At 35.5% G+C, this 105,102-nt stretch overlaps 1 protein-coding gene across 5 annotated transcripts; it reads right to left on the bottom strand.

Annotated features, from left to right (window-relative positions):
- Positions 1–16,091: 16,091 nt before the first annotated feature.
- LOC149800097 (uncharacterized) lies at positions 16,092–104,790 on the bottom strand. Of its 5 annotated transcripts, none has more exons than XM_089959665.1 (6): positions 104,223–104,790; positions 48,801–48,977; positions 32,165–32,523; positions 23,428–23,546; positions 21,672–21,779; positions 16,092–17,846 (listed from the first exon to the last, which is right to left on the bottom strand). In XM_089959665.1, exons 2-6 carry the CDS (start codon positions 48,966–48,968, stop codon positions 16,486–16,488), a joined length of 2,115 nt encoding a protein of 704 aa, XP_089815791.1. In that variant the 5' UTR covers positions 48,969–48,977; positions 104,223–104,790; the 3' UTR covers positions 16,092–16,485. The 5 variants fall into 5 exon arrangements, with proteins under 5 accessions (XP_089815791.1, XP_089815794.1, XP_089815792.1 ...); XM_089959668.1 differs by having other exon boundaries at positions 21,672–21,758; positions 104,223–104,787; XM_089959666.1 differs by lacking the exon at positions 104,223–104,790 and adding an exon at positions 69,856–70,134.
- Between the last annotated feature and the right edge of the window lie 312 nt (positions 104,791–105,102).

The raw sequence follows: 105,102 nt of genomic DNA, 5'->3' as shown, positions 1-105,102 counted from the left end.
AATTGAATTTGTCATAAAAAATAAATTGTTTTTTTAAAATCTAAATAATATTCACCCATACGATATTTCATGATTTGCATTATTTAAAACACATGATAATAAAAGACTTTCATAAAAACACGCATCCGAATTAGACGTACATTTACAGTGTGAATTATGCGATAAAAGTTACTTCGCAAGTATTGAAAGATAGGACGGGTAGTGTGTGTGTGTGTGTGTGTGTGTGTGTGTGTGTGTTTCTTTACGTATTTTCAATTACCATCATTATTATCACTTTCATCGTCAGCGCCTAATGCACTAAGTAAAATCAAAAAGTTAAATGTTGCAAGCTAGAATAAATCGATTTTGTCAGCTTTCTGTAAAGCATTTGCATTCGAGTATTTTTCGTTTTGGAGGCCAGTGTTTACCCTTTATTTTAGTGAGTGGAATACGTGGAGTAAAGAAGCCCATAGTTGTTAATTATTTATTTTCTTTTCCATGACCTCAACTCCAAGGGCATCTCTAGGGAATGTTTGCAGATTTATGGATAATAACATATCATATTCACTCTTAAAGACGAATTTTGAAATTCTTTGATAGATACATAAATATTATTATCCATCCATCCATTCTTATATGTGTTCTGTGGTCCAAACTCGGTATAATCCCAATATAATGCTTATATTTTTCCAGGTAAATTTAGATTCCTAACAACGATTCAAGAAATATAAAACTTTTCGGTGCAAGAATCGACTTGAGGTTTCTTTGCTTATTCGGAAATACATTGACTAATCATACCCGAGTAACTTTTTAATATTGATGACCTTATATTTCTACGTTTGGATTTTTTGCACTATGAACGTGATTGAATGCATTCATTTGTAAGAAGAAAAATCTAACTTTATTTGCGATTTAGTGCTTTCATTATGACTACTGTTGAAAATAGAAAACCATCCAATGTATTATAGTCCAAATTGTAAATTGAAGTGGTATTAAGCATCCAATTAGCTTTGGTACAAGTTTCAACATATTGATTTGGCAATTACTGTAAGCTCTCAGACGTTGATTATATTTTCAACACACTTGTTCGCGTTCGCTAAGATGAGCTCACTTCAAGTGCATTTAGTGCAAGAAGAGTTCCTTCTTGGGATAATCAAATTTCAAACAATCTAATATTAAACTGCACGTTTGGCACACTTCTGTCTTCTCAGTGCATTAATGTTTCATTCGCTATTGGCTGTAACTACAACCTGTGTGAATCATAGATTTATCACAAAAAGGCCATCAATGGACTCCTAATTTATCGCGTCTTTTTTTTACAATTGTGATTAGTGAAGGTTGTTTTATTAGTCTTTTATGAATCAGATTTTGTAGTGGTTTCATTTATAGTCAAACGATTATAATACACTAACATCTTCTATATATTGCAACTGACCTGGGATAGACGATTTCTAAATTTTAATCTATGACATATCAATCAATTTGGGGAGGGGGAGTTGAATCACATCGGTAAATTAGGTATAAAGTAACATTAAAAACACAGAATATTGTACAGCGTGCGTTTAAAATTATAACATATTTTTCTTGGTTAGTGGAAAATGGTTCCCATAATTTCCAAACCAACATTAAAGTTTCTTTCTTATCCGATTATAGTTGACTTCAAGAAAATGTGTCCTTTTACTGTAGATTAATTCAGGCTGATTTTCGGACACAATGGAGCGCCCATTATGGTTAACTGTGGGCTTAGATCAAGTACAGTCTCTACAAGTACAATTTCAAAAGACATATTCGCCACAGTACATGAAAGTAACATAGAGGTATACCAACATTCTGTCTATTGTGCATGTTGGACAATTCTAACAACTTCACCTTACACCCGTCATTCTCTCCGACGTTTACAATATCTGTAAAGCGCTCTTCCCCTCCATGTAATACATTTTACAGAAAATGACGAGAGAAAAAAGATAATTATGTACTTATACATGATTTCAAACTAAATTTATTTGAGTTTCAGTATATCACTGATGTCTCACTTTCTCAACAGACGACATTTACCACCAAAGCCCATGTTAATGAAACATTTCAAGTTAGACAGTTACATTATTTAAAACCATCGCCTTTTGCAGTACATCCGGGTTCCCAAATCACTGAAGTCTTCTAGATCATATACAGGTGCAATATAATAATATGGGATTATTTGTATTCCAAAACTTGAATGCACCTCATGACTGGTAGGTTATTCCAATAGCAATAGTTAAAAACCTGTGAAAACAGCTCTGAGCAAGGAAGTGATCATATAGCCAAGCAGACAGGAAGTACAATAAAAATGCGCAAGAACAAAATAAAGTAGAAAACAAAGGTGAATTCATTCTAGAGACAAGACATTACTTACTCAGACCAAGTCACATTGACTATACAATTAAGCTAGGGACCGAAATAAAACCACGAACAAATACCCAAGCAGAAGACACACCAGCACGAGAGGAGGGAAAACAAAAGTAAGAAACGCTCATAAACTTCTGGCAATTAATGGCACAAATGACAAAAACTCGATTGCCATATGTAATTAGCTTCAAGAATTCAACAGCAAAGTTTAGTTTACACGATGCCATAAAGTCCAAAGCCTAATATTACACCAAGACACAGTAACCACAGAAAAGATGGTTTGCGCCACAGACATTCTCAAAGCATTTCCGGAAGTATTATGGTAGTATGCTACTTTGAGAACCAAGCATTAACAGTTACATTTAGCATACGATATTATATAAGCTTAATCAGTAGTGACCACATGTTCACATTAACATGTAAAACGTTTAATGTTGGTATAATTTAGATTGACCAGACAATCAAAACGGAGTTCTAAGGCACTTACTGAGGAACTATTTTGACGAATCGAATCGACGAAATATGAATGAACATGGCTGTACATGAAAGTAGTAAAACTATCTCCTTTCCGACTACTAACCTTGTGATCTACTTCCTTTCTCATTCTCAACCAAGGCAACAAACTTCCTTTCAGTACCAAAAACAACGGATAGCAACTAAACTTATCTTTCTAATTTGTATTGTTTAAATACTTAGCCAACATGCAAATTGTTCGAGCTAAATATCTTTAGGAATAAACGCTTTAGGATAAACGCGCAAAATTAAAATGAAAATATAAGTTATCCCTTCCAATTTTCAAAATTTCAATAAAGAGGTACATATAAGTATATCGCTTGATTTGCAAAATTGACACTTACACTTTGTACTGAATATAAAAATGAATTATAGACTTGACCTTTAATTTCATGGACAATTTAAATTTAAACTTACATCTCTCTCTCTCTCTCTCTTACACACACACACACATACATACATACATACATATGTATATATATATATATATATATATATATATATATATATATATATATATATATATATATATATATACCCATTTTATCATCCAATGCTTTATAAATGGTGCTGTCTTCCAATTATCAACTAAATACTCGTTCTAATAAAACAAATGTCATCTGAATTTCCGTCTGCATTCCATAAAAATTATTATCGAATTCTTCTAAATTGATACAAATCTTCAGAGTTTATAAATGGTCAGTGGAAATGCTGTCAATATTGACTACACGTATAAACTGATAACAACTTTGGAGAAAACAAAATCTCAAGCAGGCTTCAGATCAGCAATAAGAAGATTAGCAAACTTCTCCATCGAGACTAATTAAAGAACCTTCAAAAGATCCGATTTTGAATTTAAGTTATAAAACCGACTTAAAATGTCTGGGGGTTCCTTTCAAAATCAGGAAACGATGGTAAACCCCTTTGTAAGATTTACATTGGAAAACATTTCTGTCGGATGAATAATTACGGTCTATCACAGTGTATAAAGATATTGCAACGTGTAAAGTACAATAGCTGCACGGACTGATCGCCTATCACATGGCTAAATTCCAGTATGTATTACTCCCTCGAACGTCCCTTTTTACCGTTCAGAAAGGTCATAAAGCTGACAATTGTGCAAATGAACACAAGAAAAAACTTTACCTAAACCACGGTTTGCAATGAGTGTGTGAAGACCAGAAACAATACCACTTGTACTGGAAAATCCACGAACTTAAAAAAAATAAACACTGCAAAGGGTATAGCTAATATGATAACTGCTAGTAGACAGTATAAGAAAATTCTTTCAAATCATTCATGTGGCTTTAAAAATCATTGCAAAGGAAAATAAGCACTTTACAATCAAAAGATCGAAACAGAAAGCGGAATATGGTACCTAATGTCAGCAAGACTAGACCGGTTCAAAGTATTGCAATGTATTCGATATCTCTTCTTTAAGTGACCCATATACTACTGAAAAAATATATTAAAAGTCGTTAACAATCTAAACATTAACAAAGCATGTTCAATCGATAATATAGTCAATGAATAAATGAAAAGCTGCCTTGCTGAGATTTTAATGGTTAGTTGGACGTAAACGTAAATAATTAATTTTCGGGGGAAGTTTCGATTTTTTTTCTCATGTCAGAAAAGGTGTACGACAAAGGGATAATGTATCTATATTATTACTTATGTATTGTGCTCCACAGGAATGGAAAGTTCTCCAATAGCCTGAATCAACAAGTATCTACAGCTAATATAGGGATATGTTTACTTAGGAAACACACAATTTAGATTTGACTATTGACTGTCAGCAGAAACTGTTCGATCCAAATAATTTACCGATTTAACAAATGCTAGTGAAATCTGGGAATTTGGGACACTTGATATAGTTGAAATAACTCATCATCTTTCTTTCCTCAGAGGTATTTTGAATGTCAAAAAGTGTACACCTCCTCCCCCCCCCCCATATGGTATGGCGAAATTGGTCGTTTCTCCTTAATTATAAATATTAAAAGTCGCATGATAAACTGTTGGGCTAGACTGGTTAGTGGTCATGATGAAAAATATCTTATCTCTTATACAATTTTGTGACAATTCCTATCACATAAAATGGTTGCTTAACATACAATTTATATTAGATGATGTTGAGTTCAGCTATACATGGGTAAATCAATTTTTGTCAGTTAAATGGTTAACAAAATCTGTAGATCAATACTCACATGCCTTGGCAGCTAATATCAAAACGTTATATGAAGGTCTTCGTTACAGGTTATTTCAACCTTGTCTGGATTTTGAAGAAAAAAATATGTTTCTCATTATCAGAAGATATATCTATCAACTTTGTTAAGTAAAGAACTACAAATCATAGGTTTCCCGTTGAAATTGGTAGGTGGGTTAATGTTTCCTATAACGAAAGGTATTGCACACTGTCAGTTTTACAACAATAAAAACACGGAATGAATGTCACTATCTTTTCATGTTATTTTTTTATGATGAAAGATAAATATTTATATCTCAATTTTAGACATACAGGATAAAAGCTTATAAATAAAATCAATTAAGTAATAAAGGTAGTGTACGATTCTTGAAAATTATTTGCAGGTTTTTAAATTTTCTTTCCGAAATTTGTAATCCCTGCATTATGTAATCTTGTCTTGTCTTGTCTTGTCTTGTCTTGTCTTGCCTTGCCTTGCCTTGCCTTGCCTTGCCTTGCCTTGGCTTGGCTTGGCTTGACTTTAGGGATCGCATCTATTATTAACAATTTCTTAACAAAAATGGACTTCATCCATTCCATCGGATCTGTCTGACCTATTTAGGAAAGCATGACAAGAAGCATTTATGCGAATTATATTTTCTGAATTTTTCAGAATTTAAAAACATTAAATTCATTATAGTATAAAGCTTTCAAATGTTCTCTAACGATGTATCACATGAATATAAAGACTATTTATATCACGTGAAAACTAATTTAACAGAAATAGTTGGTGGATTCGTAGACAAAGTCGTAATTATTCGAGAGAACTATTCCTGTCATTTTGAAATTTCTTCCACTTGGAAGATATAATTTCCCTTCTGCATACAACTTACCTATACCCTATGCCCTTTTAGAAATATATTTTCGTATTAGTACGCTTATTGTTTACAAGAGTGTTTGGAACATGTAAAAACCTAATCACTGTATTCGATGCTCTGCGCTCAAACCTCGAATTATGCCGTTAACTTGTCGTCAAATCCAATTTATTCAAGAATGGCATCTATTTCTGCACAATAAGTATACAAATTTAGGATCGTCGTTCCTTAATGAGATTCACATTATAATCACGATTCTAGCAGTTTCGTTAAGGTGGTCACGTGTACCCATTTTATTTCTCATCATAGCATTTACTGAGGCCTTTATTTCAACGAAACTCTGAAATATCTCTTCACGCCCTCTGCATTTTGCATACGACCATTGACTGCACAGTTGCAAACCCAGTCAAATATCAAATCATATCAATCTGGTGAGCTGATCTGTCAAATATCAAATCATATCAATCTGGTGAGCTGATCTGTCAAATATCAAATCATATCAATCTGGTGAGCTGATCTGTCAAATACCAAATCATATCAATCTGGTGAGCTGATCTGTCAAATACCAAATCATATCAATCTGGTGAGCTGATCTGTCAAATATCAAATCATATCAATCTGGTGAGCTGATCTGTCAAATACCAAATCATATCAATCTGGTGAGCTGATCTGTCAAATACCAAATCATATCAATCTGGTGAGCTGATCTGTCAAATACCAAATCATATCAATCTGGTGAGCTGATCTGTCAAATACCAAATCATATCAATCTGGTGAGCTGATCTGTCAAATATCAAATCATATCAATCTGGTGAGCTGATCTGTCCGACAGTAGAATCCTGATCAATGCTCAACTCTTGTGTCTGGACGTCGAAAACAGTCCTGAAACGGTATTCCTGAAAACAGACGTTTGGATTTGTGTCATAAATATCCGTTATCTCAACGTTGTATAAAATGGTTTGCACGAAAAGAGAGGATCACTAGTACATCGATTGTAATCTATCTATCTATCTATCTATCTATCTATCTATCTATCTATCTATCTATCTGATATTACCACACAAGCCCTAAACCTTTTCAACCCAATTTGCATCATTGAATCTCTTCGCATACTGATCATACTGAACATTATAATTCTACATACCTACTTTTCGAAATAAGAAGTTAGAAACAATTTTGAGCTGAATACAGTTAATAGTTTGTGCGTAATTCTAGCACAATTTTTTAAAAATATCTTTTATACTATATCGTTTCATTCGTTATTGGCCACAGAGTGTTACTTATTTATGTTACATAACTCCGTGCATCATTCGTGCCAGACAATAGATGATGGTCATGTTACAGTTAAATAAAGATGGAGGTGCTATTTAAGGTTAATTTGCATATTGAAAATCAGCTATTAAAACTAGCTCCATCCAAAAGATTTGAGGTGATTCGTTTATGTGCAGACGTCATCGTGAAAAATACACGAATGTCAACCATGATATATTGCCTATCGACCGAAACGCTTAAGCTTATTGTAGCTCTCAGTTCATTAGCTCTCCTCTTTGCTTCGATAATGAAGATGACATGAGTAACGACAACACATGGCACTATTAAGCAAAAACGACGATGAGATATTGAAGTAACATTCTACCTACAATATCGTAATAATATCAAACATAATCTAATAAGTATTTATAGTAGAAACATAGTACTGCAAATAAAGACAATATATGAAAATGCTAGTACAGGTCAAAGACAATAAACATCAATTCACGTTATATAACAGCTTTAACAAACCGTAAAGGCTATTCGACAGCTCAGGTAATTTTTGCAATTTATAAATTTTATTGCTTGAACTTTTCTTTTTTAACGTACACAGTTTCCAGTTTAAGGCTAACAAGATCCATTGAATTCATTTCATATCAGTTTTATCTCTTACAATTTGACATCTGAATCGTAAACTTTATCCTTCAGTCACTCAAACGGCAACCAGATGCACAAATTATTTGCTTACTGTATGTAAACAGCTCTTAAGAAATTTATAGTTCTAAGTACATTTGATCGACTTACTTGTACATGAGAACGTTTCGTTAAATTGATGAGGACTATTGATGTAATCACTTGAATAAAATTTAAATTAGCTGGATATTAGAATGTTCCATGATCAATACAATGTTTAAAGTACGTACCTTTCTAACTACTTTAATTTATTATAGCCGAAACGAATAATTGAAGATTCGAATGAAAATCTTTCTATCGAATATTCGACTATTAAAGCTGTATTCGAATATTTTGTTTGTTACGACATCTGAGACCTGGATCATCAGTCATCTGTGCTGACCGTGGATCCTCGCAGCGCTATTTGATAGAATTTAGCAAATTGAACAACATAGTTCATAAGATAATGACTTCAAATTTGTTAAAACACCTCAATTTTGACACCGACGCACAATGCAATCAATCAAGATGCCAACATCAGAGGTAGTCACATGATTCACAACGTCGATTTTACTGCTCACTACGAGCGCATGAGCAGCTGGATTCTGTTAGTGTCTGGAATACATTTTTATTTTAAATTTTGTGTTTAACCAGTAACTATTGATCTTATTGAAAAATGATAAAAGTTTTATTGAATAATTTTATAAACTAAATGCATTACTGTCTGATTTTAAAATTCGCATGGTGTGAACAATCGAATCAATATTGAGACAAGTTGCGTGATTGCTCGATATTGATATTCGGAATTGTTGCAAGCTCTCAGACGTTGATTCTGTTCTCGACATCATTTTTCACTTTCACTGATATGAGACAAGTTCAGGTCTATTGGTGCACCCTTTTCGATCCTTCTTGCGTGAATCCAGGTACAAACACTATAATTTTAATATTACACGTTTGGCGAAGTTCTTTTTCAGTGCATCAGTGTTTCATCCATTACTCTATATAATTACTACATGTGCGTATTCAAGTCTGTCACGGACCCCCCCCCCCCCCCCCGCCTAATCTACTGCATCTTATTCTAATCACTTATAATTCATGAACCATATATATATATATATATATATATATATATATATATATATATATATATATATATATATATATATATATATATATATATACATACATACATACATACATACATACATAGGTAATTACATCCTACTCCTATGCAGATTTTCTGGGAGATATTTTGAAATTTAGAATGTACCCCATGACCGATATTGCATTCTAATAATAACAACAAACAAATTCTGGAAGAAAGCAATGGAGCGAGCAAGAAATATAATAAATATATACAACAAAAATATAGAAATAGAAAACAGACTAAAATTCATTCAAGGGACAAAACATATCTGAAAACAAATATGTGGTGTGAATGCAAACTCGTGAGTGCAAGGCCATTTTTCAGTACACAATAGGCTATACATGGCGGTCAGTATAACCGATGGAGGAAGAACCCGGGATAAAACCGGTAAGAACCACCGACCCAAGGAAGCAAACGCAAGCTTTCTCACATAACCACATTGGCCGAACCCAAGACAGAGGTGAGATGGAAATGATCGGTAAAGGCGAGTGCTTTAGACAAGTGGCCATCAGGGCCCATTTAAGATAAAATCATAAACACTAGAAATAAAAGCATAAATGACAAATACTTGATTACCGTTTTAATTACCTTTATTGACTCCTCGTTTACATTATAAAGACTTATAATACAACGTAATATGACTAAACATAATATAACCTCAAGAAAAGTAAAGCTCCAGTAGACAAGTTTAACTCTCCATTAACATTGAACTTTATAATGATTAATGACCATATCATTAATTATCATTAATTATCATTAATTATCATTAATTAAATACAAACATTTTACGATACACACGGTAAGACATAAGCTAAATCAGAAGAGATAAACTAGTTCACATTAATACAGTATAATTCTAATGTAACTTAATGTAAATTGTACAGGCATTCGAGGTAAAGTGTTCTTCTTTAAATACAGAGTTGAACTGAATCGCTAATTTTTTTAACATATCTCGTACGGTGGCTGAAAGCGTATATTTCTAATTTTATTCAGCTCATAATTCACGTGTAAAATAATCTCACCCTTGTCTTGAAGAACAAGTTCAAAGTTCATTACAATGTGTTTCACATATATGTAATGTTTAAAAAGTATTTTCTGGCTAAAAAATACGTGTGCTGTTGAATCACTGGAGAAAATCAGTCTCTTTTTTAGATGATGCAAATCCTATGACTTGTGTTTAAAGGATATGTTTGTGTTTCTTAACGGTTTTAATCGGTTTAATCATTTTAACACAATTTCGCGGGTTTTAGCTGCATGCACGTCAGTCTGGAGTCCCATGACAACAGACACAAATACCTTTTAGACTCGTTCCCATGTTACTTGTATAATGCAAATATAAGGTTTCATTTTAGGATACATGTGGCTGAGGTAAGCTTCATGTTGAAGGAACATAATCATATGCAAAAGAAATATAAGTTCTCTCTAGAGATAAAACAAAAAAATCATAAGAATTGAAAACAGTTTGTTCTAGACTTTCTGCAGCTAGAGTTTGCACCACGTTATGCAATACAATTGCAATACCGTATTATGAAGCAGCCGATAACGTTACAACAAGACGGAACATGTCATATTTTGCAACTTATAGTGACATACAGTAGATAAGCAAAACAAAAGAATACAAGTGTTTTGTTATAGAAAAAATTGGATAGTTTAGCATGTATCTATCTGAAGTAATAATGTGACATGGAATGGATGAAAGGAACATGACTAAAGAGTTCTTTAGCAATTTTTGCACCTTCAGTAACTCAGTTAATGGTGGAGATGTAATCCCTCACGAAAAGGTGCATGAAATAAGATGGGTATCACCGGATCTAAAGACAGAAAGTAAAATTCACCAAATTTGAAATAGGGAGAAATTTAGAAGATTCTTACTTTACGTCAGGGTGAAAAAAAGGTTTTAATGCTGCTTCACTCTGTGATCTACAGGTAAGTTATGACAAAATTCAAGAAGTTTCCCAAGGACCAGAGGCACATTCGACTCGTCCCGACCACATACTTGCCGATAATTCTCTCCGATAGATACTAGACACTAGTCAATCTTTAGGATATTAAAGAATTAAAGACATAATTCATATAGCAGTACCTTAAAAAATGTTTGAAAAACAAAACTTATAAGGAAACAATCGTAAAAAGAAACGACACAAAGAATGGATCATTAAAATGCCCCTAAAGCAAAAAGACAAGAAAGTTCTTCTAATAAACAACCGTGCACGACATGCAAAAGCAGACGCACAAAAGGGACGTCTGATTCACACAGATAAATGAAAAGAATCATCCCGCGGGGAAAAAGGATGTGCATTGAAAGTCTATCAAAAGAGATGGAAGAGGATGCGGGACACAGTAACATGAAAGATCTGAATAACATCACAGGGGAACTTTCAGGAGGCCGAAAGCTGTAGAAACTCTAATCAAGGATAAAATGGGAAAATGAACATAAAATAGAAGGATGAGTGGTGTGTAAGAGACACATAAATAGGAATAATGATGACATAGTAGTGTTCGACCGTTGGCACTTTAAGATATTAACTAATTTACCAACCTTGGAAGTCAAGGTGATGAAGGAAGCAAAGGAAGAATGTACAAGCTAGAATAGGTAAAGCAAGAACAGCATCATTAGCACTGAACAAGTATCAAACACAAGTAAAATTTCTGAAAGGCAAAATTTGCAACTTTCAACACTAATGTGAAATCTTATGAAGCGGCAACATGGAGAGCAACAATGACAATACACGAGAAAATCCAAGATTTTGACAACAAGTGTTTAAGAACAATACTTAAAAATCATTATATATATATATATATATATATATATATATATATATATATATATATATATATATATATATATATATATATATATAGAGAGAGAGAGAGAGAGAGAGAGAGAGAGAGAGTTTAAGTCAAATAAATCAAGCATCTAGGATCCATGGGTAATTTCAGAGTCATTTATACATGAAAATTGGGCGGGTTGGAAAGTTGGAAACGGTGAAATGTGCTATATTAACGGAAAAATTTAACGTTTCATGTTCTTTTAATTACAGACTTGAAGAAATATGAGGTCAATGTGAAAGTTGATTTTCTGGCCAGGGACCAGCGTACAGTACAATGGCGTTCTGGCAAGGGACCAGCGTACAGTACAATGGCTTTCTGGCAAGGGACCAGCGTACAGTACAATGATTTCGTGGCAAGGGACCAGCGTACAGTACAATGGTTTTCTGGCAAGGGACCAGCGTACAGTACAGTGATTTTCTGGCAAGGGACCAGCGTACAGTACAATGGCGTTCTTCTTTAGTTTCTACCTCGTTGCCCAATTTTTCACGAGTTGCGTTACCCTGTTACTTATGACTTACGTCATGACTGGAACGGGTGATTTGAAGTGCTTGTTTAACTTGTTGGTCAATTGTTTCGTAAGCTATGCCTAGCACCTAGGCCACTTAGAGTCAAAAGTGTAGAAACAAAAATCGACGTAGCACAAATCAACGGTATCGACATATCTTTTTGAAACAAACATACAAGTCCTTGCAAAAAGAGTATGTCCCGTCTATTACAATTAAAGACAGCATATTGATTGGGTCAGTTTTCTTTTAAATTACAAATAAGGATAACATGCAGTAATTGACAAAAACTCCTTTTTGTATACGCACAAATCATGATTTAATGAATAAGCTACTATTTGGACACAAAGTGGGACCATCTTAAAACGAATTTGGATAAAGTGTATTTTCTGCTTGTAAAACATTATTAATTTTAAGTCTGAAAGATGACGTAACCAATATGACTTTTCTTTTTAAAAAAATGTAAGTGTTATGTTTTTATAACATAGCCATTGACTTGTATCAATGATTTAGTTAGAAATATATATTCTTCTCTATATAGTTATGGTACTGAAACTCATCAACATCTTGATCAGAAATGGTTGTTCGTTTGTCTTTAGTTAGTTCAGTTTGCTCTATGAAAGCAAATATTTCGTGTGTGGAGTGCAGCTTTAGTGTATGTATAACTGAAAACGCTGAAAGTGACATGGTTCAGTTTTATAATTGGATTCATACTACATAGATACATATAATTTATTTAATCCTCTTTACCTTGAGGTTAAATGTGAATAATCATGTTTATATAGATCATTCATGTTAAATTCTTCATTACAAGTGTCCCAATTGTAGCACTTCTAACCTGTATCTTGACAAAACACGACTAAAGGTGGCACTTCTGATTTGTATCTGACTAAAAACGATAAAAGGTAGGTGGCATTTCAGACCTGAGTCTGGACGAAACACGATAAAAAGTGGCACTTCAGACCGGTGTCTGGACGAAACACGATAAAAAGTGACACTTCAGACCGGTGTCTGGACAAAACGCGATAAAAAGTGACACTTCAGACCAGTGTCTAGACAAAACACGATAAAAAGTGACACTTCAGACCGGTGTCTGGACAAAACACGATAAAAAGTGACACTTCAGACCGGTGTCTAGACATAAAGGATTCTTACGATTAACAATGCTTTGGATGTTTAGAGTCTTACACATTAAATTCTGAACATGTTTCTCGACTCATCGATTCCGATGTCCTGATTCGTGCATACAATTACCCTTCCCATCTCCTCTATGTTTGCTTAGTATTGAAAATACGTGTTGACGAAAGCAGAGAAATTATAAATCACTGGACAGAATTAAAGTCACTGCAGCAACAGTCAGTGAATATGAAACATTAGACAACAATTTCTAATGATAGCCAACAAGGGCCATGTCAGCTATGCTGGCTAGGGATAAATTATTTAACTGACTAGATCGAAATTCTGAATTTTAGTAAATCGTGTGAATCTTTACCTATGAATAAATGATAATACAAGTGAAGAATATATTCCTATATTAGATGGTTCTTGTTTGTAGCCTTGTTACTTTATAGTATTTATCCACTGAGTTACCAAACTTCGGCAATGCAGCAGACAAATAATTGTGTAGAAGTAGCAGAAGACATCGTAGGTTCAAATCATGAAGAAAAAAAACAACTTATAAAGAGCTTTTATGGCACCTACGTGAAGACGCATTGAGCAGGTTGGTATACAACGTTCTCCACAAATATCACATAATATTTTCTTTTCCACTGTGTATCAGTTTCCCAAAAAATGTCATTCGGCCATGCAAAACACATATGTATATTGGGAGTTGGGTTACATTATTTTTATTTGCCTAACTACTACAAGCCTGTTAGGTCACATGGACCATACTCTAGTGTTTTCTTGCCTCAGAACTGCGTAACATACTGCCATTTTGAACCCAAACGAGGTGATTATCATTATTCTTTTATACTGGGCAGGAGGCCATAGATACATTTGCGCTAATGAAAATTGTACTCTTAAAGCTATAGTGACAAAATAGTTAATGCCTGTGTCTTAATGAGTCAACAAGTATTTACTATATTCATCTGCATTGGATGTAGGTAACTACTTGTCCCAACTGTTTACTCACTTTTCAAGTTAAAATGCCTCAGCCTTTTCCTCTGCCTGGTAACGTGAATTTTTCTTTAGTAAATATCTGGTGGCGCGAATGTTACTTTATTGTCGCAATTTTACTACAAAGAAACACCTGGTAGCGTGAATTTTTCTTTATTATCACACTTTTAAAACAGAGAAGTACCTGGTAAAGTCATGGGGTTGTGGGCATTAGTATTATGCTTTTAACTGCAGTACCTGATAATGTGATTTTTTTGTTGCATTATTAACATGCCTTAAAACATATGAGAGGTACCTATTCAGGTTATTATTTATTTATTATCACACTTTTAACAAAAATAAGTACCTGGTAACGTGATTGATTTTTCTTTATTATCACACCTTTTAATAAAGATGAGAAATACGAGATTTTTTCTCCATTAGATTCATGTCTTTATAACAGAAGTACCTGGTAACGTGATTTTTTTCTTTCTTTATTAGCACACTTTTAACACAGAGGACAGGAACATGGCGACTTGGTTTTTTCATTATTATCATGCCTTTAACAGACCAGAAACATACTACTTACAATAATTATCCCATATTAAATATACAACCACCAGTATTATGTATTACGTTGAGAAATTAGGATTCTCGTAATTAATTCTATACTTTATCCATCATTGTCAACTTAATTAAAACCATTGAACCCAAGTTAGGCGCAATATTAGTTTTCTTGTTATTCTAAGAGTGTTCGGCTACAGGGGAAAGAACGCAATGAGAGAAAACAAACAGTATATTGACTTAGATTTTGATAACTAACTTTTTAAAGCACTTGAAAGAGTTTACTATAATGTAGTCGTACTTTTTTATAACACGTCTTTCCGTTAAATTAGCACTGGACTATTTTCAAGAATACGTTTTAATGTCTTATTGGTAAGACTAGCAGACCGGCTAGTCTATTTTCTTTCCAGTTAGATGGAAGGCTCGGTAGGTTAGATCTCTTTAATCACAACACTTCACAAATTTATACTGCACGGGTAGTAAAACAATCTTCAATACATACTATGAAAATTCTGACGTACTTTCATTATCATCCAACGAAAACTACTTTACGTTCAGAAACACACATAATGCAGAACACCGAAACTTATCTCATTAACTGACCACGTTTAAGTATTTAGACAACATGCAAAATGTTCAGATTCAAGGATCCTTTGAAAGGAAAGCTTTAGGAAAAACAATCCCGGAATAAAATGAGAATACAGCTATTTTCGTTTCTACATTACATCTCTATATCCACTTTTAAGTAACGAGGTTAACGCAGCAATATTGCTGGATTTACACCATGAACAGCTACATCCTTTAGAGAATTTATATCTTCTCTATGTGTGTGTGTGTGTGTGTGTGTGTGTGTTACCAGCCATTTACAGCTTACTACATGAAATGTCCTCCAACTAGTCATAGCCGCCAACAACTAAATCCATGCTGGTCACAATATCCCGCAATAAAAGACCCTATTTTCATATATTTCCCGGTCTTCGTCAGCAATATTTCATAAGTGTATTTATGTAATAACAGTAATGTAATGTCAATTAGTTACAACGTAAGAATATCATTATGTTACTTGTATTGGTGGTAACAGGAGGTATAAGTGGTTATAAAAACAGTTTACGTTTAATGTCAAAGTAAAGTTACATACAAATATACACATCTCTCTGACACGTTTACTCAAGTCTTCACACATCATGGTGTCCCGTCAATTATAAAGTACATTTTTGTATTCATGAGAGATGCTCTCAGTTAGAATTCTTGATTGCAGGTTCCATACTGATGCAATATTAAACCTACTAGGATACGCAATAAATGCTGAATGATGAATATAGGCATAAACTAATAATAATCCAAAATTAATATACAAGGTAAGATTTAGACCTGCAACAAGCAGACCTTTAGTCTTCTTCATTGAGTCTAATCAAAGTACCATGCCAAGACCCACTTTTGGATGTAAGGTATAGCACAACTTTAAAACGTCTGAGGCTCTTCTCAAAATCAGAAAACGATGACAAGTTCCTTTGTGAGATTTACATTGGTCAACGTGTCTGTTACACGAATAGTGACTCGGTCAATCACAGCGTTTGATGCTCCTGCTGCGTGTAACGTACAGCAGCTGCACGGATTAATCCCAAAACATGTGGCTGAGTTCCAGTATTTATCACTTCCAGTAACGTCCATTTTCACAGCTGTGAAATTCGTGGCACAGATATAATCAACGCGTACTTGGTAAACGTCTAGAGGAGCCGGATCTTTGGGGTTCACTGATACTGATGTAATTTTGAACAATGGCTTATTGTCCTCTATTAATAATGGACTTACTTCCATTCCATCTGATCTTTTTAGAAAAACGTGCCTAGGAACACCTCTCAAAATTCTATTTTCTGTCAATTTTGCAACTGGAATAACATTAAATTCATGATAATCAAAAATATTCACAATGTTTTTAAACGAATCCTCACATGACCCTAGTGAATCTTTTTCTATCATACGGAAAATATTTTCACAAAAGTTGTTGACGGATTCATACAAAATGTTACAAGTTCTTCTAAATGTTTCAATGGGAGAACTAATTATGTCATTTGAAATCTCCTCCACCTGGATATTTGAACAGAGCGCTCTGCTGGGCATATCTCTTGCCTTTCTGCATAATCCTTTCGCATGCCTTAGCACACTTTTACAAAGTTTTTGGGTGTTGATATATTCTTGGTGTAAAAGAGTATTCGGAACCTGTATAAAGACCTCATCACTATATTCATATCTCTGCGCTCTGATCTCAAACTGCGCCGTTATATTGCCCTCAAATCCTACTGGTTCAAAAATTGCAGACACTTCTGCATCTTTGTGAGATTGCCCACACTGCCGCACAATGATTGGTATATACACCACTCTAGGATCGTCATTTTTCACAGGAATTCGCATTCTGTTTACGCTTCTCGTCGGTCGGCTGAAGTAATCATGTGTACCCATTCTATTTCTCTTGATAACATTCCTTGTGATCTTTATGCCATCCAAACTCGTCCTCATTGACTGGCATAGTGAGATGCGTCTGAGATTTTTCTTCAGGCCGTCTGCTGTCCAGATATGACCATCGAGTGTGCAGTTGGACACCCATTCAAATATCATCTCGTAGCCATTCGGAGAGCTTATTTTTCGGATATTAGAATCCTGATCAAGGTCCAGCTCCAGTGGCCGGAAATCAGGAACAGTCCTTAGACGGTAACTCTGGAAGCGGACGTTAGAGGAATCCGCTCTCTTTGTGCCATAAATATCCACAATATCACCGTTTGGAAGAACCGATTGCATGAGACGAGGATCGCTAGTACTCACAAATAAAGTTGATATAGGCTTCTTGGTATCTGAAAATAAAGAAAAGAATTTGTTATAATTTATAAAATAAGTCGACATTCGTATTTGATTTAAAGAAAACATTACTCTGTACTGAAAACACACATTGCATTCACAGTTTTAATACTTCCACTATTTTTTTCTATTCCCTAACAGACTCATTTTCGTCAGTAAATATTTTCCAAGATTTAATATTAAAAAAAGAAACCGTACAATTTTGCAAACTTACCTTTTGGAATAAAAAGCTAGCTAGAAATTTAAACACATCATTATTTGAGCACAAAGTAACTATATATCTTCCACACTGTCAGACTTGACCTAATATTTTGCTCCCACAAATTAACTCGTGTTACATAACGCTGAGTAACCAGACGCACTAGGCAACTAGCTGCTGTCCATCCTATTGGTCATAATTAATTAGCTTGGAGGTGGTAAGTAAGGTTAATTTGCATACTGAAAATACTTATTAAAACATGCTTTATTCAAAGATTTCGTTCGGTTTACTGGATGTACTGATGATGATTTAAAGTAACAGTGATGCAGATGTAAAAGAGGAACGAGAACGCTTTTTACAGTGTCCCGCACATTAACGTGTAATCATATAATATATGCACACATAAATAGAAAGACGAGATTAAAATAAGTAAAAGATATATGTATGAGTTTGGTGATGTAAAATTAGTGTTGGCATCCGAGTTAGGTATCTCGATTTTGTGTTATGGCATAATCAGAAAGACGAAATTTGATTCGATTGTGATACTTTGTGGTAGTTTTTGAAACGACCAAAACCGGGTAGAATTCGAGTTTATTTAACATTTATGAGCTCGTTTTAAAAATGGTTCGAATATAATCAGTGAAATATACCCTAAAGAAACAAATAAAGGTTCCATATTTGTTCTCAGTAAGACATTTTGACATAGGGATATATAGGTTGGGAAGTAACTTAGTCAAATCATAAGTAAAATTGTTTTATTTTTGCTTGTCTCGGTACAGGTAGGTTTATCACTGCGAAAACTCTAAACAGTGGTCGCTGCCAGTGACTTGATTTGGGAAAAATATTCAGTGTTAAGTCAGGCTGATTTGTTAAGGCTTTTGTCGCAAACAAATATTTTTTGATTTTTTTGGAATTTTTTTACGGAAATAGATAAGGACGGATACGTTAATTATGTTTATCAACCTACGTGTTGATGTTGTTGTTGTATGTTTTAACGCCATTTTTCAGCACAAGATAGGCTATACATGGCGGCCAATATTAATGCCTACGTGTTGAAATGTAACTAAATAAAAAAACTGTTAATTAGTCATCGTGTTTTGTTTATTTGGTTTTGTGTTTTTTATTTGTTGGGGTGGGTGGGGTGGGGAGTGGTAGCATCAGCGTACGATTGTGAAAAGTATTTCAATAAGAATAGTTCTTGTATAGGAGAAGGTATCCTACGATCGCTTGGTCTACATTTATTCCCCCAAAAAATCTAATAGTATAAACATAAATATTCAAAACGAACGAAAAAAGGGTACAGACATATTTACATAAACTGTACAATGAGCACCTTCGTGTATTGAATTTGTAACATATGCATACATATTGATTAATTTCAGAGAGAATGTTTATGTATCAATATTTCCAGAAAAATTCTGATTGAATATACATGGAAAGTTTTCTTATTTGTCTGTCGTCTTTAGCTAATAGCCATGTTTCAATCAACATTTTCATGAATGCTTTCTCTGAAACCTGGCATTTCTTTAGAAATCAGGAAAGATGAAAGGCGATATCTTTTCCAAAAAATGTTAGACAAGGTTGGTAATACATATGGGTCCATATTTGTTTTTGCTGATGATCTATTACGTGTTTTAAAATGACAACACTCTGGTTAACATCAGATAAGTTGCAATGGTTCCCGTAGCAATGATTGTGTTTATTAAGCAAGCGGTTGATAGTCTGCTTGATTTTGGTAGGATTTCATCACGTATTTTTGCTTCGAGTGAAACTGAGTGAAATTAGATAGTTGTACAGTATCAATTCATTTACTTTGATGGTCATTTAACAAATCAACGCTGAGATCATCGAATAACAAATGTAATGAGATAGAGTTAAAAGCAGACAGATAATTCGTTTTCAAATCTCTTTCGAGCCAAGCCGATATAAAATTTGAGGACACGAGAGAGAGAGAGAGAGAGAGAGAGAGAGAGAGAGAGAGTCTGTTTAGACAAATATTGTATCCGTTCAGTCACAATATATTCCAAATCAGATGACATTTTTCCTTTATATTTAATATATGTGTACATATATAGAAGTAGACCGATTTTATTCGTTTTCTCGTTCAAATGGAAAGCGTCCATGATGGCTGATTAGTATTATCATTGAGAAATATTTCGCAGAATCACACAATCTAAATCTGAACGTTACTCAATAAACTATGCTGGAGTTCTGAGTTTGGAATTCCAAGCTGATTCTTGAGATTTCTGTATATAAATCTGTTTTCCTTGAAAATAATTTGAAAATAATTTTAGAACCAAAATCAAACAGGGCTATCCTGATCACGACTGACTTGGGATGGACGGTTCCATCAACATGTTCAGTATTGCAAGCATTCGGGATTTTATAGTGAAATATGCCTGTACATGTCGTTCAGGCGCTTATCCAAGGCAGCGATGAATTGAAGCTTACCATTTTTTATGTCAGGGAGCTGCGCAACTTCTTCTTTCATTGATTCTATATAGGACGGTAAATTTCTACAGTCAAAGCACCCAGTCTGTCCATTTGTCCAGTTTTATCCTAATCTATCTCATCTTTGCTAGCCAAGGATCATCGATCCACTTCATTCTTCATCGACCTTTGGCATGTTGTGTAAACAGTATACACTGCTCCGCTATCGGAATGGTTTTACTGCACGTAACCGAGTCAATCTATTTGTTTTGTTTCTTTATGGGTTTAATTTGGTTGGGTTTCTGTTGGGGTTTTTTTTGGGGGGGGGGGGTTGATTTTTGGATTTATTCCATTTTTTAATGCTTTTTTGGTTGTTGTTTGTTTTGTTTTGTTTTGTTCTGGGGTTTTGGAGGCTGGTTTGACCTAGGGAGACATCTGGAAACAAATACAGTGGTCTTTCTAGACAAAGACAAACTTTATGTCAATTTGTCTCAGTCAAATCATTCACACACAGCATATCCTCTGAATTAAGACGGACATCATGAAAATCGTCATATTAAAAACTAACATGTGCAACGATCTCTCTCGTTGCAAAAAATGATTTGAGCTTGCTATCACAAGAACAGCTGTATCATGCTCGAATCACAGTTCTTGCTAGCCACATAGGACAGCGATCGACGTGGAACGAAGTGGATCATCGACGACCAGTAAAAAAATGGAGATGAATGTACCACTGATGAGACTTTGTCCGTTTCAAATCTTTTTGATAGTTTATATGTAATGTTGAAACTTGTTTTCATAATTTTTATAAAACGAAAAAATGTGGTCTTCCTCTGTTTAAATTTGCTTACTGAGAGCAAAATCGTGAAAAATTTACCGAAAAAGTAACCTTTCGAATTACCTTATTTTGCTGTTGATAAATATTATCACGAATTAATAGTCAAAAAGTTCAAAATATTTTTAATGTTTAGAAGACTTTATGATCGTCGAAGATTGAAATAAAACATCACATTATTCATCTGGAAGGCATCTGGAACAGTTCCTTTATAAACTTTCGTGGCTTCCGATTATCTCTCTCGGTCTAATGCGAAACTTAAATAATAGACTTTCTATTAGAAACTTGTTTAGGATCACAAATAAAACTGTTTTTTTTTATATAAAAAAAAATCAAATTAAATATTGAATTACATACCGCAATATGTCTTGTCGTCAAAGTTACCGCTACAGTGGCAAGTGTTATCTCGACACACACCGTTTCCATGACAACAAAAAGGGCATCCTGTGAGGTACATATGAATATCTGAATGTAATAAACATTATATATATATATATATATATATATATATATATATATATATATATATATATATATATATATATATATTCAAATCTGCTTCCTACTATATCTCTATATATATGGTCGACATACAGGCGATTCATTCTTACGATCTATATTATGTGTAACGCATACAAAAATACAAAAATGCGAAAAACGTAAACCATTCTGCCTTTGTGTAATGCGCCCAAAGAATAAGAAGGATTAAGGCTGCAGACTTGAAATCTCACAAACAAGCAATACCGAAGACCTTGCTCTACCAGCGATTCATGCTATGGCAGAGATCGGATTATGCTCTAGAAAACTCTACACATAAGCATTATAAGATAAATATTCTAAATTATATTGCATGGACGTGTTCAAATATGTGAAAATGACTGTCTCTAGTTCACAACCGTGTTATAAATTTCAAGCCTTCCCTACCACTTTTTCAAATCGGTCTACTGGTCTTCATAGAAGTTGCTGATCTCGTTTAAACGGTCACCAAGACATGATTGTTGAAGTATGTGCCGCACAGTACCGGATTAAGCTAATGCAAGGCCTGCAGCATATGTTATAAAGGGGCCCTAAATTTAAATAAAAAAACTTCAATATTAAAACACATACATTTTTAACTTGAATAGTAAAGTAATTGTATTTTTTCATTTGATATACAGCCAGATAATACGAATAATATATCTGACATTTCAGTAATAGTTTTATTTACTTACATGTAAGTAACTGATAGCTTGAAAGTATTTAGTGTGGGGCCCTTGAAAGTGCTGGTCCCGTAGCATATGCTACTTTTGCCACTAGGATAATCCGGCATTGGTGCGCACAAGTATCATTAGCAAATGGTAGATGCAACTCCAGCTACAATAGCATAACTCTGCATGGCAATTCTGTGCATTATTCATGAAAATAATGATATAAAATTAAATTCTGTGAATAGACATACAAGAGTACCATACATCAGTCAATCTGTTGTTATAACACCGCAGTCAGGTTTCCCAAATCAGTTGTTTCTTTCCGACAGAACATTATATAATAAAAGGACATTCTAATTGCAATTTCATTGGTAGTAATTGACATCATGAACAATACGAAAGAAGTCTCTTCATTACATAGAAAAAGAAGAAAACCATACTTCCAGAACACTGCATAACTGTATACTTCGCAAATGGAATGTAATTTTGGCTATAATAATAATAATAATAATATTAATATTAATATTAATGCTTAGTCTGGTTTATAATTATGGTATAGAAACATGTATAGAATATTCCCTAAACGCATCTTAATTTTTGTGTGGCAGATATATTATTTTAAAACTAAAATGCTGACAATACTCTTCAACCTCATCCCATTTATCCTAATCATGTTGCGTAGAATGCAGTTGTTTATACCGTTTATGCGCGGACTGATCTGGGTCCCTAAGGATTGGGAGAGATAAACAGTAGAACAAACGACACAGACCCTGATCTTCCGGCGTATTATGGTAGATGAAGGTCTATGTTGGTTGCAGTTAGACTCCTCAAATAAGTGGGTACAAAAGACGGTCTATTCATTTAACGTTTTAAAGCCCGCAGCTGTGGACATGCTACCCATGCCCACGCTGTATCACGTGTCTAACCTCGATCCGGGTGCTCACTGGTGGAGCAAGTGATGGACTCATAAGTCTCCCTAAGAATATTCCGTACGTCTATTTGCCCACCATTGGTTTGCAAGTTGATGTTGGAGAAATTCATATGTCTGCAACAGTGAAAACAAAGTGAAAAGTACTTCTCTTTAGCTCAAAGAACAAGACGAATGGCTGAATGTAAAAGAAATAATTTACTACAAGTGGATACAATTAACTTTTTCTAAATAGTCACATTCAACCGTATATGCAACAAAAAAATTGCAAAAGGAACTCGTGAATTTTTTTAACTGTTTGTCTTTAGATAAGTTAAATTTAGTATTTATATTTTGGTGGAACGGACACAGTTCACAAGTAGAAAAATGTATTGTTCCATTGTATGTTTACTTTGGATTCAACTTTATGTCCAAATTCGCCAAGTTTGATCATTGTGGAAGTTATTCTAAATCCTCAAATTTAATTAGTTGTTGATGCACAGATAGTTGTAGTTTTCCAATTTGATAATTTACCATAAATTAATCTAGGCATTGATCATTCCAAAGCGAAAAAGGTGGACTCATTCCAATTGTTGTTTTTTTTTTAAATATCTTTTTTCTCAAATGTAATTAACCTTAGGTAATGGCGGCGTAATATAATGTAATAATTAACCGTGTATCCATTAAAGTCTGGCGTCTATTAACTGCATAATTATATGTTTCATAAGATCACAGACTCAATCGCTTGCTTTTCGCAATATCATACAAAGTACATTTTAAAGTTGCTTATTTACGTCAGCTTTTTACATGACTTTATTTGATGTGTTGGTAAAACAAACATTAGCATTAAAATATGAAAACAAGTTGAATAGGTCATTAATTTGCATGCTTAGAAACGTACAATGTTTACCTTTGCTTTTTTCCTTTTAGTTTTTGTTTGGTTTGCTTTATTTTCGTTGTTTTTTGTTGTTGTTGCTGCTTTTGTGTTTGTTTCTTTTAAACTAAAATTCCATTAAAGTTTATTGTAACGGATATAGGTATATTCCTTGCGTCAGTTTCTTTACAGGTATAAAACACAAAACCAAACTATTAAAACTCAAATAGAAAATTTAGGATGCAATACTTAGAATCAGTTAATACGCTAAAAAATATTTATAAGGCAGATATGGGAAAAGGAGAAAAATAATTTTCTTCTGCGCCACACTTTTAGCTGCGCAGCTGGCTGAAAACAGAAAGATCGCTTGACAGCAGATTGTATTCTGAGACAAAGTATAAAATGGTGACTTAAGTAAATTGTACGGGTGCTTTCCTTCAGGGGATATATAAATGAAACAAAATATAAATGCTAGTATACTTCACAGAAATAGAGTAAGAGAGTCACGAAAAGCTTGTATGTTATGTTCACACCACTGTCATATTCACGTAGAGGTATTTCCGTCTGCGTACATCGTGTTGTTTTAGGTATTGACGCTACATTTCTGGTTTCCATCGGAAATTATTTCAAAGGCAGGAATCGCAACTAAGTAATTGTCCGTTGAAGTAATCAGGGTTCGTGAAATATGCTACTGCTGTCAATCAAACTTGTAATTCCAGAAACTAACGGTCATACATTTCCTTGTAACTCCGTTCGTATCCAATCCTACAGATTGTACTGACATCACGTTTGCTCGGATTATTCAAATACGAAATAAAATGTTGGCACAGAACATGAATAAGGTGATACTTAAAGTACTTTAATATGTATTAAAATTATTTAACAACATTAAACGGACAGACGGCGCATATTAGGCTACGCTTTCGATAACAGGCATAATGGTGTTCTGAACAATGACACCCAACACTGGAAACTGATGTGGGTCATCCCAATCAAATACATAAGTTATTCATTTAAAAAAACGTATACAAATAACACTGAATCGTTTATACACTCAATTCGGTTTAATGATGCTTAAACTTTCCCAATTTAGTTTTAAAAAAACGCAGTCTAAAAAAGACGGGATTACTTTCATGTGAAGAATTGTGGCATTCGTTAATTTCGTTTCCTACACATATATCACTGGTTATAAATATTAAGAATTTAACATATGAAATTCAAACCTAACAAGCTTACAGACTGCATTGTTTTTTAATACTTCTCCGCAGTCTATCCAGACTTCTGGTTTTATTATTTTATTGTATTTCTTTATTGTTGTAACAAACAGTGTCGGATTCTAAATAGAAAAAAAAATGCATTCCGAAAATGCTAGGAACATTTGTATTTGTTAAGCACTCGAAATACTGCATAGTGTCTTTAATTTTATTTTACAATCATCAAGATTACACATTCTCTGAGTGTTCCATTCGATGATCGATTCACTCAGAGTGAACTTTCAATTGTCACTTAACATATCAAATAGATATCCAACGTTGAATATTATTGAAGGTTCGTGTATAACCTACTCCATTATTATATCTGAAATTCGTTTAAAGCTACTTGAAGATTTTGAGATTTGTATTGCTTATCCGAGTTCATGCCTTCTGTACCATCGATATTACTGGGTGTCTTGTTCACGCGAGTGCATTTCTGGGAGCTACTTGTCACCTCCATGAGCGTCCCCGAGACTGCCCTGCAAAACCTCAGCAGCAAGCAGTATTGATAAGCTGTGGAATACCCACAACAGCATCTCTAGCCTGACACATATTGTGGCGGAGGCAAAATTCAGCTTATAACTGTCAAAGAAGGACAGAAATCTTGCAAAAGTAAGGCTCTCAACAGTTAAATGAATATTACCAATTTGAAAACGTCACAAATTATTGTTGGTGGACGTGATAATTTGATAATTTGAGACATCGAAATTGCCACACCAGATGAGAGCTAAGATAATGATCGACAAAGTATGTGCATAAATGTATGCGATATTAACAATGATAAAGGAGACATCTACACGATAATCGTCACCACGCAATTTGATTGGCCACGGCTGTTAAGTTCATGCTTAACTTCACTCCATGAAAATGTTAGTGTATTACACTGTTCATTGAAATATTCCAGGACCGAATCACGCTCACGGAAATTGTATTTTTCTTTACCAATCGAGAAAACAGTCGAGCTTTGCTTGAGTTGCAAATGAAATATAAAAGTCAAATCTGACGATGTAGTATTAGTATTCATTAGTTGATGATACATGCAAATTGCAAGAGACTTAGTTTGGTTTGAAACAACCGATGAGCTGTCTAGGTGGTCGTCGAAAGTGGAGGAGCTTATTTGGGGTTGCTGATTCAAATCGCCGTAGTCAACACTAATTAATAACACGTCGTTTGATTGTAAAAAATATACGAAACAGCTTAAGATAGCGAATCGAATATACATTTCAAAGAAATGCTTTCGATAAGTACAATCCAAACATATATTGTTCCCTTTTGTGTGCGAATATTACATTAATAACTTCAGCAAGTATTATATAACGACGCCGAAACTACCACCATATAACGCGTGCAGTTTCGTGCTAGATTCATGAGTGGAGCTGATGCAGAAAATGCATTACCCAAGCAGTGTTGCATCTATAACGTCACAGAAAATGTCTTGCTATTTAATTTAAATGCATCATCTCGGTTTCTTACAGAGGTCCAGAATATGCTGTATGATTATTTCAAATTATCGGAACACACTGAAACAAAGAGGTCGCGTTACAGTCGGCACGACGGAATCTCGGCGATGAAAACAACAAGAAGCGTGCAAAGTCAATGTATGATATTCTGAAAAAAAAGACATCAAGTCGTTGACGTTGACCGAGTCACCAAACCTAGCCATTGAAGACACTGACGGCAGCGAAAATAGCAAACACAGCGAAGACAGCGAGAACAGTGAAGATTACCAAGGGGAAATCAATTAGATAAATGCCTTGGTAATATAATACATTCATGGCATTTACACTCACCAACCGTCAGAGCTAATACGATTTGATAAACAACGCAACAGAAGCGGATCAGAGCAGACAAGAAGCCAAATTTCCCTAAGCAATTTCCAAGTCAAATGAATCAAAATCCATAACATAACTCCGCCCACATCAATTTGAAATTAGTCTCGCGTTACGCGTAACTTTTCGAAAGTTTTGGTCTTGAAAATTGAAATTTGGAATCGTATTGTGAATGAATGCGCATTGCAACAACTTTTCCATTTGATCTAGAATGAATAGATTTTGGCATTTTTGTCGTTTCTAAGAAATTTCATGAATATGGACTGGATTTTTGTGCCAATTTTACACAAAGTACATCGGATTTCAGCGGTGACTGAGCAGCGTGTTGACATCTGCAAGTGTTTTTCTGTTCTGTCATTGAATGTTTGAAATCATAATGTGGGACAAATATGAAGACTTTCAATTGCAATTATCAAAAAGACGCTATGGAATATAATGTTTATTTCATTTGGAGTGCAGTAAAAAGGATGTAAATGCACCTGGAATATAGTCGAAATTACAGTACAATTTAGAAATGTATAATTAATCTTGAGAACCCATGGCATGGCTCATGTAGTTCGGAATTGCAGAACTAAGAAAGTACATTTTGAGGAAATTCAGGATGTAAAACGGTAAGTATATTTTTGCCATTCTTATTGCCAGCGAAAGAAGACAGTTTATACCTTGTCACTTGCATGTTATTCGTAAGGATCCTGTCTGGTGTCTATAGCTTTCCTAAATCCGAAACATTGCATCAAAAACGTTAACGCGGAATGTGCCAAAGCAGTTGGTATATGGCAGTCCATGAAACCTCTGCTTTAGTTCATTCAGTTGGTTTACTTCATCCACAGACAAATAAAATAAATAAAAAGTGCCGGCGTTTGCATCCATTATTGTTTACAATAGAAAGTAGTTCTTTTGATCGCTGAGTTAAATATGAATTGCACGCGAGTTCAATATCGTAAAATACTGAACTATTCTGACAATGCAAAGTTAACGGCGAAAAAATGAGCATATAATAAATAACAATCCAACACGTTTGATGCTGAATTTTACAGTGACATTGGACAAGCCTATTCGTCTGCAAATTACCGAATTTACAATTTCCAATTACCCTAACACAAAAATATTGTACGTCGTTTGATGGACGCCGTAAAATCACAACCCATCATTTGGACAATGAGCTCATTATCCATGCACCACCGCATTCAACTCGGTCATTCACGCAAGACTGTGGAATAAGATTGCTGAGAGGTGCCACTTCCGACTGTAAGGCAGCTTCGTGCAACAACCACTTAGTTACATATTAAAATTCATTCACAGGCCACCCTGGGTCAAGTTGTGTGCATGATCGCTGATGAACGAACAAAACCGACGTCGTGTCGCAGGTATCATTGCTGCTGAAGCTTTCGCGTATACACGTCAATGATTCCAAGTCCCCGAGTTCTAGTTCCACACGCGCGTGGGTGATTTCGGACATTACCGAGCGATGATCTCGCACACAAACAAATCAGGCAAAGATGATGTGAAGTTTCTTTCGAAAATACGTTCGTCAATCATATCAAAGTTTCTGCACTCGAAGGCTTTGCTACCCTAAGGCCCAACAAACACTCACGTCCAGGCTGAAGGTGAACATTACCCCACGCATCTTCAACTAAATGTTCCAGCGACATGGTCAGATATCACAAGCGTATCTTACCATGTGTGCCTTCGTGACTTTAGCTGAAAAGACACAGAGGCCATCAATGATAAAATCGATAATTTTTTAAAACAAAGATCCTCTTTGAATCTGATGATTACTCCGTGGGATTTCAAGGTGTACTCTTTCGAGACGCTTGGAAGTTCAGATTACGGTTTTTTGTACAGGCCGTTCCACTAATCCAGTTATATTCCGAGAAGAAAAGAAAAACGGAACCCATGTTTTGAAATGATGATCTAGTCAACACTGCGTCCCGCACGCTATAATACAGGCAAACCTCAAAAAAAGATTCGTGTCGCCAGTTTAACTTTGATTTGTTGTTGATGGATAAACCAGAGGCACAGCATCACAGCATCAAAATGTGTGAACAAAAGATCTTTCCTGGATGGTTCACCGTCACAGACAGTAGCATTGCATAAAGTTTCCGTGTTGACGTTGCATACATGACTTTAGCACGCAACAGTTTCACAACCATGGCTTTTACTGCGTGTGAATCTTGTTGTATAGACATGCACGAATGATTCTGTGCGTAACTTATGCCGCGCTAGCTATCTTTCCAATGGCTGTTTTCACCCTTCCAATAACAGCGTGGACTGCAATATATCGCTGACATGGTCCTCTCGGAGGTCATGTCTGTTACATGGAATGTTGCCACCAGTGAGTTGACTTTGCCCATGAAAGGGGAAATTACAAATTCAGTCTAGTTTTCATGCCTCCCTTGTCAATTTATATGATAATTTCTACTTTGACACACGTTTCCGCGATTGCGTATACATCATGGATGACATCCACACTAAGGATCGCTTGATGCTTGGTTTGCGAGATCGTGATGGTAGCACAGAGTAGTAACGCGATTTACAGATTCATCTCCGTACTTGGTCTAATTATTGTGCAGTCCTATGTCTAGTCTTCCAGGCCCACATCTGCAAGCTGGTTTGCCTGCCGTAAACTTAAACATCTCTACTCCACATCGGATGAACATTTCAGCGAGTCCTACTCTGTTATTACGTATTCGAATATGATTTGGTTTGCACTGCGTTTTTATGTGCAGCATCTCACACAGCACGAAGGCACGATGATAACTATACAATTAATTACATTTAACATGGCATTATCGCGAAAAAAATCAAACCGAAGGTTTGAAAAGCTCCGCTTGTTATCGTCATTGATTTCTATGCGTCAGCGAAGCATCAAGCGAACAAGCATGATTCCATTTTTAACAAATCGGTTCACGCGCTGATCATTGGTGCAACCGGATCCAGTAAAATTGAAAGAGTTTTAAAGTGAGATCGGATGTACATGATATCACCCTCCGTGGTCGATCGCCACTGTTATGACGTGCTCAGAGATTTTACAAAATCTCTTGCGTCGACAGTGAGTTGAACCATCCATTTTTCCATAATCAATGAAGATCCACCACCGTAACAACCCGTGGAGGCAAAAAGTGTTGTGTGGGACTATTTGATGTTTGAACAAGACAACCCAGAATGAATATTTTCTTCGGACCGGCACAAAAATGCAGACGGGATCTCTGTGACACAACGGTACGCACGCGTACCCAATGTTGTCCGTAACAACTGTAACATGTTGACGATATTCCGTGGGATAGCCGCACACTGTCTCGCAAACACATGTTGGACCTAGTGTTCTGTCGACCAATTGTGGGATGAGTTCTGAAATATGTTCGCAGAGGCCACTCAGGATAAGCAAGTTTACAAACGATTTCCTAGTCCTGAGTATGCTCTGCCTCCCGAAAAAAAAGTAATGAAAGGGATTGGACGAAACAATTTAATGACCACGATACATGTATGCAATGACGAAACCCCAGAAAGTTTCAGAATACGGCACCAACGTACAAATAAAGTACACTGACCGACGCCGCAAATAGAAAATATGTGATAAACCCTCAATGTTACCGAAGCGAAAATAATAATCAACGCAGAATAACAGCTGCGAGATTAAATCGCCACGAAAACATTTTGTTTTCTACTCTCAAAACAGAGTATTTATTTAGAAATTCTTGTTGCAGGCACAAAGCAGTCTTGATACAAATACTAAGATGTACCATGCGCCTATCGAAGATCAAACCACGAAACGACTGAGTTAGAGACCGTGTTGGTGGAAATGGAAAACTACCAACGACTACGCGAGCCCATAGGCAACAGGGATGCTATCCGCAAACCAAAACAGGAAACTGATTTACATGCAGCAAAAAGGGTAAATGTAGGCTCGCGCTGACAGGCAGTCGTGACGGACAACGCATTGGCGTGTGAGAAAACAGTTTTAAAAAATATCGAACTCGCACCGATCAACTACTAACTGAAAGTTCCATTTGCTTTTCATTTGCGTTTTGTAAAGAAACAGTACTAGTCCACCTTCTTTAACGCATTCTATTTCTGTTTCATTTTTATATCCCATCTTGTTGCTTGTCAAATTTCCATTCTTAGAGGTGGTAATGGAACCATGGTTTCTAGTAATTCATGTCGATGATGCATATTATCAATAAATAAAACTGAGACGTTCGAGGTTAACAGATGAAAACCTAAACAGCTCCCATCAAGAAAAAGAAATTAAAAACCAGCAAAGGCATATAAATTACACCTCACGATGCAAAAACGGAACTGTTCTGCATTGCATGTGTCTTGAATGGACCAGTTTAAACATCAGACTTGGGGACGATTTGTACAAATAGACACGGTGTTTATAAGTAATATTCCTGCAATAAATGCTGACATATGCAAATCTTCGCTGAAAAGTCGTGCACTTTCAACATGGTGCACAACCGCAAATGACCCCGGACTTCATATTTTGACCGAAACAGTATTTGAATTATTTTGGCCTTATTTCGAAGACGATTTTCTTTCTGGCTCGTGAGCACGATAAAAACTAGTTATTGGAAATTCAGCTATCAGAGATTTTAGAAATGATTTGGCTGGAAGATTTAATAAGTATTAAGTAACCTATACATTGATATATACTGTATAGCCATAACCATGAGTAATGTATTTTAAAAAACATGTATGTTCGTTACTATGAATTAGGTTTTTGCGATACCTGTTCTAAAAATACTTGGCCGTTTGCTGTTCATAACATGTTATGTCACTATTTTAATGCAAAATTACCTTGGACATTTAACATCCACTTTCACTCTTCTGAATCCATGTACATCTGCCTTTACAATTGCCAGGATCAAAGAAACCATTAAACAAAGCCAACCTAGACAACGCCAATCACGTGATAATATCATCAAACAGCCAGCCGCCAAAAAGGTCACAATTGCGAAGCCTGACGGCCTCTGGGCAGAGTTAGGGCTGACAGCAAAGGCCGGGGGTAGCACGCGCTCTGATATTGAAATGTTGATGCTGTCAGAAGTAGTTGAAATATCCACCAGAATGTTGTTGAACACCACAATGTCATCTGCTATCAAAGTCACGAACGCATACAGGAAATCATCGGTCGTATAGCCCCACGTAATATCACTCTGAAGAAAGGAAAACAATATATATATATATATATATATATATATATATATATATATATATATATATATATATATATATGTATGTATGTATAAAGGTTAGATAATTCTTAATTCGCACTCTACATAGATTCGAAGCGAGGTCCGTGGATAAACAGCACCCATCGCATTGCCTGCACACACGAGCCCATATTCTCCCACGACTAAGCACACATCACCCAAAATTGATGTTATTAAATCCGTGTTATATGATTATGTAGATACATGAGAATTAATTACTAGGTCATCAAGTGAATGTGTTTGCTACACACGATTGCATATAACGCCGATTGAGTGAAATCATTTTTTGGTGATGTGTGCTTAGTAGTGGGTGAATATTCGGCTGGTGTGTGCATGCAAAACGATGGGTGCCGTTTACCAGCGGACCTGGGTTGGAATCTCAGAAGAGAACGAATTAAAAAATGTTCTAACCTAACCAGTATGATTCTATTATTTGTATTAAAATATTAATTCTGCCTACTATTTTCGAGCATTCTTCTATAGAATCCAGGGATAGCACTTTCTTTTCTGTCTGGTGTATATTTATAATTCTCTCTCTCTCTCTCTCTCTTTATATATTTATATATTTACACACACGTATATATATATATATATATATATATATATATATATATATATATATATATATATATATATATATATATATATGAATTTCTTTTAGTCAATGCGAAATGTGCATCATGGAGGGAGACATCACTTTATAACCAGATTCCTCTTGAACGAATTGCAGCTTGGGTAACATTTTGGCATTTCTACCTTTATTCAAAAGAATTTGTCCTAATACTTTAGGCTCATTCACCGCAGGCTTTGATTGACCACATTCAATGACACTTGAACGTTTCCGGAAAAGGACCCTGAGTTTCCGGTCTTACTAAGTGCAACAGAAGTAAAGTGGGCCAATATAGCCTCAATGGGAATTAGCATTACAGACCCCCCCCCCGGGCCACTATAGCCTCAATGGAAATTTAACATGGAGAAAAATCGTGGGCCACTATAGCCTCAAGGGGAATTTAACATGGGAAATAGTCTTGGGCCACTCTAGCCTCAAGGGGAATTGAACATGGAGAAAAAGTCTTGGGCCACTCTAGCCTCAAGGGGAATTGAACATGGGGGAATAAAGTGTGGGTCTATCTAGGGACTAGGGGAATTTAACATATGGAAATTGAACATGGTGGGTCTGTATAGCGTCAAGGGGAATTGAACATGGTGGCATTGTCTAGGGACAATGATGGAAGAGGGTCAAACACAACAGAGACAGAAACATACATACACTAGTACAAGCGTGAGATTTATATATAAAGCATTACCAAGACCTGAAATCTTGCTGGGGTGTTCAAAAATTTGCATAATTGTAATGATGCTATAAATAGCTATAATCAAGGAAATGCTCAACGACAAAATGGATGTGACTAAAGGTAACGCTAAAATGACGAAATTGTCCCAGAATTTAAAGGAAAATAAACATATCCCCGAAAATTAAGTTACAATGGTTTAGACTAAAATGGATAAAATTAGTAACTACTTACAATATCAACTTGTGTGACGATCGTGGATAAATACCTATGTATCTATAATCAGCTGAAATTCCTATGAAATCCCACTATCTATTTATAGCTCCAACTTGTGGGTTATTCCTTTGGAAAATCCCACTATCTTTTTATAGCCTCAGCTTCAGTGACGTTCCTGTTTATGAACTCTAGTATATATGTATAGCTACAAAATGTGGAAATCCCCAAGTCGATATTTATAGTCTCAAAATTTCCAGCGACAGTGACGTCACTGTACTGAACACTAGGGGATAAATGGCAACAGTGTTGCAAGTGGCTGACCTGAATACGCGCTACTGTAGGTAGGTAGGTAGAGTGTATCTGATAGGGATAAAGTGAGTTTTATAGGGACAAACAGAGACCAATACACACACACACACACACACACAGAGAGAGGGAAGAGGAAAAAACAAACCCCAAATATACTATCCACACTCGGGAGGAAGAAGAAAAAAAACAACCAAATATACTATCTACACAACGTACGCGAACACACACAAACACACACACCCCCCCACACACACACACTATAAAATGGATAAAATTAGTAACTACTTACAATATCAACTTCTGTGACGATCGTGGATAAATACCTATGTATCTATAATCAGCTGAAATTCCTATGAAATCCCACTATCTATTTATAGCTCCAACTTGTGGGTTATTCCTTTGGAAAATCCCACTATCTTTTTATAGCCTTAGCTTCAGTGACGTTCCTGTTTATGAACTCTAGTATATATGTATAGCTACAAAATGTAGCCAGAACCACCATGTTCAATTTCCATATGTTAAATTCCCCTAGTCCCTAGTCGATATTTAGTCTCAAAATTTCCAGCGTCAGTGACGTCACTGTACTGAACACTAGGGGATAAATGGCAACAGTGTTGCAAGTGGCTGACCTGAATACGCGCTACTGTAGGTAGGTAGGTAGAGTGTATCTGATAGGGATAAAGTGAGTTTTATAGGGACAAACAGAAACCAATACACACACACACACACACACACACACACACACACACACAGAGGGAAGAGGAAAAAACAAACCCCAAATATACTATCAACACAGAAGGGAGATAATACAAACCCAAAATAAACTATCCACACAAACGTACGCGAACGCATACAAACCCCAAATAAACTATCCACACAAACGTACGCGAACGCATACAAACCCCAAATATACTATCCACACTCGGGAGGAAGAAGAAAAAAACAACCAAATATACGATCTACACAACGTACGCGAACACACCCACACACACACACACCCACACACACACACACACACACACACACACACACACACACACACGCACACCACAGAGGGAAGAAGAAAACCATTATACACTATCCACACGGAGTGAAGAAATAACCCTTTATATATACTATCAACAGAGAGTGAAGAAAATAACACATTATATTCCATCAACACAGAGTGAAGAAGAAAAAGTGTTTTGAAAGCACCTAAGCCCTCACCTGCAATGACCAACTCTGCCAAACACCTACACCCCACCCACCCCACTCCCAACACTACAAAACCCATTTAACCCGTTATTTTATGGCATCAGTGTGTGATTTAGGAAACATCAAGACACAAAATGATGGATGAATAGACTGACTATTGTTTACGGACTTGCATGCCTAAAGAGCGTGCGTGAAGGAAAACATCCTTCCATTTCAATTCTAACTAAAACATGATCCAGAGGGATAGAGAGAGGTGAAAGAGCGCAATTTCATAAAGTGTGAGTAAAAACAAAACACGCCATCCTTATTATACAATGTCAAGACCAAGAGACACTTACGTTTTCTTTCTGGTCTATTCTCTTTTAGAAGGTAGTATGAAATTTCACATCAGGGCCAACGCATCGGCTCACATTGTCAATTTTTCCATTTCCATGTCTTTACTGGCACAAGTTCTTCATCATCTTCAATTTCTTCTTCTTCTGAATCCCTCTTCTCTGTTTCGTCTTGTTTCTGTTTCTTCTCTTTTCTCGTAGGGCACTCTGAATTCCAGTGTCCTTTCTCCTGACAACGATATTAGGTATCTTGACTTTTGTCTCTCTTTCTTAGACGAAGCAGGTATTCTGGAGACAAATACGCATTTACCTTTGCAGATATAGCAAACTTCATTAGCACACACTTTCGTATGACTCTCATCAAATCAACGATCAAAAGAGTAAGTTTTGTTGCCACTTTCGCCTGTGAATTATGCTTTCGTATGACTTTTAGCAAATATTTGACCAGCAGGTCGATCTGTGCTGACTCTTCTATCTTCTTGATCGTTTGAGAGTGGAATGAATACTCTGACGCTAAGACACTCTCCTTATACACAGGGACCTGCTGCGTATGAAACCTAGTCAAATGTAATTTTGCAATAAGATGAAACGATTTCATTGAGGAAGTAAAAGGCAATGATGTACCGTATCGCCTCACACAAAACCTGAAGTGTTAGCTCAGATCCGTGTCAGCGATTTCGAAGACACAGTTTGTACACTGCTTCTTGGAATCCTGTCGTCTGTGCTAAAGATGAACTCCCTCATTGCACACCTCAAGACCATCAAGCTTATGTGATCAACACGGACGACAGTCATCTCCCAGGAACCCACTGGGTAGCCGTCTACTTTCCTCAAGAAGGATGTGTGGAATATTTTGATTCCTATGGACTGCCCCTTTGGAAGACGATATCATCGACTTTATGAGAAGAAATGCTCAGACCACTCGATTCAATAATGTGAAATTACAAGGCACAGATTCCTTGGTGTGTGGACAGTACTGTGTGTATTTTCTGCATCATTGCAGCCTGGGATATTCCTTAGCACATTTAGTGACTCATTTTGATCCTCGTTCTTCTTCTAGAAACGATGTGAAAGTAGATCAATGGTTTTGTGACCATTATGCTTATCTTTTGTCTCAAGCTAGGAAACGTAGTGTCCATCAATGGCCTAATGACTTCCAACAGTGGAAATCACAATTTCATTCACAACGTTGTCAGCCCTGTCCAAAATAATGTGAGAGTTGGCAAAAAATGTTTGGTATTTGAAACAAAATGTTTGATGTTATAGTGTTGGATTATTGTTAAAAAAAAATGTTAGAGTTGTTTGTTAGTATGAATAAAAAACATGTTGTGTTTTGAAGAAAAAAATGCCTTTGTGGTTTGTTTGACTATAGAAATCTTGATTCATGCTCTTTGACTTCTCTCTATCCCTCCCATAACACTATTTGAACGTTCCGGCTAGAAAACCGTGGAGAGATGTTTTCCTTCACGTCCGCGCTTTGACTTTAAAGCCGGCGGTAGCCTCCAGTCTAACCATCCATTGTCGACTCATCCTCCTACGAAGATGTGCTCCAAACTAGCTAAGCTAAACGAAGCCTACGTGAATTTGCATAGGGTCAGACACAGTCTGATACCGAAGCCAGAAGAGATAGAAAATGTGAGAATGCTAAAAGTCACTGAAGACCTGAAAGAAGAGCTCTTCAAGGAGGAATTCAAGAAGGAGAAAGAAGAATGGATGGAGAAGTACAGACTTCATAAACAGCAGAGAGAGCAGCAACAGCAGCAGCATGAACCTGACAGAGGCTTTGTCAACAGTTGTATCGACACCAAAGAGTTCTTCTTCTCTTTTCCGAAGAAGCAGACCTTATCCTGTGAGATAGCCTGTCGTCAGAGGAGGCCGCCATCTTATAACCTAAGCGATCGCCATAGCTTCAAGTTCCAAAAAAAAAATTCAGGGCTACCCCATACTCTCGAAAAGAAATAACATTCCACTGCCTATGATATGTTAGTCAGTTAGAAGAAAAAATACAGAAGTGAGTCTAACAGCACATGATTTCTTTATCTTGGTTAGAAAGTGCGACTCTAAGTCCTTCGTTTCCGTCGCTTATCAAAATTTTAAAAATAGTAATGTTCTGTAAAAAAGTGAGTGAGTGTTTCTTTTAGGTTTGTGCGTTTTTTTTGTTGTTGGTGATAATATGGATAATGTAAGTTCGGGTACAACGAAATTAAAAGAATTAGGCCCAGAACTCGGTGTGGAGGGAAGAAATATACGCAACAGTAGCGGGTGCAAGAAATGCAGACCTAGCCAGTTAGCACTCCACCCACCTCGAGAACACAAATAACATCTAGTCAACAGCCGACTATACCTAACAAACAACCTGCCCCGGAAAGAGTGGTGGCAAAACAAAGGGCCAATTATGTTAGACAAACGGTATGGCAAACTCAAATGTAATTATCGGAGGCACTACGTTCTTTTCTGGGCCCCGAGTGGCCGGGTGGTCTAAAGCGCTCTCCGTTACGGATCACTGTCATCTCACCTTTGTCTGCGTGGGTTCGAGTCTCGGATTCGGCTAATGTGGGTATGTGAGAAAGCTTGGCAGTAGCTTCTCGTGGGTCGGTGGTTCTTTCCGGGTTTTTCCCGGGTTCTTCCTCCACCATTAATACTGGCCGCCATGTATAGCCTATCGCGTGCTGAAAAATGGCGTTAAACCCTACAACAACAACAACGTTCTTTTCTCACTCCGATACTACAGGCAATCTCAGCTGAAAGAACAACCACAACAACAATAACAGCGACAGACACCATAGCAGCGGATTTGAAACTATCTACCTCAACTAAAGAATTAGTATCAGAACCAGAAGAGGAAATTGAGGCGGTTGAGGAGGAGGAGGGGGACGCTGACCCTCGTTGAGAAGTACACCGAAATGGGACTAGATCAAGCATTGTATGACGTCAACAAAGCAGGGTAGTTTATTAGAGCCATACAATACGTTGCCTACAAATCTCTAGACACCTTTAAACCAAGACCTTCTCAATGGGGATTAGGGTCAGAGTTCTTCCCCAATTCTACAGACTAACCTACACTGGATACCCCCTCAGTCAACTGGTAGAAGCCGCTGCTTACATTGCCGCCCATCATGGCTACGCATTTCCTGATATCAAGAATCATGAGACTAGGAGTGCGGGAAAGAACGTGAAAGCAAAAGAGAGACGTGTTACCTACTAACAGAAAAAACAGCCTTTTTAGGGCTCCAAAAGATTGCTTTTTATTAACTAGGGAACCATATTTGGCTTGGTATCCCTCCTTGACTAAACTATTCTCGAAACAAACTTGACCCATTGGAACACCGCAACAAACTTAACTTTTTAAACCTAACAGTGACCAAACTGGTATATGTCTCTTAGACATAATAATTTAAATAAGATCAGTATGGCTATTTTTATGTACACTAAGTACTAATATTAGACAGATATGTTAGGAAGTAGGAAATTTAACAGACTCGTTAGATTTGAACTAATTGCACAGGTGGTTAACACATTATTGGTACTTTTTACTGTCCATTAGCAAAAACGGGACTTGATTTGAAATAAGTACGGGCTAGCGTTTTGTTGAGTACTTAACACCCATGGCTGTCTTTTTGAGCACCTTTTTCCTCCTTTACCACGCTCGGACAGAAAAATGAGTGTGTGGTGAGACTATTCCCACTCATGTTTAAAGCCTTTCAGTCAGGTTGTTAAGGACTAGTTAGTCCTACACCCGAGTGGCTAAATTTAAAAGTAGTCTGTGAGTACATAAAAGCCTGGGAGATGGGGCTCTCTTTCCTTCCCCAGGAGTAATTAAAAATCACGCGGTGCGTTATTAAACCAGTGATATATGCTCCATTAGAGCGAAAATCACTTTAATTCAAGTAAGCAAGCAAGCAAGTTCGGGTACCGTCTCTAGCACTCTTGATGACACCAACTGTCTGGGTTATTTTCTTTCTTGCAAGCCCCTATGTTCCACTTCTGTTTGTGATAATAACTTGTGATACTTCACATTTTCTAAAGTGGAAATCTTTACAAGCCGTACAAAATACAAAACTTATATGACTTTGGCTTTTGACACTTGCACAGACTCTTCACTTTATAAGTGTCACGAGAAAATTGTATATCCAATTTTTACCATTTCCAAAAACACGCACACACTTGCAGCTTGACCAGAAATATGTACATGTTGTTTTGTGGATAAGTCACAGACAAGTCCAAGTCCATAGGTGGTTATGAACGTTAGGAATATCCCCTCATTTTTTCAGAAATATCAAAGCTTGTATGTGCATTTTCCCTTTTCCACTCTATATTAGTGCTTAGATTTGTTCCAAAAGAAGAAAAAAGAAACGAAACAATTTTGAAGAAAAAAAAATGAATTTTGAATTCAGGTTTCTCTCTGTTTATAATTTTTTTTCAAGTTGATGGTGCATGACAGAGTACATTCGCCTACCTTTCCAAAGTGAGAGACATTTCTTCACATGTCACTGCCTTTGTTAAATTCGGTTTCATTGGTTAGTTATCGTTAATCTTTAATTTTTTGATGTATTTCTTTTTGATAGAAGATTTAAGACTTTCTAGTGTTGTAACGGTATTTATGTTGTTTAGTCTGTTGATGAAATTATCTATAGCAAAGTGCTTAAGATTTTTTCAGGTTTTTTATTATTTCAAGCCCTACAAAAGGAGACCAAGTTTGTCTTCAAAGACGATTGAAACTCTAAATTACACGGGCGTGAAGGAAAACATCGTTATGTTCATTCTAATCATGCTTGCCGTATCTCTTTGTGTTTTAGAGGTCATATTTCTTCTTAAGTAAATACACGCATCAATAGACAGACAGATTGGGTCATCATCCTTGAGTTTCACTGTACTTTCGGTTCTTTACTTCATACAAACCCCAAATTTATTAGTTTGAAAAAAAAAAAAGATAACATGCCCCTCAATACTGTAACACATCTGTTCTGACTCTACCGATGTGAGTGTGAGTGTTTTATGTTAAAATGTTTAAGTGAGATATAACAAAAATGGTCAGTTTGAAAACGCGAACCAATACTGTGACGCTCAGTATTTTGATGTGTTAAGAATAAATGGTACAACACACACAAAGAGGGCTTGTAAGTTCACATTTCAGTCTGTCTGCACTGTAATGGTAACAACGCAAGAACATAGGGATTATTATGCCACACAGTCCTAGAACAAAACAATGCATCACCCGTTGTAAGCCATTTCATTGGCTATACTTATTTTCTTACCGCGTTCACTTCGAATTGACTTGAGTAGCTATTCACACAGTGACGAGAATGGCCATGCTTTGCTGGGTCTATCCTATAGGCGATTTATATAAAAAAAATATTTTAAAAAATTAAACTAATGCACGAACTATGGTTCCATGGGTGATCCCATGGAAATTGTGTCCGTCTTATTACAAAATACATCAACATTTAATTAAACCGTGCAGATCGCTAGAACAAACCTCTGATCATATACATTTTGAAAAGTGTTGTGTGACACGGATCGCCATTGTCGCTTGGTGTCTGCTTTCTTCTTCGAAAAGAGATCGTTTCGTCTTGACTATAAAAATTTAATTTGACTAAGTTTTACGCACTACTTGAACTCATACATTTCACGTTGTAGGTGTAAGCTGTCGTTCTCAGTTTTCTGGAAGTTCGTTTTTGCGTTTCTCAGATGTGATACTATTTTTTATGGACCGAACGAAATTTCTTTTGGCGTGAATCAGGACTCGTGGTTTTGTGGCATTAATGGAGAGCATTGATGAAAGCTCAGTTATGTCGTCTTCGAAATCGCTGACACGGATCTGAGCTAACACTTCAGGTTTTGTGTGAGGCGATACGGTACATCATTGCCTTTTACTTCCTCAATGAAATCGTTTCATCTTATTGCAAAATTACATTTGACTAGGTTTCATACGCAGCAGGTCCATGTATATAAGGAGAGTGTCTTAGCGTCAGAGTATTCATTCCACTCTCAAACGATCAAGAAGATGGAAGAGTCAGCACAGATCGACCTGCTGGTCAAATATTTGCTAAAAGTCATACGAAAGCATAATTCACAGGCGAAAGTGGCAACAAAACTTACTCTTTTGATCGTTGATTTGATGAGAGTCATACGAAAGTGTGTGCTAATGAAGTTTGCTATATCTGCAAAGGTAAATGGGTATTTGTCTCCAGAATACTTGCTTCGTCTAAGAAAGAGAGACAAAAGTCAAGATACCTAATATCGTTGTCAGGAGAAAGGACACTAGAATTCAGAGTGCCCTACGAGAAAAGAGAAGAAACAGAAACAAGACGAAACAGAGAAGAGGGATTCAGAAGAAGAAGAAATTGAAGATGATGAAGAACTTGTGCCAGTAAAGACATGGAAATGGAAAAATTGACAATGTGAGCCGATGCGTTGGCCCTGATGTGAAATTTCATACTACCTTCTAAAAGAGAATAGACCAGAAAGAAAACGTAAGTGTCTCTTGGTCTTGACATTGTATAATAAGGATGGCGTGTTTTGTTTTTACTCACACTTTATGAAATTGCGCTCTTTCACCTCTCTCTATCCCTCTGGATCATGTTTTAGTTAGAATTGAAATGGAAGGATGTTTTCCTTCACGCACGCTCTTTAGGCATGCAAGTCCGTAAACAATAGTCAGTCTATTCATCCATCATTTTATGTCTTGATGTTTCCTAAATCACACACTGATGCCATAAAATAACGGGTTAAATGGGTTTTGTAGTGTTGGGAGTGGGGTGGGTGGGGTGTAGGTGTTTGGCAGAGGTGGTCATTGCAGGTGAGGGCTTAGGTGCTTTCAAAACACTTTTTCTTCTTCACTCTGTGTTGATGGAATATAATGTGTTATTTTCTTCACTCTCTGTTGATAGTACATATAAAGGGTTATTTCTTCACTCCGTGTGGATAGTGTATAATGGTTTTCTTCTTCCCTCTGTGGTGTGCGTGTGTGTGTGTGTGTGTGTGTGTGTGTGTGTGTTCGCGTAAGTTGTGTAGATCGTATATTTGGTTGCTTTTTTCTTCTTCCTCCCGAGTGTGGATAGTATATTTGGGGTTTGTATGCGTTCGCGTACGTTTGTGTGGATAGTTTATTTGGGGTTTGTATGCGTTCGCGTACGTTTGTGTGGATAGTTTATTTGGGGTTTGTATTATCTCCCTTCTGTGTTAATAGTATATTTGGGGTTTGTTTTTTCCTCTTCCCTCTGTGTGTGTGTATGTGTGTGTGTGTGTATTGGTCTCTGTTTGTCCCTATAAAACTCACTTTATCCCTATCAGATACACTCTACCTACCTACCTACAGTAGCGTGTATTCAGGTCAGCCACTTGCAACACTGTTGCCATTTATCCCCTAGTGTTCAGTACAGTAACGTCACTGACGCTGGAAATTTTGAGACTAAATATCGACTAGGGACTAGGGGAATTTAACATATGGAAATTGAACATGGTGGGTCTGGCTACATTTTGTAGCTATACATATATACTAGAGTTCATAAACAGGAACGTCACTGAAGCTGAGGCTATAAAAAGATAGTGGGATTTTCCAAAGGAAAAAGCCACAAGTTGGAGCTATAAATAGATAGTGGGATTTCATAGGAATTTCAGCTGATTATAGATACATAGGTATTTATCCACGATCGTCACAGAAGTTGATATTGTAAGTAGTTACTAATTTTATCCATTTTATAGTGTGTGTGTGTGTGTGTGTGTGTGTGTGGGTGTGTGTGTTTGTGTGTGTTCGCGTACGTTGTGTAGATAGTATATTTGGTTGTTTTTTTCTTCTTCCTCCCGAGTGTGGATAGTATATTTGGGGTTTGTTTTTTCCTCTTCCCTCTGTGTGTGTGTGTGTGTGTGTGTGTGTATTGGTCTCTGTTTGTCCCTATAAAACTCACTTTATCCCTATCAGATACACTCTACCTACCTACCTACAGTAGCGCGTATTCAGGTCAGCCACTTGCAACATGTTGCCATTTATCCCCTAGTGTTCAATACAGTGACGTCACTGACGCTGGAAATTTTGAGACTATAAATATCGACTTGGGGATTTCCACATTTGTAGCTATACATATATACTAGAGTTCATAAACAGGAACGTCACTGAAGCTGAGGCTATAAAAAGATAGTGGGATTTTCCAAAGGAATAACCCACAAGTTGGAGCTATAAATAGATAGTGGGATTTCATAGGAATTTCAGCTGATTATAGATACATAGGTATTTATCCACGATCGTCACACAAGTTGATATTGTAAGTCGTTACTAATTTTATCCATTTTAGTCTAAACCATTGTAACTTAATTTTCGGGGATATGTTTATTTTCCTTTAAATTCTGGGACAATTTCGTCATTTTAGCGTTACTTTTAGTCACATCCATTTTGTCGTTGAGCATTTCCTTGATTATAGCTATTTATAGCATCATTACAATTATGCAAAGTTTGGAACACCCCAGCAAGATTTCAGGTCTTGGTAATGCTTTATATATAAATCTCACGCTTGTACTAGTGTATGTATGTTTCTGTCTCTGTTGTGTTTGACCCTCTACCATCATTGTCCCTAGACAATGCCACCATGTTCAATTCCCCTTGACGCTATACAGACCCACCATGTTCAATTTCCATATGCTAAATTCCCCTAGTCCCTAGATAGACCCACACTTTATTCCCCCATGTTCAATTCCCCTTGAGGCTAGAGTGGCCCAAGACTTTTTCTCCATGTTCAATTCCCCTTGAGGCTAGAGTGGCCCAAGACTATTTCCCATGTTAAATTCCCCTTGAGGCTATAGTGGCCCACGATTTTTCTCCATGTTAAATTTCCATTGAGGCTATAGTGGCCCGGGGGGGGGGGGGGTCTGTAATGCTAATTCCCATTGAGGCTATAGTGGCCCACTTTACTACTTGCAACTGACAGAACCCGAACTGCGTATTATTAGATCAAGCTTGTTTATTAACCAGTTTGTTGATACAAAGAAATAGTCATTATTTATGGGCTGTATTTTGAACTATTTATATTCTTCTCCCGATCTGACATCGAAACACATTATAAGGTTACACGGTCAACTCTAGTCAAGGAGACCAAGTTCGTTTTCAGTTAGTCCGTCATATCAATGAGATTATTTCTCATTGTAAAGATTATACCTCTATGTATCTCTTACCCTTGTAATATTATCATGAATCAATAGAACGATTCAGAATATAAATCTATGCTTCATGTCTAATATTGCCGTATTTCAAAATATATCTAACCATTAAAATTAATTTTTTTATAAACAACATGTAGACGTTATCCTCTGGAGTATTCCCAGTAAAAGTCAAATCCCAAATAATGACAATGTTATAAAGAGCAATTGTTATAAAGAACTATAAACAAAGAGAATGCCCATGTGTGTTACACCGAAATTGGTATGGGAGTTGGAAATTCTAAATTGGAAAATGAAAGTGTCGTTATATTGACCGCCTATCTGTGTGTGAGTGTGTGTGTCTATCTATATATCTCTCTCTCTCTATCTGTCTGTCTGTCTGTCTATCTAGATAGATAGATAGATCGGTAGATAGACAGATAGATATATAGATATACACGCACATTACCACTCTGGTTTTAAAACGACATATCGCCACAATGGCGAAATCACTCTGGAGTTACTTTATCCCCAAATTCAAAAATACCCTCATGTATGTACACCTACCCTTATGTATGTACATCTACCCTCATGTATGTACATCTACCCTCATATATGTACATCTACCCTCATGTATGTTAGAGTTAGATATTCATGCGTGATTCATATTTTTCTTCTTCTTCTTCTTATATCTTCTCTCTCTTTCTCTCCTCATCAGGATGAACAGTGCTAAAGTAAAATATGCCAACAGTGTACATTGATGTAAGCAATAAAGAGATACATTACAAAATGCCAAAGAGCAAACTCCAAGCAACAACAAGTACATCTGAAGCAGTAGCGTATTGAATAAAGTTTTGCTGCATGAATTACGCAAATTGCCATTAAATGGAATTTACTTGACCTAATCTGATGTTCTGTCTCACCAATATCTGTCACAGTCTACGAAAGGGAAGATGCTTTAAAGGCGAAACTCTGAATTAAAGATGATGTGACGTATTTTTAATTATACATTTTAACTCTCTTAACACTCGTATTTGAAAATGAAGGATACAATGTGGATAGTTGAGAGCTGGTTGGCAACAGAAATTAAGTCTCCATCAACAATTGGATTTAACATATCCTACCCGAATTAAACTGTATCATTGATCTGGCAGTTCTAGAGCAATTCTAACTACACTCATCAATGTTCCGCACAAGAAATGTGTTAGCGAAAAAAAGTCAGTTTCTTTTTTGTTCTTATGAAAACAGTAATTGATTTGACATAGTGAGCAAATGTAAGCATTTATACGTGGGAGATAAATATGCGATAGGTCATTGTCCAAAATTATTGCAGACCCTCTTATTGGTAATGCGGTATTACAGTCGTTAACCGCATGGGCAAAGAATGGAATGCAATTATGCAAGTCGATGGTTTTGTCTTCAAAAATACATAATAAAAGAAATTCTATTTTATTTTCAGCAGAAATATAGAGATATTTCACGAATAAAGTGGAAACATTTCGTATTGTCATTCTTGACTTCGCCACTCGTGGCTGTATAATTTGTCCACTTCACTTGTATATATATATATATATATATATATATATATATATATATATATATATATATATATATATATATATGTATTTTTGTACGTTTTATAAACGTCCGTAAGGCAACCATCCCTCGCACATGTTAGCACACCAAAATTAATTCCTTATGGTCAGTACACGCTTTTTACGTTAGCTTTCGGCTAAGTGCCATATTGCACTGTTGACTTTTCACACAGCCGTTCGACTTGGTTCTCAGTTCTTGATATCCAAACGAAACATGGGTTCTATCGAACACATTGTAGCTAAATTTTCGGAGAGCAAAGGAAAATTATAACAAAATGGTGGTAGTGCATTCATTCCTCTTTTCATCGTATAAATAATTAAAATGATCTCTACTGGATTTACGTTTAATGGAAATAACCGGTTTCATTGCTATCGTCCTTAACTTCAATCGTCAACATCATTATTAATGTATGAGTTAGAGGCATTTATGTAAATTATTTATGACATTTGAGCAAATTAAATGACTTTATTACATACCAATAGAATCTTCCATCTTGGATAGAGCGTTTGGTGCAAGTAATGCAAAAGCATTCCTCTTATATGGTGGAATACGGCCTCCACGTATTCGTTTCATATGGCGGATACGGCCCCAGCGTATTGTAACTACTCGGCAGATATTTTGTGTATTAAAATAGATAAAACAAGTTTTACTAAAGTGAAAAAGGCGCCCGATGTTTTCTACATATTTAATCAGTTCAGAATCTGCGCCTGTAATACGCTTACTTCTTTTCAATATGGCATCAATGAACCTCCATTACTTTGTGGCATTAATTAACCTCTATTACTTTGGAGAATTTAATAAATGCGACTGCATTACGGTGATATTCCCGAGCGATATAGATCAGATAAAAGTATATTGATTCTGTTATTAGGATATTTTCAAATTACGATGATAAAGTTATCAATGAGATCTCCACTAAGTACAATTGGGCGGCCGCAAAGTAAGAGACTGGAATCCTATATTATTATTTAATACGGTGTATACACTTTGTGATTCTTGAAAGTCAATGCCATGTGTTAATTCCATTGCTCTCATTCTTAGAAAGAAGACGGATATGTTAAAGAAGAAATCAAAAGGTAAAATATTATATATGAACATATGTATTGACAAACCACTAATGGGATCCGAAGGTCAGAAGTCATTCGGAGTAAAACACATACATGGAATATTGACCGTTAAATGACTAAATAATGCAGATTTTAGGTATTTGGTATACACGTTTATGTCTACTATAAATTGAAACCGAACAGAGCGTTACCTTTATTTTCTTATATAATTTTGTAATAAATATGAATGGACACCACACTGAGCATAATATAATTCTACGCTTAATAACCCCTGACCTCACGCAAAGGGACATCACTCGTACAAAGTAACATCACATCTACTGAGAACTATTTTAAACTGTCTTTTTTTTATTTTGTTAATGCAATAACGACATAGTCTTGAGGTATTTCTTCCTCAGATACAGACACAAAATGTATTCCCTTGGTTTGGTACGAATACTCTTTCTCTGCTATGGAAAGGATTTGTCTTTTACGAATTTTACGTTGTAGACGACTGATACACAATACAAAATAAACGCGAAATAAGGACTGGAGTGGGTGTGACAAAGTTGTTTTGCCGACAGAACCTTTCTAGATACCATAACTGTCGATTAGATTCCACATGGACTAAAATTTATCCATGTGTAATTAACTCGGAATCGAACTTAACCCGGTTTCACTCATTTGAGTTGTGTGCACATATCATAAAAGAGAGGTTTTGGTATATATGTTTATTCAGATCAGAACAAGAGTTAAAAAGAAGTCTGAATACAAGTTTCTGATACAATCCCGTGTATGGAAAGGAACAAGATTGCGAAGGGTGCTCGCCTGAGATACTGACCTGGAGAGCTGCTATTTCTTTTCGGTCTATGAAGAACACACACACACACACACACACACACACACATAGCTTAGGTTTTTTTAAACTATTGACGGTCTGTTTTAGTTAATTGAATTGACATGGGCTGCTTGTATTTCGCATCTTTTTTATCTGTCAAAATATTTGTTTTTCTCCCCTAATTGCTGAGCCTTGCATAAACAAAAAACCAGAATAAAAACATGTGACAACTAAACTAAAAAAGGGAATAATTATCTATAAATCTCACCTGGAAATCAGAGCGTATAGCCAAGGAAATATTTGTCTCTGAGACATTAACCGCCTCAAACACTCTTTCTTGGTAGAATCGTGTACCATCCTCCTTCTCTGCGTCTTCATTACCCCAACATAACGATTTGCAAAAACCCAGCCACAGGAACAAAAGGATCGCCGACATACTTTTAACCTGAAATAGTGAATTTTCCTCTTCCTTTACAAACATTTCCACTTGATTCCAGGCTGAACATAGAAACTTCTTCCGATTTATCTACAGTAACTTTTTGTATTGGTAAATTGCAATTAGTTTAATCTACCCCGTCCAAATCACACAAAATCTTATTTAAGAGAAACTTATCGTACAACACAACACTGCAACGAATATGCTCCATGAATGATTACTTTAACAGGCTTTTTCTTACCTTACATTCGATGTTTTCACTATTTTTCAGTTTCAAAACGAATTTAATTAAAATTACATTCATTTCGTTCTACCATAGGTCATCACGGTTTATTTGGCCATAATGCTGATATAACCTTCATGCTTGTGACAGCTCAATATTCTGGAGACGAATCATTACGTGTTTGTGCTCTGCGCAGTGGACCTTCTTATCGGAAGATATATAATACATAAAAATTTTAAAATCAGCAACGCAAACAGCTCAGGTAAGATAGCACGTGACAGGAGGAGGAGGAGCCCAAGTCTTTAGGCAACAGCATCTGCGGCATTATTGATCAATAAATGTATTTATTTTATTAGGATCCCACCAATAGTGATACTCACCTCATCTCCATTCTCGTCTTTAAATTGGTTATACATTTATTTTGCATTAACCCTTCTCGTACGATGACTTCTTTTTAAATATATCCATCTTTATAATGCACTGTTCTGATCCACGTATAAAAATATATGCACGTGCTGTTAGTCCTTTCCACGTTTCATGTGCCTGCTTGTGTATGTGGTGGGGGCTGTTGCTAAGTTGTGAGAACTTGTAGCCCGACCTCATGTGCTGTAAATATGGCCCCAAAATATATTTAAACCAAAAATGTATTTCTAATACTTAAATTCATTCCACTTGGAAGTTTGGTAAAATGTGAACATTAGCAGGTTTTCTGCATGTATGAACAGTTATACATACAGTAATTAATGAGATTGCATCACAGTCCATCCGAAAACTGTCGATTCTAAAGGATGTTAATACCTGTAACTCGTTGGATCTTCAACATCAATGTATTGCTATGCGCGTTTTTGACATCAATGTATTGCTATGCGTGTTTTTAACATCAATGTATTGCTTTGCGCGTTTTTAAGATCATTGTATTGCTATGCGCGTTTTTAACATCAATGTATTACTATGCGTTTTTTTTTTAAAGATCAATGTATTGCTATGCGTGTTTTTAAGATCAATGTATTGCTATGCGCGTTTTTAACAGTAATGTATTGCTATGCCTGTTTTCAAGATAATGCATTGCTATGCGCGTTTTTAAGATCAATATATTGCTATGCGTGTTTTTAAGATCAATGTATTGCTATGCGTGTTGGCAAACATGATATTGTCTATTTTCAAGCAGTTTGCGTTATTGCTATTACCGTTACAGTTCCTCACGGAATGCCGTGATGAGCTAAATCAGACAGGTCTCTGAACGTAAAAGTGGAACGCAGACCAAAAACATATTATTATGTTCTATGTCACTCACCCTTTGCAAACAATCGAGGAACCAAAGACCTGTGATCGTATTGTATGTATTCTTAGTAAATTTTATAAAACATTCTCATTTGAGGACTATAACCTTACGTTTCTGATTCGTAAATAGATTTTTTTGGTACGATTTGCCCTTATCTCTAAAGCACGTGATTATGTCCATCTCCCCTTTGCTAGGTATGTATTTCTGTCATAATATCTATTCATCATTTTACCTGTTTCAAAGTATCGACTGTCGTACACAGAAATTAAGATATGTTTGTATTACATACTGGAACGTGTATCTTTAATCCTAATATATCAAGCAAAAAATACATCAGCGTGATTGGCTTCAAAATGATGGTATTGATATCGCGCGCGCGCGTGTGTGTGAGTGTGTGTGTGTATGTAAGGAGGGTCTTTGAGCAGTCCATTGAAGTAGCGATGAGAAATTAAATGAAAATCGTGTTACTACTGCCTTACCCAATTCAGTTTCATGACACGTGAACGCCGCAAGCAATGAGAAGATTGGCAAAAGTGGATCACACCATGCTTACTCCAGTCACGTTAGTTGTGGTCAAACTCTTCCGCATGGAGACCTTATTCCTTGGTCAGTCAATACAGTGGATCATTTACTTAGGGAAATTGGACTGAATTTTTCTATTCTCTTTTTAGACCATGATGTTGTTATAGAAGCAATTAAGCAGCTTTTACTTGGAGGGTGAGAGAATAAAAGAATAATAAGCACTTTTTTCATTCAGTTGAAGCGTATTTATTTGCAGAGCTAACAATGTCTATAGCGCGAAAGCTGTGTGTGCTGATATTAAGTCTCCGATTCAATGAACAAGGAGAAATATATACAAAAGAGATCTCTCACGTCTTGCATTTTGTAAGTTTAAGATTGTATCCGTTTGTTAGTAATATGATATCGTCCAAAATACCCGACATACAGGCATCAAAACACGACGGACTTCGTCTTTCAGAGCTAAAACAGAATGGACAAATAAATAGCTTAAAGAAAAAGTAAAAGGGCATCGTTTCTTTATCTACATGGTTTATCAAACTGTTGATAAAGTTTAATTAATGGGGAAGTTTTACGGGTATTGTTTGCACCGCCATCATCCATCATACAGTACTGAATCCTACTGAAATAAAACAGTCTTTTTCATTGATGCTTTACGTGTTTCTCCACTGCATAATTAAAAATTATATACTTCTGAGGCTGTCTTCATAGAAATACGTCCGAGCCGTGTTTGATAGTCCTATGCGTTGAGAAGTTAAATGTATGTACATGAACCACTTTTATTATTTCAGTCATCTTGTCCTTTGACCCAAACTATCAATAGGCTTCTTCTTTACCCAAAGTGCAAGGTATTCACAATGGTTAGTCTAGGTATATGATCTAAAACGGACGTTCTTGCGCGGAAACCATATATATTTTTTCAGTCACAGTTGCACCGACATTTAATTTGATCCAAGAATTGACAGGGTTCTTCCTTACCCCATCTAAACCCATCAACAATGTTTCGCAACTATCGATTATGAACAAGTCAAATTATTATGCAGAGACTATTGCTTTTCTTTGAGTCACGATGAATTAACCTTTGACGTTTGAACCTCTAATAGGTACGTTACTTCCTTACACCAAATGCAAATTATCCACAAAGTTTAGTATAAACAAGTATAAGGGAACTCAAGATAATGTGCGGAAACTATACTTCGTCTTGCACTCAAAGTGACATTGATTGTAGAACTTCGGAGGACGAAATCGAGTGGATTCTTCATACAGAAGTGTGAGTCGTTCATAACGTTTGATAGCTGAAGATAGTGAAGAGCTCACGATATTGAGAGGAAACTATTTTTCGTCATTCAATCACAGTGACATTGACCTTTGAGTTTTTGACCACGATATTGGTAGATTCTTACTTATCCAAGAGCAAACAATCCACAGAGTATGGTAGCTTTGTATGGTGTACAAGTCTAGTTACTGTAGGCAAACAAAACTGTTAAGCAGACAACATCACACCATAATACTTTCTGCCTTACCACTGACGCAAATATACCAAGAGGTTCCTGTGGTCCAGAATTAAATGTAGGGAACTGAACGCGTCCTGTTGTTTCTAAATTAGGATCATTGCTTGTAGGGTATATAAGTTCGTGATTTTTAATAGTCACAAAATAGTGAACGTCGCTTATTCAACGACAAAATAATGAAATAATAATTGGAAATTTTAAATTTTAAGGAAGACATGTTTCTACTGATTCTTTCTAGCTGAGAACATATGCTCTTAGGAAACATGAAATGCAGCTCTATGTGTACACGTCTCCTATTTCATTTCAGTTATAATGATTATCTTTGAACCAAACTAAATTATGTTTACACCGTCTTTAATAATACACAGTTTATACACTTTGTGACTTGCACAATAATCTCTAATGTGAGATTCGTATTGTTTCACTTAAAAGTTTGAATTTCGTTTAAATTACAATTAATTAGAAGCATGAAACACTGGATTCCAGTACTTCTTGCAAACCATATTCATCAAAATATCTTTAGAGATTCTTGTCATGTCATCATTCGGTATATTTCGTTATATTACTCGTTTATTCGTAAATAGATATTTTAAAAATCTTTTGCCCATATCTCTAAAGCACGTGATAATGATAGCAATCTCCAATGCACGTGAGTATGATGGCAATGTCTAAAGCACGTGATAATGATGGCAATCTCTAATGCATGTGATAATGATATCAATGTCCAACTATCCGCTGCTAGGTATGTTGTGCATTTCTATTGTATATCAATTCATTATTTTACAATTGATTAGAAGCATTAAACCCTGGATTCCAGTACTACTTGAAAACCCTATTAATCAAAATATCTTTAAAAATTCTTTCCATATCGTCAATCGGTATTTATCGTTTTTTCTTCCCCAGCATGCCCGTGTATTCTACTGTATTTATGGCATATTTTACACCTTTTGGCTTCAGAACATCAGTTGTGTTTATCTAAGTTGTATTAGTAAGAACGCGTATTTTTCAGGTTTGCAAGAACTTCTTACATGTCACAGTAGTATTACAGTTTGCAAATAACAAAAGCTTTAGCTGTCAGACCTAGAGTCGTTTGTCATTTTACATTTAGGCATCCTAAACAGTATAAACATATTCTATGGTAACAGAAAGAACATGTCCAGTGTAGCTGCATGCATTCAATTGGGACACGCTCGGGTATTTTTACCAAAAATTGGAAAAACACATCGGAAACACACTAGACACTACTGCATATTCCTGCACATTGTTTAACAAAATGTATGAGGTGGTCCAATTGTGTAGCCATCATCGCCTACCTGTACTAAATTAAAACTGGATCTAAAGATGCTAAGATTTAATTTCTGTTTACTTATCATGAATATGCACAGTTCTAGCATTAGTACCCCTACTTCGTGGACGGGGTACTAAAATGAGCCTATATGTATCAATGAAGCAACCAGGTCTGATTCACACTCGGCGCTTTTTCTGCATAGAATATCTAAATATGGCATAGCGAGCCTTATCTGGAAAATGAATTACCGCGAGGATCTCGTCTTATCTTTCATGGCAGACCAAGTACGATTAGCGTGAACATACCAATATAATTTAATTTATATAGGTTTAATAACATTTTTTTTAAATAGACAAACTGCCTGAAAACATAACTATACTTAGGAAGTAGAGTTTAATCCAAGTCATGGTTATGATTTTGACAATAATTGTTTGTGTTTCATTGCAAGGTATAGGATCACGTGGTCGTGGCTACGGCATCGTAGCTAGAATATACGCTACATGATTGGGGCTGTTTGCATTTAATAAAATCTATTAAATTTTCATTTTGTCCTTGTCATATTAACGAATGATTAATGAAAAAAAAAATGTATTCCAATTAATCACTGCTGACCGTTTAATCTTTAAAGGTATGACACAACAAACCAACTATTAACAAAAAAATTATTATTTGCAAGATACTGATGTTCGGATTTTATGCGACCCTTCAGGTATTGATGTTATTCTCAACACAGGCTTTCATTACTGCTGAATTCTTCTTACTCCTTTCACGTTAATCGTTGTTTTTGTTTTTTTTTTAAATTGCACATCAGATAAACTATCTCACTGAATAAATTTTTATTTTGTTTTCTATGTCATAATTACGACACGAGCTTATTTAGCGTCTGTCAAAGGAAGACAACCGATCGGACCCGAACATGTAAAGTGATGTGTTTGATTCTAACTACTTTTTGCAATGCATTCTATAAATCACTCGCAAGTCAACGCTGGAAAATGGGATCGGCTCGAATTGAGAGACTTTGAATTTGATTGTACTAATGAATGAAACATGGAATTGCATCGGATAGAATCTTTGAGTTTGATTGTACTTGATGACTAAAATATGGAATTGCCTCATATAGAAACGTTGAATTTGATTGTACGTAATAAATGAAATATGGATTTGCCTCGTACAGAAACTTTGAATTTGATTGTACTAATGACTGAAATATGGACTTGCCTCTGACAGAAACTTTGAATTTGATTGTACTTAATGACTGAAATATGGACTTGCCTCTGACAGAAACGTTGAATTTGATTGTACTAATGACTGAAATATGGACTTGCCTCTGACAGAAACGTTGACTTTGATTGTACTTAATGACTGAAATATTAAATAGCCTCGGATAGAAATTTTCGAATTTGATTGAATTTGATTGTACTTAACAACTGGTAGCCTACTCCGATAGTATCAGCTAACCCTTGAAAACGGCAGCAAACATGTGTATGAATTTCTGCGATCTATGTGGCAAGCAAAAATAAAGAAACCGGTAATTTACGAAAGGGGGGGGGAACCTAATAGACCAACCGAACAGAACCAAATCAGGGGAAATAAATTCGATTCTGATGAACAAGAAACATGTCATCCAAAAATCAACTACACAAACAACCAACCAAACAAGGAAACATGCCATCCAAGGACCAACTACACAAACAACCAACTAAACAAGGAAACATCCATCCAAAGATCAACTACACAAACAACCAACCAAACAAGGAAACATGCCATCCAAGGATCAACTACACAAACAACCAACCAAACAAGGAAACATGCCATCCAAGGATAAACTACACAAACAACCAACTAAACAAGGAAACATGACATCCAAAGATCAACTACACAAACAACAACCAAACAAGCAGATGAAAACAAAGAAGGTTTATTACATTTTGAAGTGAAGAAGTATGAGAAAGATAAGACATTATTGTTTTATGCTGTTATTGAAACACGCATTTGATTGACCTAGTACTAAATCATGAAAGAGCCTCACGCAACCACTAGCTACACACATATGTGACGACGTCACTACATTGACTTACTAGTGTTGACCAGAGCGGGTCCCCCGAAAAAGTACCTTTTGTACAACAACAAAAAAAAAAAGAAAAAAAAGAAATCGTTCTCTCGCTCGTTCTCTCGTGCGTTATGCAGAACAGGAAAACAGGATCTTGGCAGAATTGTACTTGCTTGTCTTCAAGCGGCACAAACTGTTGATAAGGACGACCGTTACAACTTTTAACCTAACCGAACAATTTTGGACATTCTATGCTAACAAATGATTTTTGTATTTGTAAAATATTTCGTTTATACGGAAGGACTCTTGTTCTTTGATTTATAGTTTGTACGAAAAGTATAATCTACTTTTGTACGTTAATACTAGTTCAACTTTCTTTGGCAATATTTTTACGTACAACAAATGAAAGCTGCAGCGTCTGTCAGAATAAACGATATTATTCGTTCATCTTTCTATCTAAATAATGTCCACTGGAGAGAAAAAACCTGTGATAGAAATATCTGAAAATTGTAATGATTTAATATTAAATTTATGAAACTAGCAAAAGATGGACATTATTCAACGAGTTTCATAAATTCAATATTAAACCATTCAAGATCCTCTATTTATGTAATCCAACATTTAACATTATGATGTCATCCAATTTCTATTCAATTTTTTGTACCTCTCCATTGATATTTATATATGTCATTAAAGAAACTTTTAATTAAGTTGAGCAAAACAATAGAGCGTATCTTTGGAAATATTTGTAAATTTTAAATACTTGTTTCTTTATACGTACGTTATTTGAATTTAATCATAACTAGAACGTGTAATAAACACGTTATTGTATGTGGACTGCCTGTTATATTAGATGTCATGCCAAACTATTTCACCGTTCATCGCATTGTATCTTCTCAAAACGGCTGATAATTTTCGTTCGTAGTTAAATATGTATATACGTAGAACTAAAAAAAGAATATGTGTTTAGAAGAACTTTAAAAATCGATGGTTGCAGGTATAGAATTACTTCGAAATGATGCAATAAGTTATGTAGAATTGTACCAGGCCTGTTATTAAAAAAATTATAACTGTAGCGAAAACCTACCATAAAACCTTTTTTTCTAGATTAATCCTCTCCTCAAGAAAAATACGCGTTCTTAATTAATTACCAAGTTTACTTTACGTCATTGTTTTTTTTTCTCACGGTTTCTTCGTACACTTTGTCTAAGGGTTGTTTAGCAGGGGCCCTCGTGTGACGTCACGAATCACCACCTCATATCTAAAAATACAATGTAGCTCCAGTTTCAGACAAAAAATAATAATATGGCTGGTTAGTACCATTATTTAAATTATACAATACCGTACTTAGAGAAAATGAATCAAGCAAATTAATTTTTGTTAAATATAATGAAGCAGTAATGAATCTGATCGCTTTGAAAATACCTTTATTGCGGTCTAACAACATGTACGTAAGGGTGTTCTGTTCTATTTTACATCTCTTTAACACTGTTTATAAACCTTTTCTTGTGATTTAATGCAATACCATACTTATGTACACAAACTGCTATTTTAAGTTACATTTTAGACTCGTTATATATATTTTTTCTGATTTTATTGTTTTATTGTTCTTCGAACGATTTCAAAATCTGACTTCTTTTTCATTTCTAATAACAAAATTAATAAAACATAGTTATGAACATTAGTAATTCTTTTCTACTAAATTCAAATAATGTTAACAGAAAATATGTGTACAAATGCTGGGTATAAAACATCCCGGTTCAAAATGACGTATGCACCCGCTAGCCCCCCCCCCCCCCCCCGTCCCCGAAATGGATGTGTGAACTTGTACTATTTTTAAAAGTCCAGGTCCATGAGTCTTTGTATTAATTCTGCGACATAACGGCAATGACATGATGAAGCAGGTTGTGCTCTAACATAGGGAAACCATTTTTTTTACTGTTACTTAAAATCACAGGATTTTTCGGAAGTCTGCTGGCCATTAAGATCGTATTTGAACGGGTTAGTTTGTTTTACTCTATTTCAAGATAGGCATAGTTATAAAACAATTATTACAATCAGTCCAATTTCCGTAACAATACTGTTTCAGAAAAAATATTTAAAAATCCCTCTTCGACAACACACAAGAGTTATCACTTAAGAAAAGATGAAAACAACAATAAGGTTTGCTGAACGCTGTATCATATGTTACCAAAAACAATAAGGCCGATGGCGCAATGCCTTTTGGGTAAATGACATCATATATTATTTATATCTGGCTAAACAACCCTATTGATCTCCAGAAATCTAAGCTATGCCTAAAGTATTAATGTGGACACCCTAATTCCGTCCAATATGCCTGTCTTTCACGTTAGTAACATTTGGTTTGTTTCAGTATGCTGTCAATGGACAATTTCATGCGCAATAAGACAATAGACCATTCCATACCTAATGGGATACTGGACCATTCCATATCCAGTAGCAACCATAAAACTAGTACCAAGTATTATTTTCGTTTCTCTGATTGAATATCATTTCAGCTTAATGTAAATTGGCCATTTTGCAAAACACTAGAAAAAAAGAATAACCATATTTAATGGTTACTTTCTGAAGGATATGACAGGATGTCATGACTTCAGTGTTTGCAAGGCTCAAGTCTGAATTGTGTACCTGAAGGGCAATATATTCTGAAATCCAGTCTGAATTGCGGCTGTGCAGGGCAATGTATTTCGAAATCAAGTATGAATTGTGTCCCTGCAGGGCAATATATTTCGAAATCCAGTTCCCAATAACTGGCGAAACGAAAGGCGTCACTTATAAGCTGATATTTATGTGACCAGTAGATGGATCAACACGTACTTAAAATTATACATTAGCCGTGGTCAAAAAAATATTATTATTATTATTATTATTATTATATTAAAGGTCACCTACACTACCTAATTCAAGAAAACTATCATGCAATTGCGAATTAAGCAAGTTCATCATCCTAGATTGACGACAGCTGCTCTTGGTTTTAATCTTGCTAGGGTTTTGTAATTTTGGGGTTTGTTAAAAAAAATAATATCTTGTCAGACACGTAAAATACATGGTACAAATATCCTTTATACTGCGTTTCTTTGCAGTGAAGACAAAAATCAAGATTAGGCCGTCTGGATATACAAGAGGCATTCGTGAAGCAACGTTGATGCAGTATCGAAAGATCCCAGATGGAGTGTATTTATAACTGCAAATAACTCCCGACTTTAAGTCCGAATTGTGACTGAATGAAATTGTTTGAAGTGCACTTATCATTGACTTTTGAATTATTGCAGTGTTCGCTTGTGAAGATGTTGAGTCTAGTATTTAACGTCTCAAAAATCTTATGTTTATCTGAAATAAGCACACAACGGAACCCACGAAAAAAATCAGTGATGCTGCTTTAGTATGCGGGAGGTGAAATCTTAAACTAACTGGGTTTACTAAGCCCTGTACTTAAAATCTGCCCCTATTTGTAATAATGCAGTGAAACCCCCAAAAATCGATTACATCTGCTTTTCACATAGACTACAGCTGAATGAAAGTATACTTGAGAGGACGTGATAATAAAATTAAAGTCACCGCTGAAACTGTCAGTAGGATGCTGTTATATCAAGCAGTCTTAGGAATTGCCAGTACCAACTGTATAGTGGCCATTTTTTTCTAGTGTTTTGCAAAATGGCCAATCCTTGGACACAGTGTAACTTTCCTTCTGGGTCGAAATCAAGGGGCATTTCCTTTACGAGGGTATTTATGTGGACTTAAGCATGGATCAATCATATGCTTGTACATTTACGTCCTTAACTGTCATGAAATAAATACTGAAAATGTAAAGTTCTCTCAAATAAGCATAGCAACGCTAACTCCACATATATAATGCTTCCTGGGTGCGGGAATAACATGATACTTGTCTATCCAGAATGTCAAAACAGAAGCGGGGCTGGCGCTAACCCGATTAGATCGATTTGGCCCGCACTCGTAAGTATTTCTTAAAAATATATCTATAGAGAGCAAGTAATTTTAAAGCGATGGAAGAAATTTAAATTCAATATGATATAAATCTTATTTAAAAGTTTATTTCCAAATGCAGATCTCACATGGGGCTCAGCGCGTAAATCCAGGAGGCCCTGTCAAAATGGTCCAAATCGGGCCCCGCGTTTCCTAAGGCAGTTTCTGGACAGAAGAACAACACCTAAATGTAAAACAAGCAAACAAACAAAAAATGCTTATTCGCATTATTTTGAGAAACACTATCCTATATTAATAATATTATCTTGTGCACTGTGTGCTCAGCAATTTAACAACGTCATCAGCAAGGTGCAGAGCCTGCAGTCTACCGGCGAAATGTGTCACGTGGTCTGAAGAGCTCCACAGCAGCAGGAAGACTTAGTGGCCTGACCCATTCGGACAAGAGGTTGACTGCACACTGATCCTGTCCTGTCCAAAAGCGATTCAGTGTTGAAGGTTGAAGCCAGGAGGGCAGATGGCTCAGCTACGAGGGAGCGGTTTACAACATCTGTTGAAGACCACTTGACAATCCATGCCGAAAAAGCTGTCATATTCTGTAGTAGTCCGATAAATCAACCCCACAAATCTGTGTTGATACTGATGGACGGTGTTGTGGGTCTTATGTCACCTGTTCATTAAAATATGCAATTTTGCTGCATGCAGATCGTTCCGGAACAAACCCGTGTAGACTTTAGACACATACCGCTAATTGGTAACAGCCATATCAAGCGCGAAATTCAAAATGGCCACAGGACAGATGGTTGTACTATTCCAGGTGGATTTACAAGTCAGTAAACATATGATTTGCTCAGGAAGTATAATGTACATGTCACCAAAAGAACCCTTCAGCCGACGGTAGCAGCACAGCCACGAGAAATATCGGTAAGTGTATAAAATATACATCGATATGTGCAGTCAAATTTGAATGCAGATAATTGCAGTTTTTAATGAATACGTTATATCAACCCCTCACCTCAATGTCATCATGGGTGAAGGGCTGATTTATCGGCCTAATCCTGTGGCAACGGACCTAACCAGATTGGACGTCTCGAAGTCAAGCGGACTGCTGGATGTAAGGTGATGTCCATGTACAGTGGTAGTTTCTCACTGGCATAGACTTTAGCCAACACTTTTATGCTTGCTTCCTGGAGACGCAGCAGCGGTGAAGGAATGTTGCTGTGTACCGGCTGTGATGGTAAAGAAGTAGGACGTAGTGTTCTAGAGATTATGCACATTGTTGTGTTCAGTTGGACATCAATTAAGATCGACCCTAGACAGGAGCGCAATACTCTAAATTCGAATAATAGAGGACCAGTGCTGATGCCTTGAGTGGCTGAGCAGTAGCGCCCCAGGTTGAGTCAGCCAGTATGCAGAGTACAACTCTTATAACTGAAATAAGCTGGCATACAATCTAAATTAATGATGCTATATCGATGTGTGTGTGTGTGATTTGGATATTTATCTTAGCTTAAACAATTTCCCAGTCATATCACGACGATGTCTGCAGTGTGACAGTTGATAGTGATGTCTAGCACTGGGACATCGTGCCGCAGACATGTTGCATGATATCCCACCCAGTCACACTATCCCGAAACCAGGCCGACCAGTCCTAACACTAGCCTAGCGATAAAGCTCTCTGTACCATGTTTATGTCTTAGGTATGACTCGGTCGTGGTTCGAACCCGCGACCTCCCGCATCCAAGGCGGACTCTCTAAGCACTAGGCCACCGGAGCGGTCCTATATCGATGTAAAAAAAACTTATATCGTTTTCACTATTAATCAACGGCCTTATTTAAAATCACCCTTGCTTATTTGTTGGGTTCCCTGCGAGTTGGCTAATAATGATGAGTTGGTAGTAGAAATAAGACTATAACTGATGACAGAGTTCTAACGGATTCTGGTTTCAATAGGAACGATAAAAAACCGATAGAATCTTGCAGGTATAAAATGACTCCTATCAACCATGCCCTATTTATATTTCACACTTATTACAGTTTGTTTCTTAAATCAATTTGTAAATACGACATACCTGTGATAATTCGAAGGAACCATTGATACCAATGTTTACAGTGATATTGTCCGTAACGTGCGGGAAAAAAAGGTATGTTGTTGTTGTGGGGTTTAACGCCATTTTTCAGCACACGATAGGCTATGCATGGCGGCCAGTATTAATGGCGGAGGAAGAACCCGGGAAAACCCCGGGAAGAACCACCGATCCACGAGAAGCTACTGGCAAGCTTACTCACATACAAACATTGGCCGAATCCTAGAAAATATGGTCATACTGTATATCGAGTTTGTAAAAAAAACAGCACAGAATTGGGACATGACGTTTTTACATAATCACATAAATGGCGTCTTCAACACTTTAGCTATCAAAATAAAATTACCTTATAATATCTAAGAAATGGGAGCAAAATGGTCGAGTTACAGTGTCGCGTATTCACAATGGAAAAAAAAATTCTAAGAAAAAGTAACCAGACGCTTGCTATGCGAAACAAAACAACAACAAAAACACACAAATGCCTTTCGCAGACATAATGCTTTTAGTGTACTTTCTTCCTTCCTCAGTTTACAAAAGACACTAGAATTAAGTCAGATATGGAATATTGTTACACATTAAATGGAACAATGAGTGCAAACAATTAATCACAATCAGTCATCAAAACAAGAAAATGATGTAAAAAGTCAAGTTAACGAGAAAGGGTAGTAACACCTGGAATGTATGGCTGGAAATTCGCACAGTATTTGTGTAAATATTTCAGAAACCCCGTTACACTTTTGTCCGCCTTGTTACGAAACAGAAAATGTACAACGAACAATACAATGGGAATACTCGACCTCTGCTATACAGGTACTTTCCGTCAAGAATTTTATGAAATAGAAGAAGAAGAAAAAAAAAACTGCACCTCATATCTAGTTCGAATATCTAGAATATATTTTGTTTAATTAAAGCATTTTCAGAAATTGATGTTTCACAAATCTTTCATTAGGTACAACTCATGATATATATATATAGTCACCCCACACACAATGATAATAGAACTAGCAAATAAAAGGTTCGAATTCATATCACAATAGATGACCACCTCGACATGGTGGCTAAGGATTACAGGCAATACATGATTCATATTACTGAATTAGATTGGCTGATGTCAAAATCACTGACCAATCAAACGTCATAATTGAGTCACTGTGTGTGAAACTGTACCAGGTTAGAAAATGGGACAAACGCTGGGATACGTCACCATCACATATCTACTATCCAAAAGAAAAGTAGTTGGCCAAGAAATCTCGGCCACAATGATTCTTTCTAAAGACATTTCTTTCAAAGATGCACATTGTACATGTTAAGACAGTTGTGCACAAATCAAGCTTTTACATGGGTTAGATTCGACCTTCATTGTAACTAGGCAGGCCGCACTGCGCAAGTCATTTATAAGTAATAACATTGATTCTGTTAAGCAAGGACACGGGCCGCACAAAATGTGTCGGCCGACCGTACGTTGTGTGCGTGTGATTTAGAATTTTAACGTAGCTAATATCATTTTGTATAAGTCTTTGGTAAGTCTCGACCGGGGTTCGAACCTGCGACCTCCCACATCTGAAGCGGACGCTCTAACAACTTAGGCCACCGGATTGACTCTGTACGTTGTTCACTTCTTTATATTGGAAACAAATAGTTTAAGGTTTCTCGGTATTTCTATATTTTTGCCAACATTAATATTTGATGGCACTTCACCATCATTTGCCAAATCTTGAAAGGCCCTGTATGCCAGGATTCTCTCTCATAAAGGCCCTGTATGCCAGGATTCTCTCATAAAATGATCAGATTCTGCAAAGCTGCTTATGCCTCAAATGCAATCTATATTTAGTGATGGCGGATGATTGTGGATAAGGATCAATTTCAAAAGAAATTATATCTTTTCTCGTCAGAGTGCTTTCTGGCAAATGTGGTTTAATTCTTTTTCAACTTTGTTTCTTTGAAGAAAAATAATTTTAAGGCTTTTGTATGTCTACCAAACATATTTCACGGATTTTATGGCAGACTGACTTGAAACCTCCTCCGTCAGCGATGTTTAATTATTTTTTTTGCGATGTGTGTAAATAAACCGTTTAAAGACTGATTCCATTTTTTCTTAAACGGTGGTCAAATTTGATGTCGGATCAGCATCATTTATCCAAAACATTAAAGTCCTTTATGGTTTCAGGTAAATTTGTCCGTCTTTTGAAAGTAGTCGTTTAAAGGTTTTCCTATTTTAATGAAGGTGGACAAATAAGATCTGGTGAAGGATGGACGGACATCATTGCATATACATTAAACCCTTCATACAAGCCTAGTGCCTCGCTTGGCGCTCAGCATTAAGACGTTAGTGTTAGGACTGGTCGGCATAATGTCAGGATTGGGTGGGACATCATGCTACGTGTCTGCGGCATGATGTCCCAGTGCTAGACATCACTATAAACTGCCACACTGCAGACATCGTAGCAATATGAATGAAAAATTGTTAAAGCTACGTTAAAAAACCTAATCACACACACACACACACACACACACACATACACACACACACACACACACACACGCTCATACAAGCACAGCGCCAATCAAATTTGCTCAAATTTGTTTTCAACGATCTTTGAGAGGAAACCAATTAAAGTTATTTTAGGCTTAGTAATAGTGGTCATATTTCACTGCGGTTCTCATCTTGGCATGTATCTGAAAGGATGTTATACCAAGATGCTTTATGTCAAATTACGTCAATTTTTTTTTCAGCGGTTCTAGAGAGGACTTCGTTTTCAGAATTTTATATATTTAGTAACGGTGGCCATATCTGTGCCAGCAGATCGGCGTTATTGGTACGATCAAAGCCCATCTTTGTTAGGATACATTTTCGTGAGGTGTAATCATATTATGTTGGTCGGTTTTTAAAGGTTTTCTAATTTTACAGCGGCCATATGTTAGGAAGGAGGGACATCATATTTTTTTCTAATTCAAAGGTGTTAAGAAAAGATGATTCCAGTCAATCTAGTAAAATTCTTTGAGGAAGTCAGAAATTTTTTTCCAAATTTTGATCGCAGTGGCTTTTTCTAAACAAGTCTAGAAGTCCTTCATGACAGAATGGTTCTTCTTTGATTGAGCTAAACTATGTTGAGCACATGTAAAACAAAGATTATTTAAAGTTATTTTTTAACTTCTATTTTAAGTAACAGTAAATACCCTGAAAGCGGGTCGGTAGTATTCAACATATTTGAAAGACCTTGCTGCATGAATTCTCCCATTTAGAATCATTGCAAGATGGTACCACAGGTGCTCGAAGTGAGCTTGATGTTGAGAAAAGAAAACCAATAATCTAAAGGAAAAAAATCATACAGAGTGACAAAAATACCTTAGATTACCCTCATGACCCGTTTTGACATAGGACCCTCTCTATCATAAAATATAAGAGAGAAGATACGGAACTTCCAAATACTTCGTTCCACCCATGACCCTCGATTTCCTTCTACTATTTCCGTTTTTTAAGGCACACGACCATTCTATATGACTTGTTGTACTCCTGAGTTATTATTCTATCCATCAAGCCATAATTGACTTTTCTGCGTTGTACCAAACTGAAGTTACGGGCTCCAAAACGTGCGATTTTTTTAACTCTGAGACAATCCCGAGCTCATGTGATAAGTATACCCTTTTGAGCCAATCATATTTCGGCGTTGACATGTGTGCCGCATAGTGCACCTATTTTGAAAACAGAGTCGCATGTATACAATTTATGTGCAGTGAAGAAGACAATGTCTAATTCTTGCACGGAACAGGGTTCTTAAAGTGGAATCGAGTTAATGGTAAGTAAAAACTTACTTTTGCATCTACCACTGTTCTGTAATTCAAAAAGGGATGCACCATAGAGTTGAAAACATGGTACATGTTGCTCTTTTCACCGGTTTTCACATGTGCACGCACTTGTCCAAAGACAAAAAATTCGCGAAAATCGTGTGCCTTAAAAAACGGAAACAGTAGAAGGAAATAGAGGGTCATGGTGGAACGAAGTATTTGGAAGTTCCGTACCTTCTCTCTTACATATTATGATAGAGAGGGTCCTATGTCAGAACCGGTCATGGGGGTAATCTAAGGTATTTTTTGTCACTTCTATATAATTTTTTTTTCTTCTCAACATCAAGCTCGCGTCGAGCACCTGTGGATGGTACTGAATAGAAAATTATAAAGAAATATGGTGAAAGGAACAAGTAATATCTACACCCGCTTATTCGTCAGGTCCACTGCGCATGTTGCAAAAGCAAACAACTACACCTTACACCCAGTTCATAGTATATGTAGAGAGCCCACATACAGACCATGTACGTTTTATTATTGTATGATTTCATATTGGTTGTATAGCTGGAACATTTAAGTCTCAAGAATCAAGAATGAAAACAGTGTTTTAGAATAATTTTCATGTTTTTTCCTTTCAATATAACAGTATTCATTAGTAGCAAAGCATAACAACCAATTATGCTGAAAGACACTTATTCCTGAGATGTTATTAATAAATTGTACAGTGTGAAAAAGGATGGAAGAAATGAGGTTCATCGAGGTCAAAGGTTTAAACGTCTGTTTATTCTTCTAACACTAGAACATGGAAGAACTCTAATTTGCTTTGTCATCATTTATTTCTTAATTTTCTTTACAAATGAATTAAGAGAAACGTTTTCACTATATATTTCTTTCACTTAATGCTACAATTTTAAATTTAAGTTGATTTCCATCCTGTGCTCTAAGACTAATTTCCCCATAATTAAGGCCATTGCATACACAATACTGCCACAAGACATATTGTGTAAGCAATTGCAAAATAAGTATAATTAGTTTATTTTCATGCATAACATTGATGTTAAAGTACCGGTATTTTTATGAGAACGTAATACATGATGATATGAAAAGAAGAAACATAATTTCACAAATTTTCATATTTGTTTTAAGGTGGCGCTCTACAATTTCATATTTTGCATGGGCCAGATTTTTAAAGAAACAGAATTTCCCATGTTTTCCTCACTGGTTTTACTGGCTATTTAAAAAGACCTTGTATATCTTAGGCATTCTTAAAAGTGCTTTTAGTTTTCTTTATTTTGGTGTATGCTTAATGTCTGTAATGCGGGTCATTACTTGGCCTTACTTCAAATGTGCACATGTTAAGATAATTGCCAGCTCCGCGAGGTCATTTTCACGTCCTGGACTTCAGAGGTAAATTGTAAAAAAGAGACGTTAACTCACACTCACTCTGGCAGTTTTATTATTACTGCTGCTGATCTGAATGATGTGCGATATTTCGAACAAAGGTGTTATTTTGGAAGAAGATTTAATTGAAAATTTGCAAGGTTTTAAGACAATTGCCGGTAATCTGAACTTTGCCATTTCCAAAGATTAATATTTATTACAAAATGGTATATCGGCCGCTGTCTGTAGTAATTCAGTTCTGGCACTGGAGAAATATAAATGGCAAATTGGTCTCCGGATATAATAGGATTTTTTTGTAAAGGGATGAGAAAAATGAATACTTTTGAACATTTCCTTTACATTTTTCTAAAATTGTTATTCCATTCAGCTATAAGCATTGGCAACTCTTTTGTGGATGTTTTCACACGATATTATAATTTACAAAAGGATGTATAAACGTCATGGTTGCTAGACATGTACCTGATTTTAACACTGGAATGCGATCCTGCCAAATCAAACAAAACAGCTCTCTTTCTTCGACACAAATCATAAAAAAGAAACACACGGAGAAGGTTATTAAGGAATATAAAAATCTGCATTTCTTGTACTCCTTTTTGCGGACATTCTCTTTCTCCGATTGTTTATCTGCACGTATACTGTACCTCAAATGTACAAGTGCAGTCTCACCTGTTTCACCTGTGTTCCATGTTTGACATTTGAATGATCTTCTGCTGGCTAGCAGTTACATCAATGCTGATTCGGAAATACCGCCATGAAACTCATCTGCAGATGTCTCTGCCAAGTAACTTTACGTGATCGAAATTAGAACGATACTGAGCTATATACTAAGTGTCCACGTTTCTTAAAATTCCCATATCAATTTGATACAAATTACAGTTATTGGTGAATATATAAATTGATTGAAAATCCCATTTTAGCCCCTCTAATGCCTCGCACTCCCCGATCCCACGTCTGAAGGCCAAAACCACCACTCAACCCCTCCCTAAACTCTTGATTGTGACCGATAAGACGTTTCAATAAATCTTCTATGCTGTGTCTTGCTGCAATGAATGATTATAAGAGGATCTCACTTTGTTTTCCTTTACCTTAAAATAATGTATTATTGAACTCGTGTATATATATATATATATATATATATATATATATATATATATATATATATATATATAAAGAACACAAATCATATGGCAAATAACAGTCCTTTCAAATGCACTGGATCCAGAAAAGGATCACTTGTGTCCGGGATTGATTAAGATAAATGCAATAAGCTGAAAACCGCTACACACACACACACACGCACACACACACACACACACACATTCGTTTTATATACCATTATCATTACTCACTTTCATGTGGTAATCTGAACTTTAGTTTAGCATGTTTATACATCTCGATATTTATTCTATCGTAGGATGTGTGTCACGATATATATATATCGTCCCTAATCACAATATTTTTGCTTGTTTGTAAAACGAAATCGTTGTTAAACGTCACAGTTTTCTTGGGATTCCACAAAGCCATCTGATAGAAGAACTCGACGGTTAGGTCCCTAATTTAAAAACGTACGGTCGTTATACCCTTCATGGTAATTTCATATCAATTCTTCTTATTCGTATGCGCCTTCCGACTTTTTGTCCGCCTTTTACTTAAGAAAAGAAAGAAAAAAAACTTTTGAAAATCATGAGTTCGTTTTTAGGAGTTGAATCATTTTAATAAGTTTTATCATTTTTACTGCGGTTTCAACACAACGTTAATAGCTATGAAGGCATAATGGCGAATGCAAAATTTAATCTGTAAAACGAGATTTCTTTTTGGAGTGAGCTGACGCGGCAGTTTGTTTTTATTTGCAAGATGTAAAGTGTTGCTAAAAGTCAGCTCCGCTCCCGCACTGTGACACGTACACGATACGAGTTTCCTGACCGTAAATTATACCAGTTGTGACAGATTTAAGGTGCAGCTTTGACGGTTCGCCATGGCAAATCCCCGCTCCTTGTTTCAAGACATATTGCCTAAATCTAAACAGTAGATACCAGATCCCTTTATTTTGTCATCATTTAATTGGGCTATATGTATACTTTTTTCTTGTTTTCGTAGAACAATGATCTGTCAGAGACATTCGTCATTCTATACATGCTCAATGACATTTAGCACTTGATCGATCTAGAAAATCACTGTATGGTTAATTTATCACAACAAATGCAAAACAAGATTTTTATGACACTTGTCAGAGTAAAAACGTGTTAGTACCATGTGATTGGTTATTAAGTACAAACATACGAAATGAGAGATATTAAAAAAGCGAGCATGATATATCGACCACCATACGCACCTACTCTGTATTGTCTTGGTGGATATATATATCCTACTATGGCCTCGAATGCGGAAGATCGCGGGTTCGAACTTCGGCTGAATCATACGAAAGACATATTTTTCCAATCAATTTATATCATTAAACCAAAGTGATTTTAAATGTATGCTGATATTTCACATGGATATCTCTCACAAGACGTTCTTATTCCTGTAAACTTCTTTTGCACTCAGCACACGCACACATACGCCCAAGATTTTTTTCTCAGTCTAAACTCTGAAGTGTTCATCATGAATGTTTGAAAACCCAAACAGTCTTTTCATAAAGTTAAAATGTATGAAGCCTATTGAATAACAAGGCAGAAAATGGTCATTTTCATATCATTGCAGCTATATTTGGGATCAGATATGAACACAATATATAATTCTTACGTTCGTGTTGAAAATGTGATAAAATCGTATCTTACCTACCGCTAGCTGAAGGTTGTTTTGTTTTGTATGCAATCCGTCAGATGTAACAAAATTCCCGTCAGACGTATAAAATCCCGTCAGACATATAAAATCCCGTAAAATCCCGTCAGACTTATACACATACTCTGTCTTTCTCTTAATGACTACATATCTATATTGATGTCTTATTATGCTGCAGTGTGTATCCAAAGTTCTGCAGTGTACTGCAGTGCCTTACCACTCAAATCTAAGAACTCTGCACCCGTTAACTGAGGGTACAACTTGCTTGCACTGACCATATATTGGCACAATATTTACTTTGTACTACGCACAGCAATCAACCGGGCGGTGCGGCATGCCTGCGAAACAAGATTTTAATTATAGATCGCTTTTTCTTGCGTGCACGCAATCGGTTAAAGCTAACTCGTTATACTTAACATCAAAAGAGGTAAAACTTGACGCTATTATAGCAAAATCGCTTTTATTTGACGAGCAGAACAAGACCGTGATGGGGATATCATGTAATGTTTGAATCTTTCTTTAAACCAAGGATATAAGAAGGAAATGTCTGTTTGTGTTGTTAATCATTAATAAATATAAGACCTCTGCGAATGTATTTGATCTCGGCAGTGTTAAAGGATGAAGATGGCTTGTGTAATTCCTATTATCCTTTTTGGCTGGTGATACTAAAGGCTGTTTGTTGCTGTATAGTTAGTCTTTGTGGGTAATTAAATAAAATGATTTCTTTTTGGGCGTTGGGTAATATAGCGACGAGATACTAGACTTGAGTGTTGCACGCATCCTTTTTCTTTGTTATCCGTGTATGATTTAACATTGGAATCAAGACGCAATTTAAGCACTTGCTCATCATCAAAGACGCGATGTAGGAATAGAACTTCCAGATAACAATTCTCTTTGATAACTTTATTAAAAATATCACAGTAAATATGTGTCGCTATTTATTACTACTCAAATATTGTTTTTAACTGATATAAAATAAAATAACACTAAAATTACATCTAATCTCTCTTTCCGGATTTATGTAAACACGGGTTTTCGTCGCCATTATTAATTTATTAATTAATTTATGTAACAGTGTATTGTATATGAATTATATATTATACTGATTATGTGGGTCCTTGTGCATAAGTCAAACCAATAACATCCCGTTCATCTTATAACTCTGAGTTTGGTAGATAGTGTTGTTGTGGGGTTTAACGCCATTTTTCAGCACACGATATGCTTTACATGGCGGCCAGTATAAATGGTGGAGGAAGAACCCGGGAAAACCCCGGAAAGAACCACCTATCTACGAGAAGCTACTGGCAAGCTTTCTCGCATACCCACATTGGCTGAATCCGAGACTCCAACCGTCGCAGACAGAGATGAGATGGCAGTGATCCGTAACGGAGAGCGCTTTCGACCACTCGGCCACTCGGGGCCCCCGGTAGAATGTGAGTTTGCCTGACATACATACATACATACATACATACATGCATGCATACATGTGCATTTGATTGACATGTATTGATGGGATCCTTCATACGTCGGTACATAGACATATATAAACAACATATCATACTGACAATTCGTATTACACACATTAATAGATTACTATTACCAAGATATCAGGGCCGGATTAAGGCCTTTTGGGGGTCCTGGGCACAGCCAACATAGTGGCCCATCCTGCCTTGTCCATAAATTTAGTTACAGTACTATTAACAGCACTGTCTGTGAAATCAGACCATAATATACGGGGCCCCTTGAGCATCGTTGGCCCTGGGCACGTCACCCACTTTGCCTCATGGATAATCAGGTCCTGCTATATATAAATTCATATATGTCGGTGGTGTTGGAGCGGGATTATTGATCATATAAATTACAAAAAGAAAAAAGATACGCGAACTTTCGATCGACCAATTGTTTGTTGAAATAGCGAGAAAGTTTAATTTATCCTGTCACTCTGACCGACAGGTATGGTACATGATACCCTTTACCACTTGTAGAATGTCTTTGTTTGTATTGCACATTTCTGACTTCGCTGTATAAACTATGCTGTTTATCACACTGGCGACTTCGATCTCAATCAGCAAAAATTTATATCATTACTTTGTAGTCAACAACCTTTCGAAGCTTATTTGTTTCCGATAATTATATAGCCACTTGTGCTGACAGATTGCCTTTGACGAAGATTTTGTTTAAAATAAATATTACATGCAACGACACACGTATTGCAACTATCTCAAAGAAGTCGATGTTGCCATGAGAGAGAGAGAGAGACAGACAGACAGAGACAGACAGAGACAGAAAGCTGAGATTACTTCACTAAATATTTGTGGTATTGTCATGCCTTATTACATTCAACGAAAAATGTGTGAACTTCTTTAACTATTGCAATTATGGTGGTTGAGGCCTTAACTTTTGGTCTTTTCGGATATCTCAAAGAAAAGACAAAATGCATCCATTCTGTCTTGTTTGATCCAAACATGGTATACATGAACTCGCAAATATATTGTCTATGTTGGTGTCTGACGTTAGTGACTTTATAATTATCTTTTATATATTCAAGTTTACGAATGGCTTTGAGTAAAATTTGTCAAGCACCATCTCACTTACCCATACAATTTAAAATTGTATGTTTAGCATACATTTAGCTTTAATAAATAATCATAAACAAAATAATTGACGTTATTCTTCTTCTGGATGATGATAGATTATTTCACCTCACAACTTGTTACCGTGGCTTAAGTGGTTAGAGCGTCCGCCTCGGATGCGGAAGGTCTCGGGTTCGAGCGCCGGCAGAGTCATACCAAACACTTACAAAACAATGGTACTAGCAGCTGCCTCGCTTTGCGCTCAGCATTACATGGTTAGTGTTATGACTTGTTGGCCTGGTGTCAGGATAATCTGATTGGATGGGGCATGATGCTGTATGTGTGGGGCATTATGCCCAGTGCTAGACATCACTATAAACTGCCACAATGAGACATCGTAGCAATATGATTGAATTTTTTTTTTAAAAGCCATGTTAAAAATCCAAATTCACACACATGCAGATAATGAATGATGAATTTAATAAATACAATATAAATAAACGAGCTATCGATAAAGTTCGCAAACGTTATCCTATCTTAAATTATCTTCTTTGCACTGGAAACAGTTGACGCAAAGTTCCTCTTCCAAATACATTACTATTGAAAAGAAAAATATATCGCAAACTGAAATATATTGCATCCGTCAGTTTCATTTGTGAAAGGTCTTATTTACCATAATTCATCATGGTTACTACTATATAAATGTATAAATGTATCGGTGGATTTCCCGGAAGCTGGCTTCTGCTAATTATTGTACTACTAGCTATATAACAAAAGTGTATATTTTCTTTACTGTTATTAGCTCATTAGCTCTCTGGGATATTTTCTTAATTTTTGAACGCATCACTGCAACAAACGAAGACATTTTCTGTCATGCACACATATCCATTTCTCGTCTTCGTTAAACTGATCAATAATGTCTGTACTGACTTTATGTCAGTTGAATATCAGGAGCAATGAGATCAATAAACAGCCATAATTTGCAAGTGCTCAAAGCGTCGAGTTAACAGGATTATGGCCAATCTGAATCACATAAATGCACATCAATCGGACTTCCTCGAACGACTCATACTAATGATTCAAGTTGTCCGAGGATTTTCGGATGAGGTGCACACTAGAGTAAAAGGCAATTCTTATCTGGTCCAAAATTATAATGTCTGGCTTATCAGTCTGTAATGGGTTGTCTTTGAAATACACAGATCAATATAGTTTTGTAAAGTTATCTATGTAACGAAATTGTCTGAATGGTTTGTTTCGTTCATATATAATTCTGTGGTGTATTATTTTATATCAGCCGTACAGTTGTACTATAACTGAAGCTCCAGTTTGTAGTCCGTTCCAAATCATATTGATCCAATTCCCAAATATTGATGAACCTCGAAGTTTAATGTGATTACGTATACTTTCTTGTGGTAATAATGCATGCGTGCGTGTGTGTGTGTGTGTGTGTGTGTGTGTGTGTGTGTGTGTGATTTGGATTTTAACGTAGCATTAACAATTTTAGTCAAATCGTTATGATGTCTGCAGTGTGGCAGTTGATAGTGATGTATATCACTAAGGAATCATGCCACAGACACGTGGCAGAGTGTCCCATCCAGTTAAATTATCCTGACACCAGGCCGACCAGTCCTAGCACTAACATTTTAATGCTGAGTGCCAAGCGAGGTAGCTGCGAGGACCATTTTCATAAGTCTTTAATATGACTCGAACCCGCGACATGCCGCATCAGAGGCTGACGCTTTAACCACTTAGACCACCAGAGTGATGCTAATGCAAGCTTGCAAATGTCGTCACGATCCTATCATTTTGGTAGAAAAATAAGATGAGCTGATTGAAACGATGGAAAAAAATGCTGCAGCATTTCATTCGGTGAGAATTTTATATCAACAGTATTATCAAAACGAAAGCATCATTCATTTGATGCAATACACCAATCAATTTTGACAGATCAAGTAATACACCAATCAGTTGTGACAGATCAAGTAACACATCAATCAATTTTGATAGATCAAGTAATACACCAATCAGTAATGACATTTCAAGTAACACATCAATCAGCAATACTCGAATCAGTTGTGACAGATCAAGTAAATCACCCATCAATTTTGACAAAGATAGTAATTGTCTTTGTCAGTTCATCAGTCCATACTTTTCTGATCGCTGTTTTTTTGCAGCCATATGATTCGTTATGTAACCACGTGACGATGCGCTCGATTATTCCTATAATTCATTGAGAATCGAGCACATACAACGTATGCACAACGCTTGTAAGCATTACAAATGGGCGCATGATTGGGATAAGCGGCAACGTTTCTAAGACAAAAGATAGCATTCGCGTATATAAATAGATCCAAATTTAATGAAGAAAATTGTGTGTGAAAATTAATTTACAGTTACAAGCCATCATCAAATGTTACGTTTAATTTGTGCATTGATAAATTACACGTATTAGGTCGCTAGTAAAATTTAAACCACAGTTACTCTATATAAAATGGGATCACGACTTGTTAGTCTTGATATTCAAATGACTGTGACATACAAAGAGCAAAAAGCCTAGACGTTATAAAATATATTTATTATACAGCAATTTGACCTTAGTTTTGTTAGATACTATAAATAAAGGCTTCGAAGTACACGAGATTCTTAATTCATGAATGAGAAAAATGCCTCCACAAAATTATGAGGTAGACGACGTATTCTGGTTATGCCTAAAATGTTCTACTGTCATTATTTCTCAGTGAAAAGAAGCCTTGCTGTTTTGGTTTCGTCTTGCTTTTTAAGTTCTAGAAGTATAGGAGTTGTTTATTGGGAGGGGGTGGGGGAGCTGGGGAGTCTGTAAATAGATAAATAAGTTATATTTGTTGTTCTTTTCGTGTTGCTCTTCTAAAAAGAACAAAGAGTAATACAGCAAAACGTGACACAGCGTTATGCAAAAACAAAGTAACTGACGTAAACAGTGGACGAGGCTATAAATATAAGTTTGCGCAAGCGCACACGAACTTAAGACAGCATTTGCCATATAGCTATGTAATTTAACAGTCATATCGCGAAGTGCATTATTTCCTTTGTTTTTGTGTTTGTGACAACCGATGAACAAAATATGAATATATGCTACAAGTACATTTTATGCTCTCTAGAAGTCTAATCTAACTGCAAATTGCATAGACTCGGATCTTCCGTTGCATAATGAGCGTGTAGTTCTGGGTCTATGCAGTTTGTTACGAGTAATCGGTAGAACAAATAATATAAACCCTGACCTGCCAGCGCATTATGTGACGGCATATCCGGCCTTTTTTTTTGAGTGGGGGTTTGCAGTCAGACCAGACCTATAAGCGAGTATATAAGGTAGCTTAAGTCTTTTCAAATTTCACCGAAAGAAAAGATGAAAATAAAATGCTCACGAAGACTGGAGACACATAATAACAGATCAAATACTGCGTTTCGAGTCAGCATTCGTGACACAAAATGTATACTTTTTTCAATGTATGGATACGCCTATGGTTAAACAAAATATTACATGCGTCCGAAAAAATAGCTGCATCAATGTATTTCCACAAGTTAATCTATGTCGCAGAATAAGGCAATAAATAACTTGGTTTCGCTTTAGAACGATTTGAATATTATCGTCGAACATGCGTACAATGTTACTTAGGGCTGATAATTATTTTCTAGGTAAGCAACTGAATTAGCATGTATCTCGTCGTAGATTGTTTGCGGAGAGAGTCACTAAAAGCACGGTATGCACAGGTATTTAACCCTTACTTATACTCACTCTCCTGGCGATTTAAGGCACGTTTCTTTTCTAACTGACACACTGGTCTTTTGGATTTTGTCAAGGAGTGAACGTTCTCCAGTTTTATTCTCCACCATAGAGGTAAGTGCTACATTTGTATTTTATTTGATATATGAAGTATGTTCAGATTTTAATGTCGTATCGTGAAATGATGCATTTACTACTATGCGGATTTAAAACGTTGTGAACTTTTGAATTGTTACAAGTTGCTATTAGGGGTTTAATTTAGTAGCATGTATCCATATATTTTAATTCCGTACCCATCTTGGTTTTATTGTAGCTGTCTGTACGTATGTCTATACGTATGTATGTGCGCATGGTAGATCCATGAAGGTTGGGTGTGACCAATACAAGTGGGCCAACCCAATTCAGGAGAACAGTGTGCTGTCTGTACGTATGTATGTGCGGGTATATCAGGCTGTCTGTCTGGCCGTCTCTGTGTCTATATGGAAATAGAAGATGATGTAACCGTCAAAGCTATACGAAGACGAAACCGCTAATTTGTAAACTTGTACGCATGGTGGATCCATGAAGAGTGTGTGCAGCCGATACAAGTGTGGGCCAACCCAGGAATTCCAGAGAACTGAGTGGTTTGTCAGTTGACACATGTGCAAGTTTTTACAAATATTTATGAATCATACGGCTGTACAAATAACCGAGTCATATGTTTGTTTCAATTGACTGTTGTTGAGTATAACTGAGTCATTTTCATTCCTATAGATTTTTTTAATTTTATTTTCATTCCATGAGATTATTTGTATCTTTCTTTCATTAATATATTAATTTATGAGTGAAGTGTAATTTAAAGAGTTATATCCAGAAATTACTTGAATGATTTTATTTATTTTAATATTTATTAAGTTTTATATATTTCACCTGGAGTTGTTCATGAATTTAGGCCGTCCGCATTGCTGACTGGGGGATCACGAATCACTAAAAATGTAAAAGTCCACCTTTTTGTTGTATTAGTTATAATACTAGAGATATGACGGGGTGGGGGTGGGGTGCAGAGCGTTTGTCCATTTTCCAAGATTAAAAAAAAATCATTTGTGCAGTATATAAATATTTTTCCAATTTGATTTAACTTTGCTACCACCTGAAAAATTCGCGTGGATTATTACCTATTTGAAACATGTTACACAATTTCATCTAAACTGCCTCTGCTTTCTCTATCTCTCTCTGTGTCTCTGTCTCTGTCTGTCTGTCTGTCTGTCTCTTTCTCTCAAGCCGAAAGGTACAAAAATACGTAGCGATTTGCGGAGTGAGAAAGTAAGAATATGAACTGGATGAAAACTGAATTCTCACTCAGTTACCTAGAGGAACTCGAGCCTCTCTCTCTCTCTCTGTGTGTGTGTGTGTGTGTGTGTGTGTGTGTGTGTGTGTGTACACATTCCATGCAATTTTTCCACAGTAGTAATCCTTACCAATGACGCAAAGTTTCAAAAGCCTATGGAGACGAGTAACCCGAAAGGTAAATTTCATAGCATATGCATAATGTAATATTTATTGTGCCCTTTTTAAACCAACAATAATACGGTTAAACATGTCATTCTGAAATATTATCTGAAGGTTTCTCACTCTCTATGAAGGTTGCTAAGCCAGCATGTCAGTCTTACATCAACTGATCTCTCTCTCTCTCCCCCCCTCTCTCTCTCTCTCTCTCTCTCTCTCTCTCTGTCTCTGTCTCTCTCTCTCTCTCTCTCTCTCTCTCTCTCCTATAATCGTAAGCCAAGGGTGACAATCGGGTAAAAAGGGGTGTAAAGGTGTTTTGTTACTTCTTCTCTTGTCTCATGCCATTCGACGGTTACTCTGGACCTATGATGGTAAGACTGGTTGACAAACTAAGCAACAAAGAGAGAAACAGACTGGATAAAACAGTATTATGGCCAACAATGCGAAGTAAAGAATAACAATGACTTATATTAACTGTAAACAAATTTAAATGTTTTGAATTACCTGTTGCTGATTCGTCATTTCGCGTAAACTGTTACCAACTCGTTTTAGTATCCTTACACCTGAATGAATGACCGCATTTTCACTGTTTGGGACACTATAGTCATTGCTTTTGTTGAAGTGTTCTACTTTCTTCATTTAAACTATCTTCCATCTTTCAGTCCGCTTTAATTATTTTTGCAAATATGAATGAAAAAGAAACTAATAATAAGAGCAAATTAACAATTTCCAACAGAATTGTAAACATAAAATAGTACAGAAGTACAGCTTTCATTATATATATATATAATATCGGACACATCGTGTTTGGAGTAGTACTGCTAGTAAATTTTGAAATGTAGACATAATGGAACAAAATGTGATCATATATTTGTAAATCTCTTTGTATTATTACTATTTTCTGCATTTTCTGTTCTTTTAAAATGGATTGATTACTCTCACAGGAAGGCGAAAATTACATTTCTCTGTTTTTTTAAAAAAAATGAAATTATATACAATCAGCTTTCGTATTATACAGCTGATTTACTCCCACATTGTTCTCGAGACACGTTGCTGTATAATGTGATAAATTCGAACAGTATCGTTCAATTTCGATGTAGACCGCCCCCTCCCCCCATTAAAAATCGTATATACTAACACCTATCGTCTAATAGAACGATCTACCACGATTCGCGAGAAACTGTTCGTCTACACCTGCGTGGTCCATCATCTTCAGCACGTGAGCCACATATACCAAAAAATGTAAAGTCTGTGGCCATCATGATATATATTATTTTAATTATACTAATGTTACAGAACGGACTTTTTGTATGAACGCTGGTTACAACAAAATGACTCATGAGCTGTAGTTGGACCACTATTCTACCCTAAACTTCAAGCGCATTATTTCTGCCAGTCTACGTCTTTCTATTTAGCATTGTGTAACAGATGAGCATAATTGCTATCGAGCAGCTTAATTTGAATTTATTTAGATGCAATCTTATCGCTGATCCTTATTTTTCGTGAGAATGTCAAACAGGAAAGACCATAACAAAATTCTTTCAATGCGGTTTCTTTAATAATACAAGAAATTAGCATTTTTAGGGATAGTCATTAATGAATATTAAAATATTGGTTATAATACACTTTTATCTGGAAACGAAATTTACCAGCAGAAAAAAAGTATTATGATAAAAAGATTGGTGACGAACACAACATGGTTTAAGGGTTACATTTAGCACCCATAAATTGTGTTACATTAATGCGAGACTTCCAACGATGTAATGTTTAAACCTGTAAGAGATAAAACATGTAATTATATGTACATGCCGGGCTTTTGAAGTAAATACACGGAAAACAGGACGTTTATAACATGTTTTAATAAATGGATGTAGAAATTAGTACAGAAAGTGTGCCTAGTAGGCAGAGCCTTAAGTGATTTGTTGAACCGATCATAACAACCACTTATAGCCATGATATTATGTACCCAAGTCGTGAATTCGGTCACATTACACACACTTATATATTCAAAGATTAAAAGAACATCTTACAGAAAGGTTCATTTTAAACAAAATTAATGAAATGAGACCAATAATTTCTATCGTTGCGGGTATGACGCGTTAAAGATTGAAGTTATTCTACGAATTTCAAATTTTTTATTTGAAATAAAAACCAGTGTAAGAGTTTATTTATTGCATCATGACAATATTGATTATATTTTATGAAATCGTAAAATGAAAAAACTTTCAAAGTTATTTTTGAAGGATATTCTGAATCCTTGCTCACTACCTCATGGGGCCTTGCATTATATCCTGGCGTTATTTGTGACTTCGCAATATATAATTGCAATATATGATAAAGGTATTATCAACAAAGGATTGTTTTAAAAAGCATTATCCAAAGTCACAAATTCAGCAATATGAGTAACAGTATTTTCTCACAATTATCGCTTTTGTTAGGTGGTCATAAAAATGGGGATCTCTTTCTGTAATATCAGCGGAAAAGAAAACAACCATTTATCGGAGATTTCTGATTGGTCAGTAAATAATAACAAACTTATGAAAGCATTGTTTTATAACGACCTGAACCAATGTCACAAATCCAGAACCATTGTTAAGTGTCATGAACCAATGCCACCAGTTCTGAAACAATGTCATAAGTCCCAGTAAAAAAATCAAATGTTTTTCATCGTTGAAGGAATTTATGTCTCGAAATCTCTCAAGAACCTTTAAAATCATTGTATCATGATGGTTTGGATTGTTCTATTTCCACAGAATTATCCAAGATCAAAAGTTGTGTGTCATTTTTCTTTGTGATACACTCTCTATGCAATGCAGGATTGTTTGACTTTTTTAGTCTGCGCGTAAAGTACTGTATGATTTTGGGCTTAAAATACTGTAAGGCATTGGGTTTAAAGTACTGTATAACACTGGGCAAAAATTACTATATGACATTGGGCAAAAATTACTGTATGACACTGGGCTTTAATTATTGTATGATGTTGGGCTTTAATTACTGTATGATGATGGGCTTTAATTACTGTATAACACTGGGCTTTAATTACTGTATGACACTGGGCTTTAATTACTGTATGACATTGGGATTTAATTACTGTATGACACTGGGCTTTAATTACTGTATAACACTGGGCAAAAATTACTGTATGACATTGGGCTTTAATTACTGTATGACACTGGGCTTTAATTACTATATGACACTGGGTTTTAATTACTGTATAAAACTGGGCTTTAATTACTGTATGACACTGGGCTTTAATTACTGTATGACATTGGGCTTTAATTACTGTATGACACTGGACTTTAATTGCTGTATAACACTGGGCAAAAATTACTGTATGACATTGGGCTTTAATTACTGTATGACATTGGGTTTAAAGTAATGTATGCCACTGGGCATTAATTACTGTATGACATTGGGCTTTAATTACTGTATGACACTGGGCATTAATTACTGTATAACATTGGGCTTAAATTACGTGATGTCATTGGGCTTAAAGTACTGTGTGACATTGACTTAAAGAACTGCATGATATTTGGCTTAAATTACTTTATGACACTGGGCTTAAATTACTGTGTAACATTGGGCTTAAAGTACTGAATGACACTGTATTTTATTACTGTGTGACATTGGGCTTACAATACTGTCATATTGGGCATAAACTACTGTAAAACATTGGGTTTAAATTACTATATGACACTGGGCTTAAAATACTCAATGGCACTGGACTTATATTACTGTGTGACATTGGGCTTAAACTACTGTATGATATTGGGCATATATTACTGTATGACATTGGACTTAAAGCACTGTACGATATAGGGCACAAGTACTGTGTGATATTGGGCTTAAAGCACTGCATGATACAGTGCTTAAGTTACTGTATGACAATGGGCTTAAGTTACTGTATGACATTGGGCTTAAAGTACGGTATGACATTGGGCTTTAGTACTGTGTGACTTTGGGTTTAAAGCACTCTACGATATTGGGCATACATTACTGTATGACAGTGTGCGTAAACTACTGTAAGACATCAAGTTTAAATTACAGTATGACATTGGGCTTAAAGTACTATATTACATTGGGTTTTATGACACTGGGCTTAAGGTACTGCATGACATTGGGCTTAAAGCACTGTATTAAACTGGGCATAAATTTCTAATATGAAATTGGGTTTAAATTAATGTATGACATTGAGCTTAAGTACTGTATGACATTGGGCTTAACTTACTGTATGACATTGGGCTTAACTTACTGTATGACATTGAGCTTAAAGTACTTTATGACATTGGGCTTAAAGTACTGTATGGCATTGGGCTTAAAGTACTGTATAACATTGGGCTTAAAGTACTGTATGGCACTGGGCTTAAAGTACTGTATGGCATTGGGCTTAAAGTACTGTATGGCTTTGGGCTTAAATATTTATAGATTTTACAAGCAACCGATAGGAAAATGGAACGTGGCAGAACTTAGTCAATACAACTATACTCAGAAATAAAAAGGATATTTGGAATTTAGGGAGAAGGAAATTAGAAGAATTTTGTAAGATCATTAAAAACAGTTTTTGGAGAGATGTAATTTTGGCAGTATCTAAATGGAAAGAAGAACCGCAAAGTCCTAACGAGTATTTGTCCATGAGTATTTTAAATTTTGTCCCCCCTAAAATGATCTATCAATACAAATCCTGGACAGAAGCTGGTTTTGAAATTCTGAACGATCTAGTAGATGTTCACGGTAATTTAATACCTTTTGAGATAATAAAACAAAAAACTGGAAGCGATGATTTCTTGAAATACTTCTCCTTAATATCCAGAATTCCTAAAGCATGGAAAGATGCCATAAAAAACCACCTAGTACATAATAATTTTGATAAGCAGGAGGATAAAATAACGAACTTGCGAAAACAAGATTCACTCAAGTTTGTTTACAAAGATCTTTTACAGGAAGCTAAAAGGCAACACACTGCGAAGCAAGAAACTTGGATGCAAGTATTTAATAAAAATATAAGTAGTGAGGAGTGGTCTGATATATATAGCCGGGCAAAATGCTGCACCAAGGATACCAAGTTGATCTCTTTTAACTTTAAATTAATCCATAGAATAATCGCTACTAATGATTTTCTTAAAAGAATTAACATATTTGATGACAACAAATGTACTTTCTGTAAGAATGAAACTGAAAGTATTGAGCATCTCTTTTATGACTGCAGTATTACTTCACAGTTTTGGTACCGTTTTATTGAAGTTTTTGCACCTTTTTGCCCAAATATTGTACATCTGTCCAAAAAAGAAACATTTTTAGGAAGTGAACAACTGGACAGTTTGGGTAATTTTCTGCTTATTTTGGCAAAATATTATATTTATACTTGCAGATTCAATATGAAAAATCCTTCTATTTTTGCTTTTAAGCAAATAGTTGCAATGTATAAGAACATTGAAAAATACACTGCTAAGGTAAATAAAAAAGAGGACCAATTTCTTCAAAAATGGACCTCAACAATGAACATTTAACTTGTCTCTGACTTGAGGGTAAACAGGAACAAAATACTGTAATATCACAAAAGCCATGTCACCTAGATTGTGTGCCATATGCATGTGTATATGCGTGTGTGTGTGTGTGTTTTTCTTTTTTACTTTCTCTGTAGATTATATTTATTATCCCTAGATTCTCTGATAACCAGAAATGTTTGATTGTAAGGTGACCCTGGGATGGTTCCCCGACCCATTGGTCAACCTATTACGGGGTTAATAAAAAAAAAAAATAAAAAAAAATAAAAAAAAAATAAATTAAAAAAATAAAAAATAAAAAATTATTCCAAAATAACAATTTAATACCTTTTTGTGATCGAATGTAAACAAAAACTGTAATCTTTAAAACACAATCAATTATATTTTATTTTATATTATTGTTTCAATTTTAAAATTTTAATCGTGCATAAATTCTAACGAGCTGTTAACGTAGGATATGGATGGATTGGAAGATTTTAGTTTTAAGGTCTAATGCGATTAAAACGACTTTTTAAAAAGGACTGAACTCCGACAAGAATTTCAACACATTTAGATTTGATGGTGTTACTCATACAGAATGAATTAACGAAATTTCAGAATTACATTTATTCTTTTTCCTCGAAATATATGTATAAATTTTACCAATTTAGATTCTTAAAGAGGTTTCTAATTTGTGAGGTTGTGAGTTTGATATAAGTTTCTACACATTGTTTATAACTATGGAGGTCTTGTCTGGAGATGATACACTTTTCAGTTTGTGCCGGAGATTCAGTTTACACTTCCAGCCAATCAGAAGCCATCTTTCAAAAAGTGACGTCATATTTTTTATTTGTCAACATATGAAGGTGGTAGGGTCCAGTTTCGGAAATTGGCCCCTGGCAAATTTCGTAACTTATGGCTATGGTGTGACTTTTTGAGATATTATTGTTTACTATTTAAAGATTTCGGCATTACATGTGTACATAAAAACAGGCACATGCCCCATTAAGGAAAAATGATCATTTATATTGTCGCAGTCAGCTACATCTATTATACTTTTCTGTTTCTTTGTGTATATTTAAATAATTTGTATGCATTAGCTTCATTATATTTCCTTCCATTTTCCATATATCACTTAGTGTTTTATGTAATGCTCTTTGGAGAGGGAGGTAACTGATTTATACCTCAATGTGAAAACTATTTACATCATGACAAAGTAGCATATTTTGGACATAACTTACTAAATATGGGAACAAAACGGTGACCATAATGCATCGTCTTGCTCTTTCTGTAGTTGTCAAGGTTTGTACCCGTATTTGTATGAATATTATTCACATTTCAATACAGACACACAGGAACAATGGCATAACGTCAACGTGCATTCTTAAAAGTAATTTAAATCCACAGAAGCAGATAGACTTCAGAGAAATCATACATAAACACACTGTTGTGAATATTGAATGTCACCAGTGGAACGGTCTTAGAAATAATGATGCATATGGCATATTACTTGCTATATTATGGTGAGAAGAATTAAAGTTTTTAGCACACCGACATATTTTCTACCTTCATGACCCCATTGTGAAGTTGACATAAGAGATTCATATCTCACACTTGGGTGAGAATAGGAAATGTTTTAGTGTTATGTATATATCTTGAAATTGTATGGTTCAGTTAACAAAGGGGGAAAGCTGAAGATTAAGTGGCGGTTTCATGCATTTGACATTACACAAACAGTTTCTCCTGAAATTCTTATGTTTTTACTGAATGTTACAAATACATCAATATCACTTGTTTCTATTCTTTTTGCAGGTCACAGTTTGCATGATTAAAAAAATATCGGATTAATCGGGTAGTCATGCTGAAAGAAGCATAGCTTGAATCGCATCCATATACTCATTCTGATCTAAGTGCACAAGAGAGTGACTTTGACAGACATATTTAACTTTCCCAGGAGTTCTTTTATGGTACGTGATTATTAAAATTTAAGCAGGTGAAATGCTTTTTACCTTGAACTGAATTTTCCACTGTAAATATTTGTTCTATACCTTATCTTATTATTTTCTACGATTTTGTAATCTCCAGATATCATTAAAGTCAGTTGTAAGTGAATTGGTTTCTGAGAAGAAATTTCTCTGCTAAATTGTATTGGGTAATTGTATATGCATGGTCAATTTCAGTGAAATGAATTTATTTGATATGTCACTTTGTAAGTTTAACAGGGTCTCACACATCAGTATATCAATATTCCAGCATGGTTTGATGTTAATTGATTAAACTTTGATCTCTCCAGATTAGCTAGACTGTTGTTGTGATTACCCCGCCCCCCAACACACGCACTGCTGCTATTAGCATCTCCAGAATGATAACGAAAGGCTAAGAACTGCTTTTTTATATCATTCTAAAAGTACTTCTAAAGCTGTGTGATTTCTTAAAGTTTGCTAGAAGCGTTTATAGAAGCTTTTCACTTCTGTCACTGACAGCTAACTTAGCCTTTATGTCATTCCCTCCTAAAATGTATAACTTCCAAATCTCTTCTTGACATTCTTGAAACATTTTAAAGGAATTTCGATTCTGTCCTGATGCTATGGTGGTAAACAAAGAACAAAAGCATTGTAGGTTGCAAACAATTTGAAATCTTTTAAGAAATGTAGTAAGTCATAATTCACAATGTAAATAATGCAGTGCTTTCTGCCGCAAAGAAGTCATTTTTCTAAAAGCATAATACCATTTTTAGTTTTGTGCACAACAAGGTTTCCTTTAGAGCATTTTACTAGATAATGTCTAAATATGTGATATGTACACAACGTTTGACATAAACCATTTTCAGCCAAATTCTTAAGATGGCAGGGTCCAGTTTCGTAAATTGGCCCCTGGCAAATTTCTTAACGTAAGGCTACGGTGTGACTTTTTTTTAGCTATTGTTTACTATTTATAGATATGGATATATTTGTAAACTGGATGTTTCGGGCTTGTGTTGTTCTTGAAACTGATGTCAGGCATGTATGCCTTCCATAGTTACTCTGCAGTATGTTGATAGTGAAATACCAATAGTCGGCTAGGAAGAAAGCTAACCCGCCATAGCAGTAAACACATGGGTTTGGGGCAAATAGCATATCTCAAAAATGGCTTGGATGACAACTATTTTCAGTTGCATCAGCCTGTTTAGTACACACTGTTTTGCAGACTTGTCATCTAGGAAAAGGGCTTGTGTTTGCATTGTGATCATCGCATGGTGTCAAAAATGACTTTCGGACATGAAAATTGCAGGTAGAAATTTTGGGTTGGGGTATATAAACTTCTTCTGCTATGAACTGCCATTGACTTCTTTGGTCAGGTGGATACTATTCTTATGCTTTGTTTTAATATAGGTATCCAAAAATATGGACCTTTTTGACCTCACTTGTGTATTTGATTTTGTATGATTTTTTATACTAGGTCGCTGATTGCGGCATTCCATTTGCACATAAAAACTGTCCCCTGTCTCTTCAGGAGTGGATTAGTGAGATCATTGTCAAACGTGGATCACGCTTTTCTGGTGGAGATCTTGCAGAGCTACGCGATAGTCCAGCAGTTCAGTAAATGTTCGGTCCGAGACAAAAACTGTTTATGAGTTTTTGGCCCGAGTAATGGAAGTGTTATGAAGTCACGGCCTATTGTTTCTAAATTCACTTGATTAACAACTTGCATTCTTGAGTACGATTGCTTTTACTGTAAAAGTGTGTCCTCGATAAAATATTTGCATCTTAAGTGAAATGGGTTTAATAAATCTCGTCCTTTGTCAATCGTGTAATAACCCGCTAAGACACCTGCCACCATGATTTCCAAGACCACGAGACAGCTCCATCTGCCCCTTAACTCAATTACAAGATACCTCAGATTATGGCGGCAGTTGGGAGTGGCTAAACAAACACGAAAAATAAAAGCGAATATGTATGATAATATCGACCCTTCCCATGTCGGATTTATAACAATATCTATACACAATTTTAAAAAATGACATACCTCAGTGTGTGTCTTTCAAAGTCATTAATTTAAAAATATTGCTATACTGACTTATCAACTGTGGTGAAGAAAACGTTTACCATATAGTTAAACGTGTGACTATCACAATGTAAATACGGTGTATTTGTGTCAATAGGTAACGTATAACGAGTTTTATACTGTAACAGCCTATTTAGTCCTATGTAGTAAGACATGTTTCTGTATTTATTTCCATGTTACGGTCCACGGAATGGAATACTTAACTTGTACTTTCAATTACTTTCCGTAAAACGAGACTACTTAGCAATGTGCCGCGACATATTTTCTCTGTTTGGTTTAATTACCCACGTACTAAACGGTCCATATCAGGACTTAATGTATTGTACCGGACTGCTTTCAGGCAAATTCAAATTAAGTTATAAAGGTTAAGAGGTGAGATTTCATCTGGTATGTAACCTGTGGATAGTCTCGTGTAAATCACAAGAGAAGTTAACGTGATAATGTTTCCTTATATATCTTAAATATGAGTTACCTTTCTCATGCTAAAGCTAATTGTCAACGATAGTAGTTTCTCAGTATACTAATAAATGCATGCGTTAAATGTACGGGTCAGAATCGTATCGTATTTCGCTAACACGAACTTTAACCCAAGTGCTGTGTCAAAATTCTTAGTTCTAGTAATCTTCGTTTTATTTGGAAGATGCTAGTATCTTAGAAAATCTGGGTACTGGAATTTGAAAAAATGCCGACGATAAAACATCCTTAAAGTGTAAGGTAAATGACGAGATAACGCTGAGACCTAGCCGAATGTACGACTAACGAGTCATGGTTGGCTTTATATAAGATCACGTCAAAGATATTGCAGAGAAAACATATATGAAAATCAGCTGAAGAAAAGTGACTTTAAACTCTAAGAGACATGGCAGAATAAAGAACTTCATCGCTGAATAGCACAGCTAAAACATCATGAACGAGTTATTTTGGCGGAAGGAAGTATTAGTTACTCAGATCCTGGAATACTGTTTTATATTGTCTCATTTTCGGACAAACAGAATAAGTTAAAGTACGGTGTGCACACTGCTGGCCAGAGAGCGTAATTACCTTAATATTTCCTGTAACGTTCCTCGTACATATTTGACTATGTTATCTATACTCAACGCTACATATCTGACTATTTATGTGTGCTAAAAAGTTCATATTTGATTAGTCATGTATGCTAAGAGGTACATGTTTGACTAAGTTATGTGTACTAAGAAGTACATAGTTTACTAGTTATAAATGCTGAGACACATGTTTGACTAAGGCATGGATACTAAAAAGTACATATTTGATTATTTATGTATACTAAAAAGTACATATTTGACTAAGTCAAGCATAATAAGAGGAACTTATATGACTAACCGTTCCGGTGGCCTAGTGGTTAGAGCGTCCGCCTCGGATGCGAGAGGTCTTGGGTTCGAACCCCGGCTGAGTCATAACAAAGACTTTTAAAAATGGTACTAACAGCTGCCTTGCTAGGCGCTTAGCGTTAAGAGGTTAGTGTTAGGACTGGTCAGCCTGTAGTTACGATAATGTGACTGAGTGGGACATGATATTACATGTCTGCGACATGATGCCCCAATGCTAGACATCACTATAAACTGCCACACTGCAGACATCGTAGCTATATGACTGAAACATTGTTAAAGCTACCTTAAAAATCTAAACCACAAAAACACATAGTTGACTAGTCATGTATGTTAAGATCTACCTATTTGACCATTTAAGTATACTAAGATCTCATTATGACTGTTTATCGTTTTATCTTGAAGAAAAGGAAGAACAAAAAATAAAAACCGTGAATAAATTCATACATACATACATACATACATACATACATACATACATATATCCATACATACATGCATACATACATATATCCATACATACATACATACATGCATACATACATACATACATACATACATACATACATACATACATACATACATGCATACATACATATATCCATACATACTTGCATACATACATATATCCATACATACATATATCCATACATACATGCATACATACATATATCCCTACATACATGCATACATCGGTTCGAGTCTAAGATTCAGCCAATTTGGGCATGTGAGAAAGCTTGCCAGTAGCTTCTCGTGGGTCGGTGGTTCTTTCCGGGGTTTTCCGGGTTCTTCCTCCACCATTAATACTGGCCGCCATGTATAGCCTATCGTGCTGAAAAATGGCGTTAAACCCCACAAAAACAACAACAACAACATGCATACATACATATATCCATACATACATGCATACATACATATATCCATACATACATGCATACATACATATATCCATACATACATGCATACATACATATATCCATACATACATATATCCATACATACATGCATACATGCATATATCCATACATACATGCATACATACATATATCCATACATACATGCATACATACATATATCCATACATACATGCATACATACATATATCCATACATACATGCATACATACATATATCCATACATACATATATCCATACATATATGCATACATACATATATCCATACATACATGCATACATACATATATCCATTCATACATGCAGACATACATATATCCATACATACATACATACATGCATACATACATGCATACATACATACATGCATACATACATGCATACATACATGCTTACATGCATACATACATACATACATGCATGCATGCATACATACATACATACATACATGCATACATACATATATCCATACATACATGCATACATACATCCATACATACATGCATACATACATGCATAGATACATGCATACATACATGCATACATACATGCATACATACATACATACATACATACATACATACATACATACATACATACATACATACATACATACATACATACATACATACATGCATGCATGCATGCATACATACATACATACATATATCCATACATACATGCATACATACATCCATGCATACATGCATACATACATGCATACATACATGCACAGGCTGCTGAATGCATTACTACAGTGCAATCGAGAAGGTTCATTCAGGCAAAATATAGTACAACAAGAGTCATCAAGAAAGACCATATCTCCATCGGCCCCTACTCATACTGAAATGAACCCTATGTTCTACACCCCTAAATAGCGGGGCCCCAAGTGGCCGAGTAGTCTAAAGCGTTCTCCGTTACTGATCACTGCCATCTCACCTGTCTGCGTGGATACGAGTCTCGGATTCAGCCAATGTGGGTATGTGAGAAAGCTTACCAGTAGCTTCTCGTAGGTCGGTGGTTCTTTCCGGGCGTTTTCTCGGGTTCTTCCTCCACCATTAATACTGGCCGCCACGTATAGCCTATCGTGTGCTAAAAAATGGCGTTAAACCCTACAACAACAACTAAAAACCCTAAATATCTATACTAATTATGATAGAACCCTTTTGTGCCGTATGCTCATTTTATTTGCGACACTTTGTTTCCATGGTAACATAAAATATAGCTTGCTAGATACGTGTACCAGATATCTTAAACGGTTTCTAAGTACTAGTCAGGTAACGAGTTTTTTTTTTTTTTTAACAGACAGACGGTCATTAAACAGATAGAGACACTACACCTGCCAACACCAACATGTTTCTTAGCAGACATATTGATTTAGCGAAGATTTCATACATAGGAAGCTTGTATGAAACAAATATGCAGAGAAGTGAGAGGCCTTGATTTGCTCCATAAATGAAAGAGTGAATGGCGGCTTGATGATTAACAGTCAAACGAACAGAAACGTAACAAATACTGAAACTCATGAATTTTCAATAGCATAACGTACAACCACATCACTATTCAAATTTTAAAGACATATCTTCGACGATTTGTTTTTTCCGGGGAAGGAGGAGCTGCACAAATAAGTGTGAATAATGGCAGGTCCAGGTGCAAATGAACTTGGCGCCCTTGGCGAACCTTCCACCTTGCGCATCCCACCCCCACCGCCTTTCTTATTATAAACTCTTCATTAATATTAATGTACGTTCGTCTTGATAATTTATTCATGTTATTAGTTAGTCTACATAGTTAAGTATAATCAATGAAAAACCTGACATTGTAAATCTTGGCGTAAACACTCCCACACCCGTCTTGGCGGCCGCCTAGTTCGCCTGTTGGGTTAGACTGGCCCTTGATAATCGATAGATGAATGGATAAACAGACAAAAACATTAAGACTCAGAAAGATATCTCGAACAATTTTTGAGTTACCGTAAGTACACGCTTATAAGTCGGGTCAAACTACAAACAAAAATATCCTAATTTGCCATAGCCCCGGCATATAATGCGACGGCAGATCTGGGTCTGTGGAGTTAGCAGTTGGACTCATCTTATAAGCGAGTACAGACGGTATGCTCCTGACGCGAAAGTGCCAATGATCAATGGATGGACGAATAGACAACTGGACGAAAATGTTAAAAATATTGAAATTGAAGAACTTAGCATAGTAAAAGACACAGTAGCACCATTAGTCCAATAGGTGGTTTTTTTATTTATAAAAAAACTCTTAGTGATATCTTAAATGATATTTGTAGTTTTGCCCTTGCAGCAAACATGTGAGTTATGCATCACTGTATATACTAACAGATGACAACATTCACAATAATGAAAGTGTGGAATTTTTAATAGCAAAGTGAATTTTTGGGCCATTAGTCTGGTATGTGTGCCAGATTTCTTAGAGATATCTCGAGTGATTTAAAAATTTTGCTTCGGAAATGAAAGTGTCGATAATCGATGGATCGACAGAAAAAAACTGACAAGAGGATGAAACTTATGGACATTTAGTCTGATGTACATGTGGCATGACATACACATTCACAGCCTGAAGAATATGAAAGTAGAATGCAAGGTCCAAATCTGAGAGAAGCGGTCAACTGAAGTAATGAAATGGAATTTATTTCGTACGCAGTGCAGCAGATGACCCTGATCCTAATGATTAATGCTATTCAGGGTTTCAAAGACAACGCTGACACAAAAATAATCTCAGTAGACATGGGTAATGAAACAGGATTAAAACCATTCCGTCGAAGAAATCCAGCCTAGTTATTTTACTCGCAACTGCGTATGTCTCGATTCCTTGTCTGGTATACACGTGATATCAGCGAACAGGTGATAGTGGTAAAAAAGAAATGTTTGCGCAATTACAGCTATGCGTGCTTCCCTAACGCATTTCGTGTCACATTTATCGCTAGACCAAACGACTGAAGGGATTAAAATCTAGCATATGATGAATTCTTCCCACGTTATTCTAAGCTCTAGACTCAATTCAGACTAGTTGCAGTATACATGTTCTTGCAGATAATTCCATTTTTTGCCATTCGTTTCTTTGCTCCGTTACAGATGTTTCACATCATCAATTCCATACATAACTTTAAATAATCAAATTATTTATATCTTATTCACGTTCTGATTCTTATTTATCTGGGGTGGCCGGGCCGTAGAATATCAACTGACGCTCACCACTGTCTAAGTCCTCTCCTCAAATTTGTCGCCCTTATTAACTTAGCTCCCTTGGCAATCGCCTAGTTCGCCTATATCTAAATTATGAACTCGTTAAACGTTAACAGTTTAAATCAAGACTGCAGCTGTTAGAGTTTTTGGATTATCGTATCGATGACTTACATGAGGATCAGGCTACATTATCAATCAGCATGTCAAATTTTATTTCTCAAATTGAGATTATTTCTTCTTTTCTAATTACGTTGTTGGCAACAATGAGTTTCTGACTCAACATTTTGCAGCAATCTATAACTAAAATATCGCTGTCACGAATTATTATGAAAACGAATTTTTCTCTGGGAATCATTTTTGATCATTTCTTCAAATTTGACAAATTTTCAGCTACCCTTTCATGAATAAAAGATCGACTAGCGTATAATTTTGGGAATTATTCAGTACTTGAGATTCTTCCTCCGATAACTACCTCTGAACAAGCATTGATGTCAGAAGCAGTAATATTAAAGGTAGTAATGTCAAAAGTAGTAATATAAAAAGTAGTTATGTCAAAAGTAGTAACGTCAAAAGTAGTATTATCAAAAGTAGTAATATAAAAAGTAGTATTGACAGAAGTATTAATGTCAAAAGAAGCACTATCAAAAGTAGTAATGTCAAAAGAAGTAATGACAGAAGTAGTAATATAGAAAGTAGTAATATCAAAAGTAGTAATGTCAAAAGTAGTAATGTAAAAAGTAGTAATGACAGAAGTAGTAATGTAAAAAGTTGTCATGACAGAAGTAGTAATATAAAAAGTAGTAATGACAGAAGTAGTCATGTCAAAAGAAGCATTATCAAAAGTAGTAATGACAAAAGAAGTAACGATAAAAGAATTAATGACAGAAGTAGTAATAACAGAAGTAGCAAACACAATCTTAATCTGATGATAATTTTTGAGAAATTTATAAATTGTTTATAAATTCTGAAATTAAGAGAAATTTCGTGAAGCCTTATTTCAGGTAGGTACAATATTTTGTTAGTTCAGCACGAATCAGCAGCGTCCGTATACGATTTTTAAAACTGCGTTATGTTCTGTTTTCTTTTAATGAACACGTATTCGAAAACGGTGATAAAATACTGTCGCATTTCTGAACAATTGAATTAAATGATTGTTACTAGTGACCTATTCGTGTTTTAAGCTGAAGGAACTTAAGGGTTAAATGGAGAGTGACGCACTTTTTAGAGGTACAAAGAACAATTTCACATTTTATGATTTCAAAATCTTAGGTCCAGAATAAAATTATGCATGATTGTTTTTGCTAACAACATGCCATTTTCCCCATACTAGTCCTTATAGCAAGTCTGCTAAGAGATTTTCGTCACTTCGAGCATTAAATAATTATAGTCGGATTTCTTTTCGCTAGATAAAACAGCAGGAATTCAACCTCTAACGTGTCCATTGTTTGACTTGACGCCCGCAAGTGTTTATCGCTTCCCCCTTTCGGTTTCTAACTCTTGTAATAACGTAAGTTCATTTGGGGTTTATTCATCTTGCATTTTATAAGTTTCGTTTGCTTCTAAATGCAATTTTCACCCTTTATTATATGTTATCTTGTTTAATGTGGGTTATTGAAGTTTCTTTTAATAAGATGGAATGAATTATTTGCCTCGGTACGTTGAATTCAATCCAAAATCATTACTTCGTTAAAAACATCAACTTTACCTTCCTGCTCTAAAAGCCTATATATCAATTATAAATCAAAGAATAGAAATAATGTTTTACGAAACGTTAACAACTCTCTATAATGCTTCGAAATTAGAACTTGATATTTTGTTGATGAACTACTTTAGCCTTCATTTTAAATGGGGTAATGGAAACAAATTGCAGTATATACTCGAATGCGTCGGTAGATCGCGGTCTACGTAGTTTGTTGGAAAGTATAAGAAGAGCAAACAACAAAGATCATGATCTACAGGCGAAATATGCGATGGCAGATCAGTGTCTTTAATGTTCGCAGTTGGACCCGATTTATATGCATTTATATAAGGTATTGTTAAAAGTGATACAATTACGAGACGAGAATGTTGAATAAATTAAAAACAATAAATAACGTAGTTTTGAATTAAAAACACGCGGTTTAAAAGACCAATGATCAAAAACAGCGTAATCGATACTGTAAAGAGTTAACGCTTTTGTTTTAGAAAAAATACCTACTCGACATAAAGAGACATACTCCGCACTATTGTGCAAAAGGCCAGACGATAAAGTCTACTTGCTCAATTAAATTTACAAGTTTATTTTTTACTGATTTACTCGATCGAGACATATTGATTATTACGTAGGAGACAAAAATGATCTTATTGATAAATAAAATCCCGTGGTTTTTCAGATAAATGAATATATGTCTGATAATATTCAAATGTATTGTTAAACAAATCCCGTGCAGACTCAACTTTAAAATCCCCGTCCGTGGGCGCATGGGGTCATGCAATTAATGTATATCCAATGCTCGTAACCTCTCACGATACAAGATGTAGGATAAATCTCAACCAGCAGAGAATAGAACAATCTGAGTTAAAATGTTCAATTTGCGCAGAAGAATGTTGGCTATCTTGATGAACTTGAAGTGCGAAGGTTATCACTAGAAATGACCATTGTCTACAGGGCAGTGAAACTATTTTCAGCATGAACTTCTTCAAATTTTAAATCACCTCTTTTGGCCCCTTGGAGAGAAATAATATTTTCGACCTCTTCCGTCGCGTGCTTTGTTCGGTCGTCTCTACAACAAAGATTCAAACCTATTCCGAATGGAGGGAAAATCAATGTTAGTGGTGTGAATCAAAACACAAACGTTAACACCATGACCATACAAGAGAAGTGAAAATAATCTTGAGTTGACTGATACTGTAATAAGTTTGAGTTGAGAGACTGTAATATTTCTTGTGACATGAGTGGTATGATAAATTAAAATAAAAATGGGATGAAAGTGGATTGAGGGTGAACTTCACAGGTATTAAAAATATTATTTTCATCATTGTTATGTATATTTGATTAATTATATCTGATCTAATTTTTTGTAAGTTTTAAAATCTTTCAATTTTGTTTTTAAATTTCATTATATGTCAAAATAATGTAGTTCTGTTTGTTAGGAACTTATACTTATTTTTAGAAAATAGTTTGACCTTGACTGTTCGTTTTGGTAAACACTAGATGTTGACCTAGATCTTGACCTTGATTCAAAATTAGTAGCAACTAAAGAAAAAAATTCTATTTTTTATTTTAAAATGATTAGTTGTTGTCGAGGTCATGATGAAACTGCGTGATTAAAGATGTAAACAATTTTTTGAAAATTTGATTTCTTAGAGTAAAATGATTGTTTTTGTGAGGGTCATGTTAAGCGTACGATCACGTTACCCCTCTTTTCGATTTCGCAACTTGGGGATTTTCGAAACTGCGTTTTATAATACGATATAACATTTTCTTTTGAGAAAAAATCTCAGTTGGGCTCTTACACTGGAAGGTATATGTTGTGCTGTTTGGAGTTATTTCAAATTAATTGGATTCAAAAGGATTAATTCTTTCTTTTCCTGGAAAATACATGTGCTCATGTGAGATTCTTAAACAAAGACATCTCTTATAAAAGATTTATTCAGATTTCCAACAACCGGAGTGATTTTCTTGTTTCTACAAGGAACTGTAGACTTCAACACAGTATGGGTTATATCATACATCACCGTCTTCCAACTAGGATTCTTCGTCGGGATTCGAACTTGAAATCATTAGAACATTTATTATTAGGACTTCTAAAATTTTATTCGTGGATTATTCTTGGATTATTTTTGGATTTGATTCTATAAACCGTGAGTTCATATTTTTATTTTTACAGAAATTTTCCACGGAAATAAATTATTATATTTTTCAAAGCGTGTTGTTTTCACTCTTTCTTGTTTTACTGTTTGTTCGAGCCTAAACACGTAACATAAGATCATCTTTTGTGACTTACATCAAGAGTGTTAGTTTAATGTACTCCACGAGAGAAAAAGAATGATAAATACGCCACAGATTAGCAATAACAGATAGATTATATCATGTCCTTATCAAGACGATACAAAATAATCTATCGATCTATCTATCTATCTCTATCTATCTCTATCTATCTATCTATCTATATCTATCTATCTATCTATTTATCAATCTGTCAATCTATCTATCTCTATCTATCTATCTATCAAACTCTATCTATCTCTATCTATCTATCTATATATCTATCTATCTATCTATCTCTATCTATCTATATATCTCTATCTGTCTCTATCTATCTATCTATATATCTATCTATCAATCAATCTATCTATCTATCAATCTATCTATCTATCTATCTATATATCTATCTATCTATATCTATCTATATCTATCTATCTATCTATCTATCTATCTATATATCTATCTATCTATATCTATCTATCTATCTCTATCAATCTATCTATCTACCTCTATCTATCAGTCTATCAATCTATCTATCTATCTATCTATCTATCTCTGTCTATCTATCTCTATCTATCTATCTAAATATCAATCTATCTATCTATCTCTATCTATCTATATCTATCTATCTATCTATTTATCTATCTATCAATCTATCTATCTCTATCTATCTATCAAACTCTATCTATCTATCTATATATCTATCTATCTCTATCTATCTATCTCTATCTATTTATCTATCAATCTCTATCTATATATCTCTATCTATCTATCTATATATCTATCTATCAATCAATCTATCTATCTATCAATCTATCTATATATATATATATCTATCTTTCTATATCTATCTATCTATATCTATCTATCTATCTCTATCTATCAATCTATCTATCTCTATCTATCAATCTATCAATCTATCTCTGTCTATCTATCTCTATCTATCTATCTAAATATCAATCTATCTATCTATCTATCTATCTCTGATCTATCAATCTATCTACCTATCTATCTATCTATCTCTATCTATCTATCTATCTATCTACCTACCTATCTATATATCTATCTATCTAAAGTAAAGTAACCATTTTCCGTCGAAAATGGCTTGAGATCGATAATAACACTTAAATACATTTTATCTGCACAAACGGTCAATAAAGTGTAAATATTCCCTTACGCTATTTTATTTTCGAAACATTTTAGTGTTAAACAGATCTTGCCTGCATAAATGGTAAAATTGATAAATTGTACACCTCTCATCGTATTTTATTAGTTTTGGCTGAAAAAATGCAGTTCTGAGGGGCAGTTTTGATTGTTCTTTAGAAACATGTATTGATTTAGAAAAAATGTTTATTTACACAGTGATAGGCGGTGACATATCACGACGTTCTGCTTTAGCACATACATGATTAGAGACAGGTGTACGCTGTCACTTAATGACGACTGACGTTTATAGTGGAAAGATATTTTACGTATTTTCTCATCAAAATAATTTAATGTTGCTTAGGCGTCTAGTGTACTTTAAAATCGGTATATTTTTTCTGTATTCTTGATGTTCATGGTTATGTTGTATGGTGAAATTCAGTATATTTGTATGTGTTAGTTCTTTTATTGTATGTGTGAGTCGTATTCTTGATGTTGATGGTCGTATTGTCAAATTCGGTATATTTATCTTTTTTGTTGGTTCTTGATGTTCCTGGTTATGTCGTGTTGCGAAATTGAGTATGTAACGCAGCTGATATTTCAGTGTCTTAATTATTGTTTGTGTTGTCTATAGTGCCATACTGATAAGAACTGAAAATGCTCACTTAGAAAAAACAATACAGACAAATAGACGTGTAACTAAACAGACAAAATGACCTACATGCATATACATTGAGTGAAGGATAAACTTATTTACACAGACAGACTTACAAAGACGGAGTCATATAGGTAACAGAGACGGATAAAGTCGACAGTATCAAAACTTTCTGTTCCTTGTGTGTGTATGTGTGTGTATCTGTGAGTTTGGGTGCGTCTACTTATGTGATTGTGTGAATATTTTGCGTGAATTCCTAATGAGTCATTGACGGATAATCTACTTGTAATATGAAAAAAGGTCGATGTATTATTTGTGTACAAAGTTCGTTCAAATATGATTTAAGTAGACCCTGCTTTGCAGGCGTATTATAAACATGTAGTTCTGGGTCAACCCTGCTCTCTTCAAATAATAAATATAACAAACATCGTAGACTGCGACGAAAGAACCATGTTATGATGTTCAAACATTAAATAAATTATTATACGGTTAAATACGGTAATCTAAAAAACTCGTTAACTGTTGTGCCTCACTATGGTACAGACTTGTTATTATCGTCCCACCTGACTCCATGCAATGATTGATATAGCAATACTAAATACAAGCTTCTATCAATTTTTTTTCTTCTTCTGATTAACGTGATATCTGATACTAAATTAACTATCGTATAAGCTTGGTTAGACCAACACAGCAATATGCGCAGTGGAGGCAACGATATGTATGTAAGCATGTATGCATACCTGTATGTATGTATGTATGTATGTATGTATGTATGTATGTATGTATGTAGTTTGCGAATACATTTAAGTTCCCCCAAAAGCCACACAAAGCAGTGATGAAGGCAAAATGAAAGCCATCTTTAAAACACTTGGTAATAACTTTTAAACTGCATTCTTTTAAAAAGTCTAAGGCTTCTAAAATGGAACATCACTATGGAACGTATCGGAGGGCAAAAGGTCGATTCCATTAGTCGCTTGTTCGGATATGCATCTCGATAAGTGGTCAGACGAAGTTTAATTGCATTCTTTGCTTTTCTTCTTTCTTTGCTTGGTTGCTATTCTTTTCTTAATATTGAGGTATTTACTCATGAATTTGGTTGTTTCGTACGTTCGTGTGTTGTGTTAATCCATTACTTTAACAGGCAGATTGGAACCCTGTTTCCTGTGTGTGAAATCATTGTGTCAGCTGAAGCCTTGTCCTAATTCCAGTGTTAAAATCATCATAAGACAGTAAATTAAGCCTAGCAAATCAAGCAAAAGGTATCAATTATGTCAGTCGTAAAACAAATTTCTCCCAAAAGAACAAGTAATTCTAATTGAAGATTGCATTTCTAATTGAAGTTAAAATATCTCTACGAATTGCTGCTGATTATTTAACCTCTTCAAATGAACAAATAGAGAGTTTTTATTGTTTAATGTCATGGATGGCGTCAATAATAAAAATACATGGATCGAATGTAAGATTAATGACCAGAAAATCTCAATGTAAGGTGGAAACATCCTTCCCTCCGCAACCCAACCCCCAACACTTAATGTATGATGCCAATAGCTTTATTCTTTTTTTTTTAAATCCAATATTTTTAACTTCAAGTTCACGATATTGTGAGATCGAAGTTCAGTGTGATTTAGATAGATTTGTAATCTTCTCAATCCATATTGATGAATTCACACCATAACCTAACATATTAATCTCTCTCTCTCTCTCTCTCTCTCTCTCTCTCTCTCTATATATATATATATATATATATATATATATATATAAGGAATGCAAAAATCAATAAAAGACAAGTGGGAGGAAATATTTAGAACGTTTCAGTGTTTCGAAGACAAGTTGTTAATCTCACATTCTATGCATGTGACAATAATAGCAAAAAAAAAAAAATCTAAACGTCGCAAACATTAAGTTTTTAACACCAGTGCAAAGTTAACCATGTAGAAAAAAAATTAGCTTTAAAATACCTTATGATACTTTCCAATACCTTATGATATGCATTTCAAGTTTAAGAGATAGTAGTAATTATATATAATATACATTATTTTAAAATAAGAACGCCATATAAGAATAACATAAAACTATACTTCAAAGTAAAAATTAATGGATTGGAATTCTCCTCTCCACATGTTGTATGAGGCTCAGACAAAATAAGGAAAGACAAAAGGTAATTTACAAAATAAAGCTATTAGGGTATTAAACTACTGGATCTCAAGGAAGCATGCTAACGATGTATCTCTGAAAATCAACGAACATTTTAAATCTAAGACAATACAAATTTCAAAAGGAACGTTTTAACGTTTGTCTGTTACATAAATTTTGATAAATAATACTTTTTTTTAAAAAAGTGCATTTATATCAATCAAACCAATCTAAACTTTGGTTTTAAGGTTGCACATGCTTTTGTTAACACTTATAAGAGATAAGTGCATACAAAACTAATATTCTACGGCAAAGCGAAATACCTCCGCTTTTCTCGGTTATCGTGAACCCCACTAATATCACTAACCCCACTTTGCTATATAAGTAACGTTTTGGATTAAGTGCTTCGATCGATGCTGTTGTCACTAAGAATTGTGGCTGTACAAAGGCATCTCAACGAAACTAATCGGAATATGCTGTTACCTTATACCAGTGGCAATTCAGACAAATACTAAAGTGTATTGGCCTTTTTTCTCGTCAAAAACTGTTTCTTACGAGAAAATTCTCAAAATTGTCTAAATGGTATTAACAGAAGTATGATCAGTATTAAAGGAATAAGGACAAAGCATTTGTAATAAATTGACAATAGAAAATAAAGTTACGTCAATTTCATAACAAATGGTTAAAAACAATTGTGTAACGTGTACCACAACATTTTCGGTCTATGATGCAAAACGATAAATTTTATAACTCTAAATCATTTAAATTTTACAAGCCAGGGGTCTTTTCTTGTCCGAGCGGTGTCAAACCCTGGCGCGATTTCCACTAGAAGTCATAAGTTTACCCCAAATTTCCAAAGATTTCCATTCAACTACAGTTGTAAATTAGAAAACCCGTCGTGTCCGTTCTGTACGTAAATTCTACTCTAATCAACCGAAGACCACAGATCTCACAACCTGCCAAATATCTATCAACCGCACATCTGCATGGTTTCTTTTCTTTAGGTTTCCGTACTGCCAGCAGTTCACGCCGTAGAAACTATACAAATATCCCCTAACACAGGAAACTTTTTTAACTATGCAACTTTAGGCCAGTCAATCCACGGATTCCAGGCACATTTCACCAGTACAACTGCATCACATTTGCCACCATGGCGATATAAATGGTATCTGCCGAGTGCCCATTTAATTATTCCTTTGTATAATTTTAATTTACCATTTTCCTACAGTAAATACTGCCACTGCAGTCACACCAACAATGTACACCACTAGATTTTAAAAGGGACTATGTTATTCCAGGGACACTCATCCGGTTTTGAGCTAAATTCACTACTAGTGAACCATGGCATCATGGAAACTCACTAACACTTCAATCCGTGACGTTTGCTCCTAGTAATTCGCTAATTATTTCGGGCAAAGGAATATTTCCATTGCACCGAATTCCAATAATCAGACAAGTAAACACAAAAATCTAAGACTTCCTTAAAACGGGTGGCTATGACCAAATGCGCATACTCCAAATGTATTACAATATGTAAGATCAACAGCATTTCAGTTAAAAATAATATGGAGTTTGCTCTACAATTCTTATTTAAAGTAAGAGATTAAAGAATTAAAATGATGATTTGGATTAGAAACAGTTCAAACGGCTTCTTAACTCAGTTACATAAAAGAACATGATTGAAGAGGTGCCGCATGACAGTGGACGAATACGAGTAGGGATTTGCTGTGTATAAAAACACAGAAATGTACGATAAATATGAGAAATAGCGCATATTGCGTACGGTTGACAGTCAAGGATTGGGTAAATGTTCATTCCGTAGGAAAAATATACCGCTCACCATCACCCTACGCACACACTCCTTCTCTCTCTCTCTCTCTCTCTCTCTCCACACTCCTTCTCTCTCTCTCTCTCTCTCTCTCTCTCTCTCTCTCTCTCTCTCTCTCTCTCTCTATATATATATATATATATATATATATATATATATATATATATATATATATATATATATATATATATATATATATATCTGTGTGTCTCTGTATGTGTGTGTGATCAACGCATTTCATGCTCTTTCTCTCTTTTCAAGTTCAATTATATAAGATAGTGGCCTTTCAAAAATAGCCATATGTGCAAACAACTCGGTTTTCTAAACTTAAACGTTTCACACATCAGAAGGAATATTCGCAAAAGGCATCGCCCGCGTCTTGTGCTCCGTCGAATATTTTAACATAAAACTATATTGGACCTATTACGTTTAGGCGAGTTTTATGTATTTTGAACTAGTGATTCTTTAACACTATCTAGTTTGATGCATCTTAATTTGAACTTAATTTGAACATATCCAATGTTTTATCCATGCTCGTCATGCGCATTCTCTACATTGTATTGCTATACACGATCCTGAATACAGAATAAACAATAATAATGTTATATATTTTTAAGAAACACAATGTATCGATAATTCTTAAATTAGTTGAGTAATTATAGTTAGTTCATTGATTGATTAGTGGGTTTAAGGCGTGTGAAAATGTTGTTATAGCTATTTCGTAGATATATCGTCCATCTACAATAGAGTTTGGAACATATGTTTCGATTATGTATCGACCTTTATATGCAGTAGGTAAAATAAAATGATGGCCCCCTTAAAGAACGATATTATTTAATTACAAAAGAGGGAAAATCTGGTAAGCGCTGATGTTTAAAACAATGTTGTTGACATTTACAGGAATATAGATAATAACTGTTTTATTTAAATGTTAATTATGACTGTTAAGTAATTTATAGTGTTATACAATATAATATACAAATTGTTATCATAGACGATTGTTTGCATTACGTTTTCTTTATGAGCATACTTCAGAATATTCGTGATGTTTATAATTACATAAATGATCTTTTGGTAATTACACAATGGAGCTGAATAATTTTTCAGGACAGATTGGTTCACTAGCACCTTTGATATAGTCTATTCTTCTCTTCCAGGTTTTAATATTTGTTGTTTGGTAACTATGTCAAGGTAAAATGCAATAAAATAGACAAAGAAAATCACCAAAGTGCGAGAATAAGGTAGAATCCTACTCGACTTAAAAATGTTCTTACTTTCGTGACAGTGGCTGAAACGCCTGTTTAAACCATTTGCAACATGAACTGGGGTAAATGTGGAAAATTGCCATAAAAAGTGCACCATTTTTGTCCCTCTTTGTTCAAACAACGAGTATTAACGGCATAATTTAAACACGTAACACGCACAAAAGACAATTTCGTGAGATGGTCAGTGTAAGAGCTTATCACTTCTTATACAATCAAAACTGCTTGGAACATTTGTGAATTCTGTAAAATCATACAAAAAATGGGAAAATTAGAGGAAACAAATTCAGGGAATTTTCTTTTAAAAAAATAATATACGAGTCAAATAAGGCAATAACACAATTTGTGTGTAGGATAAAAAATGTGTTGACAGTCTTTAAGACTCAACTCGCGTTATGTCACAAGAGAAAAAAATATATTAAATGGCAAAGTTATGTAACGAACCATACTTTAGTATTACTAATACAAATGTGAACGATGTCAACCATTTCAAATCTTAACAATAATGATAATAAACAAATAAATAAATAAATAAATAAACCACATGGTTTTGCTTACCTACAGACGTGCACTTGCTCTAGACTTCTGTTCCGCGTGATAATGCGTGGAGAATGGTTTAGTGTCTCTTTCAATCCGTGTTATACGATAAGTAAAAACCTATTACGAATCCGCCAGTGTATGTCAGGCCGCGTCTAATAGCTGTTCCGGCTCGCAACTCTGCTCGCGTTTTATGCGACAAATGCCCCTACACAGTCGTAAAACGCATTAGAAAACTGTCATTAAAATAAGTTCATTTCTTTCGCGGAGATTCCTGTAACAGTCATGTGCCTTTTAGATGAACAAAATGAGCTCATAAACTGGACTGGCACAAATTCGTTTATTCACAAGACACTGAAAGGGCAGTTTTCGTGAATAGGAGAAAGCATTGCACTTCGTAATAAAATTTCCAGTACGTCTTCATTAGTGAATTGTTTGAGACGGCGCTAAGATCGTGTGCGGAAATCAAGTGCACAGTCGAATGCTCTGCTTACTGGCTGTCAGTAAAGGATTTCGAATTCATTTTGAAAAGCACAACGTTTAATTAAGAGTTTCCCATCTCCTGTACCTTCCGTGTACTTCGCTGCTTAGAACAATCTTGTTTGTTTTTCTGGGGTGAGGGGCGGTCTTCTACACGTATTCAATCACTCAACTAATTTTTCTTCTATTTTCTTTTGTTTTATTTTTGGGAGCTCCATTTGGCCTATAATTTAGAAACTTGTTGTTATTCTATTACTGCAGTGAACGTGGGGAGTTTCCCGTATTTAACCAAGCTGCATAGGCATCCAACAGCTAACGGAGCAGACCAAGATCTGTCGTCACCTAATGCGTCAGTAGATCAGAGTCTGCGGTGTGTTCTTAAATTTAAACAAAGCACGTGGAGGCTGATCTGCCTACGCAT

The sequence above is a fragment of the Sinohyriopsis cumingii genome, chromosome 5 (genome assembly GCF_028554795.1).
Source record: "Sinohyriopsis cumingii isolate HCF-2022 chromosome 5, ASM2855479v2, whole genome shotgun sequence".
NCBI classification, from domain to species: domain Eukaryota; kingdom Metazoa; phylum Mollusca; class Bivalvia; order Unionida; family Unionidae; genus Sinohyriopsis; species Sinohyriopsis cumingii.
Note: the sequence above shows the minus strand (reverse complement) of the source record. Positions and strands in the feature narration are given on the sequence as shown.

What these genes read in the sequence shown, in the direction of transcription:
- LOC149800097 (XM_089959665.1), bottom strand. Translation starts at nt 48,968, where the DNA reads ATGTCGGCGATCCTTTTGTTCCTGTGGCTGGGTTTTTGCAAATCGTTA. An exon ending in CTATACGCTCTGATTTCCAG is followed by an intron (nt 32,524 to 48,800) that starts GTGAGATTTATA and finishes TCCTTTCTTCAG; the next exon opens with AGTGATATTACGTGGGGCTA. An exon ending in TGACGACAAGACATATTGCG is followed by an intron (nt 17,847 to 21,671) that starts GTATGTAATTCA and finishes CTTTATTTTCAG; the next exon opens with ATACCAAGAAGCCTATATCA.